This window comes from Mercenaria mercenaria, chromosome 11 (assembly GCF_021730395.1).
Source record: "Mercenaria mercenaria strain notata chromosome 11, MADL_Memer_1, whole genome shotgun sequence".
Lineage (NCBI taxonomy): Eukaryota > Metazoa > Mollusca > Bivalvia > Venerida > Veneridae > Mercenaria > Mercenaria mercenaria.
In genome coordinates, this window is record NC_069371.1 from 19,195,039 (window position 1) to 19,339,217 (window position 144,179).

A 144,179-nucleotide genomic window follows, 5' to 3' on the forward strand; every position below is an offset into this window, starting at 1 on the left:
TCATATATTACGATAGTACGATAATATACGTACATTAAGCGAGTGCTTTCCGGTCCATGAAAAAAAAATGAAATTAGCTGGGTTTTTTTGTTATAATTAATGTGTAATATTATCTTTTTACATGCTTTCAAGTGGTTAATTTATTTATTTAGTCCAAATGTTTGAGATATAGTTATATTTTAGTATAACGTGACTGTTTTTATTTGAATAGTGCTTTTCGGTCTCGCGTAATGTATATTATCATACTACCGTAATATATGAAACCTAATTAGCTTAAAAATTATCAAATTATTTGATTTTTTTTCAATAATTAATCGATTTAAAGCACTTAAAATCCCGATCAGAACATCCCTTTTATGTTTTGTATAAGAAATTCGAGCATTTCCGGTATTTCGGTGCACCTTGTTAATGAACAGGTCCGTCTCATAGCGATTTTTTTTTTTTTTTATTTCCTCCATTCTTGAAGTGCATAATCTATTTTACCGCAACCGAAACTTGTACGCTGGTCGTATAATAAGTTGCCGCGGTTAACGATTGCAGGCCGTGATTTACCATTCATAAGCTGAATGATATTGATTTCGTATCGCATGGCTGCTCGCGTACTATACTATCGACTCCATTTTGTATCCGCATAGTTGGCGAGCGGCCAAATGATTACAGTGAATTAATATATTGTGCAGACAGGAAAAAACTTACATTTTCGGTTTTAATCAGTGATTAAAAGCTACAAAATAGTGACAAAATGGCGGAGGATAAAGAGTGCAAGATATTTAAAGCAAAATTGTGTGAACAAGCCGAGAGGTACGATGAAATGGCGGAATGTATGAAAGATGTGGCTGAGGTGGATCACGAGTTGACATCAGAGGAAAGGAATTTACTCTCGGTGGCTTACAAGAATGTGGTTGGGGCACGTCGGTCTTCATGGCGCGTTTTGTCGAGTATCGAGCAGAAAGATTCAAATGAAAAGCAGGCGGGTGTTGCGAAAGAATACCGTGAAAAAGTGGAAAAGGAACTGACTGATATTTGCGATGAAGTCATTGCCCTTTTGGATAAAACTTTGATTAAGGAGAAGGGCCCTGCTGATAGTAAAGTGTTCTTTCTGAAAATGAAAGGGGACTATTACCGTTACCTGGCTGAGGTGAGCGACAAGAAAACGGAGGTTGTTGAAAAGTCTGAAGAAGCGTATAAAAAGGCCATGGAATGTGCAGAGGAACTGGCAGCCACCCACCCCATCCGGCTCGGACTCGCGCTGAACTTTTCTGTATTTCATTACGAGATAAAGAATAATCCTACAGAAGCTTGCACGAAGGCTAAACAAGCGTTTGATAAAGCGATAGCAGAGTTGGACACTTTAGAAGAAGATGCATACAAGGATAGCACCCTAATTATGCAATTGCTAAGGGACAATCTAACGCTGTGGACCTCTGAAAAAGAGGGGGAGCAAGAAGAGGATTAGTGATCAAAATATCTGATTTTACATTCATTAAGGATATTTATCGGACACTTAGTTACATTAATTCAATTTTCCAATTTGCTAAGTGAAAAAGAATAACCTGCAGTACCCTAGGTATCTGTATATATATTTATAATATACAAATATGTAATTATCAGATGTATGTGCATTGTATTTACACTTGTGCATGGTTAAACTTGTAGTCTTATTAATATACAATTTTTTATTAACATCTGAGAACCTGTACAATATTTATTATCATTTATAAAGGGGTCTGTGACATAGGCTGGTATTTTGTTCAGTGCAGGTGATCGATTCACATGCTTTAAAAGCTTCATAGAACAACATGAAAGTCGTGTACTCATTCTTTTTGCGTATGTTTTGATTTCTTTTCTACAAAAAACATCAGAGGTAAAGAAATGTCTTCAGTTAAAAGTAAAATTATAGAAAATGGACAGAACTTCTATTACATATAATTATGTCGTTATACGGTTTTGTACCCTTTTTATTTTGTTTTGTCCGACATTCTGTGAACTTGTTATTTTGATGTAATGTTTGAAAAACGTATCCATCCCTTTTATGTAATCTTATACAATATTGTTATCGGAACATTATATCTGCGGAGGTGCGCTCTTGAAAATCGTTAGGCAGAAATGTCAGTTGCAGGAAATATCGATCAGTTAGCTGTCTAAGCAAGGTATCTGTGCAGAATGTATCTCTGTCCATTCATATGTTATTTTCCAGATATTACAATTCCCAGAGTGCAACAGACAATTAGTATAAATAAATCCTGAACGTTTTGGCCTTTTGTTTTAGGTAACATTACAGTGTTGAAAACAAAACAAAAATGTATTTGCAGTAGCAGGATGTGTTCTGTTAACCTTTCATGACTTAATTATAATTTTGAAGGTCATATATGAATTGTTCTTTAAGAGGGAAGTCTGATAAAATTTCCTTATATGAGTGTTTTAAACTGTTGTTTCGTAATCGTGACTATATACTGATGCATGAAGACACAAGTCATGATCATATTAAATATTAAAGTGTTTTTAATTTTGTTTTTGATAACTACCCAGCTATTAATTTAAGTGATAAGGTAAATCCGTAATGCATTTGAAAAAAAAATCACGTTATGTTGGAAAGTACATGTACACAATTATTTTATATTTGGATATTACATGATAGTGTCCTGAAAAGTCTCGAGCTTCAGTGTTGGCATTAAATCTGCCGCATTAAGAGTACGCACGCATTGAATGTACACTATTAAACCTACGTTAAACCTAACCCTAACCTTTAGTCAGTATATAGTACACTCAATACGTGCGAATAATAGGGGAGATTTAATGTTGACGCGAGCTTCTGTCGCCCCCAGTCTTCCAAAGTTTTATTCCCTTCGAAACAATTCTCCCATTCGTAACTATGTAAATTTGTTACACTGTAGTTTATGATAAAACACTTAGCCCAGGTGACTCATGCGATGAATATGTTGATAATGTAGGAAGGGAAGGATACTGGTTTATTCCTCGTTTTCCAAGGTGCTAATTTCAAGACACTTTTAGTTTTATAAAAAAGTACGTTAGTGATTCCGTTGTAATTAGTTACGTCCGGTGTTTACGACTACATGTGCGATGAAGCACGCTGGTAAACTAAATATTCGTATCCAGTTACGACCAACAGCAGATAATAATGTCGCTATTTTGTCAATGGTAACAAAAAGCTAGTGCTAGTGATCTGAGGGGGGAAAAAAGAGTATTGACATTAACCAGTAGACAGCAGATTATATAACCTTGTGAAACAAAATGTCGATATCGCTGCTTAAAGCTACTGATTCATTGACTTTGACCAATAAACAGCAGATTATATTCTCATGGAACAAAATGTCGAACTAATTTTTCATTAAAAGGACATACCTACTAATTTTTGACTGCTGCCACCAGCGTCAGAAAATATTCTAACTTTGGGATAGCTACAAGTCCTTTACAACCCTGAAAATAGTTTTAGACTTTCTACCAAAAATATATATGAGCCGCGCCATGAGAAAAACAACATAATGCGTTTGCGACTAGCATAGATCCTGACCAGCCTGCGCATCCGCGCATTCAGATCAGGATTCATGCTGTTCGCTAATGGTTTCTCTAAATGCAATAGGCTTTAAAAGCGAACAGCATAGATCCTGACCAGACTTCGCGGATGCGCAGGCTGGTCTAGATCGATGCTAGCTGGTCGCAAACGCACTATGTTGGTTTTCTCGCGCCTCATATTTCCAAAGCGTGAATATATGCAGTTCTACCAGGTAGGCCTTAAAATTTGGCGACTTCAACGCTGTAGACTGGTCAACGTTTTGATTAAAATAACCAAATGTATGAATACAAATATGAAAATTTATAGTCATTTGTAAAACAAGAACACGCTACAACCTGAACTGGAGCGGTGGCTGTCCCTAATCTCCGCACCATACCATAGTTATGTTCACTTATGTTATAAAATATAATGTAGACAAGTTAAAATCCCAGCATGATATATATGAAAATGTTGCCGGTTCGATTTGACTAAACCAGCGGAAATGTATTCTACCGACTTAAATTTGAGGGTTCGTGGCGGTCATGACGGGAAATTGGCCATATAAGCAAAAATCTTCTAATCTTCCGATACTGTACAAAATCCCGCTGTACAAAAATAAGATGAACCTGCAGTGGTGATTTCTAAAACGACAATCTGTAGGACGTCATCAGAAAACAGATAGATTTAACTACATTTTAAACTTCTTGTGTCGTTGATAAACAAGTCAAATATTGTTGCTAAATAATTGATTTATGTTGTATCAATACCTGTAGCTATAAAACTGATGCGAAAACATTGTTGCTAGACGTGCAATAAACTCGTAATCTATTACTGCAGCATTTTCGATCAAAATTATTTAACATGAAATAATGCAGAAATTGCCGATTACATTTCGTACCAAATGAAAATGTCATACATATTTAAATTCTTGACAGTAGTATTAGATGTTGGATCTCTTTACATTTAAGTCTTTATGGTATCATTGAAGCGCGTTTTATTTTTAATAATTCTTGAACTACTTTGTAAAGATATGAAAATTTCAACTTCTTTCAGCCTGGCCCTGAAGACTTGAAATTTCTATCACCATTATCTTTTTATAGAGAAATATTTAAACAATCAAATTGTTTCTAAAAATGTTTCCTGCTCTTTCCCTTCAGCTTAATTCATATTTAGACATTAAAACGGTTACCCGTGACAAACTCGAAGCCTGTTTAAATATGGTGGATTTTAAGGTGTAACAGATATTAGGGTGAACATTTTTAAATCTTTACTTGTTTTATTGTATATCTTGTACTAAACTATACTGGCTGCAGGACTGACATTCCGAGTATGTTTGTGGTGTTTTCTTTCACAATAGTCTCATGAAAATTAAAGCTGTCTGGTAAGGACTAAATAAGTGCGCTTATAATCAACGACAGGCAATGTTCAAAAGCATGTAAAATAAATCTAAAAAGCAATATTATTTAGAAAAAAAGTATATTTTGTTGTTCTTATTTATAGTGAAAAAAACTACCGGGTGTAAGTTTAATTGCAGTTTTCATCACATGAAATAATCAAATAAAGACTACAAACCATTCATTTAAGACTTATTCATTTGGAAGGAAATTTCAAAAGCGTAAGAATTTGCAAAAAAAAAACATATTTTTTTATTTGTAAGAATTCCTCAAATGCCATTTTCTCTCCAGTGTTTTCAGAACTTGTAGCCACCATAAGTGCTTTGAGCGCGTTGATACGATATCTTTCATAACGGCCGAAGAATGTATAAACTTTTTTTAAATACGTCTTACCTATCAAACATACTCGACCAAGAGGATAAAAAATACCCACGAATTCAGCAACTCATCCATTATTTCGGACAATGAGACCCAGTATGTGTATATATAGGCGTCACCAGTTATTTAGATGTACGACTCCTCCAAATGGACTCTCCTTTAGAGGGACGATCGATAGTAATTTTAGTTGGAGGGAACACGTTCAAGTTAAGAAGCTTAATCTTGTTTTATACCACGCCAGTTATGAAGCGCCAATACAGAACTCATACATGTACACGAGAAAGTTAGTAATTTTAATTGTTGGATACTCGAACTCGTGACCAATGGTTTCGTAGTCCGGCGTGTTCCACTGGACTTGTGCGTCGCCTCTTAGGCAGAGTACTGCAGGTATACGCAATCTAAAGGTAGTCATGCATTGACGTCCAAATTATGGCTAAAATTATCTTTATTTAAAATTGAAGTTAAGTCATATTGTGAACATTAGAACATGAGTTTTTGTTTCTAATGTCAAAGCAATGAAAAAAATAGAGTAGGAATTAAGGGTGTAACGATATATCGCAATTCACTGTATCGCGATACCAATGTCTGGCGATACGCGTATCATATCCTCGTTCACGATACAGTGAAAAAAAAACATTGAATTCAAATCTTTCATAAAGTCAGTGTTAAAGATAGTAATTAATTAAACAAGTGTATCATTTATAACAGTTTCTTTAACTTTAATACAAAATATCAAGTACTTTACAAGTGTTGGAACTTTGTTCTTTATTTTTCATTTTGTCACATGAATGCTCAATGTGTATCGCGATACATACTGTATCGTTGCATCTGTATCACGATATGTACTGTATCGTGAGACTACCGTATCGTTACACCTCTAGTAGGAATCGAACCCGGCCAGCCCTGGCAATAAAACTTTTTTTCCGCGTTCTTTACCAATTCACCACGGAACTTAATGACCGTTTCATATAAAATTTCATAATTAAGGCAGTTTACTTATGTGTCAGGATACGAGTTATATGACCCAGGGAAGTGCCTACGCCTTTAGTATCTTGAACAATGAATTGGGTCCTATCCCTAAGGTGGCTATGTCTTAGACTAGCTGACAAACGAAATAGAATGTCCTTTCAATGTTAAAACGTATAGCTGGTGAGACCAACTATCTCATATATAGAATTTTCCTCTGGCTACTTTGCCTAATTGATTCGTGTACCAAGGATTCTTAAATGATTTAAATTGTGAGCTCGATAATTTCAGGGATCAGGCTAATCACTAAATGTTTCAAACTAACAATCTTCAATTAACAATAATTTGCTGAAAATCCTATAGGCTGGGGACTCTATACTTGACTGGTCTTTTTGTTGAAGTTCACGTCATACAATGTCTTTGAATCAACAACATACGAGTCCTGTTGCATAGATGCTCGGCCTCTGTCCTCTTAACTGAAGTTACAACTCATATGAATGCCCTGACTCCTGGATGCTCAGCGCCTATATGCTATCACATGTAGCATTCAACTACCATATAGGTATATCCCCAATGCCTTGGCTGTACTTCGCCAATGACGCTGAACCATCTATAAGCTGGAACTCTAGCTCCTACTATATCAGTAGATTACCAAACTCTGGGTCTCTGTCTCAGCTTCCCGATGTTCAGCCTATATATGCTATCGCCTATAGCATTCAACTACCCTTAAGGTAAAACTCCTATGCGCTGGCCCTATTGCTCGAAACCTAGTTGAAATTCTGCAACACTTCTTTAGTCTACGAACTTTAAGCTTTTTCTTTTTAATAATTTATCCGCCCTGACAGTGTAGTTTCAATAACTTCCTTATCAAGGTACTGGGATAAATTATTAGTTGTATCCTCGATGTGTTTTCTTCAATCGCCGGATACCGAATGCTCTCTCTGACTGACTGATTTAAGTTTAATTACGGTCCATCCGCCCTTTCAGACACAATGAAGCATATAAATGCCACGTAGAGTATAGACCGCGAACATGCCCCTTAGCATGTTCTTAAAGCATGTTTTGGTTCTAATGTAGGGGTATTGATAACCTCTCTGCAATTCCCAGAGAGTTTCGTCCAAAGAGCATGAATTTAGTAGCCAAATAGCGACTGTAAGTACAGCGGCCAATGAGACCTAAACGTACTCAAGTCCAGATGTAACAGTCTGTTTGGAAAGGCAAGCACTCGGACCGAACCGGACACGCGTTCCTAGCGTAGACAATATAGTAGGAGTAGGAGAAGGTGAGCCACTCTGGTGATCGGGCTACTGGAGTCTCCAGCAGAGCCATGCCAACCAGGAACCGGAAACGCACCGTCGAAGCCACACCTGTCGCGGTCGTTGATGGAGCCCCTTCGCCATTGTCTTCGGTCTGTTCTGTTTCAACCAGTTTTCACCCTTCCCTCAAAGAGAAGCACGTTGAGCGTATCTTCTCCTTTTAGGCTTGGGCCGCTTTGTCTGATAGGCTCTCTCTGTCATCTATCTACATATTTATACCCTAGCAGATGTGAGCTTTGATTGGTGCTATTTATAGAACGTTTTCTGATTGGTCCAAATTTATACATAGTTATTTACAACGAGTACTTGCTCTACCAAATATCTGATTCCCTTTAACTATTGTATATGACATAATGGGCGCGTTCGGCATACTTACTCGAGCTAACCCGAGTCACTCTGGGTATAACTCGAGTATAACTCGTGTAACCCGGGCGATAGTAGTTGTGTCACCCGAATTCTACCCACCTCCTGAAGCTGGGAAAGTCGGGTGATCGTATCCGAATGCATTAACACTTTAAACAAGGCGTCTTTGGTACACATGTAAAAGTTTGGATGCAGTTACTATCAAGGCTTTATCTCAATAACCACAGATGATATTGAATTGAAACTTCAAACAAATCTTTGCGCTCATCAGACCTACCAAAATAATCAAGTTAGATAACTCTTGATCGGATATTATGTAAATTATGGGTCTCATTTATAGACATATTGCTTTGAAACCTATTTTTACTTTTTAAGGTCATTACCTAACCGCAGATGATCAAGTCCCATTACTCTTATATGTATTTTGACAAAATATATCCCTTTTGGACTTAGAAAATGCAATTTAAAGTTTTACATGCAAGTTAGTATATCCAAACTAATGCAGATATTTGGTTAAAACTACACACATTTCTTCGGATCTGTAAAATAAGGTCATATCAACATAAAAAAAAATTATCACAAGCCTCATAACTCTTATTTGAGTCAGACCCCTCTTTAGAGTTAAATTTTTGCATGCAAGTTTTTTTTAAACAAATGCAGGTACTGGATTGAAACTTCACACATGTTTTCCATGTTGTAAAGGACATGTCATCAACTTCCATAACTCTTACTTGAACTTTGGACAGGTTATGCTCCACTGTTTAAACTTAGAAAAAGCTGGTTAAAGTTTTGCATGCAAGGTACTATCTCGGCAACTAGTGCAGATATTGGATTGAAACTTCCATACATGTCTCCAGTGATGTTAAGGAAGGTCAAAGCATCAATTCCCATAACCTTAATTTTGTTATGCCCTCTTTCTTGTGCATAGATATTGTTCTGTTTGCTTGCAAGTTGATATCTCCAAAACTAACAGGAGCATTGGGTTAACATTTCTTACATGTCTTCAGGGTTGTAAAGCCAGGTAAAAGCATCAAGTTTCATAACACTTACTTTAATTTTGGCAAAGTTATGTCCCTTTTTGTAGTAAGAAAATGACGGTTAAAATTTTACCATCAGGTTGCTCTTGTCTAAGGGCGGTACTAGGTTGTAAACTTCTTACATCTATTCAGGGGTTTAAAGCGAGATCATAGAATCAAGTCAAATAATCCTTGAATCATTATTTCAGTTCTAGAATCGAAAATCCTTCATACTAAGTATTGACAGTTGCCTTCGAATAGTGGAGCGAGCTGTCATTGTTCTTTTAAAACCTTTTACTTTCTTCTAAATGTAGAGTAACTTTGAAATGCTCGTTTTGGCATTCATGCCCCCATCTGTAAATACTGCTGAATAGGACAGTGGTTTAGAAATCTGCTTCTTACAGTAACAGCCTTGTCAAGCATATTTCGAGGGTTCTCGATCTGATTCTTAAAGCTTGTAAGTTTTCTTTCCAGGTTCACATGGGACAACTTTTAGAAAAAAAACATATAGTCTTTAGAACACAAAATGAGTGATAAGGACAAATAATCCACAAAAGAAGTCACACATTGATATTGAAGTTATAAGTAAAATATTCTACCTCCCTACTTGCCGACAAACCTTCTTTCAGTCAGAACAATAAAAAAAACGAAATAATTATACCAAACACCCTTTTAATTTGAAATGGTTCGGGGTAGTAGAATCATGTGTAGACATAAGAGGATTAATATAAGTTGTAGTTCTTGCTTCAGAAATAATTTAAAGTATAAATTAACATAAAATAGAAATTTCTAGTCTATTAAACAATATGGGCTGAACATTTTTTCCAAGTGTTACTTGATCCTAGAATCTGAAAAGTCGATTGATAATAATCCAGTCTGATTTTTCACTCTGACAGAGGTCGTACCAGTTCATCTCAGCACTATATCACATACATAAAACATAAAGTCCACTAATTCAACAAAATTTCTGATACGATCGAGGGATACTGTCTCGTCTGATCAGTAGTTTATTTTGGAAAATTAAGTTATTATGTGTCAAAAGTAGCAACCATTATTATTGTTACAGCTCAGAAGCTTTTGAACTGTTAGCATATAGGTAACGTTCTCCATCATTTTCAGTTACTCGATAAAGCGTTCGGACTACAATTGTTACTCGTGTCACTCGGGTGAACTCGGGTGATCTGGTCAGAGTTACACGGGCTTGTATGCCAAATGCGCCCAATGTGTGATGCTAGGATCCAGCTATCCACACAATGAACCCAAATCAGCCACAAATGACCCAAATTCTATTATTAACAGCAATTTAACAATAATTATAGCAATGATAGCATGGAAAGGGAGTCAAGCACTATCTGTGCTTAATGTGTTACGTTATCAATATATCAAACATACAAATTATTCTGACACTCTGTTACCCAGTTACAAACGCTTTTCAGTTTTGAATGGAAAAATATTAAAAAAAACAACTAGATCTAATTCCCATGTGTTTCCATAACATATAATCTGTCAGTAACTAAGCTTCAAATCCTTCTTTAGAAATATAGCAATGATATTCTGATATTTAATTTTTTTTATTTTCTTTTGTTGTTGGACGATCTGGAGGTCAGTGCCTTTAAAGATGAAAATGTATATGTATGCTCATCTTTTAATTCTTATACATGTGTGCATGTTTTCAACATTTTACTAAATGAGATATCTATTATCAAACGTAGTCATAAATATTCTTACATAGGCTTCTCTTATTTGTTCATAAGTTCTTCTTTACTGCATTTTAGAGCCGCCAGAATTAAAAGGAAAAAAAAACTCTAAACGATTCCGCACGTGTATACGATGCATCCTGGACAGTTCCGTGGCTCAGCGTTTTTCTGAAAGCAATTACTATCTGGAAAACTTGTTGAATGTCTCCACCAATAGAGCAGAGCTTAAAAGTAAGATATTTTTCACGACAGCTTGAGGCACTGTAGTGTTCCCCTACCAAGTAGTTTGTTCCAAGCCTTTACACCAAACCGGACAGCAAAAGGGGTAGTCAAGTACCATGAACTATATGTTGGGCCTGTTGTGTGCATATACTTTTACAGACTTTTATTGTTGCTAAATAAACATGGTCATGATCCTTAAATTCTCTCTAAACTTGTTCTGCTCGACAGCGCCTAATTATTACCAGTGCTTAAAATCTTTCAACGACCTGTCATGAATTTGGTCATGCTCGCCAAGCTCAAATCGGTCTGCTTGATTGCATTTAGGAGTCATAAAGGCAAAGATGGAAAGTAATATCGGCACATTAGGTTTTCTCAAAGAACTGTTCAATAGATTTCCGGCTATAGGTTTACATACACTAATTAGGTGAATGGTGCGAAAAAAGGGTAGTTGCATAATTGCAGATTCAACTGCTCTCAGATGTTTGCTCTGCGGAACATTTTCCCTTAAAGAGTTAAGTCAAGTTTGCTGAGATTACAACTCTAAGCTTTGCGTTTTGATAGTATTTTCATCATGAAATAATTACAATACAAAGTTATTGATAGAAACTTAGGTCGTACACCACCACTACAATTTAGGTCTCATTTCTGTGCTAATTTTGTGATGTTATTGTTTGACCGAAAATATTTGAACCCCGCTTTCAATTTCTTTTCAATACTGACAATCCTCTTCGAGAAAATATAAATATCAGGCATCTAAAACGGGTCCTGCTGTGTTTCTGCAGTTATTTGAAATGCGTCAATTTTATATAGAATAAAGAATATGTGTTATTCGCCGAACCTGGCCAAACATCTCTCAAGTTTCTTGACTGCTCTTATAAGACGAATGGTCTGACAGAAAACCTTTTAACGGCTTCAACTCACGGACCTCTCGACATAAATACATTTATCCATGACAACCTGTCATAGACAATTCAAGTTTAATACTTTAATAGATCCGGTGAGGGACTAAGGACCATCATAGACCTTTTGTTTAAGTTCATATTTGAAACACAGAGTATTAAGCATAAAAGCAAAAAAAATAAAATAACGCAAAACGACAGCTTCAAAAGGTTTTATGGTAAATAGTAATACTACATCACAAGAAATCATGTTTCACCTTAACAGTAGTCTGTAATATGTACATCTCAGATTTCCAACTGAATTTCTAACCATTTGTAGAACGTTTTCAATTTTCATCTTAAATATATATTATATTACAGAAATTCATTTACATTTTGAAAGACATTATTATCTTAAATTTAATTAAAACTAGATAAAAGCTTAATGAAAACACATTTCAAAATACTAGTATCTAAGACAATGAAAACATTATGAGTCCAGTTAATAATACGTAACTTTTTCACACATTTCAACCTGTATTTTCAAGTTTCAGTCTACAAGGCTATGAAGACCTTTTTACAATAAAGAACAAAAGCTAGTGTAAGATAGATAATTACATCCCAGACAGCTTTAATGAGCAATTTCCAGTGAACAGGGTCTATCTGCCAGTTGATTGGAAAGCAGCGGTAGAATATATCGTGACATAGGAACAGTACCAAGGGATTCATACCTGTAAAATACAACATACATAAACATTGAAAAAGTTAAAAAAAGTAAAGTCACACATACGGCGCGGATAGCTACGTCTAGCCACGGATAGAAACGTTGTAATCCGTATCAATCCGTACCTAAAAGTAGTAATCCGTATCAATCCGTACCAATCCGTACGGCTCAGGTACGGATCGATACGGATTACTACGTTTCTATCCGTGGCTAGACGTAGCTATCCGCGCCGTATGTGTGACTGGGGTATTACTTGGACCGTAAGTTTACAAAGTGTCAATTAGACTGCGAGTTTAGGTAGGTCAACGGGAACTAACTCAATTTCCATATGCCAACATTGTAATGTTTCCGGTCATGAGCCTTTCCTAACATTCAAACTTTTGATGCCACCTACACAGGATGAAAGAACTATCCAAAAGCTTTCGAAAAGCTGCAAGAAATACGTGTTGACCATCACTTTTATGCACATTTTTTTCTTTGAACTTGGTTACCTATAGCCCGGCAGTGATTTGTTGTGTGTGTGGGTTTTTTTTTAACTTTTCATGAAAATACTCTATTGATAAAACATGCATGTTTCTCACACAAAATGCATCTTTCCACATACTTTCAGCCAATAATCATGGATCAGAGTTTTAATTTATGAAATAAGATAGTTTCTAAACACATCCAACATAATTATATTACACCACTGGGAGATCACTTTGCATGGTAATTATACACTGCGGAACAACCTATACAATTAAAAGCTAGTATTTAGTGCCGCTCTGACCGTGAGTTTAACGTTGAAAGCAAGCTAGTAAAAAGTAGTTTTGACCGTGAGTTTACAAATGAAAACCAGTAAAGTATCATTTTAAACTGCAAGTTTAAATTGAAAGCCAGTAACTTGTGTCACTTTAACCCGGTGTTTACAATAAAAAAGCCGGTAAGATACAACCTACTGTATTGAACCGGCTATCCTGACGCCCGTCGGACAAAAAAAAAAAAAAACGTTGGAAAAATAATCCCGCTCTAAATGGGTAGGTACGTAGAGTTTTTTCATATATTTCTATTGGTACGAAGACAATCCTTGAAATTCAAATCGGCAGTTTTGTTAAAGGATAGACATAGCTTACATTTACAACGTCTGGTCTGAAAACGATCGTTATATTTTTAGAAATTCCACACACAAAAAAAAATCAGTCTGAAAATCTAACAAAGTTCCAAAGTTTTACGCAAATATAAATGAACAATCAGTGAAAACTTTAATCATTTGGTTTAACAGATGCATCTTTTCGGAGCTTCTGTTTGAAATTTCCGGGTTCTACGTTCTTTCTGAAAAGAAAATGTATTGATGAAAACATATGACTGTCGTATTTGCAATAGGCTGTCGTTGAACGCGGATGTTGTCTATCGAGAATACAGCTGTATGCAAGTTTTAAAAACTGACTTGTTGGCATTTTATGCTCTACTGTGTCCCTTCTCATGTATGTTTTGTATTTATTTAACCTACCTGTGTTTTTGCAGTTTATTTCGTCTTTTATTTGTGCATAGTTATATGTACACATGCATTCAGTATGCAAGTTTACAGATATTTATGCATGACCCCTTACTGCCATGTCGAGTAATTCTGGTTGGCTCCATTACCAGTCCTCTGCTGTTTCTTTTCGGGCTAAAAGTTTGCTTGGTTTTTGTCCGTCCGCAAATCCTTTTCTGGACTGTAACTTGTACATCCATGGGCCGATTTTCGGCTCAAAATCTCTTACATAAGGCTGTATGTTTGGATCCTGATTTGCAATTTCTACATGCACGGACCGATTATCAAATATCCTCACGTTATTCCATAGGTTGAAAAGACAATATTTTTTTGTAGCAGGACTTTGTTATTCATTGAGAGATTTTGAAATATGTTACACAAATGTTTACCACAGCATAATGATGTTACCCAGCACCCTTGCTTAAACGTAAAGGTCGCACTTTGGGGTCACTCCTCTTGGATTCAAATGTGTTTTTGCATTACATGACAATTTAACTTGTTTTAATGTGACCTTTCCTGTGGGAGTTTTGTATGTCTTTATAACAGAAAATATTAAAGATTAAGCAGCTGATTTATAATATTGTTTAAAAAAGGGTTACATTACTTGGTTCACGTAATAAACGAATTCTAATTTCAAATTCAGTTCAATGCTGTAACATTCATGACCCATCTCTAAATACTATTAATATAAGTTGCCAGTTGTTTTGGGATATTGTATACAGACAGTTTCCAATTGATTTCAAAGTGATGTACATTTGCTTCTATTGTTCAGCAGTGTTGGAAGGGTTCAAACAGCCTATACATCATATAACAAATGCCTCAGGTATATTGAGAAAGACAGGAATATTTGACTACAGAACTAAAATATTTTAGTGTTTTATTCCAGAAGAGAGTGATATTAAGTGTTACAAGTTTTCTATCCCTTTCAAACGTCGACATGTTACAATCAAATATCCACATACCGTATCTAATATGGGTGAACGAGGGTCGTTCTATAGTAACAGAACCACAAATAATTACTGCCAAAAAAAGGAAAAATATAAGGAACTGTACAAATGTTATTACTGCATATGTGGGTACAAGGAGATTAAACATCAATTGTTGCATGTTCATTCAAATTTAGGGAGAAAGTAAAGAAAACTTGAACTAGTGCAGGTGTAACATTAAATACTGACCCCGTTGAAAATAGACCCCATGGGTCCTTTTTCAACGTTGAGAATTGACACCGTCAATATTTCAACATTGAAATTTGATCAAAAGGTCCTTTTTCAACGTTGAAAATTGACACCGCCAACACTTCAACATTAAATTTTGATCAATGTGGTCAATTTTCAACGGGGTCAATATTTAATGTTACACCAGAAACAGATGCGCCAGAAGAAACATTAATATTAATGGTTGAATTACATTAAAAATGTGATCCTCTTATCTTAGCTTATTTATTGTAATATCAAATGTATCGCATTATTAATCAAATACTTGATTTATATAATGATATTCAATGGACTGACCAGAAGCAGTCATTAACACTAGCAAAAATAAAACACAGTAAAAGATCATTCTGTACTAGCCCGGAGGGGCACCTGGGGTCCTCCTCCACTGTCAAAGGCTGGAAAAGTCGCCATACGATCTCAGTTACGTCGTTTTGACTGTTAACCCAACAAAACTTTCTATAATATCATTCGCATGGTGAAGCACAACTCGAGTGCTTTGTAAAAATTCAGTCAGGCTGTGAAAGTATATAGTCATATTTGGCAAGCCGCTTAAAATGAAACAAGAGTCATTTCTATAATTGATTACGTTTTACATACAAAGGTGTGCATATAGCGGTCCGGATTAATGCATATTCCATTTATAAACGTCAGCACCCGAGTTCAGCGACAGTATTACTGACCGTTTTCGACAGTCATATTTTTTCACCCATAAATGTTTAACAGCAAATATTTCTTTTTGAGAAAGAACGTAGAACCCGGGAATTTCACACAGATGCTCTGAAAAGATACATCTGTTAAACCAAATGATTTAAGTTTTCATAGACTGATCATAAACAAAGATATTTGCGTAAAAGTTTGGAATTTTGTTACATTTTTCAGGCTGAAGAAATTGTTGGTTAAATAAAAATATAACGATCGTTTTCGATCAAAAGTTGTAGATATAAGCCATTTTCATTCCTTAACAAAAGTGCCAGGCTGAATTAAAAGGATTGGCTTCGTATCGATAGAAATAAATGAAAAATTCTACCTACCCATTTACAGCGGGTTTTTTTTCCAGCGGAGTTTTTTTGTCCATCGGGCGTCAGGATAGTGTCACAGTACCATATTGATTTAGAAGTCAGTATCACGTTGACCGTGAGTTTACAATAGAAAACAAGTAAGGTGCCGCTTTGACCGCAAGTTTTCAAGTGAAAACCAGAATTTAGTATTTAAACTTGACCACGAGTTTACAAATGAACGTCAGTAACGTGTCATTTTGGCCGTGGCTTTATCATAGAAAGCTAAAGCTTACCGAACACACTGACCGTGGTTTTACATAGGAAATGTAAAGGTTTTAAATAGAAAATTTAAAGCTTTAGACAGATTTAAACTGTTGTGACTATGCCCAAATTAAATTTTATTCACCTACCAGGGACAAAGTCTGACATGATAGTGTTACTTTTGAATCTCGCAACTAGCATTGCATCATGGAAAGAATAATATTCTTTTAAAAGGGCTTTAACTTGTTGTTTTTTTCAGTTGTTGCTATTTATTGACTGACCCTTACTTGGAACAGTTATTGACTAAAGTAAGCCTAAGCCTTATATTTCGTTGTCTTTTGAAGTAACTTGCATGACATTGTGAAGACAAAGACTTACCGGCAAATATGAAGGGTGCGCCGTTCCATACTTTTAGAACATCGACGAATACATATAAGAGACCGAGGAGAAAGAATCCAAAACAGGCTGTCACCATGATAAACGACACTGACCACAAGTTCTTGTTTAAGGGAATGATGCCATCGTTTTTAGAAAAGTTACACAGCGCTGCTCCAATGGCACCCTGTAAAAGATACGATATAAATCTCAATGAGACGACGTGTTGCGTACAAGACGACTGCATGACTTCACGCAGATAAGAAACGCAGTAGTTTGTTCTTTTTAAACCTATCCCAATCAAGGAACTGAAAATAATTTTGCTACCTGACAGCTGTTCTAAAGAAGAAAACGAGGTGGCGTGTCTGTAGCCTTAAAATCAAATCGCACCTGCTTAGAATGTCGTCTGTTATAATTTACTTACCAAATCATGAGCAAGTTATAATTTTACTGTATATACAATTGCACATGTAATAGCATGTAAAGAGATGTTAGTAAAAAGTACTAAACTAAACCTTACCGTAACTAGAGACCAGAAAAGTAGCCGGATTAAACGACCTGCATGTCCCTCATAACATACGAAGATACGGCCTGCCTGAAAATCATAAAATTACAGACGTTTCTCATATCGTCGTAACACAAGATGTATCTAGAATTGTTTTGTAACATTCCTCTTTTAGAAAAAAGCCTTCATACAACTGTTTAAAGTATGTTTAATAAAGAAATGAAACTGTTTAAGTATATATTAGAACTTACATTAAAGTAACATTTTTTTATCAACAAGGTTGGTAAAATGTTTACTTGCAGTCCCAGAAAGCAGAGAAATATTGACGTGAGAGTTCCAAGTATTCCCTCTGGATCATATGATACCTTTGTCTGATAGATCGCCTGCGAAGAGAGAGAAAAAACATCACCGTTGCTTAAAGCCATTGTTTTAAAATCTAGCATAAGTAACGTCTGTTTATTATGAATTCAACGTTATCATTTACACTATTATAACAAAACTACATTCAGCGGTGGTTTGAAGTCGTATGAAATATTATAGTAATTCCAAGTCGTTTACATAATGGAATCTTTTCACGTGTTGCGTTATTTTCGTGTACATCGAATTTATAATACAAACAGGGTGAGTGTACAGTATATCAAAATCCCCTTGATCAAAATCCCCTCCACTGAAAAATGACTGGGTGGTACAAAATCCCCTTTGCACATTTGTAGGGGGTATCATAATCCCCTCTGTGATTAACATTATAGATATAAAGATATCAGTGCTCCAAATTATATTATGTTTGCTAAATGCATTGTATTTACGTGCTTTATGCAACAGACTTTTAATTTGTATATAGTTGTATTTGAACTGGATGAAATAAGTAAAAATCACAGAGGGGATTATGATACCCCCTGCAAAAATATGAAGGGGATTTTGTAACACCCTGTCATTTTTCAGTGTAGGGGATTTTGATCAAGGGGATTTTGATTGTTTCCCAAACAGAGTGTTATATCATAATCAGACCTAGATAAATCAATTACTTTATCACAAGAAAACGAAATACATCGTGATATGTCTCTTGTAGTTCTATGTTAGAACGGCCATTTACATGTCTTGTTAGTCAATTTTATGTAATGTTTTATGTATTGTTTTATGTAATGTATGTAAATGGATGAGACAATAATAAACAAATATATATATACTGTATCTCGAATCTTTGTTGATTAGTTATTCAATGCATTCGAATGGTTTGTTCAGAGCTCAGACGAGCAGGAATTGAACCATGAGGGCGATAGCATTTGAACGATTAGACACTTATCTTGTAAACTTTTTATTCTATTGTTTGTAAAACAAATAGAGTCATTTTAGAGTTAAGATGTACAGGAAATGAATATGGCACGTTCTTACCTTTGGCGTAGGATTGCTATAGAGATGGTTTTCCCCTAAGACTAGCCTGTCTATATATCCGGCGGCACCCCCAGTACAGTACTCGTGAAGTTTTCCCTCATGCAAACCGCCTGGACCGATGTATCCGCTAAAAATAAAGATAATTAATGCAACAATGTTAGAACAAAACTGCAGCCGTGTTGCTTAAAAACGCGCTACAAAATAACTGTATTCTTTTGTATTTCCATGATGGTAATGATACATGCTTTGCAAGAATAAAATGAGAAATAACAAGGATCTAGTTACAAATTGACAGAGACATATTTCAGGCCAAGACAATGTGTTAAATGTCTAAATATATTGTTAAATTAATGTAGAAGTATGCACAGTACTTGATGTATATTAAGGTGAGTTTAGACCACTTTGTTTCTACAGTATAAGACAGTTATCATGGTATGTTTATAAAACTTTCCTGAAAGAGAATGACTTAAATAACTTTGCAGATGAAGTTGTGAAAACACATTTATTCAAGGAGGCCTAAATTGTTCGCCTGTCATCTTGCAGAATAGCTGTATTATATCAGTATTATCAGAATGATTTTCACGAAATTCATGTGGGGAAGGGGGAAGGGAAGGAGGTCACTAGGTTATGGTGGGTCTTTAAAGAGGAGACAATTTGGTATATTTCAAACGAGAGCTTTGCGGACTTTTCAGCTTTTTATTCCCCTACTTGTTGAAAACCAGTTTCGGGGACTATAGAAATGCGCTTTTCCGTCCGTCATTCCGTCATTCCATCCGTCCGTCCAATTTCCAATTTCGTGTCCGGTCCATAACTCTGACATCAATGAAGGGATTTTAATGTTACTAGACACAAATGTTCCCCATAATCACGTTATCGTTTGGGCATATAATATATTTTGCATCTATTTATAAATTATAGCCTCATTTCGGAGGATTCTTTCGAAAAGATCCGAAGATGCACGACGGGTTCGTAAACAGTCGGAAAACATACTTTCGGTTTGGAAATAGGATTTTTTTGTTTATTTGTTGGTTATTCTTGAACTTATTCAGTAGTGGACCTTTAATATTACCTGGCACAAATGTACCTCATAATAAGACGTTGTGTCATGCACAACTTTCAGACCCCTAGCTCAAAAATCAAGGTCACACTTGGCAGTCAAATGTTTACATAGCATGAACAGGTCTGTTTCGTGTACTGTCCATAACTCTGTCATTCATGAAGGGATTTTAATATCACTTGGCAAAAATTCCCCATGATAAGACGACGTGTCATGCGCAAATCTCGGACCCATGGCTCAAAGGTCAATGTCACAATTGGTAGTCAAAGGTCAACAGGGCTATTTTCCTGTCTGCTCAATAACTATGCCGTCTGTGAAGGGATTTTAAAATTACTTGGCATAAATGTTCCCCATGATGAGAAGACATGTCATGTGCAAAACCCGGACCCCTAGCTCAAAGGTCAAGGTCACAATTAGACTTCAAAGGTTAAAAGGGGTTTTTCCTGTCCGGTCCAGAACTCTGCCATCCATTTAGGGATTTTAATATTACTTGGCATAAATGTTCCCCATGATAAGACGACGTGTCCTGTGCAAAACCCGAAACCCTGGCTCAAAGGTCAAGGTCACAAATGGAGGTCAACGGTCAACAGGGCTATTTTCCTGTCCGGTCAATAACTATGCCATCTGTGAAGGGATTTTCATATTACTTGGCATAAATGTTCCCCATGATGAGACGACGTGTCATGCGCAACACCCAGAACCCTAGCTTAAAGGTCAAGGTCACACTTTGAGATTAAAGGTCAATGGGACTTTTTTTCCTGTCCGGTCAATATTTTTGTCATGCAAAACAGGAAATATCAGTTTGCACAAACATTTCCCTTGATGAGACAATGTGTTGTGCGCAACACCCTAGCCCTTAGCTGCAAGGTCAAGGTCACACTTGGAAGTCAAAGGCCAAAAGGGCTTGTTTCTTGTCCAGTCTGTAACTCAACAATCCTTAAAGGGATTTTAATATTACTTGGCACAAATGTTCATCACCATAAGACGGAGTGTCATGCACAAGAACCTGGTCCCTAGGTCAAAGGTCAAGGTCACACATAGAGGCCAAAGGTCAAATACAAGAATGACTTTGTTCGGAGCATTTCTTCTTCATGCATGGAGGGATTTTGATGTAACTTGGCACAAATGTTCACTACCGTGAGGCACCCTTGTTTTTAGAATTACGTCCCTTTGTTATTACTATAAATAAATTATATTGTAACTTATTTATTACTGTTCGTAGGGAAAAATCGAGACCAGTTTTCTGTGGTACAACATGCATGTTACATCCAATTTTTAGGAGCATTTTGACCTATCTCTACCTGGTAAAGAGTTTCTTGTGGACTTATATTTTTTCCCCTTTGTTGTTACTATAAATAACTTATGACACCTTTTTTGATAATCGGGCAAAAAAATGCCATATGAAAACAACTGTAGGGTTTTATATATAAAATTTTAAAAGTGTTTTGTTATAACATATTGTATATATAGTGCAATATTGTTTATACATCATTGACAGATATCAGTTCATTATATTATACTGCAGTAGAAAAAGATTGGTGCCTTCCAGTAGGGGACTTTGTATTGCATGGCAATACTTCATTCACCTGTTTATATGTAGGTTGAGCTGCAGTGAATGACCTAAGACGATATATGATTGGTGTGCATGCAGTCTACCGTGCAGGCGCGTAGCTAAAGAAATTTTTTTTTTTGGATACATGGGGATTCAGTTCAACACCATAACTCTTACACATACGTTATTTAAAATTTCAGCTTCATGGACAAGCCACAAATTAGATTTTAACTTTTGTGTTGAAAAAAAAAGGCTTCATAAAACTTACGTTGGACATCCAGGTACATGAAGTACAAAGGTCAAGGCCAAATGCGTTGCTAGGATACCAAGACTTATAATCCAGTCTGGCAGTATTACAACAACATCTCTGATCCAAAACCAGCTTTTGTTCTAAATAAAATGTTAAAAAACAAAAGAGTTATTTGTTTTACATTTTACATCAGCAGCCCCAGTAGTAAAGGGTGGTCACCACCCTTTACTACTAGCCCCTCATCACTTCACCCTTTCACGCAGTCTTCGAAATTAACGATTAAAAAGCCTAAAAATCGGACATGTTTTTCTAAAATAGAGAAAAAGACATTTTGTATGTTATGACAGAACGGGATAGTTGAATTAGAAACATACATAAAACGCCCAGAATTTTTTTTTAAAAAAGTATAATTTTGAGCAATGTCAAGGAAAAGTACAACGAATTTATTTGATATACATGGCAAGTCCAGCTTTTGATACCGATTTGTGGCGAAATATGGCCCAAACTGCCCACCTAGTGAGACTTGTTCCGAATCATTTACAAACGGCTGACGTTAAATTGACGTAAACGATGGTAGCGAAAAAAATGTCTCGTTTTTGCATGACACGTGACCGTCCGCCTAAGTCCTTTGGCTGATCTTTGACACCTAAAGATTAGGTTTTAGATCCAAGGAGCCAAACATTCATTTATTGTACATGTAACAATCAATTACTTGTGAGGATCCTTGTTTCTGTAATCTTCATATGTAACCAAGTATGTATGCTCGATATAAAAATACATTATACATAAAATACACAATCATTTTATTCAGACAACAGACTGCGATTATTGAATACGAAACTGCGCTAACAAGCACCTGACAGTTTTCGGTACATATGTTCGGAATTTGTTATGAGCAATTTTCTTGTACATGTACTATTGCCAACAACATTTTTGTTATCTTTGACAGAAAATACTTCATACAAGGAGACCAGGATATCTTACTGGACGAAAAAAATGACAATTCTGTCTAAAATATGGACCATCTTTATATCCTCAATAAGTCAAATAGACGCAATGCTGTTCTTCAAAGCCGTATTCATTTAGGATTGAAATATCCGTCATATGTTCAAAATTACATATGTAACTGACATTGTCCTTTATTGCTAGAAGTGACACGTGAATGATTCCAGTTAATAATAGACATATTTGTGAGATATCGACCAGTCATACGGGTTTATCATCTACATTGCCAACATCTAAAACTCAACTGCTTTTATTCAATTTGGTCGTCTGATTTGGCTATTTTAGTCACTTAAATGTTTGTGGAAGAAAATAGTATAATCATTGTCTATATTTCATTACAGCGAGACTTTATTCGCAACAATACCTTTCCAATGTCTTTGTGTTTGGCAAACAGCAGCCTTACAAAAGCCACGCCAAAATAACTCAAACTCAGACGTTGAAGGACCCCAGGTATACGCAGGTGGTTAAGATCAACCGCTGAAAATATATACAATAATCTTAATAAACCTGACAACTGTCCGCCATTGATCCTCAGAAGGTGATTGTACCGGTGTAAAGGTGTCCAACATTCTTTATCCTCTGATACAATTTAATACCAGAACTTTACTAAGGAAGTAACAATTTCTATCACATTTACAAAGACTGGCTGCGTTTATTCACAATTATTCACATATTCCTAATATTATTCAAATTTTTTGTCGTGTTTTCGTACCATCACGCAAAACCCAAACCCATTGTTACTTGAATGCCTTGACAGAGGATTTGTTTGACACAGTAACTGTTGGCAACTAAACTCTCCATTCAGTGTATTAAACACGTTATCAAAAAAGAAATATATGCAGTGTATCGTTAACAGGTTCAACATGTCTGCCGCTTGAACCGAATTGAAATGCCGTACGTATACCTAAAATACGATTGATTAACTATGAAGAAAATAAAAAGAAACAACAGAACTTACGTCCCCAGTTGGTGTTGAGGACAATACCGAAAGCGAAGAGTAGACAGGTCCGCTTGAGAACCTTCCAGAACATCATACCTCGAGATTTACCCCGCTTTAACATGCTTTTAAATGAATAGTTCATTGATGTACCCATAATAAACACAAACCTGAAACATGAAGACACGTTCCTGACATTGAAAAAAAATTAACATGGACGATACCGGTAATTTAACTAAAGATTGTCCGTAGCATGTTAGATGTCCTGACAGTATTTGTAATGGAAAATCCACAAAAAGAAACACCAGATCAGCAATGAGATGATTAAAGGAAACACCGGATCAGCAATGCGATGATTAAAGGAAACACCGGATCAGCAATACGATGATTAAAGGAAACACTAGATCAGCAATGAGATGATTAAAGGAAACACCGGATCAGCAATGAGATGATTAAAGGAAACACCGGATCAGCAATGAGATGATTAAAGGAAACACCAGATCAGCAATGAGATGATTAAAGGAAACACCAGATCAGCAATGAGTGATAAGAATGTAGCCCATTAATAAATTTGGTCATATACCAAAGAAAACACTAAATCATCAATAACTCAGTTAGATTGTGGTCTAAACAAACTCGGCTACTTACCGAAGAATCTCTGAATCAACAACTGAGGTGGACCGTAAACAAATTTCGGTCATTTTCCAATTAAACACTTGCAATATGGTGGTTAAATAAAGATCCGTTAGCAAACGTGATCGCATACCACGAAGCAATAAATCAGTAATTAGCTAATTAAAGATCATTATCAATAAACAAACTTTGTCACTTACCATAGAAAAAGCAAACTTGGTAGTTAGATAACTGGCAAAAAACAAACTTAGCCACTTACCAAGGAAATACTAGATCAGCAATAGTGAGACCGTTCCAAGGGGGGTGATCAAAAAACCAGTAACCCCCACCGCCGTAATTGACGAAAATCATTATCACTAAACTCAAGCTGCAAAAAAAAATATAACAGGGTTATTGTAACAGTATCTTGATCTAGGGTATTGCATTATTCTCGAATGGAGTTTGCAAGGTTGGATCCCACGATACGCATGCGCATGAGTGATCCAACCCAGCATTCATCGTTGCAGATCAATGTACTATTTAATCTTACCTCTATAAGACAGCAAACTTAACTTCATATTTGTCTTTTGAACTAAAACAAAATAGAGTTCCGTATCCAATGGGAATTGAATGCATTCATTAACGAAGTACTTTTAGCTGTATTTAAGACAAAGCAATCGTAGGTATATAATAAACACCTCTATATTGAGTATTTTAGAATTTTGCGATTCTAAAATGCTTATCCATCAACTATTATGCGTTTATTTGTTACTATAGTAAATGGTTTTTAATGTTCATGACTTTTTTTTTAATAAAACAAGTCGCACCAAAAGAAGAAATCGGCTTTGTCAGGTTGTCTGAATATGTTGTTACTGTTGACTTTGTACTTGGTTATTTAAAATATGGAAACACAACATTCAATAGAAGAAAAAAAAGCGATTATTCAAGCATTTGGTCGAAGAAAATATCTACGGAAAGAAGAGTTTTACTACCCTCTGAAGGTGTCGAGCGAATGCAGTCTCTGGCTCTTTTTGTGTGTGTTGATGGGCTCTTCTTTGGTAGATGATTCTGTGGTTACTGTCATTGCCTACAAAACGAAAGTGCAAGAATACTGGTAATGTGATGAGGTGCTCGGTCAAACAATACATGTATAAAAAACAAGTACTGATTAGGCAAATTACGCAAACGGTAATTATTGCAACACACTGAACACAACAATATTTGGATACGTTTACATTTAAAGCAATATTGGTAAGCCGTCAATATGTGCTTTAGCCTAAAAGCACATTCACATGTTTTAGAGTTTATGGATTAAAACTATTTCTTTCGGGCGCATTCATCAAACTGAAAAGGAAAGGAATTTTCCGAGTGATGTTAGACAAAAATTGCTTTCTTTTCTGCTATTTGATTTCTTTCCTGTCTTATGACACTTTTTTCTCGTTTATGTTTTTAAAGTTGATGCCATTATAATAGGCCAGACCAGGCATTCCGAAATTTTGCAAATCGAAAGGACAAAATCGTCATTTACGACATATATTGCACTGACAAAAAGTCATCACAAAAACTGTGGGCGCGGAGAATAAAGTGATGTAAAAATGGATGTCTCGCAATGTCTGCGAATGTCTCGCAATTGTTCAGTTCCAAAAACTGACCTCAGAATCAGCCAGTCAGATGTTTGTCTTGACTTGTGGTTTGCCTCAGATCCTCAATGCCTCCATACAGTTTCTGGTGAATTGAGGTATCTATCGGCCAAGTCGCAGCTCGCTCCTGTTCATGCCTTTTATATCTCTGATGTATGTGATCCGCAGTCTGATCTTCCTCACCACATGGACAAGTTGGCGATGATGCCAGTCTATATTTCTTGAACATGTGAGCATTGAGCTTGTTGTGCCCTGAGCGAAGCCTGACCAATATCACTTGTTCAGACCGATGAAGGAGATGAAAAACATCTTTCTCCATCCTTGGTCTCGTTTGTGCCTTGATGATGGTTACTTTCTCCTTGTAACTCACAGGTTTAGTTGGTTGTTCTGACTGCTCCTAGTTTAGCCAGTTTGTCTGTCTCTTCATTGCCTGCAAGTCCACAATGGGATGGAATCAACTGAAGTGCTACTTTGCAGGTTATACTCAGGTTCTGCATTCTCCTGGCTAGCTGCGGAGCTTTATTGTTGATCAGAGCTTCCATGGCAGACAGTGCATCTGTGAGAAAGACAACTGAGGAGCTTTCTTGATCCGTCTGTACAGACATGAGTCCATGATTCCGGGGGATAGTTTTCATTGATCATAGCAAGTGTGAGGCTCTTCCGAATACCTTAATCTTCTTGCTTCCCACGGCCAAGATGAGGAACAGCAAGTCTCACAGTCACTGAGGACAGATCATTCGCTAGTGGGTTTATTATGTCTTCACTACCTAGGGGAGTTGTTGGTATGTTCAGCTCAGTTTTGAACTCTTGGATGAGTTTCTATGCCTCATGAACGAAGCTGCTACGTTTGAGCCGATTTTTTGGTGTAGCCATTTAGCTTGGCTTTCATGGGATGGTCTTGAAAAGACCTGAACTTCTCTGCATGAAGCAAGAGCTTTACATGTCCCCTGTCTTGTAACGGCTGTGTGCTTGTTAGCTTCTCCACGAAGGAGATTGGTGTAGACTTTGTAGCACCCGTCATGATCCGCAGTGCTTTGTTCTGAAACTTGTCTAGAGGCTGTTGGTTAGTTTTGGCAGTAGTGGTCCAGGCAGTTGAGCTATACTCTAAGTGGGGTCTCACTGTTCCCTGATATACTGTCTTGAGTATTTGCTCATTTGCTCCCCACGTTGTTCCAGCAAGTTTGCGCATCATGACAAGCTTCCTACAAGCCTTCCCTTCTGCTTGACTAATGTGGGGTTTCCAGGTTAGTCATTTGTCAAAGGTCACTCCAAGGTATTTTGTCTCGTCTGCCTCAGTCAGCGAAGTATTTCCCATCTTGATTTTACCCGCCCTCTGCTTTGACGACAGGGAGAATTGTGTAGTGGACGATTTCTCTGTATTGATCGATACACACCAACCTTCAGCCTAAGCTGAAAGCTTGTTGATGGCTGCTTCATCCTGTACGTGGTTGTAGTGGCATGTTCTTCCTTACACCATAACACCAGGTCGTCAGTGTAGAGTGCAGCCTTAACTCCTTTCGGTAGTTCAGACACCAGATCATTGATGAAAAGCAGGAAGAGTGTAGGGGATAAGACTCCGTCTTGCCGGACACCATGATGCAACAGGAACTCCCTACTGCTGGCATGTTCTAAACTGACTCTTGCTCTCATGTAGTAGAGGTATGACTTAATCTACCTCAGCATGTGACCTCCTACTTTACTTCTCATCAGTTTGACGAGGAGTCCATCAGTCCGCACTTTGTCAAACACTCTCTGCAGATCAATCCATGCTGTAAGCATGACTTTCTCTTCTTGGAAGGCGTTCTCTATCTCTTGCGATAGATAAGTGGTCTGATCCTCAGTGGAGTGGAATTGTCTGAAGCCAGCTTGTTGCGTTGCAAATAGGTTGTTAGTCTCTATATACCACTTCAGGTGTGCATTCACACTCCTCTCCATGTTCTTTCCAACATGGTTAGGCTGATTGGGCGATAGCTTGCAGCCTTCTTTGGATCCTTCTCTTTCTTGTGGATGGGGATCATGACTGCCTCTTTCCATATCTGTGGAAGCAATCCTTGTGTCCAGCTGTAGTTGTAAATTTCCAGGAGTTTGCAAATTGCTGCAGTGCTTAGATGGGTCCGCATTTCATTTGTGACTCCATCTGGTCCAAGAGACTTCTTTTTCTTCAACTGTCTAAGAGCTGTCTGTAGCTCATACAGTTTAAGACTCTGTTTCATGCTTTCTGGTGTCACTTGGCTTGTCTGCCTTTCCCTTTTTTCTCTTCGGGTTTCCCTTTGCCGTTCCCTGTTCATGGGGATGTTGGAAACATCTTTGCAGTTAGAGGCAAAAGTGTTTGCCGCTTGTTTATCCGTCAACAGTTCACCATTCTCTTCCAAAGTTACTGAACCTAAAGTTACTGAACCTCTTCCTGTGTCTTCGTCATCAGATGTTTGTGTTATAAGACTAGTCTACAGAATTAGCTTTACAACCTCGGACTAGACAATCATGTGACCAGAGAGATTCTGACAAATACAGCAGGACCTGTACTAGACAACGTCGTCCGTCTGAAATTTTGTTTTAACCTTTAAAACCATAAATTATCTATTTGTTTTTATGCCACGTGTTGCATGAATAGGTGGTACTACGTCACTTATCGCGTGTATAAGAATCGATGGTTCTACGTCACTTATCGCTTGTTGCATGAATCGATGGTACTATCACATGCTGCATACGAAACAGAAAGGATCGCGTGTTGCATATATCGATGAAACGTCGTCACAGAACTGGCCACGTTTTGCATATATCGATGAAACTTCGTCACAGAACGGACCACGTGTTGCATATATCGATGAAACTTCGTCACAGAACGGACCACGTGTTGCAGAGCGGACCACGTGTTTCATATATCGATGAAACCTCGTCACAGAACGGACCACGTGTTTCATATATCGATGAAACTTCCTCACAGAAAGGACCACGTGTTGCATGTACTGATAGAACTACGTCACAGAACCGATGAAGGTAAGCCGATTGCCGTTTAGGATTCTGCTAATAACCATACACGAGGACCAAGTTGCTCAAACTTTTAAGCGTATGTTAATCGCGGGTTAATTTTGATTAAAGTATTGGTCTTGGTGGGAAATTCTAGTTTGACTTTACAGTACAACTTTTTTCAGTACTCATACGTCACGTTAATCGACCATTATATAAGTAGGTCATATACTACATACTGCTGTATACATACGATATCATTTGTAGCTGGTGGGTTCTTTCTATCACGCCTCTCGTCGTGGGTGTGGTCTAACTCGTATATTGATTCATCGCGTACCCTTATTCTGAAGGAAGAATAATTCTATAACTTGAACATAATTACCACACAGAACAACTGAATTTGTTTAAAATGAGTTTTTGCTTCAAATAATAGTTAAGAAAACAACACATAGAATCCACAGAAAAATCGGACCATGTTAATCTAAGAAATGAACGTTTAATAAATAATTCTAACATTTAAGAAAATGGTGGGAATTAAGAATGCATGGTATATTAATGTGCTGACAGTAGATACTAGAAGTTGAATGCTTGATTCGTACTTGTAGCAGTATGAAATGGCCTTGACAATGATCCAGAGAACGACCACGCCTATTCCAACATACAGGATTGCTACAAAATAAAAAAGGAGACACAAAATAAATCAATTTATGAAAGATTACAAAACATAATATGATACATGTTGAAAAGTATTTTTCTGTTGTTTTTATACATATATATTTTAAGCATTTTAGAGTTTAAAATTGTTGTCTAATGGTTGCGTATACAAGGCTTTCTGAGGAACTGGTGGGTGCTCCCCTACAGGGCGTTGTCGCTACTTTCAAAAATGTACCAAATGACAATTAAAACATGGGACTGCGGTTTAGGAGATGTAGTTTGAAGTTTTTTCTGCTGTTGTATCTGGCGGTCCCTATATGCAACCAAGCAGAAATGTTTGAACAATTTGGAAAAGGACCACCAAACGAACTTTCTGAGTCCAAGTTTTATCAACTTCCATCTAACGGTTTCAAAAGAAAGTCCGTCCGAAAAAAAATGTGGACGGCGGACGGACGACAACGGCATAAGACAGACGGTGAGTTATCAGCACGGTAGAGTTATGGTTCTTGTACATCCTCTCAATGTTTAACAAACTCTTTTGAATAGTGTCAGTGTTTTTACATAGGAAAGCGGACAGACATACACAAATACTACCAGACAGACGGACAAACGGGTGGACAGAGAGATAACTATATTGCATCTGCCTAAAAAGCCAGTACCATTGTTTGTAAAAGATGACTGTTTTCATAAATATATTTGCTATGCAGGTAGCTCTACTAAAGGAAGTCAAAATCTTCCTGGCCATATTATTTTGGCTGTTACACTACGCTTGTCATTTCTTCAAAAGAAACACATCAACAAACACATTTTTTAGAATGTAAAACAGTCTAACATTCTTAGATTAATCCTAAGTTCTCTCCTAAGGACGGACACATTCATTTCATAGGATATAACTTGTGTCTTTTTAAAAATGTGTCCTTAATTCAATTTTAGCACAAATCTAACTTATTCTTGTTTGTTTATATTCTAAGAATAGCCGAATAGTTTCAATGATTTACTCAAAACGATGTTCTTGACACACCTTACTCCCTTTGTCCCAAGTAAAGGCTTCGTGAAACGGACCCCTGACTTTAAAGTGAAGTTTTGCTGATATACGAAAATAAAAACGTTAATACATTTTTGACCGCTGGCGGTTTGTGGAAATCTTAGCAATAAGAAGAAAAAACCTTTAATAAATACTTACGCATTTCTGCGATCATGGGATCGTTGGCAAGGCTGAAGTCACATGATGCCGAGTCGTAATTTGATTGGTTGTAAAACAACCAATAGTCGCCATTCTCTCTGAACTTTTCAGTAAATCTGTAAAATAATTGGAACTCAGTGGACAGATAACACCTACTCAAGTGTTACATGTGAAGGAGTTCAAACTGTTGATGAAATCTGGTATAATGATATATATGAGGATGTGGCAGTTACACTTTTGCCTTAGATCTAGTCCTTTTTCATTGTGAATGTCCAGGTTTTAGTTTTATTCATTGTTACACGGCTATTTTCATGAGAACATTTTTAAAGGGTTATGGGTTTTTTTTTTTCAGAACAGATTATTTTTCTTACTTGTAAGTGTTAGAAATTTATTGTCAAGGTTAGATTTTATGAGGTGTGGTTAAACCAAGGAGTTGGGGACATTAATATATTCTTACAAACCTTGAAGGTACGTATTTATGATATATTTAAACAAAATTGGAACGGCAGCTTAGGGATCCTCTCGTGCCTTATTTTACAGAACAATAGCTACTTTTACTTTTCAGAAATATTTAAATGATGTCATTGTTGAAAAACATAGAATAAGTATGTCTCGACAGATGGAGAAAACCTGTAAGCGTCCTTTTGGATCAAAGAAAATGTTTATTTTTTAATGTACTGGAGGATGAATACCATTTTATTATTGAGTGCTCTCTATATACAGATTTAAGGCATCAGTACATTAAAAGATACTATTGGTTTCATCCTAACTATATCATATTTATGGAACTAATTAAAACTGAAAATGTTACTGATTTAAGAAAACTTTCAGCGTATGTTTACAAGGCGTTTGAAAAACGAAACTTGATTTTTAATTCAATGTAGCAGTCAGTAATATATGTTAAAGGTGGTCAATCACATTTAAAGAACATTTAATGACATTTTTTACTTTTTGTATATTCTGGTAGAGAATTATTTAAGGAACAAAAAGACCGATTACATAGAGTTTGATTCCTATTTGAAATGTATATTTTATTATTTTTATAAAATTTTGTAATTACTCCCCTTTAATATGAAAGTATATAAAAAGCTGGGTATTTCTTTTTATTTCGATACAATGTCTAGTTTTACATTTGCATTTGATAGACATATCAACTATTGAACAATCTGAACCAAAATGCAAGTTTAAAAGCTGTGTGTAGCTTCTGAATTAATTTATTTCCAATCTATCTTGGTTGCGCAACCAAGATAGGCAAAGGGAGGTAATAATAATTTTTCAAACTTGCGTTTCTAATGAATTCCATCTAAATACATAATTTTTGATGCAAATATTTTACAAATATATTACAATATGTCTAATATTTATACATTTCCTTAGGCAAAGTATGTTTATTAAATTTATACTTATGATAAAATAACTCTATCTTGGTTGGGCAACCAGGATAGGAAAATGAAATTTTAAAAATACCTCCAGTGAAAATCTAATTTGTATTAAGTGTTAAGTGAACATAACAGAGTGTAAATGATTAGATGCTAAAGTTTCGAACAAATCCGTTACATGGTCCAAATCTGATTATCCACCTTTAAAAAGTCTCTGTTATGATGTAACACTTGATATTTGTCATAATGTTAAATAATGCTCTCACAGTCTCTCCCTCTCTCAAAGATATAACATGCATTTGGTATGAAGTGTTCATCTTTTGATATATTTATTGTCATCTTGCTTACACATCTTGTAAAGTTGCATTGTTATTTCTTCTGTGATTATGTTATATTGATGCATGCACACGGGCCAGAATTGGCTTAATACATAATAAAGTTATATATATGTAACATAACATGTCAATATATATTTTTTTTATATGAAGACGTGTTATACTCAATAACCATATATGGCTTTTATATTATTGAAATACTCTAAATTACTGAAAATGAGGTCTCAAGATTTCATTGTTTATATGAAATAAAGAAGAAACTGAACTGGTATAGTGTAACCTAGACTCGGGACATTACAGCTTGATTTACGGTAAATATTTCATTTTTTTTTTTTTTGGCACGTTAGATTCTATTTCTTCTGACGAGAGTCAATTTAGAAGTGGTTAATGTTTAATCCATACTTTTTCTTCTATTGTACTTCAAAGTAAAGTCTTACCCGCATAATTTGGATTGAAGATTTTGACCGACTATGTCCCTGCGAAGTTCTATGTCGGTACCATATGTTGTGTTCAAAACAATTGTTTTTGTTGACGTTCCAGGAATGGTGTCCAGATATATAAGTTCACACTGAAAATGTGGCAAATACAGTTGTTTAGACGCATCAGACTATGCCGACTTTTTATACTGAGAGATGTAATACATTTTATCAGTGAACACTTCACCGGTTGTTAATGTTAAACAGTTCCAAAGGTATTTTACAGCAATGTTTTAGAACTGATGCAAGGTAGTACAGACGAAGTTGGGACATGGAAGATATATTTTCTTTCATTTGCGCACACAGTAGTCTTAAAAGCCCTCCTCTGCGGCTATTCAAATTCTATTGTGTGTATGCAACCCATGATTACAATAGGTAACAGTTAACGGCCACGAGCCACACTTTAGCTCGTAAAACCACAGGTATTTTATATAGAATTTTATATAAAATAGACTCTATTTTGACAGGCGTCACTGTCGATAGTCAGAATTTTCATGCTTTTTCAGTGACAATTTAAGGTTAAAAGGTAGGACTGGACGTGCGCAAGCGGTAGGCTATACGTCAGCAAGTAGTAGTCTATGCATGCGTTACATGCGCACGCAGTAGACTTTATGTGTGTAAACGGTAGAATATACGTGCATATGTGGTAGTATTTACGTACTCAGGCGTCGGATGGTATATTACGGCAGGCGATTTTACTGTCTACATGTGCAAACGCAATATAATATTATATCCTTTGTTTATTCAGTACCACAACACTTGTCAAAGAAACCATTTTTTATGTATATCAAGATCGCACTATCCACCGCATTAAAAACACGTTTCGCATCGTGTTACCGCGCCCTCGACCCTGCGACCTAAGATGTTATACTGAAGCACGATAATGTGATACTAATATAGTACAGTCATATCATGCTTCACGTTTTCGCATCGTGTTGTCGTAGCATCGTCCTCTCGACCTAAAGGCGTTTTTATGATAGTAGGCTTGTGATATATTTTTGAATCATAATACCACAAGTTCGCCTTTGTGACGATTGGGCGATATTGCGATAATATGATACAATAACACGATGCGAAAGTTTGATGTTGATATCGCGACTTCGCATTTTCACAACGCATCATTGTGTCATTGTGCATATATTCGTGTGTTATAATCATATTGAAACCAGTCTGTATAGGGTGAAGGAGCTAAACAACGATCTAGCCCTTACCGAGTACCGTAGTTGTGAGTATAATACTCTAACGTAAACGGTGCACATAACGAGTCAAGGTGTTAATGCCTATGTTTTCTTTAGATCTGGAATAAAATTATGACAATGCGTTTGTATAATTTACTATTTAGTCAATCAGAATGTCCTGGTCTATTAGAAAAACTTGAAACCTTAAAATATTAGTATGCACGGCAACATTCTTGTAGCAGGTTCTTTGGAAAATCTATTAAAATTTAATTAATATTCAGTTAATGTGTTGTTGATCATCATGCTTATGTCCCAGTGGCTGTCAATTTATTCATATCACGTAAACACCATTAATTATGTAGAATCAGATGAGTAAACATGTACAGTATAATATAAACCACAGTGACATATGCATGTTGTGACTGACAAAGCAATCAAACCCTACTATAAATGACGGGCGCAGACCTCTCCCGACCCGAACATACCTTCCAGCATTCATGATTATGGGTGTAGATGTGTATGTCAAAGGTCACGGACGAGTTGAAGGTCATCCATGCTTCGTCCTTACTGAGGTCTGGTTTGTTGTTGCCATGGTTATATTCTTCTATAAACTTTCTGTTACACGGGCATAGTTCCTTGGTAAAAGCTAGACGATTAAAAAGAGAAATGTCACATACTAATGATACTATTAAACGTTTTATGACATGACTCCAAGTATAAAATCGACGGTCAATGACGTCAGGTGAACTTGGCTAATTATGTCAAAAACTGGAAAATAAAACTGAAAATTAATGTCTGATGTCATGTAATAAAACACTTATTAAAACAGTAGGCCAATAGACAATATTACTGACCGACGTGTTTAATACTAAATATTTAATATGCATGAAAGACTCACAAGTTACGTATACATCAAAGTGGTACACTATAAATGTGGACAAATTAGTAAGATATTTCTTTCATAAAAGATATAATATTAAAATTATACTGTGCATATACGTACATGTTCAAATACATTATATCATATCCAGGGGATAGAAATGGTGTCTTTCGGTTGTTTTTACAAAAATCGTTGGAAAAGTGGGCTTGGGCAGAACTTGAACAATTCATCTCCGTATAAAGCGTTCAATAACTTTTTACGACGCAAGGTACATACACGGAAGAGATAAGAATGCACGCATAAAGTGTTTCTAAAGTAAAAGAAAAACTCACATACTTGGCAAAATATCCGCCCTAGAGTGATGATTTGTCAACAAAATCCGCCATATTTAGCCAATAGACACATTTTTCTCACTTAAACACCGAAAGACACCATGTACGTCCTACCCCCTGATATCTTAGAATAAAATCGGTCATTTTATAATCATTTAACCACATAATATTTATTTCTGTCTTCCACGAGTGATCATAACAGATTAGAACATACGTTTTGTTTTACTGACATAATATGATAAACATTTATTAGGTAAAACATAAATTGTTCGGCGACACTGCTTACCTGAATACTTGCAACAAATTAAGTATGTTAAAGTCCAGAAAAGTTTCATATCCATTTTTTTACAATGTTATGTCAAATCTTCCGTCAAAATTATTTACTATCTATACTGTATTTATCTAAAAGGCCATGAAGTGTATTTGACAACAGGCAACGAATGTAAAAACTTCATAAGTTATCTTGTTAAATAATTTATTATCAAACGCTACTTTAGTTGCAATGCAATTTTACGACTGCTCTCTTACGCGAAACCAACGATACGAACAGAAGAATAATTGATTACAAATATATGAATAACTTAATTGATACATTTGTACATAGCGTTTAAAAATTCTCCACTGATACTTGAAATACAGCGCCCTCAATAAGTCTGTCAGCAGATTAAATAAATAAAATATAATGTACAGTGTATGTTATTTCTAAAATGGTTTGAATTTATGATAAGGCGTAAAAAAATTGTTTGTTTCCGGTATCCCGACCTACCCTAAATTTTTGGCCCGACCCTAAATGTTTTTATGGCCTTGGAGAACATTTTTTTCAACTTTTTGACAAAAAGTTGCAAAACTGCACTTTTTATGCTTTAAACATGGCCAGTGATGTTATAAATCAAGTTACTGATGCTCTAGAGGCATAACCCCCCTATTTGTATTCATTTTTTGACACAAAAATAATTTCCGAAAAGTCTCCCTTAATAAAAAAAAAATCCAAAAAAAAAGTTTTTCCGATCTACCTACCCTAATTTTTTTGAGCATATTACCGGAAACAAAGAATTTTTTTTTAGGCCTAAATCATAAATGCTTTCATATGTTTTTTAGAGTTTCGAAGGGTACGTGGTGGATTATGTTTAGAGCTAAATTGTCGTCTGCGGCAGATGACGTCAATATGAAAGGTGACCGACAAGAAATATTAGTTATTGCAAAAAAGTAGGTTTGATATAGCGCTAGTTTGGGTATTGATGCACCCTGGTTATGAGAAAATCCTTGTATATCAAGTTTCATTGTTATCTAAATCGCAAGCGGAATATTCTGTTTCTACAAAAAACATGACACTATTTCCATTATCTTTATTATCTGTAGGTCTTTCCGACGTAATGTAATTTCTTTCTAAAAAGAAAATGCGAGATGGGACATTTGTATGTCCGCTTATGTCACCTAGATAAATGTAACAATTTATTAAAACGCCCATTACCTTAATTACCATGTAAATGAACATTTTCGTTTAATGTTTTGCCTCGAGCAATTTTATTTGCCTGATGACAAGTTGAAGTTGAATAATGATTGATTCAGTAAAAAACAGATTCAGAATATTTTACTTAATCAGCTCCCATAGTTGACGCATTTTTCGGGACGCTTTTCATATAGCATTTGGAGGTTTTCTTGAAGCTTGTATGAACTCAAATCCCTAACTGTTTATGACTACGCAGCAATCACGTAAGAGAAAGGGAAAAAAGTGGCCCTTAGAACAAATGGTCTTGTTTTTACACAACATAAAAAGAAAAACTTATACAAATAACGTGGCAACTTACTGCACGTGGTCTCTTTATAGACACCATTCAAGTTCTACTGTATTTCAATTCAACTCATTATTGGAGATCGGGGCTGGTTGGGCCACGTGTGGAATGATCACTGCCTTGAAACATGCTGAAATATGTGTTTTATCGGGTTATTAAAAGCTGATCAATCGATCCTTGGTAAAAGGTCCTTGAGCAAGACTGTGTAAAAGTTACATTTTCAAACTGTGCTATAAACAATAATAGCACAGTTTTCAGGTGATGAGTCAATATGCCGGACTTACTCACTTCAAGCTGATGTAAAATGAAGGTGCCACTGAAATGGGGCTAGCTGAATTTCACGTTTTTAGTGCTCTTTTTCAGGGGTGGGGGCGTATTTTGTGATTTGCTGTTTCTGAGCGAATGTTAGTTGCAGTTAAAATGGCGATATTTGTTTACATTTTGACATACCAGAGGAAATATTTTCAGTACAAGATACAAGAAACTTCATATAACATTAGCTTAATGACAAACAGTGGTTAAGTAATAACAAACAAAAAGAAGCTGTAAGGGGGGAAAAGCACACATTAAAAGCAAACATATGTTACAGTAGATATATATTACTGACATGGTTACTCCCCCGATTAGCAAATAAGAAGGGAATAAACATACATATGATACATGCACAAAAAGAGCTAGGAGTAAAAACAAATAAAATTAGCAGTCGGGTACTGTGACGAGTATATGACAAAACCTAGTTCCCTAAGTAAAAGTACGTGTGTCCCAAACTACCGAAAGAAAGGTGTAGAATGGGGAAAAAGGGGCATACACAGTATCACACCCGCATCTGCCATCTACCATATTATCACAAAATTAAGACCAATCGGTTCATTAAAAAAGATAATGAAACATAATAAATAACTGCTGTAAAATTTTAATAATTTAATTATCAATACTCGGTTAAAAATGCAGACATCTTGTAAATAATTCGGTTTAAATTTGACTTCGCCTGGTTCCGCCAGTGGAACGGCCAGTCCACTAGCTGAGACTCAACCAGGCGAGGGAAAAAGAGCAGAAAAAATCTATGAAATGAAAAAAAAGAACAAGATGAAATTAAACAATCGATCATAAAGAAAGTCGTCTAAGCACATATACAGGGTAAATCAAGATGCGCGGGGAAAATATACTGCTGAAAGCACACATAAAAATAGCTCACAAATAAATAGGGCAACATAAAAAAAGGCCAAGCAGTGAAGACAATAATAACAACAGCTATGTGTACATGGCGCATTTACATTTGAGACCTATCCAGGTGCGGATCAGCCTGACAAAATTCTTTGTATTCTTGTGCAGTCCTTATATCTTTTGGCCGGCTGTTCCACACCCGAACGGCCTCAAACCTAAAGGGGTTCTTGGCATCCTTGATTGTCTTTACTGTTGTTGGTATATCCAGTGTGTTTTCGCATCTGAAATTGTATGAAGATGATATTGACTAAGGATCTTACATATTCTAGTGAGATGTTGTTTATCATTTTGTAAGTTTCAATAGCGATTGTTCTTATTCTGCGTAGATGAAGAGTAGTTAGTTTTACTTTGGTAAATTAGGTTTCATAAGATGATTCAGTCATTATAAACAATTCTTAAACCACGATACTGTAATTTTTCAAGCTTTTCGGTATTTGAAATACTACAGAAGTGCCACACGAGCGGACAGTAGTTAAAGTTGGACCGGATGAAACATTCAAAAATGACCAGTCTTGAATTTATTATCTACGAATTCTCAAACGATAACCCGAGTTGGTGGCCATATAAGTGTTTTGTATGACATGTATATCTTTGTTTCTGAAAAAGATATTGAAGGTACTGTGTCAGTTAAAACTGACCGAACAAATTGTAACCGTAAATGAAAGTGCGATTTCTATACAAAACGAACACTTTACAGAATGTTTATAGTTTTGGACGAGTACATTATTGAAAGTATATATGTGCTTCTTCTAATCTCTGATAAACTAGGTTAAGTTTAACTTTGTTTTATGATTACAGACTAAAATTGTAGCTTTTGCAACATACAAACTTGTAACAAGCGCGGGATGTCAGTCCTGCGCTAATAGCAAATCCTGAAATGACGCCGATATTTCAAATATATTTCATTTCTAAAACATACCATCTATGTAACTTTAAAAAAATAGTTTTAAGAGTAGGAAATAAATTTTTAAAAAAATGATTTCCGTCATAACGAGAATGAAATATTACATTTGTTATCTGCACAAGATGCTTGTCTTGTGATAATACTTCGATCAAAGCAAAAAGGAAATGATAACATTGGATATTTCTCAGGCTGGTTTCTTTCTTGATTGAGTGATTAAATTAAATTGAGCCACGCCAAGAAAACTGACATAGCGCGTTTGCGACCAGCATGGATCTAGACCAGCCTGTGCATCCATGCAGTCTGGTCAGGATCTATGTTGTTTGTCGTACAGTTAAAGTTACTCGAAATTCTTTTTTTTTTTCATGTAGAGACCACTTAATAATTAGATATGTATTATTACACATACAGCCGCCCTTCACAGGCGTCAATGAGAAGCGATTTTAAACGATTTGAAGGTGCACTTATGGAGTGGAAATATTGGCCATCTATAAAAAATCTCAGTATTTCCTAGGCATGCTTGGATCACAGGTGACAGTAATGTACCTAGAATACAGTATGGGTCCATGAGCAATAGGCACTTAAATTTGTTACAATTATAATGTTTTCTTAGGGAAAAAATGACAAAAAGTCATTTCGAAAAATGTTTTGCTCCTGTGACAATGAGTCATGAGAAAGGTAGATATGAACAGTTTGACATGTGCATTGCTTCCAGGTCCGTATTTTTTTTTTCAAAACAGTATTTCCTTATCAATGATTGGCCGCCTTTTCGGCAAAAGATTAATCTTTCAGAAAAACCTTACATCAAAACCCAGTTCCAAACCGTTTACGCATCACGAGCGAGCAACGGCGTACGAAACGATAGTGATTTCTCCATCCGAAAAAATCCTACACATTTTTCGCACCGAAGTCTCTTCACCCCCCCCCCCCCCCCCCACCCAAAAAACAAAAAAAAAAAACAAAAAAAAACAAACAAATCAAGTACACCATGTCAGTTAAAAATAGCGCTACAAGCAGTCAGAATATGCTAAATGTAAACTAACAAGACTAAAAGTAAGGTTCAAATCTACTTAATTACTTACCAGTTGTTATTTATTTGAATTTGGTAAATAATCTTCGTGAGCCATCGCTTCTCGTTTATATTCGGGTACTCTTTGGATTTTATCGCTACGTTTGAAATATGTAAACTGTCTCCGCCAATGAAAACGTTCTTTACAACCACCGTCTTGTCAACGGTAATCAGGTAGCAGGGTACACTTAGATGCGAAAATTTTGGGCACGGACGGTCTTACATGTAGCGAGTCGCAATATTGCGCTTCCCCTATGATCAAAATTAGGGTGGCCATTTTATAAATTGCGTGCATAGTTTGTGCTTTTAATCAATGGCAAGATCAGGATTCTCATACAAGAATAAAGAAAGTTATCAAAACGAAAGGTTTACACCATCCATGAAAAATAGCATGCCAAAAGCATCAATTTTGCACATCTTGAACAGCCTACAATGATCCCGCTGCAAGAACAATGTCCAATTTTATTGCATTTTCTTAATTTAATAGTCCTTACTGAACGTCAGAACATAAACGGAATGGGGGCCTATCCAGCTCGTTTTTTCACAAAATAACGAAAATGTTCCAGAGTATCAATCAACAAGCACAGAACCCTGATTTGAAATTTTCCGCGAAAAGGTGTCTCATTGATCATACAAAGCTACCAGCAGTTAGTTTTCCAACTGACATCAGAATTTTACATGTATCGGCTGTATAAATTTTCTAAAGAATTAATAATCATTATCTCTCACCTTAATTTACAGGCATCCAAAATCACGAAGTTCTGTTTATTACAAATATTGACGGGGGCCAAAATTCGAAAGTGTACCCTGCTACCTCATGGCAGGCGAAAGTAATTTCCGAAAGCGAAAAAGTTAAATAGCGAATTTGTAAGTAACAAAGTAGGATTGAACTTGATTTTCGGTCTTGTTAGTTTGTGTTTAGTCTGTTATGAACGGTGTATAACGTTATTTTAAACTGGCACTGTGTGCTTGGTGTGTTTTAGGGGGGAGACTTCGGTGCGAAAAATGTGTGGGATTTATTCGGACAGAGAAAACACTACCGTTTCGTACGCCGTTGCCCGTTCATGATGCGTAAACGGTTTGGAACTTGCCTTTGAAGTAAGGTTTTTATGAAAGGTTAATTTTTTGCCCAAAAGACGGCCAATCGTTGATAAGGAAATACTGTTTTGAAAAAAAAAACGGACCTGGAAGCAATGCACATCTCAAACTGTTCATATCTACCTTTCTCATGGCTCATTGTCACAGAAGCAAATTTTTTTTCAAAATGGCTTTTTGTCGTTTTTTTCCTAAAACAAGAGCTGTCACTGATGGTGATAAATGCCCACCGCAGCACCTTGACCTTTGACCTGGTGACCCCAAAGTCAGTAGGGGTGGTGTACTCAATAAATACTATCAGCATGTGAAGTTTGAAGGTCCTGGGTGAAGTGGTTCGCACGTAAAGTGCCTTCATGCAGAAAGTTAACGTTGGCCCCTGTGACCTTGACCTTTGCCCTGGTGACCCCAAAGTCAGTAGGGTTGGTGAACTCATAAAATACTATCAGCAGGTGAAGTTTGAAGGTCCTGGGTGAAGTGGTTCGCGAGTAAAGTGCCTTCATGCAAAAAGTTAACGTTGGCCCCTGTGACTTTGACCTTTGACCTAGTGACCCCGAAGTCAGTAGGGGTGGTGTACTCAATAAGTACTATCATCATGTGAAGTTTGAAGGTCCTGGGTGCAGTGGTTCGCGAGTAAAGTGCCTTCATGCAAAAAGTTAACGTTGACCCCTGAGACCTTGACCTTTGACCTCATTACCCCAAAATCAGTAGGAGTGGTGTACTCAGTAAGTACTATCAGCACGTGAATTTGAAGGTCCTGGGTGCAGTGGTTCGCGAGTAAAGTGCCTTCATACAAAAAGTTAACGTTTGGCCCCTGTGACCTTGACCTTTGACCTGGTGACCCCAATGTCAGTAGGGATAGTGTACTCAATAAGTACTATCAGCATGTGAAGTTTGACGGTCCTGGGTGCAGTGGTTCGCAAGTAAAAGGCCTTCATGCAAAAGTTAACGTTGGCCCCTTTGACCTTGACCTTTGACCTGGTGACCCCAAAGTCAGTAGGGGTTGTATACTCAATAAGTACTATCAGCATGTGAAGTTTGAAGGTCCTGGGTACAGTGGTTCGCGAGTAAAGTGCCTTCATGCAAAAAGTTAACGTTGTGACGAACGAACTAACTTACTAACGAACGGACGGACAGTTGAAAACTAATATGCCTCCCTTCGGGGGCATAAAAACATTATAACTGTAATAAATTTAAGTGCATATGGCTCATGGACCCATACTGTATCCTAGGTACGTTACTGCTACCTGTTGCTAGGATCGCATCAATTTTGTTGGACTATCATAGTAAACACGGGCTACCGTACTGTTACGTCAACTAGCCCCCTGTTACGTCATTCAAAATTATGTCATTTATGATGTCACTTTCAAACCGGTTGCGATAGAAGAATAATCATGGCCAGTGTGTTTTCAAAGCAGATGCATGGTTGAATGGAAATTATTTTAGAAAAGGTTATAGAGTGTCAATCTTGGAAAAACATGCATGCAGTGGCCGGGGCGGTATGCAAAGAATGCTTGTTATTACTTGAAAAATAGTGTTAACAACGCATTGTTTCATATTTACAACTGGTAGATCTACCTTACTATCATCGTGAGTGATCAAGGTGGTTGTTCTGATCATTAAAGTAAGATCGACCGACGATTCGGGAATTAACGGGAAATTTCAGTTGATAGACTTTGCCATTTTCTCGCGTTTGAAGAAAATATTTTGAGAAAAAAAATGCGTTTTTCATTCCCTGTATATGTTGTGTATATGGCAACCCATACCTGCATTTGTGACGTCATAATGAAAAGTTTTAATGGCGGACAATTCTCGAAAGTGTATCTAGCCGGTATTTAATTAATCAAAAGTATGTGAGTTTAAATCTAAGGCAAATAATCGATTTCAATATATATTTGATCAATTTAGTTTGACATGATCATTCTCATTCTTAATACTACACTTTGACTAGCCTACAAACATCGTGTTGCAGGCAAGGTGGCCGAATATTCATTTCGAATAAAAAATTCCATTTTAAACAAAGAATTGCACAAAAGATGCACCAATATAACATAATATGTAGTATGATATCAACATATAATCGAATTGAAAGACATGTTTGGTCAAGGCCATGCGCAGCATTTTTTTTTTTTCAACTAAGAAACGTCGTTTCCGTCAAACTACAAATTAAAAACAATTAATTACTACTATCGGTTCTAACTGACGTTAGAGGACTTTTTTCATCGAACGTAATAATTAATTCTAATTCTTTGTTTATAGATATAATAAATCCTCAGAGCAGTTTGTAGAGAAAGAAAACAAGAAAAGAATGGCGAGTTTCAAATAATTAAAAAAATAACATAGGTAACTAGGTACTTTAATATTATTCATGATTGAAAATAAAAAATTTAACTGCTTAAAGTCAAAATGAAGTTTCTAATTTTGGTGACAGTTTCTGCTTTTGTTTTTGAAAGACAAATAATTCTTGTATGGATATTTTATAATACATTTTTCTGAACTGTTTCTTTTCAGAGCATTAGGTTGCCTTGGTCTTGATGGCAGTTTGAAAAGGGTTGCAAGATGATGGTGCTGTTCTAAATATAACAAAGTTTAATAGGCAGTAAGGTAAGCATCTTCATGTCAAAAATATCAAATGCCAGTGGTTTTTATTTGTCTTATTTTTATTGATTTTGGTTTTATATTATTTCCATATTTCTTCCTTTATTGTATGTAATATTATGATGTATTTCTTAAGATGATTTTCTCACATTTCATTAATCTGCAAGTGGTGGGTATATCATTCATGTAGTGATATTTATAGTTACGTGATTTGTTTCTTTTCAGAGATTTTATGTTGCTTTGGTCCTATGACTTGGTGGTGTTTGAAAAATTTAAAAAAAAATGCCGAGGATATCCAATATATATTTCATAAACTTAGGTAAACTCATAGGTAAGTCGGGTCAGATTCATTGTCATATTATTTATATAAAAACTTCTTGGATTTGAAGCAATATAATTTTTACATGCTAATGATTTCTCTCTTTATTTATTACCTTGATGCCATTTTCTAACATATATGAAGGGGTTCTGCTCATTAATTAGAAAAAAAAGAAAACAAATTATCATTCATCTTTTATAATTTTAATATTGAAATGTTTCTCTTCAGATACATATTGGTTTGGTACTTGTGGTGTTTGAAAGAGTTATATCATAAAATACTGATGCTGTTCAACATATATTCCCCAGAGCTATACCCTACTACAGTAAGTGAGTCTGTACACCTACTGTATAAAATATTTGTTTTAAGGGCGCTCGCTACAGTTTCGTAATTTTTTTCTCAGAAATAGATTTTGATGAAATAATATTATGTATTGAAAAATGAAATAAAAATACTAGGTCACCAGCTTTGTTTCAATTTAATTTGCCCCTAGATATGGTGCTATTTTAAACATTTTTCAAAATTTCTGTAATCCTAAAATATGTTTCAGTAAAGTAAAATAATCAGCATAAATTTGATTATCTAAGCATTTTTATAACGGAAAACAATATCTATTTGAAACATGCTCAGAGAAATCAAAAGAACATGATTTTGTAAAGAAAGGAATACTTGTTCAGCAGACCCAAAGGCTATTTTTGCATATTTTTGTCAGTTTTAAGTTGGTACTTATGCTATTTTATCGAGTTTCACATAATAGAATTTAATCAAACTTTGCATACACTTTTGGTTATGTCTACCTAATCTAAAACAAAAAGAAAATTGATAGGTCACCATATTAGATTTCGCTTAAATCAAATTACGACGAGGTATTTCTTAATAAGCGGATTTTAAGGTGTTTCTGAAGCATTTTGATGGCATAGAACGATGAAAGTTTCCGCCCATTTTTTTAACAAAACCTATAGTTTACGAATGTACGGTACGGGATTAGAAACAGCTGTGACTCAATGCAGAGTTTGAGCGCTGGTATAAATAACAGACTCCAGTATATGTTGGATTGAAGCAATTTGAACTAAAAGTACTTTAATTGTATATACTGTGTAACCATGGTGATACTTACCCTAACCTTTATCAGTATATTATATATTTTGTACATTAAATGCATATGAACATACAATAATTTGCGAATTTTTGCCGTACGCGACATTAGATAATCACTTCCGGGCATGCGCAGAAGACCGCACCAACTCTGCAGTGACACAACCAAATTGGCACGGTGTTGGGGTAAATACCGACCCGTCCGGAAAAACTGTAGCGAGTGCCTTTAAAGATCTCTGCTTTACTATTTTTATAGTTCTTGTTCTGATTTGAACACATTTGGTAGAGCAGTTTGTCTTTAAAGTTTGATTTTGCAAATTAAAATAAAAAGTAATCATATAAATACATATAAAGATTTAAGTAAAAGCTTACCATCAAATTACCAGTTTTCAAACCTCTAGGAACTTTGTGGAAGTTACTTTTAATTAATTAAATTTACAGGCTATGATGAAACTGTTACCAAGTCAAGTAATGTCTTGGACATTTAAAATTAATGAATTATTTAATAAAGCAATATATGGCGACAGATTCAATAACCTGTTTCCAAACCACTTGCAGAAATGCATGTAATAATTGTTGTTTTAACAATGTTAAAGCCTTTTAAGTGTCTGAACTTTTAAGTTAAGGCATATTTTGATATTTATCTCCTTTATACTTTGTCTTTTACTCAAATCTAGATGAAATAAGGAATGACAGAAAATTTAATAATAAAGTCTGAAAACTATTATCTTGAAGTGGTACTTTAATTAGGACATGTATCCAAACACTTCAGAAACATATTTTTGTGACCAGTTCTATACTTTAGATATATTTCTATTATGAAAATCATTAAAATAACATTAAGTCATTATTTCATCAGAGTACCCATACCTTTCTACAGTTTATTACTTAGCTAGAAATAATTATAGCTAAACATATGTGCATTTGATTTGGTCTACCACTTCAAAAGGTATTCCAGACAGAATTTGATATGGTAATAATTTAATTAGTAAGTGCTAATTTATATCAGAAAGTTATAAGCCACTGGAGTAGACAAGTACTGGTCAGGTTTTAATGTATGCATGTGTGATATGATTGGTTGAAATATGAGGTATGTTAGATGTGACTGGTTGAAGTATGAAGAGGGCATGATTGAATAGGTTACAGAGTTTGGAAAGAAAGTTGAAAGAAGTCAGTTTTGGAGTTTAAGTTAGAATTTGGGTTTCGTTTTAGGCACCACAGTCAAAATTGCTATTTTAATATTTTAGGCAAATAATACTTTGGAAACTTTAGAGAATGATATTATGTACTGAGAATTGATATGAATTGTATTATTGAAGAGATAAATTACATAAAATGGAATAAAAGAATATTAGAACTCTACCACTTGTTTAATAATAGCTAATTTCCCCAAGGAAAATGGAGCCCGGTTATATTTCATCAAACAAAACAAAATCAAAATAGCATTACTACTGGTATTTACAAATCTTGAAGATATTATTTGAATGGGGAACATTAGTCAGTTACTTCCCCTGATTATGTCCAAGAAGTAGATTGGTCCTTCCTCGGTTTTTATCGTTGACTTCTTTTTAATTTTCAAAAGCAATATCTATACTGAATTTCATTGGATTGGAAAATGATTAAAGACAGGTTTTCTTTTAGTGGCCCTTTGTTAAATTTAGGTTGGATTAATCATTTTATTTAGAAACCTACTCATAAAAAGCATATTTATTTTGACCAACCGCAACATCTTGGATAAAGGTTATAACGAAAAGTCAGAGGAATCCAACTGAAAGGGACCAATGTAATATTTGGTTATCCTTGCGCTTTATCATACAACTTTTCAAGGGAAGTAACAAGCTAATGTTCCTCATTGTTTAAGAATGATAAGAAACCACTAAACTGGAGTTGTAAAGCCTTTCTTTTCAGTCATATTGTTTGCGTTTTTGGTCATACATGTATTTACTTAAATGAAATTGACAAATACGTTTTTGATAATGTCAAATAACTTATGAATGACTTTGAAGAGGAGACTGTAAGTAATCTCCTCCAAGAAATATTTTGCTTTACATAAAATAGAAATTTTATGCTAAGGATACAAGATATTTGTGGAGCATATGAAATTTTTTTTTTGAGATCACCTTGAATTTATTTAAATATAATATATTTGTTTTTCATGCATTTTTGATTTTGAATGATGTAGCAGGTACCTTGTATATCAAGAACCTGCAAGTGTCAGTGATGATAGTGTATACGTTTAGGGTTTGAAAACAGGTGGGGTTTGAAAATGGGAACTTTAAAACAATAACCTTTAGATGGCTGGTGGCAAGGGACCAGTGCAGACCAAGGAAAAGAAATGCATAAAGGGGCCACACTTCCGGACAGTTAAACGCCCACCATTTTCAAAGAACTGATACATATGTTTGTTTTGTTGCATCGCAATAATGTACAAGTGTTGAAATTCAACATAACTAGGTGGAATTCAGTTTTCAGCAATTGTTATTATTTTTTAACAAATGGCATTCATTTTCAAAGGGGGTCAAATTTTTCAGAATATTTTAAATATACGTCGTTAAAATGGACAGTTAAAATGGTCAGGCAAAATATTGGTAAAGGATGGTCTCTAATCTTAAACAATTGGTGGTCTTTGACCTTAAACAATTGGTGGTGTGTTACCTTAAAATAGTGGTGGTGGTCTGTGAACTTAAAAAAAATTGGTGGTCTGTGACTTTAGAAATTTAGTCGTCTATGACCTTAAACAATTGGTGGTCTGTGACATAAAAATTTGGTTGTCTATGACCTTTGAAAATTGGTAGTCTGTGACTTTCGAAAATTGGTGGTCTGTGATCTTTGAAAATTGGTGGTCTATAACCTTAGAAAATTTGTGGTCTGTGACCTTAAAAAATTGGTGGTATATAACATTAGAAAATTGGTGGTCTATGACCTTAGAAAATTGGTGGTCTATGACCTTAGAAAATTGGTGGTCTATGGCCTTAAAAATTGGTGGTATGTGACCTTTGAAAATTGGTGGTCTGTGACCTTAAAAAATTATGGTCTGTGACCTTTAAATATTGGTGGTAGGTGACCTTTGAAAAATGTTGGTCTGTAACCTTAGAAAATGATGGTCTGTGACCTTTGAAAATTTGTGGTCTGTAACCTTAGAAGATTTGTGGTCTGTGACCGAAAATTGAAGGTCTGTGACCTTGGAAAATTGGTGGTCTGTGACCTTAAAAACATGGTGGTCTATAATCTACGAAAATTGGTGGACCTTAGATAATTATGGTCTGTAACCTTTGAAAATTGGTAGTCTTCGACCTTCGAAAATCGGTGGTCTGTAGTCTATAAAAATTGGTGGTCTCTGACCTTAGAAAATTGGTGGTTTATGACCTTAAAAAATTGGTGGTCTGTGACCTTACAGAATTGATGGTATGTGACCTTTGAAAATTGGTGGTCTGTCACCTTAGAAAATTATTGTCTGTGACCTTTGAAAGTTGGTAGTCTGTGACCTTCGAAACTTGATGGTCTGTAAACTACAAAAATTGGTGGTCTGTAACCTTAGACAACTATGGTCTGTAACCTTTGAAAATTGGTAGTCTGTGACCTTAGAAAATTGGTGGTCTCTGAACGTTAAAAAAATTGGGTGGTCTGTCACATTAGAAAATTTGTCGTCTGTGAACTTTGAAAATTGGTGGTCTGTAACCTTAGAAAATGATGGTCTGTGACCTTTGAAAAATTGTGGTCTGTAACCTTAGAAGATTGGTGGTCTGTGACCTTTGAATATTGGTGGACTATAACCTTAGAAAATTGGTGGTCTGTGACCTTTGAAAATTGGTGGTCTCTGACCTTAAAAAATTAGTGGTATGTAACATTAGAAAATTGGTGGTCTATGACCTAAGAAAATTGGTGGTCTATGACCTTAAAAAATGGTGGTCTGTTACCTTTGAAAATTGGTGGTCCATCACCTTATAAAATTGGTGGTCTGTGACCTTAGAAAATTGGTGTTCTGTCACCTTAGAAAATTGATGGTCTGTGACCTTTGAAAAATGGGGGTTCATCACCTTATAAAATTGGTGGTCTATCACCTTAGAAAATTGGTGGTCTGTAACCTTAGGAAATTGGTGGTCTGTGACCTTTGAAAATTGGTGGTCTGTGACCTTAAAAAATTAGTGGTATGTAACATTAGAAAATTGGTGGTCTATGACCTTAGAAAATTGGTGGTCTATGACCTTAAAAAATGGTGGTCTGTTACCTTTGAAAATTGGTGGTCCATCACCTTATAAAATTGGTGGTCTGTGACCTTAGAAAATTGGTGTTCTGTCACCTTAGAAAATTGATGGTCTGTGACCTTTGAAAAATGGGGGTTCATCACCTTATAAAATTGGTGGTCTATCACCTTAGAAAATTGGTGGTCTGTAACCTTAGAAAATTGGTAGTATATGGCCTTAGAAAATTGGTAGTCTATCACCTTAGAAAATTGGTGGTCTGTGACCTTAGAAAACTGATGGTCTGTGACCATAAAACAAGAGGGCCAAGATGGCCCTAGGTCGCTCACCTGAGAAACACACCATAATACACCATAACAGTGTAAACATAGACCTCGTGATTGCATGGAAAAAATATTCACCTTAGGAAATTTGTGGTCTGTAACCTTAGAAAATGGTGTGTCACCTTAGAAACTTGGTGGTCTGTGACTTTTTAAAATTGATGGTCTATGACCTTAAAAAATTGATGATCTGTCTTAGAAAATTGGTGGTCTGTGACCTGGTGGTCTGTCACCTTAGAAAATTGGTGGTCTATAAACTAAGAACATTGGTGGTCTGTGACGATTAAAAAATTGGGTGGTGTGTCACCTGAAAAAATTGGTGGTCTGGGACCTTTGAAAATTGGTGGTCTATCAGCTAAGAAAATTGGTGGTCTGTGACCTAAGCAAATTGGTGGACTATGACCTTGGAAAATTAGTGGCCTGTGACCTTTGAAAATTAGTGGTCTGTGACCTTAAAAAACAGTAGTCTATCACCTTAGAAAATTGGAGGTCTGTGACCTTAGAAAATTGGTGGTCTATCACCTTAGAAAATTGTTGGTCTCTGACCTTAAAAAATTGGTGGTATGTAACCTGAGAAAATTGGTGGTCTATGACTTTAGAAAATTGGTGGTCTGTGACCTTGAAAAAATGGTGGTCTATCACCTTAGAAAATTGGTAGTCTATCACCTTAAAAAATTGGGGGTCTGAGACCTTAGAAAATTGGTAGTCTGTGACCTTAAAAAAATTGGTGGTATGTAATCTTAGAAAATTGGTGGTCTACGACTTTAGAAAATTGGTTGTATGTGACCTTAAAAAGAATGGTGGTCTATCACCTTAGAAAATTGGTGGCCTGTGACCTTAAAAAATGGTAGTCTATCACCTTAGAAAATAGGGGGTCTGTGACCTTAGGAAATTGTTGGCCTGTGACCTTAAAAAATGGAAGTCTATCATCTTAGAAAATTGGGGGTTTGTGACCTTAGAAAATTGGTAGTCTGTGACCTTAAAAATTTGGTGGTATGAAACCTTAGAAAATTGGTGGTCTATGACTTTAGAAAATTGGTGGTCTGTGACCTTAAAAAGATTGGTGGTCTATCACCTTAGAAAATTGGTGGCCTGTGACCTTAAAAAAATTGGTAGTCTATCACCTTAGAAAATTGGGGGTCTGTGACCTTAGAAAATTGATAGTCTGTGACCTTAAAAAAACTGATGATATATAACCTTAGAATATTGGTGGTCTGTGACCTTAATAAAATGGGTGGTCTGTTACCTTAAAAAATTGGTGGTCTATCACCTTAGAAAATTGGTGGTCTGTGACCTTAAAATAATTGGTAGTCTATCACCTTAGAAAATTGGTGGTCTGTGACCTTAGAAAACTGATGGTCTGTGACCATAAAACAAGAGGGCCAAGATGGCCCTAGGTCGCTCACCTGAGAAACACACCATAATACACCATAACAGTGTAAACATAGACCTCGTGATTGCATGGAAAAAAATATTCTGACCAAGTATCATTAAAATTGGAGCAAACAAGTATTTCTTTTATTTGACTTAGTGACCTAGTTTTTGACCCCAGATGACCCATATTCAAACTTGACCTAGATTTCATCAAGGAAATCACTCTGACCAAATTTCATAAAGATCAATTGAAAAATACAGCCTCTATTGCATACACAAGGTTTTTCTTTGATTTGACCTAGTGAGCTAGTTTTTGGCCACAGATGACCAATAACCAAACTCTGCCTAGATTTTATCAAGGCAATAATTCTGACCAAATTTCATAAAGATCAATTGAAAAATACAGCCTCTATTGCATACACAACGTTTTTCTTTGATATGACCCAGTGACCTAGTTTTTAACCCCAGATGACCCATTTTCGAACTCGGCCTAGATTATCATTCTGACCAAAATTCATGAAGATTACTTGAAAAATACAGCATCTATCGCATACACAAAGTTTTTCTTTGATTTGACCTAGTGACCTAGTTTTTGACCCAAGATGACCCATTTTCGAACTCTGCCTAGATTTCACCAGGGTAATCATTCTGACCAAAATTCATGAAGATTAATTGAAAAATACAGCCTCTATTGCATACAGAAGGTTTTTCTTTGATTTGACCTAGTGACCTAATTTTGATCCAAGATGACCCATATTCAAACTTGACCAAGATTTTATCAAGGCAATCATTCTGACTGAATTTCATGAAGATCAACTGAAAAATATAGCCTCTATCGCAAACACAAGGCTTTCTTTGATTTGACCTAGTGACCTAGTTTTTGACCCCAGATGACCCATTTTCGAAGTTGGCCTAGACTTTATCAAGGCAATCATTCTGACTGAATTTCATGAAGATCAATTGAAAAATATAGCCTCTATAGCATACACAAGGCTTTCTTTGATTTGACTTAGTGACCTACTTTTTGACCCCAGATGACCCATATTCGAAGCTGACCTAGATTTTATCAAGGCAATAATTCTGACCAAATTTCATAAAGATCAATTGAAAAATACAGCCTATATTGCATACACAACGTTTTTCTTTAATTTGACCCAGTGACTTAGTTTTTGACCCCAGATGACCCATTTCTGAACTCGGCCTAGATTTGATCAAGGTTATCATTCTGACCAAAATTCATGAAGATTACTTGAAAAATACAGCATCTATCGCATACACAAAGTTTTTCTTTGATTTGACCTAGTGACCTAGTTTTTGACCCAAGATGACCCATTTTCGAACTCGGTCTAGATTTCATCAAGGTAATCATTCTGACCAAAATTCATGAAGATTAATTGAAAAATACAGCCTCTATCGCATACACAAGGTTTTTCTTTGATTTGACCTAGTGACCTAGTTTTTGACCCCAGATGACCCATTTTCGAAGTCCGCCTAGATTTCATCAAGGTGATCATTCTGACCAAACTTCATGAAGATCAGTTTAAAAATACAGCCTCTATCTCATACACAAGCGAAATGTTGACGGACAGACAGACAGTGTGTGAGCTTTGAAAATTGGTGATCTGTAACCTTAGAAAATTATGGTCTGTGACCTTTGAAAATTGGTAGTCTGTGACCTTCGAAAATTGGTAGTCTGTAACATATGAAAATTGGTGGTCTGTAAACTTAGAAAATTGGTGGTCTATGACCTGAAGAACTTGGTGGTTTGTGAGCTTTGAAAATTGGTGGTTTGTGGCCTCAGAAAATTGGTGGTCTGTGGCCTTAGAAAATTGGTGGTCTGTCACATTTGAAAATCGGTTGTATGTGACCTTAGAAAATTGGTGGTCTATCACATTTGTAAATTGGTGGTTTGTCTCCTTTGAAAAGTGGTGGTCTATCACCTTAGAAAATTGGTGAGCTGTGACTTTAGGAAATTGGTGGTCTATGACCTAAGAAAATTGGTGGTGTGTGACCTTAGAAAATTAGTGGTTTGTCTCCTTTGAAAAATGGTGATCAATCACCTTAGAAAATTGGTGAGCTGTGACCTTAGGAAATTGGTGGTCTATGACCTTAGAAAATTGGTGGTCTGTGACCTTAGAAAATTGGTGGTATGTGACCTTTGAAAATCGGTGGTCCATCACCATATAAAATTGCTGGTCTATCACCTTAGAAAATTGGTGGTCTGTGACCTTTGAAAATTGGTGGTCTATCACCTTAGAATATTGGTGGTCTGTATCCTTTGAAAACTGGTGGTCCATCACCATATAAAATTGGTGGTAGTCTATCACCTTAGAAAATTGGTTGTAGGTGACCTTAAAAAAATTGATAGTCTATCACCTTAGAAAATTGGGGGTCTGTGAACTTAGAAAACTGATGGTCTTTGACCATAAAAAAATTGGTGGTATGTAACCTTAGAAAATTGGTAGTCTATGACCTTTGAAAATTGGTGGTCTATCAACTTAAGAAATTGGTGGTCTATCACCTTTGTAAATTGGTGGTTTGTCTCCTTTGAAAATTGGTGGTCTGTGACCTTTGAAAATTTGTGGTCCATCACCATATAGAATTGGTGGTCTATCACCTTAGAAAAATGATGGTATGTGACCTTTGAAAATTGGTGGTCTGTGACCTTTGAAAATTGGTGGTCCATCATCATATAAAATTGGTGGTGGTCTATCACCTTAGAAAATTATGGTCTGTGACCTTTGAGAATTGGTAGTCTGTGACCTTAGAAAATTGGTGGTCTGTGAACGTCAAAAAAATTTGGTGGTCTGTCACCTTAGAAAATTTGTGGTCTGTGACCTTTGAAAATTGGTGGTCTGTAAACTATGAAAATTGGTGGTCTGTAACCTTAGAAAATGGTTGGTGTGTCACCTTAGAAAATTGGTGGTCTGAGAACGTTAAAAAAATTGGGTGGTCTGTCACCTTAGAAAAATTTGTGATCTGTGACCTTTGAAAATTGGTGGTTTATCAACTAGGAAAATTGGTGGTCTGTGACCTTAGGAAATTGGAGGACTATGACCTTACAAAATTGGTGGTATGTGACGTTAAAAAAATTGTGGTCTGTAACCTATGAAAATTGGTGGTCTGTAATCTTAGAAAATGTTTGGTGTGTCATCTTAGAAAATTGGTGGTCTGTGACCTTTGAAAATTGATGGTCTATGACCTTAAAAATTGATGATCTGCCACCTTAGAAAATTGGTGATCTGTCACCTTAGAAAATTGGTGGTCTATAAACTAAGAAAATCGGTGGTCTGAGACGTTAAAAAAATTGGGTGGTGTGTCACCTTAGAAAATTGGTGATCTATGACCTTAGGAAATTGGTGGTCTATGACCTTAGAAAACTGGTGCTCTGTGACCTTAGAAAATTTGTGGTCTGTGACCTTTGAAAATTGGTGGTCCATCACCTTATAAAATTGGTGGTCTATCACCTTAAAAAATTGGTGGTCTGTGACCTTAGAAAATTGGTGGTCTATTTAGTCTGTTTAAGTAATAAACTTTGCCTTATTCCATTTATTAAAGTGAAAGCCCCCCACCCCCCTTCCCAGAATTGCCCTTTTTATTGCCAGCACCCTGCCCTGTTTTAATCCTAGCTGGAACACTGTATCATATTTTAAACCAATAGTCTGTGAACATTTTGTGCGGTCCCAAAATAAACAAATTCATCAAATTCTAAGGCTTTCATATTTATGAGGACCTTATTAACACCAACATTTAACAGCTACATTTCATCACTTTTCTTCTTGTAGTTATATAACCTTAAATATAATTATCAAATGATTCATTTAGTGATCCGACAGGTTTTTGATCTTTTTACAGTACTGAGTAGAATATTTAGATACTTTATAAAAGAAAATCCGTCATAGCGATATAATGTATATCTGCCATTTTGGAGAAAGCTTGTATCAGCCGAACTGACAAACAATCTAGATATAATTTTCACGGTTTGTGGACTCACGATGATAAAACAGATTTTTAAACCATACATAGCTGTTCATAATAGATACAGTTACATTAACAGTTAAAAGTAACTTTTCTTTTAATCTGACTGAAATTCATTAAGAGACCATTACATTAAGAGACCACGTCTTAGCAGTCCCTTGGGTGGTCTCTTAATACAATGTCAACTTATTATTTTGATGATGATTAAGATACATTTAAGTTTCAAGTCATTATCATATATTGTACTAAAGATATATCCAGAAAGCAAAGATTGTCAAAAACATTAAGTATGAAAGGGACATAATATTGTCAAAATTACTATAAGGATTATGGTAATTGTAAAGATTTTTTTTTTATTTTCAAGTCGTTATCTTTTTAAGTACCAAAGATAATAATAATAATGATATGTCTGTAAACGAAGCTTTCGAGAAAAAAAAATGACATGAAAAACATTCAAGGTATAACAACTTTGTGACCTCGGCCTTGAGTATAATGGGCCCAGTCCCTTCACATGCTTTGTTTGTATGCTGGACAATGTTTATGTGAAGTTACAGTAAGATATTAGCAATAGTAACAAAGATATGACAACAAAACAAAGATTGCCGAAAAACTTACACCAAGAAAGGACACACCATTTGCAACCACCACCTTGCCGGGCGAATAGAATAGCAACCCTATTCTCCAAATAGTGGAGCTAAAAACCTTTAGTTTCATCATACCCTGCGGGGAGGCCTTCGAGCTCGGATAAAAAATCAATCATAATTTATCAACATTATTTAATGAGAATGTTAGAATGAATATTATAATCAATCTTCTGATTCGCTGTGGTTTAACTTTCTGAAGACTAGATGTTTAACCATTAAGGCTAATGTCCAATGTCTGCAGCTCTCAAATACGGAAATATCTTACACCCTAGCCTTATACCGACAACTTTAGACAGCATCAAGAAGAACCTTTTGAGCAATCTGACAAAGTTAACAAAATCTCTATGTACCCTTGCTCCGTTAGGGACCCCTGTGGGATTTCTGTTTATTCTAACTTCAAATAATCAGTTCATAGATGAAAAGCTGACATGTCATGCTAAAGCCCAGGTATTTTCAAATCATTAGCAAATGCAGAAAATTGACTCCCCAGTAGCAAAAAACAACTAACGATCTGGAAAACATAAAAAAACAGCACGCGATCTGAAAAACAACAGAAAACAACAGTATTAGTTTTAAAGATGATACTAACCAAATGAAAATATCTGAAAAAAAAAACAACAAGATAAAACTACACCATATGAGATTTAAAGATGATACAAATCTAATGAAAAATAGAAAACCGTGATCTGAAAAACAACAGAAAACAACATGTGATCTGAAAAACAACAGAAAACAACAGCATTAGTTTTAAAGATGATACTTACCTAATGAAAAATACAGAAAACCGTGATCTGAAAAACAACAGGAAACAAAACGCGATGTGAAAAACAACAGAAAACAACAGCATAAGTTTTGGAAGACAATACTTACCTAATGAAACTAGAACTGTCACAGGAGTGACTCATACCCCCACCATACGGTCTTGTCACAGAAGAATGGCAACCATAAGGAATCTTAAAAATACTTTGGAGTACTTCATCCTGGGCTTCCACATATAAGTAATACTAGTATAATACTAGTATAGTAATACAAGTAAATATATTAAATCTCTAATATTAGAGATACACTAAAAGTGAATACAAAAAAGGGTCTTACCGACCCATGTTACCACAGAAAAATGTTTTTACTTTCTACATAGGACTTATAATAAAAAAGACTTTAAAGTTAGAAAAATACCTAAAATACTGAAAATCTAAAAATTGGATTTCTAAAAATAGACTAATTCCTGGAATTTAAGGGGAAGAAACTCAGTACAAAAGTTAAAAAAAGGTTACTTCCCTTTGGCTCTAAGCCAATCAGAATGAGATATAGTGAAAATACATCAAAATTAACCTTAAATTCTAGGTAAAAGGAGAAACAATTCAAGAAAAATTAGTGTCAGAGTTATGCACCTTGTGTCACATGATGTGGGTGATGAGGTGGAACATCTATTTAAGTCTGGATCGAATCCATTCAGTAGTAACTGAGATATAGTGAAAATACATCAAAATTCTAAGTAAAAAGGGGCATAATTCATGAAAAATTGGTGTCAGAGTTATGCACCTTGTGTCACATGATGTGGGTGATGAGGTGGAACATCTATTTTAAGTTTGAATCAAATCCATTTTGTAATAATTGAGATATAGTGAAAATACATCAAAATCAACCTTAAATTCTAAGTAAAAGGGGACATAATTCATGAAAACTTGGTGTCAGAGTTATGCCCCTTGTGTCACATGATGTAGGCACATGATGTGGGTGATGAGGTGGAACATCTATTTTAAGTTTGAATCAAATCCATTTAGTAATAACTGAGATATAGTGAAAATACAACAAAATTAACCTTAAATTCTAAGTAAAAGGGGACATAATTCATGAAAACTTGGTGTCAAGAGTTATGCACCTTGTGTCACATGATGTGGGTGATAAGGTGGAACATGTATTTTTAGTTTGAATCAAATCCATTTGGTAATAACTGAGATAATAGATTTCGGGACGCGACAGGACGGGACGCGACGGGACGCGACAAAACTGCCTCCTATATACCCCCCTCAAACATGTTTGGTGGGGGTATAAATATCTAAAAAACAAAAAGATAAAACAACAGCATTAGTTTTAAAGATGATACTTATTTCAATAAAAATACAGAAATCCATGATCTGAAAAAGAACAGAAAACAACGTGATGTGAAAAACAACAGCATTAGTTTTGAAGATGATATTTACCAAAAGAAAATATCGGAAAAACAACAAGATAAAACAATAGCATTAGTTCTAAAGATGATACTTATCTAATGAAAAACACAGAAAACCACCATCTTAAAAACAACAGAAAGCACCACGCGATCTGAAAAACAACAGAAAACAACAGCATTAGTTTAAAGATGATACTTCCGGAATGAAAAAGATTGAAGACCGAGACCTAAAAAACAACAGAAAACAGCACTAGTTTTAAAGGTGATACATACATAATGAAATAACAAGATAAAACAACAAGATAAAACAACAGCATTAGTTTTAAAGATGATAGTTTTAATGAAAAATACAGAAATACGCAATCAAAAACAACAGAAAACAACACGCGATCCGACAAACAACAGAAAACTGCATTAGATTTAAAGTCGATACATACATAATGAAAATATTGGAAAAAACAACAAGATAAAACAACAGCATTAGTTTTAAATATGATAGTTACTTAATGAAAAATACAGAAATACGCAATCAAAAACAACAGAAAATAACACGCAATCTGAAAAACAACAGAAAACTGCATTAGTTTTAAAGATGATACATACATTATGAAATTTCGGAAAAAAACAACAAGATAAAACAACAGCATTAGTTTTAAAGATGATAGTTTCTTAATAAAAATACAGAAATACGCGAGCAAAAAAAACAACAGAAAACAACATGCAATCTTAAAAACAAGAGAAAACTGCACAAGTTGTAAAGATGATACATACTTAATAAAAGTATAGGAAAAACAACAAGATAAAACAACAGCATTAGTTTTAAACATCATAGTTACTAAATGAAAAATACAGAAATCTGCGGTCAAAAAAACAACAGAAAACAACACGCAATCTGAAAAACAACAGAAAACTGCATTAGTTTTAAAGATGATACATACATACATGAAAATATCGGAAAAACAACAAGATAAAACAACAGCATTAGTTTTAAATATGATAGTTTCTTGATAAAAAATACAGAAATACGTATGTGAACAAAAAAACAACAGAAAACAACATGCAATCTGAAAAACAACAGAAAACTGCATTAGTTTTAAACATGATACATACATAATGAAAGTATAGGAAAAACAACAAGATAAAACAACAGCATTAGTTTTAAATATCATAGTTACTAAATGAAAAATACAGAAATACGCGATCAAAAAAAACAACACAAAACAACACGCGATCTGAAAAAACAACAGAAAACTGCATTAGTTTTAAAGATGATAGATATGGAAAATATCGGAAAAACAACAAGATAAAACAACATTTGTTTTAAAGATGATACTTATCTAATTAAAAACAAAAGAAAACAACAGCACTGGTTTTAAAAATGAACAAGCTGAAAAAATTGTTTCTTGTCCAATAATGAAAAAAAAGCTCAAGAGGCAAGGTGTGCAAATCCCTTTCAGTTTCTTCTGGATATTTTTCTCTTTTTTTGAGAAATAAAATTTGCAATATAAAATGTTGATATATTAAGTACTTTGAAATTCAAACTCAACACAATCATTGTTTCACACTGCCAAATTTGAAGAAACTGCTTTAGACTTGGAAACAAGTCATAAGTACGATGAACATACGGATACATATGTATCAAATGAAAAATACTGAAAACGACAATCTAATAAAACAACAGAAAACAACACGCGATCTGGAAAACAACAGAAAACTGTACATTTTAAAGATGATACATACATAATGAAAATATTGGAAAAACAACAAGATAAAACCTGAGACCTGTCATTCCTTACCTGAGATTTAACGTTGTAGCATTCCTATTCAGGGTAGTTTCAAGAATATTCATAAAAGTTACAATACTTCCACACAGCAGATGTAGACTGTAACATCGGCTTCCAACTGAAAATAAAGGCATAAAGTTAAAAATACTTCCACAGAGCAGACATAGACTGTTACATCTCCTTCTGACTGAAAATTAAATCACAAAGTTAACAAGACTTCCACACAGCGGGTGTGAACAGTAACATCTGCTTCCAACTGGAAATAAAATCACAAAGTTACAAGACTTCCACACAGCGGATGTGAACAGTAACATCTGCTTCCGACTGGAAATAAAATCACAAAGTTAACAATGATGTAGGCTTAACATCTGCTTCTGACTGAAATAAATCATAAATTTAACAATACTTCCACACAGTAGATGTAGACTGTAATTTACTTCAACTGAAAATAAAATCACAAAGAAAACTATCTTTCATATAGCAAACATAGACAATCTACAGTGAGTTCAAATTTGTTGTGAGCTTCCATCTACAGACAGTTGCAATCTAAAGTGAGCTGCAATCTACAGTGAGCTATGATCTACAGGGAGCTACGAGCTACAATCTACAGTGAGTTAAATCTTAAATGAGATACACTCAATAGGGAGCTACAAATTACATCTACGAGCAACAGGAAGCTTACAGAGAGCTATGAGTTACATCTACAGTAAGCTATGAGTTACATCTACAGTGAGCTACCAGCTGCAATCTACAGACAGCTAAGAGTTACATCTACATTGAGCTATGAGTAACATCTACAGTGAGCTACGAGCTACAGGAGGCTACATTCTACAGTGAGCAACAATTACATCTACAGTAAGCTATGAGCTACAGGGAGCTTAAATTTACATAGTGCTACGAGTTACATCTACAGTGAGCTACGTGTTACATCTTGTGTAACAGTGAGTTACTAGCTACAACCTACAGAGAGCAACAATCTACAGTGAACTGCAGGGAGCTACAATGTACAGTGAGCTATGAGCTACATTTACAGAGCTACAATCTACAGGGAGCTACAATCTACAGTGAGTTCTTATTTGCTATGAGGTTCAATTTACAGTGTGCTTCAATTTACAATGAGTTACAATCTACTATGATTTACAATGTACAGTGAGTTACAATCTATAGTTAGCCACAATCCCCAGTGAGTCTCAATCTACACTAACCTGCATCAGCTTGATCTATTCTAGAGTAAGTCTGCATCAAATCTGTTTTCTCCTGTTCAAAGTATGATAACCCAGTGTTAGGTCTGAAACAAAGAGAAATGAAAACACTTCAAATTATCTTTACAGTTTTTAGTTATTTACAAGCTGCATCAAAATTAAGATTCCCTAAAATAACTCTGGAAAAATATCACTTCTGGTACCTGGGACAACTGTATCTTAGGGGCACTTCAGAGTGATAATGATGTACAGAAGACACACTGCCAAATAAACATTCAGTCATCACATGTGCAGTTAAACCTACAAATTATGACAATTTTGGGAGAGTCAAAAGGGAGATTTTATAATTTTTATACAGGTTAAAATACAATGCAATATTTAACCCAAAATGGTCTCTGTTAAAAATGGTATTCACCACAGACTTGGTAAGTATATCAAAGTCAGAATTCCTTTGAATTCCTACCGATTCATAAAACTAATTAACCCATAAGAGATTAAGAGATTCAAGTATGCAAAACAATAATTAAAAAATTTACATCTTGCCTAAAATCATGGTTGTTAATAAAACCCGGCCCAGCCCGGCCTGGCCCAAACCACGGAAATAGCCGATTCCGATTGTACGGAAACCACCGGAAACTTATGGACGTAAGGCTAATATAATTACGAATGGTGATAGCGTCATCTTAATCAAGGCAAATTTATGTATATTTTATTTCATTATTACAAAAGTAGAAGCAAAGTATTTAATATTGATGGTAAGTATTGCACTTGACACTCAATCAAAGAAGTAATACGTTCGGCAGTCGATGTGTCATTTTGTGTACCGGACAGACACGAGAAAGCAGTTTGCAGGATACTTTCAACAGAACTGGACAGGCTAGTTAATGGTACGTTGTTAATTCACACCTAACGATGTGACACTAGGTTGTGTAGTACGGCAAAGGGGTCTATACCGTGCACTGGAAGTATTTATAAAATTTGGTTGCCCGATAATAAGTACACATTTGCGAAAATTAACTAGAAATGTAAGTTTATGAATTTATTATTATACTCCTTTTGCCTATCTCGGTTGCGCAACCAAGATAGATCGAAAATAGATGAACTTCGAAGCTATGTGCTGTTTTCATACTTGCCATTTGTTTCAGGCCCCAGTTTCACGAAAAAACTTAATTACTTAATTAAGTCTGTTATTTTAAAATCATGTTATTTCTTAAGTACTTGTTATTTAAAGTTTATTTTTTCTATAACAATGGATTTACAGCTAAAATACACTATGGTAAGTAGTATTTGTCTTCAGAACTTATTTCTGTCACGCAAACATGACATTTCACTTTAAGTACGATATAACGAACTTAAGTATTTGCTTAAATATATTTCTTATTTCTATACTTTGTTTTCTGTAAAATTCAGAAGTATTGTGTTTTGATCTATGAAACAGACATATACGGTTCTGTTATGAAATGCAAGAAAACTGAAAAAAAAAAATCATAAAATGTTGCTCAAACAATAAATCATATGATTTAGCTTTAAACAAAACCGGGTGATATGTATGGAGATGATACCCGGAGTTACAGAAGTTGTAGAAATGAATGAACTGGAGTATAAAATATGAAAGATCGGTCGCAAAGTTTCGAACCCAGAACACCCACCCCCTCCCCCCGCCCCCCTCACCGAAACATGCCCGCTCAGTCTGTTTAAAACAAAACAATAAAACAACGGTAAATATTTAATATGGATAAATGGGAGGGTAGTAATAGCAATGAATTTTCGTGTTTTAACAATTTACTGCTAACGTTATATATTTGTTTTTAGATTATTTAATTTTTGATTTCTCTTTCTTTTATATTTGAAAAAATACTAGCATATCTTTTTAACACAGGATTAAAAAAACCCGGTCTGGCCGGACTACGAACTATTTCAGCCTATGCTTATACAACTATTCACACAATGTTAACTTTTTTGTTTTTAAAATGAACATTTTAAAACATGGATTACAAATGTGTGCAATTCAGAGGTTAAATTATTATACCCCACACAATGTCCAATGCAATTTTCCCATTAGTTTATTACTTGAATAACCCAAACAAAATTTGTTTCTAATAAACACTATAAAAACACCTTATAAACACTATCAAAACCGCTTTTTTGGTGTTTGTTAGTGCGTTCCATTAGTGATCCATTGAAACAATCAAGAAATGGTTGCAATGGATCGCTAACGGAACGTGTTCCATTAAATGGATCGCGATTTTGAAGCGAGTTATTAACTTTACAGAGCCATTCAGAAGGCTTTCTCCTCTTTTATCAGGAAACATATGGTTTTAATCCATCGAATGTACCGTAACCGCAGATCTTCTAGTTGCTATGGTTATGTTATGTAATTTCATCTAAGGTATAATATAAAGGGACAAAAATTAGTGCATTTTGTAGGTTGTAAGTGTAGGGGTTGGGCATATGGATTTACTGAAGAGAAAATGGAGGTCGTTATTTCATTTAATTTCTATGATTTGCAACTAAAAGTATTTTCTTAATACATGTACTTACAATTCAGTATAAATAAATGCATGTTAACATTGTGATTCTTTATAGATTTCATTGTATGTTAGAATTCAAAGATTTATCAAATGCATGACACAATAGTTTTTGAAATGCTGATTCAAATGACCTGTATATTACTTTCTTATATTGAAACTAGTTAATAAATATATTATGTTTCTCTTTGTCTATCTATATTTCACAAAATTTAAGCTGGAATTTCTGTTAGCTGCATGATTTATCAAATGATTTGTATAAAACTGCATCCAAATGATCATGAAAATGTTGAATGATTGCTATATACATTATTTAACAAATTAATATTTGAATAATTTTAACAGAAAAACCTTTTCAACAGTTACTGCATATCTCTGCAAATCCAGGCTATATATATATCCAGTCACATAAACGATTTGCCAAAACTGAATGCATCAGGTTTCAATTAAATACAGCCTGTAGTTAGGAATTTATCAGTTTGATGAAATGCATTCCATTGAGTGATCTATTAAGCGATCTATTATATATGCATTCCATTAAGCGATCCATTATATGATCCATTATACGATCTATTATGTGTTCCATTGAGCGATTCATTGTGCGCTCCATTAGCGTGTTGTTAAATGACACATTTATGTTAATTAGCGATCCATTAGCTCATTTGCATGTGAAATTGGAACATGGTTTTGATGGTGTTTATTGGATTAACAACTCGCTTGCGGATCATGGTTTTAGTGGTGTTTATTGACAGTGTTTATTGGGCCTTTTTTTTTGTTTGGGAATATATCATATTTACAAGCGTTTTTACATCTCGTGCGCAAAATCATTATTTTCAATTTCTGCGCATGTGATATTTTACAATAATTGCCTTTTGGTGAGGTTGCTATGAGCCGCGCCATGAGAAAACCAACATTCGCGCAGTCTGGTCAGGTTCCATGCTGTTTGCTAACGGTTTCGCTAATCGCAAAAGACAATGTTGGTTTTCTCATGGCCTGGCTCATATGTGGATTTATCGGCCTGATAAAAGCAATATCAACCTCGGGCGAATTTATCGACTTGATATCGCTTTAACAGGTCGATAAATCCACATATCGACCACACATAAAAGGCGACAATTGTTTTATTATTAAATCTAGCCTACTCATAAGTATAAACATTAGATACAAATGTCTGCAGCCTTAGGTCATCTTTCGTGGTTAATTGTATTGTTTTAACGTAATAACGTGTGGACGTCACAGCTGAGGTCAATATATGTATTTGGCTCCGCCTTCGAGAAAATACGACTTTTTATCGTTGAACATGTGACTACATCTAGAACAATGGAAAGGACTATAAATATAGATTTAATGATAAAAACAATAATTTCATATCACATGCGCAACAACGCTATTTTGTTTTTCTGCGCATGTGATATTACATTTTCATGTCTCCCTATAAGAGATTGATACTTTCGTACTGATTAAAAGACGATGCGCTTATTTATACATAGGATTAAATTACTTTATCTTGTGTTCATTATAACATGTGTGAACCCGGCCTATTTTTCTTTTCTGCTTTTGAATGATTTGTTCTACATGCAACATTTTGAAAATAATTTTTCATCAAATATTAAACTGAAACTATCACCATCAGATTGGAAATTAACTACAGCGATATGTAACCTCAAGAAAGTACTTTTATACAGCAAAGTCGTGACAATTTCTAAGTGCTTACTAGTAAAGCCTCCTTAATTCTGTCTTCATTATTTGGTAAGTAATAACTTTTTTAATGTTTTATATAAATCATTTCATTAATTTTTCGGTATAATAAAATAAATAATGTATTCCTGAGAGGGTGATCCCTCGAAATAACTCTATCCGTGACTAATATTTTTCAATGCGACAATTGTAAGTTATTGTTGAGAAAGAGTTTAGTATTTAAAATGTAAATGTACAATAAAATGTTGACGAAAATGGGCTTAAAATCCTAAAAGGCCACAACAGGAAATAATTCTTCCCGGCTAATTCTGACTTTTAAGTTGGTCGGGACTTTGATATGCACAGTAAAAAAATTCCTAGCACAGCAGCATGAAAATGAACCTGGTAGTCATTTTATAATTTTATTTCATTCAAAAACATTTCAGGAACATTTTCAGAAAATAAAAGATACATACTAAGTGTTTTTCATTACGCCGCTTTTGTGTGTAACATGTATTCAGGTACACATGCGTAACAATAAAGATCGGAAAGAAATTGAAAATGGCTAACAAAAGAATATAATTAAAATGAAATTTATGCTGTTGTAAACTTTTTTGGTGATAAACTTATTTTTAACTTAGATACAAGCATTTGTATGTAAAATTTGAGTGTGCAATAGATGCGCGTGAAAATAGGGTAGGAGAAAATTAAGACAATACCGCGAAAACGAAGAAGGAGACCCCTGTTTATTTTTCGCTCATATTACAATTCATTTTTTTTTATCATAATTGTATTTGTGAAAAAAAAGAACACACTACTTAGTTATTCCATTTGAAAACATATATGTTTCAATGGGCCTGTTATACCAAATGAAACATAATTACTTTTTGGATATAATGGACAACCCAAAAAATAAATTAATCTCCGTAAAAACAGAAACGTCACAACTATATATATATTTCGGGCTGAGCTAAAATGTGATTTCTCGACATGATTTGCGTAAGAAGTACGAATTTTACCTTTTCAATACAATGTAATACCGGGTGAAGATCAATTTTTACTATTATTTAAACAAGTTATGAAGGATGCAACTTGTTTTTTGAAAATCCCGTTCTTTACCGTAAAGTTGAAAAAATATTTAAGGTTTAAACTTTTCTGAGATGCTTTATAGATTTGGCCACACATGGGCAGTTTAACAAACCATTTTAGCTGGAGATTTACACTCAGATCCTTCGTAAAAAACTGCAAACTATGGTACAATTACTCTGTATATAAAAAAGAGCAACAGTTTAATTTGCATAATTACAATAGTTTTGGTTCTACCAATGAAAAACTCACAAAACGTAGGGTCTCAGAATGCGACAGCATTAAAGCTGCTCAATATAGATAGAAGTACAGTTCACTTCCGGTGTGGTCACGTGACCATAGTAAAGTAAGCAATGTTAGAGTAAATCGTCTGCAGTACACTGTGATATTGATAAATTTACAAAAAAATCTTAATGAAGAAATTTGTGAGATTTGAAGAAAGAACATCCATTCAAAGTTTTATTTTGCTTTTTCCAGACTTATTTGTAAATTATGATTAGCGGGCTCAAACGATTTTTCTGTTGTTATGTATCAAAAATGCCGAGCACTAGCAAACTGACTGAAAGGGCATTCTGTATACAATAATATATCAAATCAACCTAAATAAATTGCTAAGTTTTGCAAGATATGTCTAACCATTGAAGTTTAATCTTGAAGTATCTAAATGCATAATCTGAAAGTGTAGAGCATTGGTAAATATCCAAACGAACCTTAACAAGTTTTTTTCAGGAAACAGTGTGAATCGTTCTATATACTGAGTGCTGTTAAATGGTAATTTTGTTCCCATTTAAAAGATTTATTTTTCGCGTCGAGTTTTGGTTCACCAACTAATGTGAAATACGCTCGATGACTGCTTCCTGGAAACTAACCAGTACTCGCACCGAAAGAAGGGACTGTTGGAATCATGGTCAAAATCCGCTGACAGGAATCGGCCCCGTGACCTCCGGATTACGAGACATCTGTACAAAAATGAAAAAAAGATAAAATTTGTATCTCGATTCTACTCTATATAGTTTTGAACTAATTTGAATATAACTTAAGTAAGTCAGTTTATTCAGAGATTACTTGAAAACTTGAAAAAAAAATAAAAAGATGTTAAAACATCATAGCATCCTGCCGAATATGAAATCGATTATCGAAAGTGCAAAGACTATGCCACAAACTGCAATGTACCACAATATATTCAATTTGTGACTTTCATCGTATGTCAATTCAGTCGACTAAGTTCAAGAGATACTCAGAATACTGCGTGAACAAACCTATCTCAGTATTTGTTTCTATATATTTATACAGGAATATTTTAAAAATATGGGGTACCGTGTGTAAAACTTTTCAATATTCAACGCTGCATTCTTCGTGCGAAATCGGTATCCCGACCTATCCTAATTTTTTTACATGACCCTAAATGTTTTATGGTCTTTGAGATTTTTTTAAAAACTTTTAAATAAAAAGTTTCAAACAAGAGGACCATGATGATCCTGAATCGCACACTTTACCTAGATATCAACAAGATGAACATTCTCACTAATTTTCATGAAGATCTCATGAAAAATATGGCCTCTGGAGAGGTCAAAAGGTTTTTCTAATTTTATACCTACTGGCCTAGTTTTTGACCGCACGTGACCAAGTTTCGAAACTGACCTAGATATCATCAAGGTGAACATTCAGATCAATTTGCATGAAGATCCATTCAAAAATATGGCCTCTAGAGAGGTCAAAAGATTTTAATAATTTTAGACCTACTGGCTTAGATTTTGACCGCAGTTGACCCACTTCCAACTTGACCTAGATATCATCAAGATGAACATTCCGACCAACTTTCATGAAGATCTCATGAAATATATGGCCTCTAGAGAGGTCACAAGGTTTTTCTATTTTTAGATCTACTGACCTAGTTTTTGACCGCACGTGACCCAGTTTCGAACTTGACCTAGATATCATCAAGATGAACATTCAGACCAACTTTCATACAGATCCACTGAAAAATATGGCCTTTAGAGAGGTCACCATGTTTTTCTATTATTTGACCTACTGACCTAGTTTTATAAGGCACATAACCTAGTTTCGAACTTGGTCTAGATATCATCAAGATGAACATTCAGACCAACTTTCATACAGATCCCATGAAAAATATGGCCTCTAGAGAGGTCACAAGGTTTTTCTATTATTTGACCTACTGACCTAGTTTTTGATGGCACGTGACCCACTTTCGAACTTGACCTATATATCATCAAGCTGAACATTCTGACCAATTTTCATGAAGATGTTATGAAATATATGGCCTCTAGAGAGGTCACAAGGTTTTTCTATTTTTAGACCTACTGGCCTAGTTTTTGAGGCACGTGACCCAATTTCGAACTTGACCTAGATATCATCAAGCTGAACATTCTGACCAATTTTCATGAAGATCTTGTGAAATATATGGCCTCTAGAGAGGTCACAAGGTTTTTCTATTTTTAGACCTACTGACCTAGTTTTTGATGGCACGTGACCCAGTTTCGAACTTGACCTAGATATCATCAAGATGAACATTCTGACCAACTTTCATAAAGATCCCATGAAAAAAGTGACCTCTAGAGTGGTCACAAGCAAAAGTTTACGGACGGACGCACGCACGCACGGACGGACGGACGACGGACACCGCGCGATCACAAAAGCTCACCTTGTTACTTTGTGACAGGTGAGCTAAACACTGCTCATTCTATTCTTTAAAAATTGATAGTGATATTAGAAATTGTTCGTATTCATTTTTTTTTTTTACATAAAAATAATTTCCGTAGTCTCATTGAACAAACAAGAGGACCATGATGGTCCTGAATCGCTCACCTCTTCCCACATGACCCAGTTATTATTATTTGACATAGTGACCTGGTTTTTGAGCTCATGTGACCCAGTTTTGAACTTGACCTAGATATTATCAAGATAAAAATGCTGAGCAATTTTCATGAAGATCCATTGAAAAATATGGTCTCTAGAGAGGTCACAAGGTTTTTCTATTATTTGACCTATTGACCTAGTTTTCAAAGGTACGTGACCCTGTTTTGAACTTTACTTAGATATCATCAAGTGAACATTCTCACTAATTTTCATGAAGATCTCATGAAAAATATAGCCTCTAGAGAGGTCACAAGGTTTTTCTATTTTTATACCTACTGACCTAGTTTTTGACTGCACGTGACCCAGTTTCTAAACTGACCTAGATATCATCAAGGTGAACATTCAGATCAATTTTTATAAAGATCCATTGAAAAATATGGCCTCTAGACAGGTCAAAAGATTTTTCTAATTTTAGACCTACTGACCTAGTTTTTGATCGCAGTTGACCCAGTTCCAACTTGACCTAGATACCATCAAGATGAACATTCAGACCAACTTTCATACAGATACCATGAAAAGTATGGCCTCTAGAGAGGTCACAAGGTTTTTGTTATTATTTGACCTACTAACCTAGTTTTTAATGGCACGTGACCCATTTCAAACTTGACCTAGATATCATCAAGATGAACATTCTGACCAATTTTCATGAAGATCCATTCAAGGGTATGGCCTCTAGAGAGGTCACAAGGTTTTTCTATTTCAAGACCTACTGACCTAGTTTTTGATTGCAGTTGACCCAGTTTCAAACTTGACCTATATATCATAAAGATCAACATTCAGACCGACTTTCATACAGATCCCATGACAAATATGGCCTCTAGAGAGGTCACAACGTTTTTTCATTATTTGACCTACTGACCTACTTTTTGAAGGCACGTGACCCACTTTCATACCTGACCTAGATATCATCAAGATGAACATTCTGACCAATTTTTATGGAGATCCATTCACAAGTATGGCCTCTAGAGAGGTCACAAGGTTTTTCTATTTTAAGACCTACTGACCTAGTTTTTGACCGTACATGACCCTGTTTCGAACTTGACCTAGATATCATCAAGATGAACATTCAGACCAACTTTCATACAGATCCCATGAAAAATATGGCCTTTAGAGAGGTCATAAGGTTTTTCTATTATTTGACCTACTGACCTAGTTTTTGATGGCACGTGACCCACTTTCGAACCTGACCTAGATCTCATAATGATGAACATTCAGACTAACTTTCATACTGATCCCATGAAAAATATGGCCTCTAGAGAGGTCACAAGGTTTATCTATTATTTGACCTACTGACCTAGTTTTTGATGGCACGTGACCCTCTTTAGAATCTGAACTAGATATAATCAAGCTGAACATTCTGACCAATTTTCATGAAGATCTCGTGAAATATATGGCCTCTAGAGAGGTCACAATGTTTTTCTATTTTTAGACCTACTGACCTAGTTTTTGACCGCACCTGACCCAGTTTCGAATTTGACCTAGATATCATCAAGATGAACATTCAGACCAACTTTCAAACAGATCCCATGAAAAATATGGCCTCTAGAGAGGTCACAAGGTTTTTCTGTTATTTGACCTACTGACCTAGTTTTTGAAGGCACGTGACCCAGTTTCGAACTTGACCTAGATATCATCAAGGTGAACGTTCTGACCAATTTTCATGAAGATCTTTTGAAATATATGGCCTCTAGGGAGGTCACAAGGTTTTTCTATTTTTAGACCTACTGGTCAACCTAGTTTTTGACGGCACGTGACCCACTTTCGAACTTGACCTAGATATCATCAAGGTGAACGTTCTGACCAATTTTCATGATCTCTTGTGAAATATATGGCCTCTAGAGAGGTCACAATGTTTTTCTATTTTTAGACCTACTGACCTAGTTTTTGAGTGCACTTGACCAAGTTTCGAACTTGACCTAGATATCATCAAGATGAACATTCTGACCAACTTTCATAAAGATCCCACAAAAAATGTGACCTCTAGAGTGGTCACAAGCAAAAGTTTACGGACGCACGGACGGACGACGGACACCGCGCGATCACAAAAGCTCACCTTGTCACATGTGACAGGTGAGCTAAAAAAGTATAAAAAACCCTGCCTATTTATTACCTATTTTTAGGCATGTTACCGGACACAAAGAATTATTTAGGCTTTGGGAATGCACAGGTAGAATCAAAGGCCTGAAGGGCCTGAGTCGGCTAATGATTGATGTACTGGTAGTACAGTCTACCAGTTTCAGTTTGTTTTTAGTTTTTTTCCCCAACTAAAGAGACATTTTGTTACAATGAATGAAATGAACATTCGGTCGATGCCTTGTAAAACTTTGATTGACATTATACAAGTATTTAAACCAAATATATTTCTCTAAAATTGAAGAGTGGTTCGCAGAAATAATAATGTTGAAAGTACAAACTACAATTTACGCGCGGATTGCCACATACAATTTGTAATGGATGGACGAAAGAACTGATATTTTACAGATATTATAATGGGCCTGGCGATAGCCTTGTCATATGTTAGGTATTGTTCAATCATATTATAAGTGATGTCAATTTAAAGTATACTTACTTTTGCATTTAGAGATACATGTATGTAAATGTTGCTGAGTGTCAATATATAGTGTAACCGATATTAATAAATGACAAGAAAATACAATTTAATGTTTCGCCGATTTGTTTATTTCTCGAAAAATAAGAAATAAAATCATTTTTAATATCAGTAGTAATTAAACAAGCCAGTAAGAGCTTCTTCCGATAATTTATCCATTTACTGACTGCAAAATTCAACCCACGCAAAGTCGTAGAAGCGTTGTTATAAACAGGTCACGCGTGCTCGCCAACAAGTGTCCAGAATGTAGTTAGGATTCATCCGCGAAGTCTCGCGGAAGAATAAACGTACTGCACATATCTTATTCGGGTCATTTAACATAAAGCTGTCATAATTTAGTTTCATCAATGTGGTAAACTCTTTGATAAGATCTTGAGACATTCCAATGCTTTCAGAGGTACCCACTCAATAAAATACTAGCAGTATGTTCTGGAACTATATTTTGTCTTTCGCTGGATGTTACGCAAGCTTGGTAAACCTGCGCAAGTCATAATATACACAACGCAATAAATTTGTTATTTGCGCAATGATTTTAAAGATTATTTTTTGAAACGGACAGGGTAAGAAATGGATAATTTGGCTAATAAGTTAATATGCAGTTTTTATTTGAATTTGTGAACATCATATTTGCTATTTTGTGACAAAAGGGCATAAAATTCGTCACCATAATCATATGCGCAAATGTATTACCAAATCCCGCAGAATCGTTATGCGTGTTTATGCTTAATGAGTTACCGCGGAAGAAAATACGTGGCTTTATTCGAGTATTGCACAATTACAAGTCATAAATTTGACAGATTACATCGTATATTGGTCATAGCAAATAGGATTGACATAACTGAACTTCATTCGATCAATGAACTCTTTGAAATTAGAGACAATCTAATGGAACTACATCACTTCGCTGTGTTGTGAGGCCATTTAATAAGAATGAGAAATCGGGCGATAGCAAGGACTCATCAAACGCTTGAAAGCGTCTAGCCGACTCAACAAAAACTCTTTCAGGCCCGAGAGGAATTCCTTTCTTCGAAATATAACAACTTTTTGGACAAAACGTGATTATAAAATAGTATATAAGGCCAAGTGCAAATAAGGACTCATTTTCTTGTCTCCAAGAATAAAACATTAATATCTCCAAAAGAAATAAAAATACAGCATAAAAGTGTTTGTTTCCTGAAAGCTTTTACTGTAATGGTATTGTGGTGAAAATTTCAGCTTAATCGAAGGATTGGTTCAAAAGTTAAAGCAGATTGAAAATTGCAAAGAAGCCTAAAAATGCTGTTTTTTGTGTGACATACACTTTAATACCCTTTTTTTTTTTAAATAAACAAAAATAAATAGCTTTCTCAGTGGGTTTTAACATAGAAGTGTCATATGTATCCATATACTTAGTAGAATCACTAAATGATTTTAATCCAAAGTTGAAAAGTACTTTTACATGACATATTTTTATAAAATGTCGAAATGTCTCCAAAATCTGAAATTTGAGGCCAACCATATAGAGGCAAGTCAGCCACAAGCCACTAGTAGGTTAACTTACACAAAAAAGACTGGAAATGGTGTAGGTAAGATGTAGCTTCACATTGTGACCATTTTCTTTGGTTTGTTTGCATGTTGTGCTGCTTGCTTGTATCCTTTGCCATTAACAAAAATATGTCCCAACCATAACGGTTAACACCCTTCTTTTGTTTGTTGGTACCATATACCTTACACTAACACTTTGCTCATCTCACTAACCTTGCTTTATTTTCCTTAATGATCATCAGACCTCATGCATTTTAGGTATTCTTTCTGCAAACCTATGGGAAAGTCCTAGGTCTAGGAGGAAGAAAACTTAATGTCCCAACCATAACGGTTTTGTCCCAACCATAACGGCTATATTTTTCACCACTAACATTCATGCGTCATCTTTTACAATGAAATCAGTATTTTATTTAGTTATTTTATAGTTGTTTAAGTGACACAGGTCAGTAAGAATAATGGAAATGTTAAATAATTTTCACTTTTATTGTGATTGTTAAATGTTTATTCAAGAAGACAATGCGCAAGCTCAAAGCTACAAGCCACATGCTTGTTTAAAGCTTAGTTTATGTTACATTCAGCAATTCTGCATAAGAAATAGATATTTCATGTTACTGTCTATGTTAAAACCATGTTTTGGAAGGCTTATTCAATGCAGACAGCTACCGTTATGGCTGGGACAAAATTTTCAAGTTTTATATGCTAGTCAATATGTGGTGTTGGGTTGCTGTTTTAGACTTAGATGGAAAAATAAGTTGTAAAATTGAACTTTGGAAGGTGCTTAAGGTCCAATAACTCACAAAAAAATCCAAAAATGTAGATTCTAAAGTAAAAGAAAGCAAAGGATCCAACAGGAGCTAAGAAAAAAAAACATATCGTGACAAAAACAATGAGCTAATGAAACAAAATAAAAAATGAAACTTTCTAGTCCAGAACTGGTTCCTGGTCAGGGCCTGAGAATGCTTTTCAAACAAAGTGAAATTAACTTGTGCTTAAGTAGACTTAAAGAGTAGACTAAGTGTACATTTGCATGTTCTAAGAATCAGTCTATAGTATTCCACTGTGGAAGCAAATTTAATGCTCAGCAAATATTGGGTACTACATGTATAGAAGACCGCAACAGATTAAAATTAATATATGAAATAGACAAGCTAATTGCTTTCGTGTACAATACACAAGAAACATGCATTGCATTTGAAAATAGTCCATTTATAAATCAGTTGATTTTTTGTTTGTTCAGAGTAAGTTGTTAGTTATCAAAGTTTTATAAGATTGTGACTTTGATGGACAGAGTCTTCATTTTGCAAAGAGGTGCTTGTTTTTAGCTCGAGTATTTGTGCTATTCTACTCACCCTGTTGTCGGTGTCACAACTTGGTTAAAGTTTTGCATGCAAGTACATATGGCTGTCATTTAAAGGAATATAGCTAAGCTATATGCTTTGAAACTTATTTTTTCTTTTTATAGGTCAATTACCAACTGCACTTGGTCAAGTCACATAACTCGGACATAAATTATACCCAGTTTTGAACTTAGAAAATCCTAGTTGAAGTTTTATATGCAAGTTACTCCAAACCTAATGCAGATATTAAATTGAAACTTTACATGTGTCTTTAGGGTTGTAAAACTATATGATGGCATCAAGTCCCATAATTCTGACTTGCATTTTGGCCAAATTATGCCCCCTTTTGGACTTAAAAAATCCTGGTTTTAAATTTTTCATGCAAGTACATATAGCTGTTACTTTAAAGCACATAGCTTTGAAACTTATGTTTTCTTTTTCTAAGTCAATTTACACCCTCACTGGGTCAGTTTTCATAACTCTGACTTGAATTTAGGCCAAATTATGCCCTCTTTTGGTCTTAGAAAATCCTGGTTGACGTTTTGCATGCAAGTTACTGTCTCCAAATTAATGCAGATATTGAATTGAAACTTCTCATGTGTCTTCGGGGTGGTAAATCTAATTGATGGCATCAAATCTAATAACTCTGACAAGCATTTTGGCCAAATTATGCCCCCTTTTGGACTTGGAAAATCCTGGTTAAAGTTTTGTGTGCGAGTGCATATAGCTATTACTTAAAAGATACTGATTTGAGACTTATCTTTTCTTTTTTTAGGTTGATATTTACAACCTCACTGGGTGAAAGCCCCATAACTCTGACTTGCATTTTGGCCAAATTATGCCCCCTTTTGAACTTAGAAAATCCTGGTTAAAGTTTTGCAAGCAAGTTATTATCTCGATAACTAATGCAGATATTGAATTGAAACTTCACTTGTTTCTTTGGGGTTATAATACTAGGTGATACCATCACGTCCCATAACTCTGACATGCATTTTGGCCAAATTATGCCCCTTTTTTTGACTCTGAAAATCCTGGTCAAAGTTCTGCAAGAAAACTCTAAAACTAATGCAGATACTCAGGTTTGAAACTCTATAGATATTTTAACTTGTATGGTAATATTCCTACTTTTTGAACAACAATTCGAATAGTTGAGCATTGGCTGTCTTACAGACAGCTCTTGTTGAAAATAACACCTGTAAGGATCTTACTTGATCTGCAAAATAGTCCTTAAAGTCATTTAACACAGTTCATTTATGTAGCAGGTGTTGTCAAGCTTCCATAAGTTTTTTCTGGAAAACTTAAACATCATTCGACTTCTGTCCCAACCATAACGGTATATACTGTGCCTTAAAAGCATAACTGTGTTAATTTTTGTCCTATTTCAGAGCATTGTTTTGATCAAGAAATGATCTTGTTAAGTACTGTGGTGCACTAAGCTAGAATTATGATGTGTGAATCAGGCATTTAATGTTATTTTGAATGGTGTCTGACAGTTAACATTTATAAAAAGACTGGTGCCATAAATTACATTGTTGTTTAGTAACATTTTCAGTGCTCTTTGAAGAGTTTGAACATCTTTTGTTAGTTTAATGGTGAAATGAAGCACAAAGTGTTGCTTGTAAAGATCTATTTTTCAGTCTTTTTATCAAGTAGTGTAATATGTCCCAACCATAACGGTAGAATAGAAATTTTTGGTTTGGACGTTGCTCTGTAACGACTTTGAATATCAGAGCCAGATTGGTTTTATTTGAAAGGAGTTTGATATAGTTTTAATTTGAAATGGTTATTTTAACTAAATGTTCAATTACCATCTAAGAAAAAAAATAATTTAAGGTATGTTTCTTTATGTTGTTACTTTCCCTGGCATTAATTTGCCATATCTTTTCAAGAGCGCATTGAATATGACTGCAATATAGCTTGAAAGTTTGTCACATGCTCTTACCTAATGTATAAAGAACAAATGTTGGCAAACATAATGGTTTACATAATATTTTGCCAGGTTAACAATGCTTTATGAATTGAAAAAATATCATCTTAGTCCTATATAAAATTCATATACTTTTAAGAAAGCAGCATCCGTTTAGAAAAAAAGTATACTTTCTTCACTTTTCGATATATGTCCTTTAAAACAGAACTAGCTAAACATGTCTTAACAGCAGTTCATTTTCGGATCCCAATGTCACACTTTATTTGCACTTGGCCATAATGATAACGATACAAAATTTCGGGAATTTATTAGAAGGCTCGTCAAAACAACGCTATGTATAACGACTTCCTGTGTACAAGTTTACAAATTATATTAAGACGTTTTTGCAACTAGAAAGAACACGCAGTCTTAACCCATTCATCAAAGAAGTTCCTCGCGGGCATCATAAAGTTAAGTGTTTTTTACTAAATTCTAAATATGTAAGTTGATATCGACACGATATTATTCGTAGTTATATTAGCCTTCCGTCCGTAAGTTTCCGGTGGTTTCCGTACAATCGGAATCGGCTATTTCCGTGGTTTGGGCCGGGCCGGGTTTTATTAATAACCTAAAATCATCACTGTATGAACCAAACTGAAAACCTCTGACTGTTTCTGTCATCCAAGTCAGGTGGGAGTAAGTATAGTTACAGATTCAAGCAGAAAACTTACATTTGGCATTTAATTAGCTAGATGAGAAATAGATTTTAGTTTTGCGTGCTTTGTTGGCAAATAAAACATGGTTCTGACTTCAGATGCGTAGCAATCTAACACGAAGGCCGAAGTCATTAAGGGGACGCATATTGCTACATTCACAGTTCATACAGAAATGCGGAAGGGGTGCATATTCAAGAAATCAATGGTGGGAAAATAAAAAACATATTCCTAAACTGATATAATACTGATGGACACCTGTAATATTCAGTATTTTGTGGATAAGGATGTGGTACTATGAATGTAATAGGAAAACAGAGGTCTTTGTGAAAGTACATTCAACACAATATATTAAGCTTTTGTATAAGGAAAAAACAGGTTTTTTACAATAACAGTGTTCCAAATAATGTTGAAGGGATGAGATTTTCTTTCTAACATACCAGGTTTGCTTAAACATGTAAAAATTTAACGCCACGTCATTTCAGCTCGGGATGGACGCCATATTTCTCATTGATAAAAATGTAAACAAAAAATATCAGAGTGGGATTAGCATTGCAAGGGCATAACATGACATTCTACACAATGAATACCTTAGAACAGATATCTAAGATGCTACACAGGTCAGGCGGGTTAAATGCATAATGGCGATCACTTGAAATTCATCTTGAAAAGTTGGTTAATTTTAGTTTATTTACATGGTTTTTAATTTTCCCACGACTTCTCGGCGATTCACTGTAAATGTATTACTGCGCCGGACGAAAAGTAACTCTAATAAACAACGGGAGACAACTTAGGTGTCAGCACGTGTACGATTTCTAAAAAAAACATGTCGATGATTATAATTTCTTATCAAATAATGAATCCTATTCAGATATTCGTCTTTAATATTAGAAAATTATTAATTTCTGTGGACATTTGTCAAAAAATATTACTTACATTGGACTACTTTGCGCATCAAACTGGTTTCCGCTTCAGTTGTGAGGCACTTCCGTTATACTTTTTGACAACAATAACAAAACACAAAATGAATCAATAAAGTCACTTATAAACCGACTGCTACTTAAATCAGTGTAAGTAAAGTTGTTGTTACAACATTATACATGTTCGTTACGTTATGAGATAAAGTTTATCTTGAACTGCATAATCCATTACTTACGTTTAGATGATATTGCATTTACAACTTATTTGACCCCATTTTTTACGTGAATGACAGCATTCTCGTGCAACTCGTGCAAACAGAGTTATGAAAAGTATGGTGGAGAATTCAAGGACAAATTATAAATGACATTAAAGTGAGGATAACTGTATATTCGTCCAGTTTTTATCATTGACATGCCTGCTGTGTATTAGTAACTTTTGTGAACAAGATTAGAATGTTACTTTTGCACATATACACATTGATTGGACCTCTCAACCAAATTTCATACCTTATTTTAGGGATTTTTAAGACAATACATTTTCAAAAGTTTGTTGAATGTGTTTTGATATTTAAGTGCATTGTAGTTCATGAATACCAAGTTAAAAATTAATAATGGCAACATTTCTAGGCCCTTATTATAAGCTAGACTTCTGTAAGGATAAATGTTTAATGTATTAAGGGGAATATACTCTTTTAGTTTTGGAATGTGGCATTCCTTGACCACCGTATCTTTTCTTATGCACTACTTTGTAAACAAACTAAATAATGTGTTTTAGCTTACATATGCAAAATGAAAAGCAAGACAGTGACCATATTTCACATTCTTTCTTTAAATTAGAATCTGTAGGACATTGATAAATGTTTGGACACGGTGAAGCACTATTATTTTCGCACCAAAAAGTCTTAATTGTTGACTTTGAATGTACACAAGAAGTCTTATGTAATTCAACAATAACTTTCTTGTTTCAGTTTTCTCATTTTTATTTTAGTGAGCAATCCTTTATGTACTTATAACAGTTGAAACAGTATCCATTTCATGTACCAAAACCTTGTACTTTTTTGCATGTAAATTTTATCATACCCCACCCACTTTTTTCTAATTTCAAAGTATGCGTCCCCTTAACTACGACGCATCCGAACGAAAAAACGTGTTTTATTTTCCAACAAAACTCGCAAAACAAAAATATATTTACATCCTAACACATTCGAATTACACCAAGAATGGATACTAATCTTGGATAAAATGCGGTTTTAAATACAAGGGAGTAAACCGTAGTAACCAAAAGTATGTCATTTTGCGAAACATGTTCTAATCGACAAGACAATACATTGTAAAATCCTTCTTTGTTTATATAAAAGAAAATACTAGAAATGTTAGAATAATACACATTAAAATCTGAACATTACCTAGCAATTCTGAAGAGGTGAGATGAATTCTCCTTCTGTGTTGCTAGAATGAATAGTTTCTTTCCCCATACATCTCTCTTTGAGATATAAAACCCATCTTGCTTCTGGCTGTGGATGTCTGCCCTTGCTACAGCTTGGTCCCAGCTCATACCTCTGTCAATGTTTAACTCTACAAGTCTGAAATACCACATAAGAAGATATACTAGACATTTCACATTTAGATGGTGCACTGCTTCATGCTAGGTTTTGATTATGTCATTTCCACAACCAATCCCATTACTCTGTGGCTAAACTACTAAATTCTTACGAAGTTTTATGCTTAGAGCTTTTGAGATGATTTTAATCCAACTGCACAGCGCACATCAAGCCACAGTTTAATTAAAATGAATAAAAGTTTCTGCCCCAGATAGCTGTGTTAATCTTCCATTCAGATGTCTCTACTGTAGTAAGGTGTATCAAACATTGTCTCAAACGTAACTGTATAAATACTGCAGTATGACTTACAAAACATCTTTTATTTGTAGGTTTTACAACCCATGATACTGTGAAATCATTTTTATTCGCGTAGGACTAATTTCCGCGTATTTCGCGCTAGGACTGGTGCGCGAATTTAAGACCGCGCCATTATTCTTTTTTACTTTTATTTTTTCATTTATAAATTGAAAATGCGCGAATTAAAGCCCAGTCCTTTTTCACGTTTGCGCGAAATTTCATGCCAGCGAATTTAAATGATTTCACAGTATATCTTAACAAGAAGATCACTGACCCTTAAGAGCTCAACTGTGTACAAGGCTTCAAGTCTGTTTGTATAATAATACTTCAACAATAATACTTTTATTTCCACCAATAATGATGAGCATAACATATATACAGACATCAGTATGATATACATTATAAGAAAATAACTATATATAGATGACATATGAAAATTAACATTTGAATATATTCAAAATGTGCGTTTCATAATCTTGCATGCAGATTATTTTATATTAAGAATCTATTACATGATTTTTCCTTATATTCTTTACACCTAGTGCAATTTACAGAGCAAGTTACATTTTAACAAGAGCTGTCCGTAAGACAGCCAAGCTCGACTATTAGAAATATTGTCCCAGAAGCAGGAAAATATTACCCAAAATGTTAAATATCAAAAGAGTTTGAAGTTCAAAAGGGGACATAATTTGACCAAAATGCATATCAGAGTTATGAGACTTGCTGCTATCAACTAGTTTTATAACCCTGAAGACACAATGTGGAGTTTTAATTCAATATCTGCATTAGTTTTGGAGATAGTAACTTGCATGTAAAACTTTAACCAGACTTTTCTAAGTTTGCTTTATCTATATTAATATCTTTTTTTTAACAAAATGAAGTAGAACTGTCTTACTTATGTTAAAAATCTATAGTTGGTTGCTTTTAAAACAGTATAATGCTATTTTTCAACAGTATCTAAATAATGAAATGGCAGGAGAAATCAAACCAATTCTTCAACACTTGAGAAAATTATGTCCAAATTTTCAAATTGTTGAATTTACAACCACACAAAATAGCTATTCTGGCCAAAACCACAAAATTTTATCCTAACAAAACTAAATTATTTCCAAGCATATTTTTGCAAAGAGTCACTGCAAGGTACAATTAATAATGTCTTAGGAGTAAATCGTTATAAGACTCTTTTGGACTGATGAACAAAATCAACAGAGTCAATATTAAGTGTTCCTTGATTCACTAACAATATTGACTTGTTTTCCACAAGTAACTGGCAACTTCCAAAACATGAATCAGAGATAGAAAGGAACAACTTCACATATATCTGCTGAATCATCATGAGGAACATTAAGGCATGGGAACACATTCCCCACCTCTCAATGTACTGCCCTATCCTGTACTTGACCTACTGAGTAAAAAAAAAGCACAACCTGCGTTTTTATCTTTAACATATCAAAAAGACATTCACACAGCCAGTTAAATTCAAAATTTCCTTTCATCATGTAATTAATCTATGTATCTAGGAATCACTTATAAAAGTTTCAACAGATTTCCATAAATAAGGGGAGGGAACTTTGATAAACAAGATGCAGTGACTATATTGTTGATTGGGCCAGCAGACACGCAGGAGAATATAAAATCTATGTCTCCTCTCTTGTTATGCAGCCATAACAGTGACTTTAAAAAGACATCTTTTTGACTAAACCCTGAGTTTCTCTCACCTTCTAGTATCAACAATAAGGTCAGCTGATATTGTGAACCAAATACTCTTTGTTCTTCCTCGAGCGAAGTTATCAAGAATTACGCCGGCAATCTGAAATATTAATAAACCATTAACTTGTAGAAAGTGAAACTGCATAATGTACCTTTATCAATAAAATACTATAAAACTTTTCATTCTCGTAAGGTAGTGGGGGAGGGGGGGTCTAAATCCTAAATCTGATAGATCTAATAGATTTTTTGTGTTTTTTCCAAGACATTACAGGAGCATAGAGCTGTTAGATCACAAGATCACTTTTCAGCTAGCTTTTGGAACAAAATGAGCCAAGATTTCAACCTTCATTATAGTCAGTTATATTTATCTCATCTTATAAACCATCAGTATATCACTTAAAGTCAAAACAATGTTTTATTCCAATTATTGGGCCCTCAATCTAATATATATTGAATCAGACTATCATTTACTCAATTACCTAACTCAGTGGTAATATATGAAGTGTGGCAGCCACCTTTTCCTAGATAATTCTTTAAATATAAGACAATAACATTCATACTCTACATCATTCTTAAGAACTGTAAGGGAAGTATTAAGACCTTATTAAATTTTCAAGTATCTTGTGAGATATGATTAGAATTTTTATAGAGTATTTTGCAGCATACATTTCACCTATTTTGGACATCAAAAATATTTAAAAGTTTAGGTTTGTGGCTTTGTTAGTCATTATTTAAACTTTCAGGATGTCTCATCAAGCTTTTAATTAGCTTAAAAGCAGCATTAATTTTATCAGAAAAAAAGTAGCTGAAAGTTTTTTTTCATGCATGAAGAATTTTGAAAAAAACAGTTTTTGTTATAATATTGACTTTATTAAGGATGAGAATTGGACCTTGAGAAACAAAACTCAAACAGCACCAAATCATAGAAAGAAAGAGTTGTTTGACATGAAAATTGAACAGCATGTAAAAGATGTATATTAAATTACGAAACTAGTGTCAGTATACTGATAAAAAACATTGAATTCCGGAAAAGGACTGCCTAAAGGGGCTCCACTTCCGGACAGTTAAACGCCTTTAAAAACACACCATTTTTAAAGAAGGCAGTGGCTAGAGAACCGGAATCGATTCCCTAGACTGCGAACTTATCCGTCCGGAACCGGTTCTCTAAGCAAAATACCGTACATAGGCTAGCGAACCGGAATTTTATTTCTATGCATAATACTGCCGAAACCCACTTTGTTTCTTTTGGTAAGTATCATGTGCATGTTCTTATTTTAATTAGTTAATTAATTTTACCATTTCAGCAAGCTATGCCCTATTATTTATTTGTGTTTACTGTGTCTCCAGAAGTGTACTCGCCGCATACTGTCCGCCATATTGGAATGATATAATAAACTAGTACGAATGGATGCGAAATCGTCCACACTGGAGCCGAAATAAACTTGAAATTTAAACTTAAAAGGTATAAGACAATAAAAGAAACGATTAAAACAAAATAAGTAATTTCAGTATTGATTACATATCTTTGAACGTGAAATGCCGAGGTGTTACAAACCAGTATTGAAAGTGATCAAAGAATATGTATGAAGTTTTAAGGGCAATTAAATTAGTTTATTCATCTATAAACATGTAATGACACAAAAACAAACCAATATTATTTTATATTTAAATAATAAAAACATAATATAAGTTTAAAGCAAATAACATTTATAAACTGCAAAGTAGTTTTCACGCATTCATTCGTACTAGTTTATATCATTTGAATACGGCAGACACGGTATATATGCGGCGAGTACACTGGGAGAGAGTAAACGCAGATAAATGCAAGGGCATGGTAAAATTAATTAGGATAATAATATGCATGACATTTACCAAGAAACAAAGTGGATTTCGGCAGTATTATGCATAGAAATAAAATTCCGGTCCCCTAGCTTATACACGGTATTTTGCTTAGAGAACCGGTTCAAGTTCGCAGTCTAGGGAACCGATTCCGGTTCTCTAGCCACTGCCTTTAAAGAATAGTCACACATGTTCCTTTTGATGCATTTGCAATAGCGTGCGAGTGGTGAAATTTCGCATAAAGTGGAACACGGTTTTCAGCAATTGTTTATCTTTATTTCTTTACAAATGATATTCATTTTCAAAGGGAGACAACTTTTTCGGAATACTTTAAGTACAAATGGCATTCATTTTCAAAGGGAGACAACTTTTTCCGATTATTTTAAGTAATCGTCGAAAAAAAGTTGTTTCCCTTTGAACATGAATGCCATTTGTAAAGAAATAAAGATAAACAATTGCTGAAAACTGTGTTCCACCTTGTTATGTGAAACTTCACCACTCGCACGATATTGCAAATGCATCAAAACGAACATGTGTAACAGCCCTTCGAAAATGGTGAGTTTTTAAAGGCGTTTGACTGTCCGGAAGTGGGGCCCCTATAGGCAGTCATTTTCTGGAATTCAATGTTTATATCAGTATACTGACACTTGTTTCTTAAAGTAATATACATCTTTTACATGCTGTTCCATTTTCATGTCAAACAAATCTTTCTTTCTATGATTTTGAGTTGTTTGATTTTTGTTTCTCAAGGCCTACTTCGTAACCTTAAAGCTATTTTTTAAATTAAAAGAAGGTTTTAGTACCACCTCTACTGATCTTAGAATGAAGTAGAAATAATTTATTTTATAGAGTTTGCAAAGTAAAACCAAAATTCAGGAAAAATAATCTTGTAAGATATCCAGTAAATAGAACGGTAAAATGGACAAATCTGCCATAATATACATCTTTGAGAAATGTTTAACCATACAAATACTTGTAAATATTTTGTCAGATCTATTTTTTTTCTAAGCTTTTTATTCATCTTTATGCAAGAAAATCTCTGACAACTTATATGACTGTAATTGTCCAACAAGAGGGTCATGATGACCCTGGATCGCTCACCAGAGTATTTTGAGCTACATGAACCAGTGTAAGAGATCAGGTAAGAAAAGTCAAATATAAGTTAGCATTGAAATCCCAGTGTGTGAACATGTTTCAAATGTCAAACAGATGCTAAAATATTAGGACGGTAGGCTAGTAGGTCATATTCATGGTCAATGAAAGTCAGTTTCAAGATAGGTGTGTAAAATTGTGTACGTCATCCAAATTTCAACTACATGCGGAAGACATAATAAAGTATGTTGTATTACGAAATACCTGGAAATATCTATCACAGGTCTGCCTTTATGGACAAAATACTTGTTGCTAAAAGTTCGGTTTTAATTCCGAATGATTTTTTTAAATCAAATTTAACTAGAACCACAACATAACACAGAAACGTTCATTTACATTTTAACTTATGTGTATAATGGTTATGATCTAATAAAACTTAGGGTAAAAACTTAATCGGGCTTGATGAAAAATATTACCTGTCTGCCTTTGCCTACACCAGCAGCATCCCCAATGAAAAATCCAGCTCTCTGACCATTAGGCAGTATCATTTGATGCCTCTGACACTGAAATATTATATAACTTACTAAACACCAATACTAGGTCTGACCACTGAAATATTATATAACTTATAAAACACCAATACTGGGTCTGACCACTGAAATATTATATAACTTACTAAACACCAATACTGGGTCTGACCACTGAAATATTATATAACTTACTAAACACCAATACTGGGTCTGACCACTGAAATATTATATAACTTACTAAACACCAATACTGGGTCTGACCACTGAAATATTATATAACTTACTAAACACCAATACTGGGTCTGACCACTGAAATATTATATAACTTACTAAACACCAATACTGGGTCTGACCACTGAAATATTATATAACTTACTAAACACAAATACTGGGTCTGACCACTGAAATATTATATAACTCATAAAACAAAAATACTGGGTCTGACCACTAAAATATTATGAAATATTATATAACTTATAAAACACCAATACTGGGTCTGACCACTGAAATATTATATAACTTACTAAACAACAATACTGGGTCTGACCACTGAAATATTATATAACATATAAAACAACAATACTGGGTCTGACCACTGAAATATTATATAACTTATAAAACACCAATACTGGGTCTGACCACTGAAATATTATATAACTTATAAAACAACAATACTGGGTCTGACCACTGAAATATTATATAACTTATAAAACACCAATACTGGGTCTGACCACTGAAATATTATATAACTTACTAAACAACAATACTGGGTCTGACCACTGAAATATTATATAACATATAAAACAACAATACTGGGTCTGACCACTGAAATATTATATAACTTACTAAACAACAATACTGGGTCTGACCACTGAAATATTATATAACTTACTAAACAACAATACTGGGTCTGACCACTGAAATATTATATAACTTACTAAACAACAATACTGGGTCTGACCACTGAAATATTATATAACATATAAAACAACAATACTGGGTCTGACCACTAAAATATTATGAAATATTATATAACTTATAAAACACCAATACTGGGTCTGACCACTGAAATATTATATAACATATAAAACAACAATACTGGGTCTGACCACTGAAATATTATATAACTTATAAAACACCAATACTGGGTCTGACCACTGAAATATTATATAACTTACTAAACACCAATACTGGGTCTGACCACTGAAATATTATATAACTTACTAAACACCAATACTGGGTCTGACCACTGAAATATTATATAACTTATAAAACAACAATACTGGGTCTGACCACTGAAATATTATATAACTTACTAAACAACAATACTGGGTCTGACCACTGAAATATTATATAACTTACAAAACACCAATACTGGGTCTGACCACTGAAATATTATATAACTTATAAAACACCAATACTAAGTCTGACCACTGAAATATTATATAACTTACTAAACACCAATACTGGGTCTGACCAATGAAATATTATATAACTTACTAAACAACAATACTGGGTCTGACCACTGAAATATTATATAAAACACCAATACTGGGTCTGACCACTGAAATATTATGTAACTTATCAAACACCAATACTGGGTCTGACCACTGAAATATTATATAACTTATAAAACAACAATACTGGGTCTGACCACTGAAATATTATATAACATACAAAACAACAATACTGGGTTTGACCACTAAAATATTATGAAATATTATATAACTTATAAAACACCAATACTGGGCCTGACCACTGAAATATTATATAACTTACTAAACAACAATACTGGGTCTGACCACTGAAATATTATATAACATATAAAACAAAAATACTGGGTCTGACCACTGAAATATTATATAACTTATAAAACACCAATACTGGGTCTGACCACTAAAATATTATATAACTTACTAAACACCAATACTGGGTCTGACCACTGAAATATTATATAACTTATAAAACAACAATACTGGGTCTGACCACTGAAATATTATATAACTTATAAAACACCAATACTGGGTCTGACCACTGAAATATTATATAACTTACTAAACAACAATACTGGGTCTGACCACTGAAATATTATATAACTTATAAAACAACAATACTGGGTCTGACCACTGAAATATTATATAACTTACTAAACACCAATACTGGGTCTGACCATGGAAATGATATATAACTTACTAAACACAAATACTGGGTCTGACCACTGAAATATTATATAACTCATAAAACGACAATACTGGGTCTGACCACTAAAATATTATGAAATATTATATAACTTATAAAACACCAATACTGGGTCTGACCACTGAAATATTATATAACTTACTAAACAACAATACTGGGTCTGACCACTGAAATATTATATAACTTATAAAACAACAATACTGGGTCTGACCACTAAAATATTATGAAATATTATATAACTTATAAAACACCAATACTGGGTCTGACCACTGAAATATTATATAACTTACTAAACAACAATACTGGGTCTGACCACTGAAATATTATATAACATATAAAACAACAATACTGGGTCTGACCACTGAAATATTATATAACTTATAAAACACAATACTGGGTCTGACCACTGAAATATTATATAACTTACTAAACAACAATACTGGGTCTGACCACTGAAATATTATATAACTTATAAAACAACAATACTGGGTCTGACCACTGAAATATTATATAACTTATAAAACACCAATACTGGGTCTGACCACTGAAATATTATATAACTTACTAAACACCAATACTGGGTCTGACCACTGAAATATTATATAACATATAAAACAACAATACTTGGTTTGACCACTAAAATATTGTAGTGCCCCCACCCTGGTCACTGTACTTTACTTGGGTTAGGGTAAAAAATAATGTTAAATGTAAACAGACCAAGGGCAAGGGGACTACAGTCAGGGGACTGAGTCCACCAATTACAATAAGTGAAGTTATTCATTTTGGGGATAAACAATATGTTGACTAAACTAGGGTCTGGTTGCGACCCTATAGGCTGGTAGCGCCTAAAGCAAGGCTGGTAGCGCCCAAGAATAAAGGCTGGTAGCGCCCGAGTTCGAATTTATTTCAAAGTCTGAAATAAACTACTGACAACGTTCCTTTCGGCTTCAAACAACTTTTATTTATGTGAAGCCTTAACAATAACTATTAATTATAACTGAATGAAATAATAAGTCATGAAAATATCAGGCAAAAGACGTGTAGCAGGCAGGCCGAGAACCAACTCTAAAATTACAGAGTTTTCTAAGAGAAAAACAGCCAAATACTGCTAATAAATATAACTGTATAATTTAATGATAATAAGTACCGTGCAGTTTCAAAGTTTGAATAATTCGTATAGGTTTTAGAAGCGTAAATAAAAAAAATGTCTAAGAACAAACTGACAAACAGCCTTTCTATACGAGAGACGGAGGCAAAGTGATGATTCTAGCGTTCTAATAATTAACCTTTGTGGTATGCATGGTATGCAAATGAGGATGAATACCAGAATCTAAATTAGTCTGAATAAGGTCAAAGTCGGAAAGACCCGGACAGGTCCGTAACCGAGTTGATGCTACGAACTTACTTCGGCCGACCATGACGTCATTCGGGATACGAACGTTTCCTTATATGCAAATACTTTACCATGCAAATAAGGCGGAGCTTAACCTCTAAACTAGTGTAAACAAACAAAGTCGGACAGAAATAAATAATAAAACAATATAGAACGCTACGAATCAACACTACATGCCAAGTATTAAATATCAAATACTTGACAATAAAAGTTAACTATTTCTGCAGAATATGAAGCGATTTCAGTCCGCTTGTACGAGATTTTAGTCACCCGGTGCATACGTACAAAAATCCAAGATGGTTGACAACTGTCAAAATTTCAACTGACATCAACTTTTATGAAGTTTTACAAAGTCAACAATGGACATTACATGAAAACCTCGATTTAATTTAATACAGCAGGTGATTGTTGATTGAACTGTTGAATAACACAGGCTGACATTGCGTACTTTTATAGAAAATCCCTGTGAAAGCTAGAATTACAGTTTCACTAACTGACACAAGCATGACATAAGTAGAGTTCTAACATTTTGAAATGTAATTTAGTAAACAACAATTTAACAATGCGACTGGTTATCAGTCAATGTCTGGAAATGTTACAGAACAATGAACTGTGAAAAAGTAGCTGACAGATAGCCTGACAATTTGAACATCAAAAATGAAAACTACTGATAGGCCGTAAAACAATGCTAAACAATTGCACAAAAACAAGGTCGTGAGGCATTCTGCCTCACAATATTATGAAATATTATATAACTTATAAAACACCAATACTGGGTCTGACCACTGAAATATAATATAACTTACTAAACACCAATACTGGGTCTGACCACTGAAATATTTATAACTTACAAAACACCAATACTGGTCTGACACTGAATATTATATAACATAGAAAACAACAAGTAGGAAATAAATAAAAAAAAAAAATGATGTCCGTCATCACGAGAACGAAATATTACATTTGTTATCTGCACAAGATGCTTGTCTTGCGCTAATACTTCGATCAAAGCAAAAAGGAAATGATAACATTGGATATTTCTCAGGCTGGTTTCTTTCTTGATTGAGTGATTAAATTAAATTGAGCCACGCCAAGAAAACTGACATAGCGCGTTTGTTTATTTACAAATAAGCATGAGTCCCACTTTATGTGGGCAGCATCAGCATATACATTTCTATAATACATACATTCAGTAATATATCACATGACAAAAAGGAAAACGGCTACAAATTGTTCATATATAGGGCTATATACAATGATTGATTTCTTATATATAAACACAATAATATACTTTACAGTAAAATATCTTCTTTGCTCTATGAAAAATAATTGTTTCTCTAAGAAAGAATCCGTATGTGTTTCTTCTTATTATTATTGTTGTTGTGCGTATCATTATTATAATTATTTAAATGTTTACTGTATTATAAATATGTTTTATTACAAATATGTATTGAACTCCTAGCTGCCTAAAAATGAAGAGACGAAAGCTTTAGACGAGCAAGAAAGTTAAATACAAGAGAATAGTCTGAAATAACTTGACCAACTGTGAAAGCAGTCTAACTGTACAATCGAAAGTCAGGCTAGACTGCTGATGTAGTCAGTTATTTTCTACATGTATATTTTTAAAAAGCGCTAAGTAATATATACTTAACTGGTGAGATATATATATATGTGTGATGTCAATTGGTCACAGGTATGTTTGAAAATTAATTAGATATTTCATTATCTTGTCACACATTATACTAAGTTTTTTCAGTTTGATATGGTTATCTGTCGTAAACAAGTCAATAAACTTTATCATATTAGGTCTTGTTCTTATATGTCTATCAATATATTTATCTCGATCAATATTAAACAATGGACAAATTAAAAGATAATGGTACTCATCTCCTATTTCGTGACAATTTCTACATTTTCTTTCGTTTTGTGGTATATTTCTCCACCGACCAGTTTCTATTGGTAAACGATGATTTCTAGTTATAAATCTGACCAAAGTTTTACTGAAATAAGGTGATAGTTTACTAATATATGGGCTACGAGAGAAACTTATTTTATAATACTTGTAAATGTTGGTTGCTGAAGTATTATTTATTTGTGAAAACCAGTTTTGAATAAACGTATCTTTCAGTTTTTGAAAAATCGCCCTAATAAGCCATTTACTATTGATAAAGCTCTGACTGTACCATATTCCCGGAAACCCAAGACTACATAAGTTGTGTTTAACATTGTCTAGCCATTTGCGACCAGCATGGATCTAGACCAGCCTGTGCATCCATGCAGTCTGGTCAGGATCTATGTTGTTTATCGTACATCAAGAACGTCTGTGGTGCATTTAGAATACAGAAAGAACTAATGTTGCTGTGCATAACAAACTTTCAGAAGCTGAAAATATAGTTAAAGTTACTCGAAATTCTTTTTTTTTCATGTAGAGATCACTTAATAATTAGATATATATTATTACACATACAGCCGCCCTTCACAGGCGTCAATGAGAAGCGATTTTAAACGATTTGAAGGTGCACTTATGGAGTGGAAATATTGGCCATCTATAAAAATCTCAGTATTTCCTAGGCATGCTAGGATCACATGTGACAGTAACGTACCTAGGATACAGTATGGGTCCATGAGCCATAGGCACTTTAATTTATTACAATTATAATATTTTCTTAGGGGAAAAATGACAAAAAGTCATTTTGAAAAATGTTTTGCTCCTGTGACAATGAGCCATGAGAAAGGTAGATATGAACAGTTTGACATGTGCATTGCTTCCAGGTCCGTATTTTTTTTCAAAACAGTATTTCCTTATCAATGACTGGCCGCCTTTTCGGCAAAAGATTAATCTTTCAGAAAAACCTTACATCAAAACCCAGTTCCAAACCGTTTACGCATCACGAGCGAGCAACGGCGTACGAAACAAATAGTGATTTCTCCATCCGAATAAATCCTACACATTTTTCGCAGCGAAGTCTCTTCCCCGCACCCCCCCCCCCCCCCCCCCCCCGCCCCCATCGTCTTGTCAACGGTAATCAGGTAGCAGGGAAAAATTTTGGGCACGGACGGTCTTACATGTAGCGAGTCGCAATATTGCGCTTCCCCTGAGCAAAATTAAGGTGGCCATTTTATAAATTGCGTGCATATTTTGTGCTTTTAATCAATGGCAAGATCAGGATTCTCATACAAGAATAAAGAAAGTTATCAAAACGAAAGGTTTACACCATCCATGAAAAATAGCATGCCAAAATCATAAATTTTGCACATCTTGAACAGCCTACAATGATCCCGCTGCAAGAACAATGTCCAATTTTATTGCATTTCTCAATTTAATAGTCCTTACTGAACGTCAGGACATAAACGGAATGGGGGCCTATCCAGCTCGTTTTTTCACAAAATAACGAAAATGTTCCAGAGTATCAATCAACAAGCACAGAACCCTTCCGTGATTTGAATTTTTCCGCGAAAAGGTGTCTCATTGATCATACAAAGCTACCAGCAGTTAGTTTTCCAACTGACATCAGAATTTTACATGTATCGGCTGTATAAATTTTCTAAAGAATTAATAATCATAATCTCTCACCTTAATTTGCAGGCATCCAAAATCACGAAGTTCTGTTTATAACAAATATTGACGGGGGCCAAAATTCGAAAGTGTACCCTGCTACCTCATGGCAGGCGAAGGTAATTTCCGAAAGCGAAAAAGTTAAATAGCGAATTTGTAAGTAACAAAGTAGGATTGAACTTGATTTTCGGTCTTGTTAGTTTGTGTTTAGTCTGTTATGAACGGTTATAACGTTATTTTAAACTGGCACTGTGTGCTTGGTGTGTTTTAGGGGGGAGACTTCGGTGCGAAAAATGTGTGACAAGGTCACGTGATCATGGCGGATAGTGTTTCTGTTTTGTGCTCTGTTGAAAAAAGTAAAGTAATGTAGTTTTTTTTTGACTTTTGGAGGATAGTTTTGTGCTGGAATACTTCATATGGAACTTCTGAATATGCTGATAAGTATAGATGAACTTTTTTTTGACAATAATGAAAGGAATTTGATCTTGATTGATTTTTAAAAAAGCCGCCCGATCAGTTTACACACCAGTGACCACTACTGACCATCGTCAAGTTACCAAATAGCGTATTTACTACAGTTATAAATAGTGAATTCGTTACATATGACATCTTCTGATTCTACGCCAAACACGGCCAGGCGAAGAAACGATATTATCTTCAACCATTTGAACATAGCGATAATAAACGTTTGTTCGCTGAAACAATGGACTCCGAAACCGTAGTATCAAAGCCCGGAGTAACAAATGTCTACTTCGGGTCAAGATGATTGGAGAAAATAGCGGATGTGCTTAAATCCTCTTTCAAAGATGAAATTATCGATATGGTCAAACAAGCTGTAAGTTCTTCAGTTTCAGCGATTGTAGATGGTGTTTTGACTGGACTTGAGAACAAAATCAAATCCCTTGAGTCTGAGAACATTCGTCTTAAATCAAGAGAATGAGTCCCTTAAAAACTCAGTCAGTCAGCTTATAGCCACTGCAGAATCAGCGGAACAGTATAGCAGACGAAATAATGTTCGCCTTTCTGGGTGTCCAGAATCTCCAGGTGAAAATACCGACCAAATAGTTCTTGACATGTGCAAAACACTTGATGTTGACATTAACATCAATGAAATTGATAGGTCCCACCGGGCAGGGAAATGTAGTGACACCGGAACCCCAAGACCCATCATAGTAAAATTTGTGTCGTACAGATCTCGCCAGCGTCTTCTTAAGGCTCGTACAGGATTGAAATCACACGGGCTAAATGGCATATACATCAATGAAGATCTCACTAAGCAACGTAACTTTGCTTTCTATACTGCCCGACTTCTAGTAAGAAATAACAAAATCGATAGATGCTGGACTTTCGACGGTATGATATTTGTAAAGGACAAGCACCAAAACGTACATCGTGTCACATGTAGTGAGGATCTGGTCAGATTCGAACATTGACTTTTTGTTAGTGTACAAGAGTGTCCTAATTATAAGTGTAAACTGTACTGATAAGTTTTGTCACAGTCACTGAGATCACGTTATATAACAATAGTATAGTTATCCTACTATTTATAGTTATGGTCATTATTATATTGTGTTTCACATGCATTGTATTGTGACCAAAATCTCATCAATTTTCGTGCAAGGCGAAATATGCTATATCGTAGTTTTTGGGGGGTTTTTTGGTTGTTGTTTTTTTATTAATACCGATAGTTTTTTGGGTTTTTTTCTGTGAACTATTAACATACAATACCGTAAAATATGCATTATCGTCTGTAAGTTTGTGTTTTTGTATATATTTTTCCTGTATTCCTGTTCTCTATGTGAACATTTGAGGATCAAATGATAAAAAAATTGACTACTTCTAATTCACAATTACCAGAACTTAACGTGTAATGTATAAATTTCATTTACATTATCCAGTTTGGTAAAAAATTCCATACATTCGCTGTAACGATTACTTGATCACAAACCTTATTTGTAAGCGTTGTTAAATGCCACTTAATATCTATACAACTCACTTTTGTCACTTATGTTTTTTGTTGTTGTTTTTTTTCGTTACAAAATTAAGACTGTGTCACAAGTTTCAAGCAGTTTACAGTACCTCCAAGTAATCTCGACACTTTGTCAAGTATTTTTCGTTCGCAATAGTTATATTTCACTACAAAATTAAGGTTCTAATAATCTCTAGGTTACAAAGTTACATTCTTACAAAGTAACATTCTTTGTAACTTTGAAACAATAGTAGCGTTATCCTGCTATTTGTAGATATGGTCATCATCATATTGTGTTCCGCATGGATTGTATTGTGATTAAAACCTTTCAATTTTCGTGTAAGGCGAAATATGCTATTGTAGTTTTGTTTTTATTAAAACCGATAGTTTTTCGTGAACTATTAACATACACATACTGTAAAATATGCATTATCGTCTGTATGTTTATTTATGTTTTTTTTTTCTCTAGTATTCCTGTTCTTTAAGAGAACATTTAAGGATCTGGACTACTTTTATTCATAAATATCAGAACTTAACGTGTTATGTATAAATTTCATTTATATTATCCATCTGCCAAATATATTTTGTTCGCAAAGTATATATCATTACACAATTAAGACTTGGTCACAAGTTTCAAGCAGACTTCAGTACTTTCTATTTTTTTTTTTGTTCGCAATTAGGTTTTTAATAATATCTAGGTTACAAAAAGTTACATTCTTTGTAACTTGGAAAAACAGTACATTTATCCTGCTTATTTATAGGTCGCATGCATTGTACTCTGACGATTGTCTCATTAATTTTCGTGTAAGGCGAAACATGCTATATCGTAGTTATTTTTCCGTTGTTTTTTATTATTAATACCGATAGTTTTTCGTGAACTGTTAACATTTACATACTGTAAAATATGCATTATCGTCTGCAAGTTTGTTTGTGTTTTAGTATATTCTTTTTTCTCCAGTATTCCTGTTCTTTATGTGAACAATTAAGGATCTAGTGGTCATAAATTGGATTACTTTTGTCAAAGTATTTTTGTTTCGCAACAGTTATATTTCATTATAAAATTAATATTTCAATCTCTAGGTTAAAAAAAGTTACATTTTCTGTAACTTAGAAAACTATATTGGTACCTTAAAATTGTGATCTTATAGCTAACCCCGCGAGTCAATGTATGTTGTGTTATGTGGTTTAGTCCGTTTTTTTCAAAAAAAGTTTTAATTCTCTTTTTACCAAATGTTTATCGTACTCTCTTTTCTGTACTTGACTTTTGTAAAAAAAAAAAAATGTTCTTGCTTGCAAAAATTTTATATTCACTACAAAATCATGGTTTTCAGCAATTGCTGCACTACAATAGGTTAATATTTTTTGAAACTCGGGGAAAAACAGTAAAAATGTTGTTTTACAGCATTTCCCAAGAGGCCAGGTCTACTGTGTTTCTCTCATGGCTAAGTCTGTATCAATGTTTTTCTTCTTTTTCCTTTTATCATCAGATGCTAATTGTATGTAACTGTACTTCTTAGTAATCTCCTCACTTGCGTCAAAATAAATTTTGTCTCGCTTAAAATTATATTTCTCTACAAAACAAGGTTTATATAAATACTAGATTACAAAATTAATATCCATTGTTATTCTAAAAACTACTTTTACCCCATATTGTTGACTACCGGCACATTTCACAAGACCATATGTTGTGTATGTTTCTGTTATGGCACATCTTGTTTCAAGATGTTTTCTTTTTATCTTTAATTGTTACTTATTATAGAACACTATATAAGCTTTACTTCCTATTTAGAATTTCACTTTTGTCATTTTATTTTAGTATTGTTCACAAAAAGTATACTTCATCAGAAGTCAAAACATCAATAATTACTAGATTACATAAAGTAATATTCTTTGTAACTCAAAAAAATGGCGTAAGGCTTAAACTACGAGGTCATGTATGGTATGTCTTCCTTTATTTTTTTGTGGCTAATTCTGCAGTTTCAAGCCAATTTCTTTTTTATTATCAACGTTCATCATATGATCTAACAGAACAGGAGCAATACTTTCTATTCACTACTTTTACTTCATAACTAAAACTTAAACATCATAAAACACCATACATTATAGACCTGGAGCGGCTGAATTTCACACCATATCCTTAATTTATACAAAAATAATCCTATTCCTTAAAATATCAGTCAACTGCATTGATTCCAGTATAATCTATCTTCATTCTCTAAAATATGATTTTACTTTTCTCTTGCTTTTCGTTTTGGTTTCTTTTCTCCTTTGTTTTGATAACAACTTAGTAGTGTTTGTATTGTACTACCTGTTGATATGTTATCCTAAAGTTTTTACCAGGACTTTCTCTTTCATGGTGGCTTTCCTATTGTTTCTTCTGCTGTGTTCTGCAGTAACGTAATTATGAAACGTAAGTCATCTACCACCATGAGAGGAATTTATCTGCCTGTTAAATTCAGATTTCTTTTTCTGATATGGTAATTGCTTTATTCTTGCTGTGATAGTTATCTGCCATTTGCTATAATTTCGGATCTTTTCTTCTCCTATACAATATTACACAACCTTAAGGTTCAGTTGAACAGTCGCAGATACCCAGTCAGCCAAAAGCAGATTAAAAACATATATTTCTCATCCTTGCTTTTTGGGTCTATTTTCTATACTGTTTATTTTCCGTCCAAATTTGGAATATTTATTCACTTATACTTTTATCAGGTGATGTTCATCTAACCAGGACCTGGATCGAATGATTCCATAAACGTCATCATCCTCACTATCGACCTTTACGGAGCATATTGATCTCTCCAAACACATCTCCTTTATCCACTACAATGTTCAAAGTATAGCTTTAAAGTTAGATTCCCTTTATGCAGAGCTAAAGGACTTCGATATCTTAGCTTTTTCAGAAACATGGTTACATAGAGATTTTCCTAACGACGAATTAATTTTTGGGGTCTTTTTCACTTCCTGAGAGAAAGGACCGGGCAGACGGATATGGAGGCGTTATTCTTTATGTAAAACAGTATCTATACTATAGAAGAAGGCGTGATCTTGAAATCAACGGTGTAGAATGTCTTGGATTGAAATAGTAGTTTCTAACAACATATTCTTTTCGGTACATTTTATAGGCCACCAAATACTGATGCCTTTCAACACTCTTTGATATTAGACTCTATTCATCTTGCTTTTTGATACAGGTATTGAAAACATCATTATTGCCGGTGACTTTAATCTTAACATAGCCAACCAGGTTTCTAACAAAAAAGTCAGTAGTATATGTGACCAGTTCTCCTTGACGCAGTTAATTGATACACCTACACATTTCACTGAGACATCATCCTCAATCATTGATCTAATTTTTACCTCAAATAAAAACTTAATACACATAAGAGGCGTTGGTGACCCTTTTCTTCCTCAAAACGTTAGATACCACTGCCCAGTTTTATGGACTTTTAAACCTTAAAAGGCAAAATTACCACCATTTTACCGCCACGTTTGGATATTCGGTAAGGGGAACTACGACAGACTTAGGCAAATAACATCAACATTTGACTGGGACTCTCTCAAACATGAGGAAATTGGTAAGTACACGGAAAACATTGCAAATAAAATTATTGAGAATGCCAAAATATGTATCCCGAACAGAAAAGTACTGATCAGAGAGGGTGAACCGTCTTGGTTCACGAATGAAATCAGATTACTAATTAGGAAACGTAAACGTTACTATAGAAAGGCAAGGCAAAGGAACACTCCGTATCACTGGGAAAAATTTCGAAACCTCCGCAATTTATAGTTAACAAAATCCGTGTTGCAAAGAGTCAACAGTTGGATCTTCTTTCTAAAAAGTTAAAATCAGAATCTCAAACCAACAAAACTTGGTGGTCTTGTTTGAAATCTTTCATAAAACCATATTCATCCTCCTCTATTCCTCCCTTGTCATACGATGATTAAATTATTGAAGATATGCCTGGTAAAGCCAACTTGTTCAATGACTTTTTTGTTGGTCAAACACGTATAGATGAGAACTCAGCACCTCCGCTGCCACACCACAAGCTGTTGATCACGACCTCCTTGTTAGTATTACTATTTCCCCAGATGAAGTAATATCTGTTTTACATCTCTTCAACTAGGTAAAGCTGCAGGCCCTGATATATAAATATCGTATCCTTCGTGAGCTTTCTCTAGAACTATCCGGCCCCTTGTGTGACCTCTTTAATTACTCATTGCGTATTTCTACAGTTTCCAAACAGTTGGAAAAACGCTATGTTACACCTATTTTTAAGTCTGGAGACCCTCTCTTGTAAATAACTACCGTCCTATTTCTCTCATAAGTACTGTCAATAAAGTGTTTGAAAAAATTGTGTTCAAACATACTTTCAATTTTCTTCATGAACATAACATCCTCTCTCCCCTGCAGTCTGGTTTTGTTCCGGGTGACTGTACAGTAAACCCAAATACATAAAATCCACAATTTATTTTCACAAGCTATTGATTCTGGTAAAGAATAAAGGCTATATTTTGTGACACAAGTAAGGCAATTCGACCGTGTTTGGCACAAGGGTCTTTTAAACTTAAGTCTATTGGAATCTCTGGGTCCTTATTATCCTGGTATTCCTCAAATCTGCATAATAGGAAACAAAGTGTTATACTTCCTGGCTGTAAATCATCTCAAAAGTAATCACTGCAGGGCTTCCCCAAGGATCAATCCTTGGTCCCCTTTTATTTTTAATCTACATCAATGACATAGTCCTAGATATTCAAGCTCATATAAGGTTATTTGCAGATGATACGAGCCTTTCAATTGTAGTTGAAAATCCAAATACTGCTTCTGCTATCTTAAATTCAGATCTTAATAAAATCTCAAACTGGGCATCAAGGTGGCTAGTGAACTTTAACCCTTCTAAAACTGAGTCGTTATTGATATCACGCAAACAAAATAGAGTCTATCATCCTCCATTATCAATGCAGGGTCAGCAAATAAACGAAGTCCATAATCATAAACATTTAGGTATTTTTCTATCAAATGATCTTCTAGGTGGACTACACAAATTGAGTACATAACAAAGAAAGCTTGGCTGCGAATAAATGTCATGAAAAAGTTAAAATTTCAGTTAGACAGAAATTCTCTTGATGTAATCTACAAATCATTCATTAGACCTATTCTTGAATATGGTGACGTACTTTTTGACAATTGCACTGAAAATGAAAAACAGGAACTTGAAAAAATTCAGCATGAAGCAGCAAGAATAGTAACTGGAACAACGAAATTGGTTTCTATTGACAAACTTTTATCTGAAGTTGGCTGGGAAACCCTTGCTAACAGAAGGAAAAAACATAAGTTAGTACTGTTTTATAAAATGAAAAATAACCTCACACCGTCCTGTCTTTCAGACCTTGTTCCATCTAATGTAGGAAGAGACCACAGATACCCTCTTAGAAATGCTGAAAATATTCAGACTATATTCACACATACTGCATTTTATTACAATTCCTTCCTTCCATCAGTCATACGGGACTTCAACGCTCTTCCAGACGAAATACGTAATGCTTGTTCTCTAGCGACCTTTAAGCGTATGTTAAATAATGACATTCCTACTGTTCCAAAGTACTTTCTGACAGGAGTAAGAGAATCTCAAATACTTCATACAAGGCTACGTACGCAATGCAGCTCTCTATCTTCTGAGCTCTATGCTAAAAACATTATTGAGTCTCCAAACTGTGACTGCGGGGATGTAGAAACGCCTTATCACTATTTTTTCATATGCCCGAGGTATTCTCACTTAAGGTACATTCTATAGCCAAAATATCGACATTTTAGTGCTTGTCTTTACAACCATTTTGCGATTTTTTACTGAAGAATTACATAATTTGATGAATGAAATGCCTATTGAAAATGATTTAGCTCTCCTTCAGTGTATATATCTTGAAAAACAAATGCCAACTTGTACCCGAAAATCCGGACAGAAGACAGAAAAAAATATTTTTAGGTGGTCATATTTTTTCAAAATCGACAGCCGCTACATTCAAGCATTATTCTGCCTAAAATAGTGACCAAAACGTACCTAGATAATATATCTACTTCCTGCGAGCAATCAATTTTTAAATAAATTTGATGAAAGTGCCTTTTACAGTCGATAATTTCAGATAATTTTTATTTTCTCTTTTTTTCATGCAGACATCATCATTTTACAACTAATTTGAGATAAACATGCGTATCTATGACAAAAATCCATAATATCATTACAAGGGCAATACACATAAAAGTCAGATGTGTCAATTTTATTTTTAGAAACGGTTGCAGTCACAAAGTAATTGACAGAATAAAATGTAAATTTCAGCATATTTTTTCACACAAAAATGTGTTAGTGCGTAGAAATGTCATCAGGCTGAGCACATGGCCTTATGGATTTCATGATTTTCGGCGTTTAACGTGAAAACAGTTAAAGCATAGGATTCACAAACATTAAATTTATGCTTAAATCTATATGCGATACATTATGCATATAATTATAATTCACGATATATAGTACCGCATATGGAAGTAACTGGAATAAATTTGGACTATTTCCTTCGGAAGTTTACATGACTGTCCTGTCAAAAGGCCTCCCACGTGTTTACATATTTTGACAGGTCGAGTTGTTCTGGGACTAGGAACAATGGTAAGTGCAAAGTTATATAGATTTATATAAATTAATTATTTTTGCAACGAGTTCAAAGTAAGGTTGATTATCAGTCGACTCTATTTCAAGATCTGAGAATGATTTGCCTATTTTTGGGCGGAGAACATAGCATATGCATGCTTGTATCACTGCCACCATAGATTATCATAATTAGATCCTCTGGTAGATTTACAACAAATCATTCTCAGATATTGAAATAGTCGATGCAGAATTAACGCATTGTTTCGTAGATAGTGAATCGATCAGAATAGACAGAATAGATCATTGTCATAGAAAAAAAACGTTGATGTACTTTTTGCATTCGAATTGACATAATTTGAACATAGACTCTGCATTTATGCCATAAAATATGTCTGATCGGACGTGCTGAATCATCCGGCAAAAGCCATCAATATTTTTAAAGTAACATTAATTAGAATCAAAGGTTTACTGTGCATTTAATCCGTCATGTGTTTGTTTCAGATGAATGAATACCTGCACCATGGAAACAGTGTCATTTGCAAACTTTTTGAACCTGTGCTGGACGTTCACATTGACATTTCTTGTTCAACAGGAATACATGATGTCGACCAACAGTACAGCTAGGTAAATGTCAATGTTCTATATATATTCTACAATAATTTTGTAAAAAAAGAACAATGTCTATAAGTAAGCCAAAGAAAGGACACCTCTGCATAGCTGACAAGGTCAAGGGTCTGAATGAAGCATGATCATGCACCAAAATATCAACAAATTTATACATTTTTACAATGGAATGAAATAACATACAGTAGGCCTATAATACAGCAAGATGAGATTAATAAATAGTATCATAATTATTTATTTTACATGGCATGCATGAATTGTTCAACTTCACAAATCAACTGTGCTGTAGACCTACAGAATCAACATAAAGAAATGAAGCTACATGAGTAGTTTTAAGATACATTAATCCACACTTGTCAAGATTCCATATATAATGCTGATTTCCTTATATGGGTGGTTTTCAAAATAATGAAGCTTTTTCTTCTTTTTCACCTTATTTTAATTCAGTTCAGTTTTAGAATGTGTTTTGGGGCAAATCATATCCAAATCAATGTATTCAAGAAATGTGTGCAATTTCAGATGAATGGCTCAAGCATTTTTAAAGTTATGTTAAATTATATAGCTAATTTTGTCCCCTCTGCACCAAAAGTGTGACATTTTGCATGAAGGATAGTTTTCAACTGTGTTTTACTTTTTCAAACCAGACTTAGTTGTTACAGCTTTGTCTTTTCTTATGAAACCTAAACTCTGCACATTTAAAACAAAATACTTCTTTTCATTAACTACATTTTATTCTTACCAATAGTTCATGTCTTGTGATGGAAGCCCCTTCTTTAAAAAATAGTGATACATTTAAAAGTTGAACACTACAATTTCATAACCCCATTACTTTTCTTAAGTCATAATGTTTTTCTAAGATCTTTATCCTTACAGCTTTAAAGACACCTTATGATTTTATTGTTTTATAAATCAACTTTCTCAGAATCTTCATATTATGTATATACACCCAAAAATGTCCCTTGTAAGTATTCTTTAAATAAAATGGGTTTTTACTTTATTTCCCTCTAAATGGAAGTAACAATGGTTACAAAAGCAGCTTTCAGCTTCACATATTAAGCCAAAGTGATGTCCCCTGTGCACCTTTTTTCGGCGACGCCGTCTAAATTCGTTTTCGTTACCTATGCCACCTGACTTCTGTTTGCGAATCAAACTACTTGATAACGCATTATAGATAATTTATCAAAGTGGAAGATTTATGTAACACTCTGCCTGATTGGACGAGAGTGTCAATTTCTTTCACTCTCTTGAATGTGCTACGCTAAGTAAAATGTAGACAAAGCGTTTATCCTAAACGACGCTGTTCACAGTTTTAAAGCTAACTTTGGCTCAGTATATTTAGCAAGAATATTGATATATCTCAAAATGATAAGTAAGTTTAATAAATATGATAAAAACCTGTTCAAATACCAACATATATCAAATTAAAGAAAGAGCTGAATACGGTCTGCGTATCACATGAATAAGGGTGTGATAAGAGTCTTTTATGTAGAGAAGTGCACATTAAAAGAGTTTCCTTGTTACAATTATCGTCTGTATATGAAAATGTTTCTTGCTTTTGTGACTTATTCAGATTGCATATTAAAATGAGTACTTGTTTGCTTTGATATATTTTTTATATATTATTCAACTGATTTATTATACATGAATATTTTTCTTTAGTATGGTATGCAAATATTGAACTCAGTTGAAATTGTTTTATTTTATATATGCTATTAAAATGATGAATCTCATCACACTGATATGAAGGTACGCTGCATACAGTTTATCTATGTGATATGACTACGGTCAAATTTGCTTGTATGTTTTGCTTGACCTTCACTTTTTTATAGGTGTGACGTCATTGTCCAGAGATTCATGAATAGCAAATATGCTATTTGTTAAAGCGGGATCAGTTGGCCTATTTTAGAAATAAAAAAAATAATAAATAAAAAAATCCTTGAATTGATTTTTTCTATGTATTCTAATAAAACTTGATTTTTTAGCATCTTTATTAGGCCCGCAGCCAACTTGTTCAGCTGGGACATTGGACCCCTTTTAGGGGCTGCTAGAGCTAAAACTAGAAATGCCTTTTATACAGGGGTCTCATAAACAGCTTGGTGGATCTTTGTCATACTTGGTCTGGAGATCATTATAAGGTCCTTTTCCAAAATTTTTATTTATATAGGAACTTGGGCCCTACTAGGGACCACCATAGCTAAAAGTAGATATGCCTTTCTTCGCATTAACCACTAAAAGTAAGGGATTTTTATCAAACTCGATGTGTAACAATATTGTAAGGTCTCCTGCTATTTTGTTACAAATGGGGATAGGGACCAATTTAGCTAAAAATATAATACGTTTAATGACCTCTTCTCATGAACCGCTTCATGAATCTTCATCAAACTACTGTTGTAATTATTCGTCTAAGGATAAACGAAACAAAATTGCAACCCTACGAAACCTTTGCGAAAAAATTAAAAGAGAACCATTTAAATTGTTAAAGTGCGGTGTTTAGTTTTGCAATTTGAAAAATGTTAGATGAAAGATGAATGTTAGATGAAAAATTCATAAACTTCTTTCCTTATTACAATTCGCCGACTATCATTTTTAAAGATATTTCTTGTTTGATATTCATCAGTTATCATAGCATTTATACTGTAATATGTTGTGGCAGTTCTTAGCAGTGTGTAAGTTAAATGCAGGCATTACTTGATAATTAAGCATTATATAAGAATCCCAGGACAATTTAAATTTTATTTTTTGCATTTTACTCAAGTTTTCAGATTTAAAAGGGGAACATCAATTTTAATTAAAGTTTACCTACATATGTAAATATTTCATTTAGTAGTATTGTGTGTTGAAAGAATTTTACTTACTATGAACATATTCCATGAATTTTATACTTTGCTGCCATTTGTCCCTGTGCATCTTCTTAAAATTAGTAGCATTATAAAGATGTATGAATTTTACATTCCATTTTACCATGCATGCATTTTGTCACTTTTCTACTCTGAATAAGCAGTGCATGTAAACTAAATTTTCACTACAAAACTGAAAATTTTCACAACACAAACATGAAAATTCAGCAACATGTAAAAATAAGTGACTTTAAACACAATTAACACATTGAAATCATATTGTTTATAAACCACATTCCAAATTTCAAAACTAATACTTAATGAATATTACACTGATTTTTAGTAAGTGTCCCCTGTGCATCTCTTAAAAATCACCAGACATTTTTGAAATTTGGAATGTGGTTTATAAACCTGCAAAATGTGAGGAAAAGATAAGTTTTAAATTATATGTTAATTATTTTCATTCAGCAACAACTTTTCTAGGTAAAATTTTATTTTTATGTCAGATTTGTGCAGAAAGGGTGATTATAAAACCAAAAGTTCACAAACATTTATTAAAAAAGGTTCAACTGTACACAAACACCTATCATATATGTTGAAAAATTTACTGTTATCATTTTTTCCTTGTCATAAACACTCCCAATATTTATCACCCATCTTACGGGGAAATTCTCTGAACTTATGAACTGAAGGCTGTTCAAAATATTATCCGATTGGTATTTTCTCAACACTTTCCCAAAGTTGTATATTTCCCTTGAAATTTGAATTATTTGCATATAAAAATAGGTGACCCCCAAAAAAAATAGGTTTGAATTCCAACCCCTATGTCACACTTTTGCTTCTTTATTTTCAAAAACCCAGTATGTTTCCTCATAGCTTTTTTTTTATATACTTTTACTATACTTATTTCAGATGAAGATATAATTTATTAAAAAAAAATAATGGGACAATGAATGCTAAAACTGCCAAGAAGAAGACTCCCAATTTACACACCATTTTTTACAGGTAGGTGTTTAAAAGGTTTTGAAAATAGATATGGCATTCAGCACTTATTTTAAAAACTATAATAACTGATTTAGAATTATTTTACATTGTACTTTTAAATGGTTTTAATGTGAAGTGTCAGCAATGGAAATTTATAGAGAAATCACATTTAAATTTGTGAAAGAAAAACTTATGTATATTTAATGTACATGTTGTGCTTTTTTAGTTACAGTATGATATGGTGAAAAAAAAGCTCTCAATGCAGCCAGTTTCTGGAGTTTTGGTTAGACAAATGAACAGAAAGACATCAAAAGGTACAGGATAATTTAGAGCTGAAATTTATTAATTTTTTATGTAATTACTATTATCGGGTTCAAATGAAACTTGGTACATCAGCATGAAGTGGACAGGCAAATATTGTCAGGACTACAAATTTGATTATTTTTTTCTTCAGTTATTATGTCATTTTCTTTTTCAAATTGTCATACCATAGCTTCCTTCAAACCTTTTTGCATTAAAACTCTCTTTTTTCAGATTCCTTTCATATTCAATGGACCATGGTATACTTCTTGGCCAAGCAGCAGAATTATACACATACTATAGTGGATTTACATCTGAGGACAGGTTTTCAAAAAGTTATGGTCCTTTTTAGAATCTTGAATTAAATGAAACAGTTACAGTTTCTTTTCTTTGTTCCTTTATGTACTCAGCTCCTCCCCACTTTCATCCATTGCCCTTAAAAACTTGTATTACACTTTTACCTTAAATGTAAAGGCCTTTATCTATTTAGCCTAAAATCTAAATTTTGAGTGTTATCCCCCTTTTTATATTATAAGAATTTAATTTTCATCTCCTCCTACAGTTCTCATACTGTGTCACAGTGCAAAGGAAGTTGTATGAAATTATCAACATGAAGTAGGCTGCACATATTGCAAGACTTCATTTCAGGTTACTTTTTATTGACTGAGGTCCTTTAAAATATCCAAATACACTTGTACATTGTGTTATGCCTACTCACAGTTTCAAACAATTCATAAGAAATTTAGTATACATTATGGACATGAAGTGATCATGTGCCTATATATAGTGTTAGTTGAAAATGGAATTCATGAAGACATACAGACAAATATATATCATCTGTTTGAATTAAAAAGCTGTTTTCTTAGTCTTTATTACTTGTGAGGTACTTTTTTTTCCATTCTTAATGACATTTTTTGATAATGCCGTCGACTGAAAATTTATAATTGAAAGATTTACATTCTAAAATTTTGTGTTTATATGAACATATAAAACATGTAAATTTTACACTAGTTTTAAAATAGCTAAATTTTTCCATTTAAAGATGATCATCTGAAGGGCCACAATTGTTTAAAAAGCCTGGTCAACAAAAACTGAACAAATTTGAGGGTCATACATGTGCAGAATGTACTACCATATTTCCAGAATAAAGAGAAATAGAAATATAAAGTATTAGAAGAGAAAGAAAAGTATGCTTTCATATATGAAGAACTCCCTTTAAGAATAATTTGCAAAATTACATTGAAATCTAACAATTGCTAACTGCAAATGCATAGGGAAAGTTAAGAAAGGTGTACTCTTCTGGAAAATTTTATATGTGTCCAGTGCAACATTTCTTTTTCAATTTTGTGAGCATAATTCTACATAAAAATGTAACCATGGCTACGGGGATAATACAAAGGTTTAATCAAATTCCAAAACCATTGGGGGAATCAGAGAAGAAATATCAAGAATTAGGGAAAAAGAAATAATTGGGCATGAAAGAAGAACTTGCTTTTTATTAATTTACAAAGTACTTTTTGCCTCACACTGTTAATGATATTATGAATATGGAAGTTAAAAGTGTGGACTTTAATCTCAACTTCTCTGAGCATAGTTCTACATAAAAATTGTGACTTAAAATAGTCTTGTAGAAAAAGTGTAAGACTTTTCATACTTGTTTATAGAAAAAAGTTTCTGGATGTTTCAATGTAAGTTTGCTAGACCCAGACCACTAGCTCCCAAGTCAAGGTTACACTTAGATGTCAAAGGTTTAAAAGGGTCTGTTTCTGTCTGGTCAATAACTGCCATACATAAAAGGGATTTTGGAATTACTCGGCATAAATGTTCACCATAGAGACAACGTGTTATGCGCAAGACCCAAACCCTTGCTCCAAGGTCAAGGGCACACGTAGAGGTCAAAGGTTAATAGAGTCTTTTTGGGGTCTTGGTCAATAACTCTGCGATCCAATGAAGGGACTTTTAGATAACTTGGCATAAATGTTCACCATAATAAACAAGGTTTTCATGCCCAAGACCAAGACCCCTAGCTCGAAGGTTACACTTAGAGGCCAAGGTCAGATACAAAAATGACTTTGTCCCGAGCATTTCTTGTTCATGCATGGAGGGATTTGTGTACAATGGCCAAAATGTTCATCATCATGAGATGGTGTGTCATGGTAGATCCAGGCCCCCAATCCTTTGCTGTTACTATAAAAAGCTATTACTGTAAAGTTCTTTCTATTAATATTAGCCCTATGGAGAAAATTGGGATACTTTTCTGTAGTACAACACGCATGTTAATCCAATTTTTGGGTTTTATTTTTACCTAAGGCTACCTGATAAGTTTATTTTGTGTGGACTTAGATTTTTTTAAGTTAACTTCTCTTTGTTGTCACTATAACAAACGATTATTCTTGAAACTTTTATCCTGGTGTTTGAATTGGGTATGTCATTGGTTTGGCTTTCTGTCATCAAACTTTTTAGTTTTGTACAGAAAATGTTTTATTATATTTATCTACCCGATGGTATTTGTTAACATCCTGGCACTTTGTTTATTTTGTTCATGCCAAGATGCTGTATTGGCATACAGTATGTATTTATGAAAATGTCCTTAGGCAGGGGACGTTGCTAACTCTGTAACAATTCTTGTTGTTGTTTTTTCTGGAGTTGTTGCCCTATTTGATCTTGAACTAATTCATCCATCGTGAATCGTGAACTTAAGTCGAACAGATCCATCCAACTGAATTGAAACTAGGTATACATCAGAAGCATGAAAAGAATATGACATGTTGCCCCGACTTTTATGATCGATTATTTTGTCTGAAGTTGTGGCCCTTCTTTAACGAGAATGACAACTACATTGTAGCTTCCTTCTCTTCATTTCAAATAAAAACTTGTTTAGCATCATAAACATTATGTAGACATGCGCATTTGTTTCTTGTTCAGTTGTTTAACTTCTATATATTTTTCCTTTAAAAACATTATTGACCCGGGCGTTATTATAAATTATTGGAATAAAACTTTTTTGTCGACATCATTCTAGTTCGCTTTGCAACCTCCGTGAAGGGATATTGTCAAACTATACCGATAAGGGGAAGAGTTTACTTCCTTTTGTAGCACAACTGTCTATGCATCTTGCTCATGTGATGTGTCTTGCTCATATACATAACACTTTTTTTTTGTGTGAAAAATGCATGAATTCGTTTATACTGCAAATTAAAACAGTCCTCATTGATTACTTTACTTGTCGTCACTTTCCTCCTTTTTATCGTTTAAAAAGCACAGTCATACACAGAAGATGCTGTATACTAAACATATTTTCACAAAATTCCCGACCAAAAAAATCTATCAGATGCCACCATTACAAAACATATTTCAAACTTTTGCCCGGGGGGAACACCCTGACTCCTACTCATGCTGGGAGCTATGTCTCTCGCTGGTGGGCACATTCTTTCTAAACTGTTGCCTCGCTGCATCAAAAAAAAGGTATTTCTGGATCCGGACTAGCCTGGGAAGCCGTTGACAATAACTGTCAGAAGAAATCTTACCTACATTAAAGATCCAACTTAAATTGTGCTAATTTATTGTTAATTGGCATTCATCCGAGTTTTGATATTGTCAATTTGCAGGTTTGAAAAATGGTTAGAAAATTGTCAGACTGGATTCCCAGGCTAGATCCGAAACCCGCCCTTAAGTAGATAAAGGCTTTAAGTCGATGCGGAAGAGGGGATCTAGCAAAGTTTTACAACGTTTAAGCTTATCAACGACGTCGGCAGGATTATGAAGTTGTTCTGTTGTCAGGCTTAAGATGCAGGCATACTTAAACTCCAAAACGACGGGTTTTTTTGTAAATAAAACTCCATCAAGTTTTTTAAAAAATAGTTCAAATGAATATGAATTTTGTACAGTAATCATTTTTACGCACAGACTGAAGTATTACCATTAGTTGATTCATAGCGGAGGTCGGAGTGGGGGAGTGTGTGTGTGGGGGGGGGGGGGGGGGTCACCGGGACGCTCCCGCCTCTAAAATCGCCGGAGCATACTAGGTAATTTGTCTTATGTTCTGGGTAAAATAATTGCAAAATATACATTTTTCTCGCTCGCTACGCTTGGGTACATAATTTGTCTTTTATTCTGACTGAAGAATATGAAATATGCATTTTTTCTCGCTCGCTACGCTCGCACCAATAATTAATCTTTTGTCCAGCTGAAATAAATTTTGCATATTTTTTCTCGCTTTGCTACGCTCGGAAAATTAATTTGTCTTCTGTTCTGGGTTTAAACATAAAAATGCCCTTTTTATCTTATCTCCAGGTAATTTGTCTTTACTTTGTTTTTTTGTTATTTTTTTGTTTTGTTTTTTTTTATTGATGGAAAAATGCATTTTTTTCTCGCTCGCTATGCTGGCACATTTAAAATCTGACAGTTGGCATGAGCTCCAAAAAAAAAACTTTTTATTTTAGTCCTAGGTAAACCCTCCCCATGAAAATCCTCAAAAAACAAACGGCTAAGAAATTGCGAGATACTCGCGCAATAATAAGTCTGACAATCCATAAGACGTGACTATAATTAGCATGTTATTTGTGTTGATTTTGTCACAAAACCTGTCCTTTGTCAATAACAAATGAAGAACGCCTAAAATGCATCAAATGGATCCATTATTTTCATAGTTTTCCGAGGAATCATGCCCCCGGACCCTCCTGTTTGCTCTAGTCTTCAAATATTTTACGCCCCCTCTTACAACAAATACTGTATCCGCCCCTGAGGTAGTCAATTTTTTTTAAAAAACGTAATGGATGTAAGAATTTTTTTTTACAAAGTTTGGAACGATAACGCTTTTTCATATTAAGTAGACCGTTTTAAAAAATGTTGATAGTTCAATGAATCAGATATTTTAGATTTCATTTCAGGTTGTAGAATATTTTGAAAAAAAAAAAAATATTGATTATTCTTCGAATACTTTTGACTGTACTATTAGAATAGGTGTTATTGGATCTATAAAATCTGCGAGAATGATAAACGGGATAAAGAACTCTCCCCTTTAGGGTAAACGGCGGGGAAGAACATCCTTTATTTATTTGGCGGGAATCGAGCACGTTTTCACCGTGCAATATTAGTATTTATAGTAACAAAAAAGTAGTCCGTCATGTCAACAAAACACGATGAAAACACTCGTCTGAAGCATTTTTAAAGTATATTTTCAATCGTAAATTGTCAGCCTTTTAGAAAAAGTTTGGGTAATTTAAAGGGTGGCAGGAACTAGATACATGTCTTGTCTGTCTATTAATACATTTTAAAAGGACTCCGTGTGTATTTTGAAGCAACCCTTGATTTTGAAAAAAACATGACCAATTTTGTTATCGAATTCGTCGTCGTACGACTTATGAAAGAGTCGTAGTCGTAGTTTGATTATCTAGTCGTATACTTCGGTCCAAGACGAATCTATTGGTGTATACTTTTTATGACTTTTGTCCAGTAACAAACCCGCCAATCTAAATTATTTAGACCCACTATTTTTCCGATAGAATGAACCTTAAGAATACAATTGTTCAATATCATATCCCAGTTTTGTACCCCAACATTAAATGCTATCTTACAAGGTAATCCTGCCCTATCAGATGATTCAAACGTAGAAATATTTACTGCTGTTCAGTGTTACATTGTTAAATCCAAACGATTTTGATCTACAAGAAGGAAACATATCAGAAATAGCTTACATGAAAAATAGCATATCAAACCCTTTTAACTGTGTTAAGTGTAACTCCATCATGTAATTGCCTCTAGTTTTGTTGTCAATTTCTTACTATTTCTGTTCCTTTTTCTTTCTTTTTTTTTATACCAGTATCTCCTACTAAGGATAACTTTATAAATAGTTACTTTACACCTGTGTAATATTCTTTAGTAAACGTTTGTAACTTTTTTCCATGCATTTGAAGGTTTCTATTGCCATGAACTATATATGCACATTGTTGTAAAAGGGAGATGACAATCTTAAGCTGATAAAGCTTCCTGTCCAATCCTTTATTGTATATTTGTAATCATGTTGTAAAAATATTGCAAAATAAAATATGTTTGGTTGAAATATGAGGTATGTTAGATGTGATTGGTTGAAGTATGAAGAGGGCATGATTGAATAGGTTACAGAGTTTGGAAAGAAAGTTCAAAGAAGTCAGTTTTGGAGTTTAAGTTAGAATTTGGGTTTCGTTTTAGGCACCACAGTCAAAATTGCTATTTTAATATTTTAGGCAAATAATACTTTGGAAACTTTAGAGAATGATATTATGTACTGAGAATTGATATGAATTGTATTATTGAAGAGATAAATTACATAAAATGGAATAAAAGAATATTAGAACTCTACCACTTGTTTAATAATAGCTAATTTCCCCGAGGAAAATGGAGCCCGGTTATATTTCATCAAACAAAACAAAATCAAAATGGCATTACTACTGGTATTTACAAATCATGAAGATGAAGATATTATTTGAATTGTTTAAGAATGATAAGAAACCACTAAACTGGAGTTGTAAAGCCTTTTCAGTCATATTGTTTGCGTTTTTTGGTCATACATGTATTTACTTAAATGAAATTGACAAATACATTTTTGATAATGTCAAATAACTTATAAATGACTTTGAAGAGGAGACTGTAAGTAATCTCCTCCAAGAAATATTTTGCTTTACATAAAATAGAAATTTTATGCTAAGGATATAAGATATTTGTGGAGCATATGAAATTTTTTTTTTTTGAGATCACCTTGAATTTATTTAAATAAGATATATTTGTTTTTCATGCATTTTTGATTTTGAATGATGTAGCAGGTACCTTGTATATCAAGAACCTGCAAGTGTCAGTGATGATAGTGTATACGTTTAGGGTTTGAAAACAGGTGGGGTTTGAAAATGGGAACTTTAAATAAATAACCTTTAGATGGCTGGTGGCAAGGGACCAGTGCAGACCAAGGAAAAGAAATGCATAAAGGGGCCACACTTCCGGACAGTTAAACGCCCACCATTTTCAAAGAACTGATACATATGTTTGTTTTGTTGCATCGCAATAATGTACAAGTGTTGAAATTTAACATAACTAGGTGGAATTCAGTTTCAGCAATTGTTATTATTTTTTAACAAATGGCATTCATTTTCAAAGGGGGACAAATTTTTCAGAATATTTTAAATATACGTCGTTAAAATGGACAGTTAAAATGGTCAGGTAAAATATTGGTAAAGGGTGGTCTCTAACCTTAAACAATTGATGGTCTCTAACTTTAAACAATTGGTGGTCTGTGACCTTAAACAATTGGTGGTGTCTTACCTTAAAATATTGGTGGTGGTCTGTGAACTTAAAAAAAAAATGGTGGTCTGTGACTTTAGAAATTTAGTCGTCTATGACCTTAAACAATTGGTGGTCTGTGACATAAAAATTTGGTTGTCTATGACCTTTGAAAATTGGTAGTCTGTGACTTTCGAAAATTGGTGGTCTGTGACCTTTGAAAATTGGTGGTGTGTAACCTTAGAAAATTTGTGGTCTGTGACCTTAAAAAATTGGTGGCATGTAACATTAGAAAATTGTTGGTCTATGACCTTAGAAAATTGGTGGTCTATGGCCTTAAACAATGGTGGTCTGTGACCTTAAAAATTGGTGGTATGTGACCTTTGAAAATTGATGGTCTGTAACCTTAGAAAATTATGGTCTGTAACCTTAGAAAATTATGGTCTGTGACCTTAAAAAATTATGATCTGTGACCTTTAAATATTGGTAGTCTGTGACCTTTGAAAAATGTTGGTCTGTACCCTTAGAAAATGATGGTCTGTGACCTTAAAAACATGGTGGTCTGTAATCTACGAAAATTGGTGGTCTGTAACCTTAGAAAATTATGGTCTGTAACATTTGAAAATTGGTAGTCTTCGACCTTCGAAAATCGGTGGTCTATAGTCTATGAAAATTGGTGGTCTATCACCTTAGAAAATTGGTGGTCTATGACCTTAAAAAATTGGTGGTCTGTGACCTTAGAGAATTGATGGAATGTGACCTTTGAAAATTGGTGGTCTGTCACCTTAGAAAGTTATGGTCTGTGACCTTTGAAAGTTGGTAGTCTGTGACCTTCGAAACTTGATGGTCTGTAATCTACGAAAATTGGTGGTCTGTAACCTTACACAACTATGGTCTGTGACCTTAGAAAATTGGTGGTCTGTGAACGTTAAAAAAATTGGGTGGTCTATCACCTTAGAAAATTTGTGGTCTGTGACCTTTGAAAATTGGTGGTCTGTAACCTTAGAAACTGATTGTCTGTGACCTTTGAAAATTTGTGGTCTGTAACCTTAGAAGATTGGTGGTCTGTGACCTTTGAATATTGGTGGTCTATAACCTTAGAAAATTGGTGGTCTGTGACCTTTGAAAATTGGTGGTCTGTGATCTTAAAAAATTGGTGGTATGTAACATTAGAAAATTGGTTGTCTATGACCTTATAAAATTGGTGGTCTATGACCTTAAAAAAAGGTGTTCTGTCACCTTAGAAAATGGATGGTCTGTGACCTTAGAAAATTGGTGTTCTGTCACCTTAGAAAATTGATGATCTGTGACCTTTGAAAATTGGTGGTCTATCATTCAGAAAATTGGTGGTCTGTAACCTTAGAAAATTGGTGGTATATGGCCTTAGAAAATTGGTAGTCTGTGACTTTCGAAACATGGTGGTCTGTAATCTACGAAAATTGGTGGACTGTAGAAAATTACGGTCTGTGACCTTTGAAAGTTGGTAGTCTGTGACCTTCGAAACTTGATGGTCTGTAATCTACGAAAATTGGTGGTCTGTAACCCTAGAAAACTATGGTCTGTAACCTTTGAAAATTGGTAGTCTGTGACCTTAGAAAATTTCTGGTCTGTGACCTTTGAAAATTGGTGGTCTATCAGCTTAGAAAATTGGTGGTCTGTGACCTTAGGAAATTGGAGGCCTATGCCCTTAGAAAATTGGTGGTCTGTGACGTTAAAAAAATTGTGGTATGTAACCTATGAAAAATGGTGGTCTGTAACCTTAGAAAATGGTTGGTGTGTCACCTTAGAAAATTGGTGGTCTGTGACTTTTTAAAATTGATGGTGTATGACCTTAAAAAAAATTGATGATCTGTCTTAGAAAATTGGTAGTCTGTGACCTGGTGGTCTGTCACCTTAGAAAATTGGTGGTCTATAAACTAAGAAGATTGGTGGTCTGTGACGTTAAAAAAATTGGGTGGTGTGTCACCTTAGAAAATTGGTGGTCTGGGACCTTTGAAAATTGGTGGTCTATCAGCTAAGAAAATTGTTGGTCTGTGACCTAAGCAAATTGGTGGACTATGACCTTAGAAAATTGGTGGTGTGTCACCTTGGAAAATTAGTGGTCTGTGAACTTTGAAAATTGGTGGTCTGTGACCTTAAAAAAATTAGTAGTCTATCACCTTAGAAAATTGGTGGTCTATGGCCTTAAACAATGGTGGTCTGTGACCTTAAAAATTGGTGGTATGTGACCTTTGAAAATTGATGGTCTGTAACCTTAGAAAATTATGGTCTGTAACCTTAGAAAATTATGGTCTGTGACCTTAAAAAATTATGATCTGTGACCTTTAAATATTGGTAGTCTGTGACCTTTGAAAAATGTTGGTCTGTACCCTAAGAAAATGATGGTCTGTGACCTTAAAAACATGGTGGTATGTAATCTATGAAATTGGTGGTCTGTAACCTTAGAAAATTATGGTCTGTAACATTTGAAATTGGTAGTCTTCGACCTTCGAAAATCGGTGGTCTATAGTCTATGACAATTGGTGGTCTATCACCTTAGAAAATTGGTGGTCTATGACCTTAAAAAATTGGTGGTCTGTGACCTTAGAGAATTGATGGAATGTGACCTTTGAAAAATTGGTGGTCTGTCACCTTAGAAGTTATGGTCTGTGACCTTTGAAAGTTGGTAGTCTGTGACCTTCGAAACTTGATGGTCTGTAATCTACGAAAATTGGTGGTCTGTAACCTTACACAACTATGGTCTGTGACCTTAGAAAATTGGTGGTCTGTGAACGTTAAAAACATTGGGTGGTCTGTCACCTTAGAAAATTTGTGGTCTGTGACCTTTGAAAATTGGTGGTCTGTAACCTTAGAAACTGATTGTCTGTGACCTTTGAAAATTTGTGGTCTGTAACCTTAGAAGATTGGTGGTCTGTGACCTTTGAATATTGGTGGTCTATAACCTTAGAAAATTGGTGGTATGTGACCTTTGAAAATTGGTGGTCTGTGACCTTAAAAAATTGGTGGTATGTAACATTAGAAAATTGGTTGTCTATGACCTTATAAAATTGGTGGTCTTATGACCTTAAAAAATGGTGTTCTGTCACCTTAGAAAATGGATGGTCTGTGACCTTAGAAAATTGGTGTTCTGTCACCTTAGAAAATTGATGATCTGTGACCTTTGAAAATTGGTGGTCTATCATTCAGAAAATTGGTGGTCTGTAACCTTAGAAAATTGGTGCTATATGGCCTTAGAAAATTGGTAGTCTGTGACTTTCGAAACATGGTGGTCTGTAATCTACGAAAATTGGTGGACTGTAGAAAATTACGGTCTGTGACCTTTGAAAGTTGGTAGTCTGTGACCTTCGAAACTTGATGGTCTGTAATCTACGAAAATTGGTGGTCTGTAACCCTAGAAAACTATGGTCTGTAACCTTTGAAAATTGGTAGTCTGTGACCTTAGAAAATTTCTGGTCTGTGACCTTTGAAAATTGGTGGTCTATCAGCTTAGAAAATTGTTGGTCTGTGACCTAAGCAGATTGGTGGACTATGACCTTAGAAAATTGGTGGTGTGTCACCTTGGAAAATTAGTGGTCTGTGAACTTTGAAAATTGGTGGTCTGTGACCTTAAAAAAATTAGTAGTCTATCACCTTAGAAAATGGTTGGTGTGTCACCTTAGAAAATTGGTGGTCTGGGACTTTTTAAAATTGATGGTGTATGACCTTAAAAAAAATTGATGATCTGTCTTAGAAAATTGGTAGTCTGTGACCTGGTGGTCTGTCACATTAGAAAATTGGTGGTGTGTCACCTTGGAAAATTGGTGGTCTGTGACCTTAAAAAAATTAGTAGTCTATCACCTTAGAAAATTGGAGGTCTGTGACCTTAGAAAATTGGTGGTCTGGGACCTTTGAAAATTGGTGGTCTATCAGCTAAGAAAATTGTTGGTCTGTGACCTAAGCAAATTGGTGGACTATGACCTTAGAAAATTGGTGGTGTGTCACCTTGGAAAATTAGTGGTCTGTGAACTTTGAAAATTGGTGGTCTGTGACCTTAAAAAAATTAGTAGTCTATCACCTTAGAAAATTGGAGGTCTGTGACCTTAGAAAATTGGTGGTCTGTGACCTTAGAAAATTGGTGATCTATCAACTTAGAAAATTGTTGGGCTCTGACCTTAGAAAATTGGTAGTCTGTGAGCTTAAAAAAATGGTGGTATGTAACCTGAGAAAATTGGTGGTCTATGACCTTAAAAAAATGGTGGTCTATCACCTTCGAAAATTGGTAGTCTATCACCTTAGAAAATTGGGGGTCTTTGACCTTAGAAAATTGGTAGTCTGTGACCTTAAAAAAATTGGTGGTATGTAATCTTAGAAAATTGGTGGTCTACGACTTTAGAATATTGGTGGTCTATGACCTTAAAGAGAATGGTGGTCTATCACCTTAGAAAATTGGTGGCCTGTGACCTTAAAAAAAATGGTAGTCTATCACCTTAGAAAATTAGGGGTCTGTGACCTTAGAAAATTGGTGGTCTACGACTTTAGAATATTGGTGGTCTGTGACCTTAAAAAGAATGGTACCGTGGTCTATCACCTTAGAAAATTGGTGGCCTGTGACCTTAAAAAAAATGGTAGTCTATCACCTTAGAAAATTGGGGGTCTGTGACCTTAGAAAATTAGTGGCATGTGACCTTAAAAATATGGTAGTCTATCACCATTGTGTACACTACGGTAGCGCTTTCATACTGTCGCACTGACCTGTGTACTTTCGCTCGGGGCATTATGGGTAAGAACTATTTTCAACATGGAGTCGTAAACAAGGAAGTGAAAGTGTGCTTTGCATTTTTAGTTGAATATTCACCATTGTTGTTTCCAGAGTATGATTAATTCTAGTGTATCCATTTTAGTATCATTTGAAATGAATTTAAGTTATCTGCAGTTGTGCAAATCAATTCATACATGAAAACGGCATCGTTTAGCTTGTTTACCTGCAAAATTGTACATGTATATAATTTTCTGTACAGCTTTTTGATTGTTTGTTTTGGGTTTAAAGCCGTTTTTCAACAGTATTTCAGTCATGTTAGGTCGGGGAGTTAACCTAACCAGTGTTCCTGATTTCTGTACCAGTACAAACCTGTTCTCTACAAGTAACTGCAAACTTCTCCACATGAATCGGAGGTGGAGGACAAATTTTTTCAAACACAAATATTGTTTATCAAATAGCCGCAAAGAACATTAGCCCCGCCCGAGGATCGAACTCACGATCCGTAGATCTACGCGCTACCTACTGAGCTGTACATGTACATGTACATCATTCATTGTACGAATGTACAAAAGTATTGAACGTACCATTTTCGAATTGAGTATAGCTATAAATTGAAATAATGTCAATCATACATTTTTTTTATTTTTTGCAGGACTAATTTCCAAAGTATCGGTTCGATGTAGTCCAGTAAGGCTAAATGTACAGTCTAGTCAGAAATGGTCCAGACTTAAAAGGCTAATTACCAGATGCACACTTTGTTTTCTTGTATTGTATTCTTGTTTTGTTAATTGATATTTTTTCTATACAAATTTGAATAAACAGTTGATAATTAGTACGAGTTTATATGATATCGGAATAGTAACAAGAGGGCCATGATGGCCCTATATCGCTCACCTGTTATCATTGCACTTAAGGACAAGTCTTCAAGGTCAAAAGATCATAATAGAAATCAATCAAAAGAATTATGAGAAAATATAGTTGAAATTTTCTTTAAGTAACTTTAAAAACAAGATTTGAAAACTTTTTGTAGAGGTCCACTAGGCAATGCTACATGTCAAATATCTAAGCTCTTCTGGTTTATTTTTAGAAAATTTTGAAGATTTTTCTATGTACAATCAAGTAACCCATGGGGCAGGGTCAATTTGACCCCAGGGGTCATGATTTGAATAAACTTTGTAAAAGTCTAATAGGCAATGCTACATGTCAAATATCTAAGATCTAGGCCTTCTGGTTTATTTTTAGAATTTTTTTTTAAGATTTTCCTATGTAAATCAAGTGACCCCTAGGGCGGAGTCAATTTTGACCCCGGGGGACAAGGTTTGAACAAATTTTGTAGAGGTCCTCTAGGCAATGCTACATGTCAAATATCTAGTCTCTACGCCTTCTAGTTTATTTTTAGAAAATTTTTGAAGATTTTCCTATGTAAAATCAAGTGACCTCTGGGGCGGGGTCAATTTTGACCCAGGGGGTCATGATATGAACAAATTTGTAGAGGTCCACTAGGTAATGCTACATGTGAAATATCTAAGCTCTAGGCCTTCTGGTTTGTTTTTAGAAAACTTTTGAAGATTTTCCGTTGTAAGTCAAGTGACCCCTAGGGCGGGGTCAATTTTGACCCCCGGGTCATAATTTGAACAACTTTAGTAGAGGTCAACTAGGCATGCTACATGTCAAATATCTAAGCTCTAGGGCTTCTGGTTTTTGAGAAGAAGATTTTTTAAATATTTTCTTATGTAAAATCAAGTGACCCCTGGGCGGGGTCAATTTTGACCCCGGGGGCCATGATTTGAACAAATTTTGTAGAGGTCCACTAGGCAATGCTACATGTGAAATATCTAAGCTTTAGGCCTTCTGGTTTATTTTTAGAAATTTTTTGAAGATTTTCCTATGTAAAATCAAGTGCCCCTGGGGCAGAGTCAATTTTGACCCCGGGGTCATGATTTGAACAATTTTAGTAGAGGTCCACTAGGCAATGCTACATGTCAAATATCTAAGCTCTAAGGCTTCTGTGTTTTTGAGAAGAAGATTTTTTAAGATTTTCTTATGTAAAATCAAGTGACCCCTGGGGCGGGGTCAATTTTGACCCCGGGGTAATGATTTGAACAAACTTGGTAGAGGTCCACTAGGCAATGCTTCACACCAAATATCTAAGCTCTAGGTCTTCTGGTTTTTGAGAAGAAGATTTTTAAAGTTTTTCCTTTCGGTTGCCATGGCAACCAGTGTTCTGCATAGAATTCAATTCTTTGAACAATTTTGAAAGGGGCATCCAAGGAACATCCCTGTGAAGTTTCATCAAAATTGGCCTGTTGGTTTAGGAGGAGATGTTGTTTAAAGGAAAGTGTGGACGGACGACGGACGGACGGACAGACGGACGGACGGACGGACGGACGGACGGACGCCGGACGGTGAGCGATCACAATACCTCACCCTGAGCACTTTGTGCTCAGGTGAGCTAAAAATCTTTTTCAATAAAGATTTCTCAGCTTGCTTCAAAATTGTAAAAATCTCAGAATTTATTTCCCGGTGAGGACAGTCAGTGACAGGTAGCTCAGTTGGTTAGAGCACCCCAGACATAGAAGTACAATGTCATGGGGAGGTCTCAGGTTCGAATCCTGACCTGGCACTTGTCCACCTTATTACCTCCAATTATGTCAATTTACACTTCCAAATTTTAACACATAAATCTTCAATTCTTCATGTATGTACATTTGATCTTATGATATTTTTCATAACACAGCACATTTAGAAAGTGTTTCAAGCATTTTGCCATGGAAAACTTATGAGACTGATGCTTTAATTTATTGTTGTAAATTTTGTTGTTGAATACAATATCCTATTAACTTTGATATAATGTTACAGTTTAGATACATGAAATGGTAGGTATATACTAATGTAACATTTACATTTTTTCAACTGAGAAACAGGCATGTCCCATGTTTTATAACTGCAGGGTCAATAGGTAATACAAACTAGGACATTTTTGTTTTATTTAGTAAAAATTGACTAGATGAATACTGACCAAGATACTAGTAACAGTATATTACATTACATTTTTGTAAAGGTCACTATAAAAAATCCTTGCATATTTCTTAATCTGCTGCATGAACTGTCAGAAAAGGTGTAGTGATAGAAATGATGGAATCTTTTGAAACTAAGTGACATTCTTATTTTTGTATCTGAATAAATTATGAATAAAATCCATTTCAGAAGAAAGGGACTTGATTTAAACATATTGCTTTGTGTTTTAAATGGTATGGTTGACATAATATTTACTAAAAGTTTTGGTTGGAAGATGTAAAAAGATGGAGAGAATCTTTGGTCAAATATTGGAAATTAAACCTACTTTCTGAGAGAAGAATGAACCAAATATTTTACAACTAGCCTGGGAAATAGAATTTTTGTGTGAAATACTATCAAATTAAAACATTGAACAGAATCTAGAAACATTTTAAACATCTTTTATTGACTGTATATATATACACATTGTTAACATTTTAGTTAATATTTTCATTTAAGTTATGAGTGTATTACCCTTTTACCTCTTACTGATTTGATAAAATGTTTTAATGTGTGTACCAGTAATAATATTAATAATCATTAGTAATATTGCATGACTTCTTACATAAATATCTGGTCCATAGTTTGTGTTTTATGACATGTCTAATATTTGAGAATAATAGTTAATATTAATGTCTAAAGTCATGTTATATCCCACTTATTGAATGGCTTGCCAGTCAGTATTCATGACTTAGCCCTTTTTTACTATTGATCAGCAAATACTTCCATTAATAATTATATTGTACTGAAGTTGTCTGTGCTTAGGATTTTATATGTTTACCTTAAGTGTATTTGTTTGATATGTTCCCCATGTTTAAAAGGCCTGTTAATTAATAATAAAAAAATAGACTGCAAAATAATGTGTATGAACTTTAATATATGTACAAATAAAACTGGAATTTACAAAGGTGGTTGTTTTTCACTCATGATAGTGATGTTGAAAACTGAAATTCTGTCAGTATTACATTGTCCATGATTCATACGTTAACAACAAGTACTTTTTAGCATTTCCAGTTAGTAATAGCAGAGAAATTATTCTCTCTTTTGTCTGTCAGTGGTGCACCAAGAGAAGGACTAGACTATCAGAATTGCAGTATGTAAACTTTGAGTAAGTGTTTGGTTATTAACACTTTGAACAGAATATGAATTATGATATACATGTACATTGACATGGGGTGCCAGCTGGTATATCAGGCCACACAGTATTCCTTCTTGATGACATGACTTAAGCACTCTATTTGTGCATCATTTAGACGTTTAGGACATTGATCTTACGGTATCTAAGTCTCCAGATCAAAATTGAATATACCATAATTGCGTTGCAATACTATAGTTATATAGTATATGAAAGTGAAAGTAGATTTTCCTTTTTGTCAAAAAATAATTCTATGACACGAGTCAGAGAACGATAACGGTTTAAAAAGTTTAAGTAATCACAATTACGCATATTTCTTGTAATAACATGCAAAAAATAAGTAGATTCTGAACATTTACCGTCCTCCGCGGGACTATGTTTTAGTGTATGTACAATTATCCAAAATCGGCTAGTTATCAGTTCCTAGTATAGAGGTTAGACGGAATGTGTGACGTCACGCTCTATGTATAGAATGAGTCTATCACATTAAAACATTCGGGGTTTGTGACCTTTGAAAACTGGTAGCCTGTGACCTTAAAAAAATTGGTGGTATGAAACCTTAGAAAATTGGTGGTCTATGACTTTAGAAAATTGGTGGCTGTGACCTTAAAAAATTGGTAGTCTATCACCTTAGAAAATTGGGGGTCTGTGACCTTAGAAAATTGGTAGTCTGTGACCTTAAAAAAACTGGTGATATGTAACCTTAGAAAATCGGTGGTCTATGACCTTAGAAAATTGGTCGTCTGTGACCTTAATAAAATTGGTGGTCTGTTACCTTAAAAAATTGGTGGTCTATCACCTTAGAAAATTGGTGGTCTGTGACCTTAAGAAAATTGGTAGTCTATCACCTTAGAAAATTGGGGGTCTGTGACCTTAGAAAACAGATGATCTGTGACCATAAAACAAGAGGGCCAAGATGGCCCTAGGTCGTTTTTCTTTGATTTGACCTAGTGACCTAGTTTTTGACCCAAGATGACCCATTTTCGAACTCTGCCTAGATTTAATCAGGGTAATCATTCTGACCAAAATTCATGAAGATTAATTGAAAAATACAGCCTCTATTGCATACACAAGATTTTTCTTTGATATGACCTAGTGACCTAATTCTGATCCTAGATGACCCATATTCAAACTTGACAAAGATTTTATCAAGGCAATCATTCTGACTGAATTTCATGAAGATCAATTGAATAATATAGCCTCTATCGCATACACAAGGTTTTTCTTTGATTTGACCTAATGACCTACTTTTTGACCCCAGATGACCCATATTCGAAGTTGACCTAGATTTTATCAAGGCAATAATTCTGACCAAATTTCATAAAGATCAATTGAAAAATACAGCCTCTATTGCATACACAAGGTTTTTCTTTAATTTGACCTAGTGACCTAGTTTTTGACCCCAGATGACCCATTTTCGAACTCGGCCTAGATTTGATCAAGGTTATCATTCTGACCAAAATTCATGAAGATTACTTGAAAAATACAGCATCTATCGCATACAAAAAGTTCTTCTTTGATTTGACCTAGTGACCTAGTTTTTGACCCAAGATGACCCATTTTCGAACTCTGCCTAGATTTCATCAGGGTAATCATTCTGACCAAAATTCATGAAGATTAATTGAAAAATACAGCCTCTATCGCAAACACAAGGTTTTTCTTTGATTTGACCTAGTGACCTAGTTTTTGACCCCAGATGACCCATTTTCGAACTCGGCCTAGATTTCATCAAGGTAATCATTCTGACCAAACTTCATGAAGATCAATTGAAAAATACAGCCTCTATCGCATACACAAGCGAAATGTTGACGGACAGACAGACAAACGACAGACAGACGCCGGACATCGAGTGATCAGAAAAAACTCACCTGAGCATTGCTCAGGTGAGCTAAAAATTGGTGGTATGTAACCATAGAAAACTGGTAGTCTATGACCTTTGGAAATTGGTGGTCTATCACCTTAAGAAATTGGTGGTCTGTGACTTTAGAAAATTGGTGGTCTATGACCTTAGAGTATTGGTGGTATGTGACCTTTGAAAATTGGTGATCTGTAACCTTAGAAAATTATGGTCTGTGACCTTTGAAAATTGGTAGTCTGTGACCTTCGAAAATTGGTAGTCTGTAACATATGAAAATTGGTGGTCTGTTACCTTAGAAAATTGGTGATCTATGACCTTTGAATATTGGTGGTATGTGACCTTTGAAAATTGGTGATCTGTAACCTTAGAAAATTATGGTCTGTGACCTTTGAAAATTGGTAGTCTGTGACCTTCGAAAATTGGTAGTCTGTAACATATGAAAATTGGTGGTCTGTAACTTTAGAAAATTGGTGGTCTATGACCTGAAGAACTTGGTGGTTTGTGACCTTTGAAAATTGGTGGTATGTGACCTCAGAAAATTGGTGGTTTGTGGCCTTAGAAAATTGGAGGTCTGTCACATTTGAAAATCGGTTGTATGTGACCTTAGAAAATTGGTGGTCTATCACATTTGTAAATTGGTGGTTTGTCTCCTTTGAAAAGAGGTGGTCTATCACCTTAGAATATTGGTGAGCTGTGACCTTAGGAAATTGGTGGCCTATGACCTTATGAAATTGGTGGTGTGTGACCTTAGAAAATTAGTGGTTTGTCTCCTTTGAAAAATGGTGATCAATCACCTTAGAAAATTGGTGAGCTGTGACCTTAGGAAATTGGTGGTCTATGACCTTAGAAAATTGGTGGTGTGTGACCTTAGAAAATTAGAGGTTTGTCTCCTTTGAAAAATGGTGATCAATCAAATTAGAAAATTGTTGAGCTGTGACCTTTGGAAATTGGTGGCCTATGACCTTAGAAAATTGGTGGTCTGTGACATTAGAAAATTGGTGGTCTGTGACCTTAGAAAATTCGTGGTATGTGACCTTTGAAAATCGGTGGTCCATCACCATATAAAATTGGTGGTCTATCACCTTAGAAAATTGGTGGTCTGTGACCTTTGAAAATTGGTGGTCTACCACCATAGAATATTGGTTGAAAATTGGTAGTCCATCATCATATAAAATTGGTGGTTGTCATCACCTTAGAAAATTGGTTGTCTGTGACCTTAAAAAAATTGGTAGTCTATCACCTTAGAAAATTGGGGGTCTGTGACCTTAGAAAACTGATGGTCTGTGACCATAAAAAAATTGATGGTATGTAACCTTAGAAAATTGGTAGTCTATGACCTTTGAAAATTGGTGGTCTATCAACATAAAAAATTGGTCGTCTATCACCTTTGTAAATTGGTGGTTTGTCTCCTTTGAAAATTGGTGGTCTGTGACCTTTGAAAATTGGTTGTCCATCACCATATAAAATTGGTGGTCTATCACCTTAGAAAATTGGTGGTCTGTGACCTTCGAAAATTGGTGGTCCATCATCATATAAAATTGGTGGTGGACTATCACCTTAGAAAATTATGGTCTGTGACCTTTGAGAATTGGTAGTCTGTGACCTTAGAAAATTGGTGGTCTGTGAACGTTAAAAAAATTGGGTGGTCTGTCACTTAGAAAATTTGTGGTCTGCGACTGTCTGTAAACTATGAAAATTGGTGGTCTGTAACCTTAGAAAATGGTTGGTGTGTCACCTTAGAAAATTGGTGGTCTGTGAACGTTAAAAAAATTGGGTGGTCTCTCAACTAAGAAAATTTGTGGTTTGTGACCTTTGAAAATTGGTGGTCTATCAGCTAAGAAAATTGGTGGTCTGTGACCTTAGGAAATTGGAGGACTATGACCTTAGAAAATTGGTGGTCTGTGACGTTAAAAAAATTGTGGTCTGTAACCTATGAAAATTGGTGGTCTGTAACCTTAGAAAATGGTTGGTGTGTCACCTTAGAAAATTGGTGGTCTGTGACCTTTGAAAATCGATGGTCTATGACCTTAAAAAATTGATGATCTGTCACCTTAGAAAATTGGTGGTCTGTCACCTTAGAAATATTATATAACTTACTAAACAACAATACTGGGTCTGATCACTGAAATATTATATAACTTATAAAACACCAATACTGGGTCTGACCACTGAAATATTATATAACTTACTAAACACCAATACTGGGTCTGACCACTGAAATATTATATAACTTATAAAACACCAATACTGGGTCTGACCACTGAAATATTATATAACTTATAAAACACCAATACTTACTAAACAACAATACTGGGTCTGACCACTGAAATATTATATAACTTACTAAACAACAATACTGGGTCTGACCACTGAAATATTATATAACTTATAAAACACCAATACTGGGTCTGACCACTGAAATATTATATAACTTATAAAACACCAATACTGGGTCTGACCACTGAAATATTATATAACTTACTAAACACCAATACTGGGTCTGACCACTGAAATATTATATAACTTATAAAACACCAATACTGGGTCTGACCACTAAAATGTTATGAAATATTATATCACTTATAAAACACCAATACTTGGTCTGACCACTGAAATATTATATAACTTATAAACACCAATACTGGGTCTGACCACTGAAATATTATTTAACATATAAAACAATACTGGGTCTGACCACTGAAATATTATATAACTTATAAAACACCAATACTGGGTCTGACCACTGAAATATTATATAACTTACTAAACAACAATACTGGGTCTGACCACTGAAATATTATATAACTTATAAAACACCAATACTGGGTCTGACCACTGAAATATTATATAACTTATAAAACACCAATACTGGGTCTGACCACTGAAATATTATATAACTTACTAAACACCAATACTGGGTCTGACCACTGAATTACTAAACACCAATACTGGGTCTGACCACTCAAATATTATATAACTTATAAAACAACAATGCTGGGTCTGACCACTGAAATATTATATAACATATACAAGAGGGCCATGATGGCCCTATATCGCTCACCTGTTATCATTGCACTTAAGGACAAGTCTTCAAGGTCAAAAGATCATAATAGAAATCAATCAAAAGAATTATGAGAAAATATAGTTGAAATTTTCTTTAAGTAACTTTAAAAACAAGATTTGAAAACTTGTTGTAGAGGTCCACTAGGCAATGCTACATGTCAAATATCTAAGCTCTTCTGGTTTATTTTTAGAAAATTTTGAAGATTTTTCTATGTACAATCAAGTGACCCCATGGGGCAGGGTCAATTTGACCCCGGGGGTCATGATTTGAATAAACTTTGTAAAAGTCTAATAGGCAATGCTACATGTCAAATATCTAAGATCTAGGCCTTCTGGTTTATTTTTTTGAATTTTTTAAAAAGATTTTCCTATGTAAAATCAAGTGACCCCTGGGGCGGAGTCAATTTTGACCCCGGGGGACCAGGTTTGAACAAATTTTGTAGAGGTCCACTAGGCAATGCCACATGTCAAATATCTAGTCTCTAGGCCTTCTAGTTTATTTTTAGAAAATTTTTGAAGATTTTCCTATGTAAAACCAAGTGACCCCTGGGGCGGGGTCAATTTTGACCCAGGGGGTCATGATATGAACAAATTTTGTAGAGGTCCACTAGGTAATGCTACATGTGAAATATCTAAGCTCTAGGCCTTCTGGTTTATTTTTAGAAAACTTTTGAAGATTTTCCTATGTAAAGTCAAGTGACCCCTAGGGCGGGGTCAATTTTGACCCCCGGGTCATAATTTGAACAACTTTACTAAAGGTCCACTAGGCAATGCTACATGTCAAATATCTAAGCTCTAGGACTTCTGGTTTTTGAGAAGAAGATTTTTTAAATATTTTCCTATGTAAAATCAAGTGACCCCTGGGGTGGGGTCAATTTTGACCCCGGGGGCCATGATTTGAACAAATTTTGTAAAGGTCCACTAGGCAATGCTACATGTGAAATATCTAAGCTCTAGGCCTTCTGGTTTATTTTTAGAAATTTTTTGAAGATTTTCCTATGTAAAATCAAGTGACCCCTGGGGCGGGGTCAATTTAGACCCCGGGGTCATGATTTGAACAATTTTAGTAGAGGTCCACTAGGCAATGCTACATGTCAAATATCTAAGCTCTAAGGCTTCTGGTTTTTGAGAAGAAGATTTTTTAAGATTTTCTTATGTAAAATCAAGTGACCCCTGGGGCCGGGTCAATTTTGACCCCAGGGTCATGATTTGAACAAATTTGGTAGAGGTCCACTAGGCAATGCTTCACACCAAATATCTAAGCTCTAGGGCTTAGGTTTTTGAGAAGAAGATTTTTAAAGTTTTTCCTTTCGGTTGCCATGGCAACCAGTGTTCTGCATGGAATTCAATTCTTTGAACAATTTTGAAAGGGGCCATCCAAGGAACATCCCTATGAAGTTTCATCAAAATTGGCCTGTTGGTTTAGGAGGAGATGTTGTTTAAAGGAAAGTGTGGACGGACGGACGGACGGACGGACGGACGGACGGACGGACAGACGGACGGACGGACGGACGGACGGACGGACGCCGGACGGTGAGCGATCACAATACCTCACCCTGAGCACTTTGTGCTCAGGTGAGCTAAAAACAACAATACTGGGTCTGACCACTGAATTACTAAATACCAATACTGGGTCTGACCACTCAATATTATATAACTTACTTAACACCAATACTGGGTCTGAGCACTGAATTACTAAACACCAATACTGGGTCTGACCACTGAAATATTATATAACTTATAAAACACCAATACTGGGTCTGACCACTGAAATATTATATAACTTATAAAACAACAATACTGGGTCTGACCACTGAAATATTATATAACATATAAAACAACAATACTGGGTCTGACCACTGAATTACTAAATACCAATACTGGGTCTGACCACTCAATATTATATAACTTACTTAACACCAATACTGGGTCTGACCACTGAATTACTAAACACCAATACTGGGTCTGACCACTAAAATATTATATAACTTATAAAACACCAATACTGGGTCTGACCAATGAAATATTATATAACTTACTAAACACCAAACTGGGTCTGACCACTGACTTACTAAACACCAATACTGGGTCTGACCACTGAAATATTATATAACTTATAAAACACCATTACTGGGTCTGACCACTGAAATATTATATAACTTATAAAACAACAATACTGGGTCTGACCACTGAAATATTATATAACATATAAAACAACAATACTGGGTCTGACCACTGAATTACTAAATACCAATACTGGGTCTGACCACTCAATATTATATAACTTACTTAACACCAATACTGGGTCTGACCACTGAATTACTAAACACCAATACTGGGTCTGACACTAAAATATTATATAACTTATAAAACACCAATACTGGGTCTGACCAATGAAATATTATACGTACCAAACAACAATACTGGTCTGACCACGAATGGTCTGACCACTAAAATATTATATAACTACAAACAAAAAAGGGGTCAAAACTAAAATTTATATAACTTATAAACAACAATAGGGGTCGCCACTGAAAATTAAATGATAAAACAACAATCGGGGTCTGACCACTAAAATATTATGAAATATTATATAACTTACAAAACACCAATACTGGGTCTGACTACTGAAATATTATATAACTTACTAAACAACAATACTGGGTCTGACCACTGAAATATTATAAAACTTGTAAAACACCTATACTGGGTCTGACCACTGAAATATCATATAACATATAAAACAACAATACTGGGTCTGACCACTGAAATATTATATAACTTATAAAACAACAATACTGGGTCTGACTATATAACTTATAAAACACCAATAGTGGGTCTGACCTCTGAAATATTATATAACATATAAAACACCAATACTGGGTCTGACCACTGAAATATTATATAACTTATAAAACAACAATACTGGGTCTGACCACTGAAATATTATATAACATATAAAACAACAATACTGGGTCTGAGCACTGAAATATTATATAACTTATAAAACATCAATACTTACTAAACAACAATACTAGGTCTGACCACTGAAATAGTATATAACTTATAAAACACCAATACTTACAAAACAACAATACTGGGTCTGATCACTGAAATATTATATAACTTATAAAACACCAATACTTACTAAACACTAATACTGGGTCTGATCCCTGAAATATTATATAAGGCCTCACCAAATTAAAAAGTTGTTCATCGGATTTGCCGCTCGTATATTTTCAGAAACACAAAAAAATATTTTTTTTTGTTTTTGGCTTGCGCTCGCCCCATTGAAAAAAATCAATCCAAAATTTTTTGGTGCGCTACTTTTTACGGACGTAAAAGTGTATAAATGCTTATACTTCCAGTCCCAGATTGTTCTCAAATGGATTTTAATCAAAATAAATAAATACATACTCGCACACATCGTCCATAATAAATCCTATACTTATATTTAGTTGCATTAAAGTTATTTCCCCTTTATGCAGTTACGCCATTTTCTTCAAATGTTTAACCAAATTACATACTACAAAAAATCGATTTATTTTATTGAAACTGGATGAAGAAAAACGTACTAATTTGTTTGATAACATCAATCTGCATTATTTTAGTAAGGGTAAATACTTATTGATGCATGTCACTTATCTGTTTTCTGTTTTTTTCCTGTCCAAATGATCAGCATTTGCATACGAAAGTTGGTGGGGTAAGGCATTACATTACGAGTTGTTTTCAGGACAGTTTTTGATTTCAAATTTTCCAATCATTTAGTAGACTAATGTTAATGCACGTTAATCTCCATTTCAGACTTTAATTGAGACTTTGTTTCAACAAATTTAATATGTTATGAAAGTTTGAAGTTTGAAAAAAAGAGCTGTACATAAGACATCATGCTCGACTTTTCTAAATCAGAGTTTTGCCAGTAAAAGGGGCATAATAGTCAGAAGCTATTAAAGTACAGAGCTATTGGTCATTATATAAAACTTAATTAAAAATATTCTATGTTAAAAAGGGGCGTAACTCTGTCTAGATTCAGACTTAAGAGTATTGTTTCTCCTGGTGTAGACTTTTTATGTAGTAAATAACTGTTCTAAGTTTCAAATCAGAAGCTTTAATAAATCTAGCAACACTCACATAGATATTTGATGTATCAAAAACTTTGTAAAGTCAGCTAAGAATGCTACATTTTCATAGCTCAGTAAATATTCGATTCAATATTTGATTACAGTGTACTGTATGACAATGTTATTACCTTTTTTCACGAGTTCGCGTTGTTGTTAGATTTTCTCAGTCCCTGGGGACTTACTTTTTAATTTAAAAGGGCTATACATTCTATTTTAAGGTTTTTATTAGTCAGTCGAGAGCCAAATGAAGACAAATATATTTCTTCGCTCTTCGCTCGCTCCTGATTTTCTCAAAAACCAAAAAAAATATTTAAATTATTTTTTCGCTCGCCGCCTCAAATTTTTCAGAAAAAAATCCGATGAACAACTTATCAATTTGGTGTGGCCTAACTTATAAAACACCAATACTTACTAAACAACAATACTGGGTCTGATCACTGAAATATTATATAACTTACTAAACAACAATACTGGGTCTGACCACTGAAATATTATATAACATATAAAACAACAATACTGGGTCTGACCACTGAAATATTATATAACTTACTAAACACTAACACTGGGTCTGACCACTGAAATATTACATAACTTATAAGCAACAATACTGGGTCTGACCACTGAAATATTATGACATATTATATAACTTATAAAACACCAATACTGGGTCTGACCACTGAAATATTATATAACATATAAAACACCAATACTGGGTCTGACCACTGAAATATTATATAACTTATAAAACACCAATACTGGGTCTGACCACTGAAATATTATATAACTTATAAAACACCAATACTGGGTCTGACCACTGAAATATTATATAATTTATTAAACACCAATACTGGGTCTGACATTTACTAAACACCAATACTGGGTCTGACCACTGAAATATTATATAACTTACTAAACACCAATACTGGGTCTGACCACTGAAATATTACATAACTTATAAACAACAATACTGGGTCTGACCACTGAAATATTATGAAATATTATATAACTTACTAAACACCATTACTGGGTCTGACCACTGAAATATTATAAAACATATAAAACAACAATACTGGGTCTGACCACTGAAATATTATATAACTTACTAAACACCAATACTTGGTCTGACCACTGAAATATTATATAACATATAAAACAACAATACTGGGTCTGACCACTGAAATATTATATAACTTATAAAACACCAATACTTACTAAACAACAATACTGGGTCTGACCACTGAAATATTATATAACTTATAAAACACCAATACTTACTAAACAACAATACTGGGTCTGATCACTGAAATATTATATAACTTATAAAACACCAATACTTACTAAACAACAATACTGGGTCTGATCACTGAAATATTATATAACTTACTAAACAACAATACTGGGTCTGACCACGGCAATATTATATAACTTATAAAAAACAAAATATGCGGTCGAACATGAAAGATTATATAATTACTAAACACTTTAACACTGGAGTCTGACCACTGAAATATTACATAACTTAAAAAACAATATGGGGTCTGACCACTGAAATTTACTATTATAAACCCTAATATGGGTCTGAAGCCACTGAAATATTATATAACCATAGAAAAACCCAATTGGGGCTGACCACTGAAATATTATATAACTTTAAAAAAAACCAATACTCGGTTGACCACTGAAATATTCTATAATTATTAAAAACACCAAATATGGGCTGACCATGAAATATATATATAATGTACTAAACACCAATACTGCGGATGACATTTACTAAACACCAAATACGAGGTCTGACCACTGAAATATTATATAACGTACTAAACACCAATTACTGGGTCTGCCACTGAAATCATTATATAATGAATAAAAACAACAATACTGGGGTGACCAATGAATATTATGAAATTATTATATAACTTACAAAAACCATTACTGGGTCTGACCACTGAAATATTTATTAAACATAAAAACAACAATAGGGTCTGACCACCTGAAAGATTATATAACTTACTAAACACCACTACTTGGTCGACCACTGAAATATTAATAACTTATAAACACCAATAAGGGTCTGAACCATGAAATTTATATAACATATAAAAAAAATTACTGCGTATGACCACTGTGAAATATTATATAACTTATAAAAATCAAATTACTTACTAACTAACACTACTGGGTCTGACACTGAAATGTATATAACTATAAAACACAAGATTTAACAAACAATAATGGGTCTGATCACTGAAATATTATATAACTTATAAAACACCAATACTTATTAAACAACAATACCGGGTCTGATCCCTGAAATATTATATAACTTATAAAGCACCAATACTTACTAAACAACAATACTGGGTCTGATCACTGAAATATTATATAACATTATAAAAAACCAATACTGGGTCTGCTACTGAAATATTACATAACTTATTAAAACACCCCCAATACTGGTTTCCCCCCCAAATATTATATAACTTATAAAACACCATTACTGGGTCTGACATATAACAATTTCAAACACCAATACTGCGGTAGACCACTGAAATATGATATAAACTTAGAAACAACACTATGGGTCTGACCAATGAAATATTAACAACTGATAAAACACAAGACGGGTCTGACCACTAAAATATTATGAAGTATATTATAAACTTATTAAAACACCAATACTGCAATCTGACAACTGAAATATTATATTAACTTACTAAACAACAATACTGGGTATGACCACTGAAATATTATATAAACTGATTAAAACAACACCTAATACCTGGGTCGAACCACTGAAAATATATAATTATATAAAACACCATAATAGGTCGACCAGTGAAATATTATGTTAAGTTATAAAACACCAATACTTACTAAACAACAATACTGGGTCTGACCACTGAAATATATATAACTTAACTAAACAAACAATTACTGGGTCGGACTACTGAACTATATTATACAATTACTAAACCCAATACTGGGTCTGACCACTGAAATATTATATAACGTACTAAAACAACAATATTGGGTATGACCACGGAAAATTATATAAAATATAAAACAAACATTCTGGGTCTGACCAATGAAATATATGTAACTTATAAGAACACATTACTGAGGTTGACCACTGAAATATAATATAACTTATAAAACAAACAATACTGGGTTCTGACTATATAACTATAAAAACACCAAAGTGGGTCTGACCAATGAAAACATTATATAACATATAAAACACAATACTGGGGTCTGACCACTGAAATAATATAACTTATAAAACAACAATACTGGGTCTGAACCACTGAAATATATATACTTAAAACACCAATACTGGGTTGACACTGGAAAATATCTACACTATAAAACAAACCAATACGCGTCTGCCACTGAAATATTATATAAACTATAAAAACATCAATACTTACTAAATAACAATTACTGGGTTATGACCACTGGAAATTAGTATATAACTTAAAACACCAATACATTATTTAACAACAATATGGGTTGATCACTTGAAATTTATATAACTTATAAAACACCAATAAAATTATTAAAACAACAATCGGCAGTCTGATCCCTGAAAAATATTATATAACTTATTAAAGCACCAATACTTATAAAAAACAATAATGGGTTCGCTGATCACTGAAATATATAACTTATAAAACACCAATTACTGGGCTGACTACTGAAATAGTACATAACTTATAAAAACACAACAATACGGGTCTCGACCACCCAAAATATTATATAAACTTATAAAAACACCATGACTGGGTATGACTTATAAAACATTCAAACCCCAATATGGGGTCTGACCACCTGAAATATATATAACTTAAAACAACATACTGGGTCGACCACTGATGAAGAATTATACAACTCGATAAAACAACAATACTGGGTCGGACCACTAAAATACAGATGAAGTATTATATAACTTTAAAAACCCATACGCATCGACCACTGAAATATTATATAACTTACAAACACAATACTGGGTCTGACAACTGAAATATTAATAACTGTGAAACACCATAATGGGTCTAGCCACTGAAATATTATATAATATATAAAACACCAATACTAGGTCTGACCAGTGAAATATTATATAAGTTATAAAACACCAATACTTACTAAACAACAATACTGGGTCTGACCACTGAAATATTATATAACTTACTAAACAACAATACTGGGTCTGACTACTGAAATATTAGATAGCATATAAAACACCAATACTGGGTCTGACCACTGAAATATTATATAACTTACTAAACAGCAATACTGGGTCTGACCACTGAAATATTATATTACATATAAAACAACAATACTGGGTCTGACCACCTGAAATATTATGTAACTTATAAAACACATATGGGTCGACCACGAAATATTATTAAAACTTATTAAAAACAACAATACTGGTATGACTATATAACTTATAAAACACCAAATAGTGGTCTGACACACTGAAATATTATATACATATAAAAACACCAATACGGTCTGAAAACCACTGAAATAATTAACTTATAAACCAACAATATGGGTCTGACCACTGAAATCTATATAAACTTATAAACACAATACTGGGGACCAATGAAATATTATATAACTTTATAAACACACTACTGGTCTGACCATAATATATATACCTATAAAACACCAATCTGTATGACCACTGAAATAGTATAGAAACATATAAACAAAAATAATGGGTCTGACCACTTGAAATATTCTATAACTATAAACATCAATTACTTACGAAATCAAACAAAGACTGGGTCTGACCACTTTTGAAATAGAATATAACTTATAAAACACCATACTTACTAAACAACAATACTGGTTTCTGATCACTGAAAAATTATTAAACTTATAAAACACCAATACTACTAAACACCCATACCGGGTATGATCCCTGAAATATTAATAACTTATAAAGCACCAATACTACTAAACAACAATACGGGGTCTGATCACTGAACTATGATATACTATAAAACACAATACTGTCTGACTACTGAAATATTACATAACTTATTAAAACACCAATACTGGGTAGACCACTAAAATATATATAACTTATAAAACACAATATGGGTCTGATCACTGAAATATTACATAAATTAGTAAAACACAAAATACGGGGTCTGACCACTAAAATATTATATAACTTATAAAACACTTACTGGGTCTGACCACTGAAATATTATATAAATTATAAACACAATAGCGTCGGACCACTGAAATATTATAATAACTTAAAACAACAATACGGGTCTGACCATGAAATATATATAAATGATAAAACCGATACTGGGTCTGACCACGCTCAAAATTTATAAACATATAAAACAAACAATACGGGTCTGACCACTGAAATATTATTATAACTTATAAAAACACCAATACTTACTAAGCAACAATACTGGGTCGACCACTGGAAATATAAATAACTTAAAAAACACCAACTTACTAAACAAACAATACTGGGTCTGATCCTGAAATATTATATAACGACTAAACACAATACTGGGTCTGACACTGAAAATATTTGATATAACTTAAACAAGAGCACCGCCCTTGCGGGTGCTGACGCTATCTGATTTTGTTTGTATAATAGAAATATGGTCACATACCCATTGAGTTTTCTAAGTCTAAAAGGGCCATCATTCTTGACAAAAGCAGGATAGAGTTATGTTTCTTGATGTACAGTGTCATATGATTGTGAAAAACTGTTGCAAGTTTTAAAGCAATAGCTTTGAATATGTTTGATGAGAAAAGTTGCCTTAAAACATAATATCAACCAAGAAAATGATTATAAGGCCAAAAGGGGCAATAATTATTGCAAAAAGCAGGATGGAGAGTATGTTGCTTGCTGTACAGGGTCAGCCTTATGATGGTGAACAAGTGTTGCAAGTTTCCAAGCAATAGCTTTGATAGTTAAGAGAAAAAGTTGACCTAAACAAAAAAACTTAACCAAGAAATCTGATATTTTCTAAGTCCAAAGGGGCAATAATCTGCAAAACGCAGGATGGAGTTTTATGTTTCTTGCTGTACGGGTCGCTTATGGTGGTGAACAAGTGTTGCCAAGTTTTAAAGCTAATCAATTAAGGAGTGGATAGTTTAGGATTAATAAAAAGCTGACCGTAACATAAAAAACTAAACCAAGAAAACTGATTTTCTAGTCCAAAAGGGCACTAATTCTTGAAAAAAAAAAGCAAGATGGAGTTATGTTTCTGATGTACAGGGTCTGATTAGATGGTGAACAAGTATTCCAAGTTTCAAAGCAATAGCTTTGATAGTTAGGAGAAAAGTTGACCGCTAAACATAAAACTTCTTAACCAGAAATCTGCATATTTCTAAGTAACAAAGGGGCCATAAATCTTGCAAAAAGCAAGATGGAGGTTATTTGTTTCTTGCATACAGGGTCAGCTTATGATGGTGATTATTGATTGTTAAAGGGTCTGCTTATGATGGTGAAACAAGTTATTCCAAGTTTAAAGCAATAGCGGTGATAGTTTAGGAGAAAAGTTGAACTAAACATAAAACTTAAACAAGAAATCTGATATTTCTAAGTACCAAAAGGGCCATAATAAATATGCAAAAAGCAAGATGGAGTTGGATGGAGGTTAGTTTCTTTGATGACAGGGTCAGCCTTTGATGGCCTGAACAAGTATTCCAAGCTTTCAAAGCAATAGCTTGATAGTGTGGAGAAAAGCTGACCTAAAACATAAAACTTAACCAGGCAACGCCGAGACGCAACGCCGGACGCCACGACGACGGCCGACGACGACAACAGCTCAAGTGCTGACAATAACTCATCATTTGTTTTCAAAAAATCAGATGAGCTAAAAACACCAATACTTACTAAACAATGATACTGGGTCTGATCACTGCAAAATATTAATTATAAACTTTACTAAACAAAAATATGTGGGTCTGACTACTGAAATATTATATTAACTTATAAACAACAATAGGGTCTGACCATTGAAATAGTATATAACTTACTAAACAAACAATACTGGGTCTGACCACTGAAATATTATATAACATATAAAACACACACATTATGGGTCTATGCCACTGAAATAGTATTGTAACTTTAAAACACCAATACTGGGTCTTCTGACCACTGCAATATTACATAACGTAAAAACACCAATACTGGGTCTGACCACTTAAAAAATTATAAATTATAAAACATCATTTACTGGGGTCTGACCAATGCAATATATGATAACTTATAAAAACAACAATACGGGGTCTCTGACTATATAACTTAATAAACACAATAGAGGGTCTGACCTCTGAAATATTATATAACATATAAAACCCACCAAAACTGGGTTCTGACCACTGAAATATTATATAATTATAAAACAAACATACTGGGTTGACCACTGAAATATTATATAACTTACGAAACACCAATACTGGGTCGACCACTGAAATATGATATAACTTATTAAAACAACAATCTGGGTTTTGACACTAAAATTTTATGAAATATTACTTAACTTTTAAAACACCAATACTGGATCTGACCAGCCTGAAATATATATAACTTACAAACACAATACTGGGTCTGGACACTGAAAATTATACATAACTTGATTAAACAAAAACAAACTGGGTCTGACCACTGAAATATTTTATAACTTATAAAACAACAATCAGGGTTGCCAGCACTCTGGGTGAATAAAATTCCCTGACTTTCCCTGACCAATTCATGTTTTCATATGACTAAAACCAGACAAACATGTTAAAACGCTCCTAGCCGTCCAATCCTCCCATTATTTTTTTCCAAAGTTTTGCTATTTTTTTTTCCAATATATTACAAATAAACACAAACACAATGATAATAAACATGAGTGGTTTTTTCTTGTATGACTGTTTGGTGGTCAAGTCAATGAAACATAATTTGACTATTGGTCAATGAAACCTAATTATAAGAGATACATATCAAAAGCATCGCAAGCCATGTAACTATCAAAAATCTAACATCATTTAAGGTACACTTTCCTCATGGTAAAAACAATAAAGTCTTAGTGAATAACAGACCATGTTGGAACCTGCTAGTATTAGCCACAAATTATCTTTTTAAATCCAAGATGGTTATTATACAGTTTCTAGAGGCAAAAACAATAAAAACCATGACTAATGCAAACCATCGGAATCAGATGACAAACATCACTCTCAAATCCAGATATCTTAATAACAGTGTCAGAAAAAACACCTGGAGTTACTACAACACAAAAAAGTGTATTAGAATAATGTAGTTGGTAGGATCCTTCATGTGTCAACTTCCACAACATAACAAAAACATTTTAGTTAGCTCTGGGGCAAGGGGCAAAGCCTTTAGTCTCAAGCAAAAATCGGTTGTTTTGTTTAAGAAAAATGGGGGATTTAAAACAAAATAAATGCATGGTACAGTTTACCTCATTAAACTTGTTTTTAATTACTTACAATTTAATGCTTTGAGACTGCCACAGCCACCCAACAAGTTTTCAAATGAGTAATTCTTTGAGCGTTGGAAAACCACAATATGGGTCGACCACTGACATATTATATAACTTATAAAACAACAATACGGGTCTGACCACTGAAAACCTTATCGAACTTATAAAACACCAATACTTACTAAAGACAACAATACTGGGGGGACCACTGAAATATTATATAACTTACTAAACAACAAACTGGGTCTACCCCTGAAATATTATAAAAAATAAAACTCCAATAATGGGTTGACCACGAAAAATTTTATAAATTATAAAACACCAAAACTGGGTCTGACCCCTGAAAAATTATATAAAAATAAAACAAAAATCTGGGGCACCACTGAAATATTATATAACTTATAAAAAACCCAAAATGGGTCTGACAAAATGAAATATTAATAACTTATAAAAAAACAAAACGGGGCTGACCCCCGAAAAAATAAAAACTTGAAAAATCAATACTTGGCTGACCACTGAAAAATTTAAAAAAACTTACTAAACACCATATGGGTCGACCACGAAAAATTTTTAAAAACTTACTAAAAAAACCAATACGGGGGCGACCAAAGAAATTATATAACTTATAAAAACACCAAATTACTAAAAAACAATACTGGATTGACCACTGAAATATTATATACTTCTAAAAAAAAAATATTGGGGCGACCACTGAAAGATTAAATAACTTTTAAACCAATACGGTCTGACCACGAAATTTATATAAATTACTAAACAACAATACAGGGTCTGACCACTGAAATTTATATAACTGATAAAAAAACTAATACTTTGGGGCTGACCCCAAAAAAATTAAAAAAAAAACAAAAAAACACCAAAAACTGGGGGACCACGAAATATTACATACATAAAAACAAAACGGGTCGACCCCACTTTAAAATTATAAAACATATAACCAATCTTTTCGCCACTGAAATATTATTAACTTCTAAAAACCCCAAAACTGGTTACCACGAAAATTTTAAAACTTTAAACACCAATACGGGTGCCACGAAAAATTATATAAAATATAAACAACAATTGGGGCTGACCCCTAAAAAAATTTTTATAACTTATAAAACCTATACTGTGTCTGACCACTGAAATTTATAAAAGTTCTTAACAACAAAACCCGCGAGACCACTGAAATATTAATAAAAATAAAAAAACAAAAGGGTCTGACCCCCTGAAAATTATATAACTTAAAAAAACATCAATACTTACAAAAACCAAACTGGGTCGACCACTGAAATATTATATAACTTATAAAACAAAACCAAAACAAGTCGACCACTGAAATATTATATAAATTATAAAACAACAATATGGGGCGATCACTGAAATATTTATAACTTACTAAACAACAATATGGGTCTGACCACGAAATATTATAAATATAAAACAACAATATTGGGTCTGACCACTAAAATGTTTGAAATATTCTTAACTAAAAAAACACCCAATACGGGTCTGACCACTGAAAAATTTTATAACTTATAAAACACCTACTTTCTAAAAACAAAACTGGTCGACCACTGAAAAATTATATAATTACAAACCCAATACGGGTCTGACCCAAGAAAAATTATATAATACTAAAAACCAATACTGATCGCCATGAAATATTTATGTTTTTAAAACACCAATCTGGGTCTGACCACTAAAATGTTAGAAATATTATAAACTTTAAAAAACCAAAAACTGGGTCTGACCCCTGAAATTTATTAAAAATTATAAACCCAATACTGGGTCTGACCCTGAAATATTTATAACTTGTAAACAACAATACTGGGGCTGACCCCTGATATATTATTAATTATAAAAAAACAATACTGGTCTGAACACTGAAATATTATAAACTTTAAAAAACCCCAATATTTCTAAAAAAAAACTGGTCTGATCATGAAATATTATTAAATTTCTAAACACCAAAACTGGGTTTACCACTGAAATATTATATAAAAAAAAAACTGGGGGCTGACCCCCTGAAATATTTAAAAACTATAAAACACAATACCGGGTCGGCTACTGAAAAATTCATAACTTAAAAACAACCCAAAACGGTTGACCACTAAAATATTTTAAACTTAAAAAAAACCCTTACTGGTCTGACCCCTAAACTATTATATAAAATTTAAAACATCAATACTTACAAACAAAAATACGGGTCTACCCCTGAAATAGTATATAAATTATAAAAAAACCAAAACTTTCTAAAAAACAAAACTGGGTTGACCCCGAAAAAATTAAAACTTATAAAACACCAAAATTTTACTAAAAACAATACGGTTGATCACTGAAATATTTTTTAACTTTCTAACACCAATATGGTTTTTGACCACTGAAAATTATATAACATATAAAACAAAAAATATGGGTCTGACCACTCAAAAAATTTTATAATTATAAAAAAACCAATACGGGGGGTGACCATTTAAATATTTTAACTTATAAATCACCAATACTGGGTTTTGACCACTGAAATATTATATAATTTACCCAAAAACCAAAACTGGTCTGAACCACTGAAATTTATATAAATTTAAAAAAAAAAACTGGTCTGACCACTAAAAGTTATGAAATATTACTTAATAAAAACACCAATACGGGTCTGACCACTGAAATATTTAATATAACATAAAAAACACCAAACTGGGTCTGACCACTGAAATATTCATAATGATAAAAAAACAATATGGGGGACCATGAAATATTATGAAATATTTTAAATTTTAAAAAAACCAATACGAGTCCCGACCACGATATTATAACTTTAAAAAAAACAATACTGGTCGACACTAAAAATTTTATAAATTACTAAACAACAAAACGGGTCTGACCAGAAATATATATAACATAAAAACAACAATATTTGGGTCGACCATAAATGTTTGAAAATTACTTACTTTAAAAAAAACCAATACTTGGTTGACCCCTGAAATATTTATAAATTTAAAAAACCAAAACTTACAAACAACAATAGGGTTCTGACCACTGAAATTTTTTAATTCTAAAACACCAAATGGGCTGACCATGAAAAATTAAAATTAAATTATAAAACCCCCCAAAACTGGGTCTGACCATTGGGAAAATTTTAACTTACTAAACACCAACTGGGTCTGACCCAAGAAATATTAAATAACTTACTAACCCAAATGAGTCTGACCACTGAAAATTATATGTTTCTAAAAAAACCCAAAACTGGGTCTGACCCCTAAAATTTATAAAAATTATATAACTTTAAAAAACCATACTGGGTCGACCCCTGAAATATTATATAACTTTAAAAGCCAACTGGGTCTGACCATGAAATTATTAAATTAGTAAACAACAATACTGGGTCTGACCACTGTAATTAATAACTTAAAAAAACAAATACTGGGTTTGACACTGAAATATTAATAAATTTTAAAAACCAATACTTACTAAAAACATACTGGGTCTATACTGAAAAATTATATAACTTACTAAACAAAAATCTGGGTCTGACCACTGAAAATTATATAACATATAAAACCCACAATACTGGGCTGACCCCCAAATATTATATAAATTATAAAACACCAAACTGGGCGCCATTGAAATATTATAAAATTATAAATCACCATACTGGTCTGACCACTGAAATATTAATAACTACTAAACACCAATACTGAGTCTGACCCCCTGAAAAATTTAAAAAATAAAAACAAAAAATACGGGGCTGACCCCCAAAAAAAAAGTTATAAATATTACTTTAAAGATAAAACACCCCAAAACTGGGGCGACCCCTGAAATATTATATAACATATAAAACAAAAATACTGGGTCTGACCATCAAATTTTATATAACTTAAAAAACACCCCAAAATGGGGTTTTGACCTTGAAATTTATAACTTTTAAATCACCAATACTGGGGCTGACCACTGAAATATTATTAAATTACTAAACCCAATACTGATCCCGACCACTGAAAATTTATAAAATATAAAACAACAATACGGGTTTGACCCTAAAATGTTATGAAAAATACTTAACTGAAAAAACACCAATACTGGATCGACCACTGAAATATTATATAACATATAAAAAAACAAACTGGGTTGACCATGAAATATTTTATAACTTACTAAAAACAATCGGGGGCTGACTACTAAAATATTACAACTGATAAAAAAACAAAACGGGCTACCACAAAATATTATGAAATATTATATAAATTATAAAACCCAATACTCTGACCACTGAAATATTATATAACTTTAAAAAACCAACTGGGTCTGACCCCTGAAAATTAAAACATATAAAACAAAAAATCGGGGCTGCCACTGAAATTTAATAACTTATAAAACACCCCTACTTAAAAACAACAATACGGGTCTGACAACGAAATTTATATAACTATAAAAAACCATATTACTAAACAACAATACTGGGTCTGATCAGAAATATTATTAACTTACTAAACAACAAAACTGGGGCTGACCATGAAATTTATAAAAAAAACAACAATTTGGGGCTGCCACTAAAATGTTATGAAAAAATTTCTTAACTTATAAAACCAATACTGGGGCTGACCATGAAATAATTAAAAACTTATAAAACACCCAAAACTACTAAACAACAAAACTGGGCTGACCACTGAAATATTATATAACTTCTAAAAAACCCCCAAACTGGGTCTGACCACTTAAAATTATATAATTTTCAAACCCAATATGGGTTGAACCCAAAGAAAAAATTTTTATAAATTACTAAACACCCTACTGAGCGACCACTGA

General features: G+C 34.3%; 2 protein-coding genes across 6 annotated transcripts; one reads left to right on the forward strand and one right to left on the reverse strand.

The window, feature by feature from the left end:
• Positions 1-619: 619 nt before the first annotated feature.
• On the forward strand, positions 620-2,501 carry LOC123531436 (14-3-3 protein zeta-like). Its single transcript, XM_045312394.2, has one exon. The coding sequence runs from the start codon at positions 743-745 to the stop codon at positions 1,454-1,456; it is 714 nt and encodes a 237-aa protein (XP_045168329.1). The 5' UTR covers positions 620-742; the 3' UTR covers positions 1,457-2,501.
• A 9,461-nt stretch (positions 2,502-11,962) lies between these two features.
• On the reverse strand, positions 11,963-59,836 carry LOC123531661 (heparan-alpha-glucosaminide N-acetyltransferase-like). Of its 5 annotated transcripts, none has more exons than XM_053518689.1 (16): positions 59,742-59,836; positions 34,437-34,597; positions 32,735-32,865; positions 30,584-30,699; positions 29,346-29,415; positions 29,000-29,090; positions 25,132-25,226; positions 24,420-24,527; positions 23,549-23,697; positions 22,955-23,067; positions 21,604-21,725; positions 18,727-18,853; positions 17,631-17,717; positions 17,350-17,424; positions 16,833-17,016; positions 11,963-12,475 (listed from the first exon to the last, which is right to left on the reverse strand). In XM_053518689.1, exons 2-16 carry the CDS (start codon positions 34,500-34,502, stop codon positions 12,300-12,302), a joined length of 1,710 nt encoding a protein of 569 aa, XP_053374664.1. In that variant the 5' UTR covers positions 34,503-34,597; positions 59,742-59,836; the 3' UTR covers positions 11,963-12,299. The 5 variants fall into 5 exon arrangements, with proteins under 5 accessions (XP_053374664.1, XP_045168760.2, XP_045168757.2 ...); XM_045312825.2 differs by lacking the exon at positions 59,742-59,836 and adding an exon at positions 38,231-38,359; XM_045312822.2 differs by lacking the exon at positions 59,742-59,836 and adding an exon at positions 36,972-37,086.
• Between the last annotated feature and the right edge of the window lie 84,343 nt (positions 59,837-144,179).

Bases quoted from the DNA above. Each gene is read 5' to 3' on its own strand.
- LOC123531436 (XM_045312394.2), top strand. From the start codon at position 743: ATGGCGGAGGATAAAGAGTGCAAGATATTTAAAGCAAAATTGTGTGAA.
- LOC123531661 (XM_045312820.2), bottom strand. From the start codon at position 35,504: ATGGATATGAAACTTTTCTGGACTTTAACATACTTAATTTGTTGCAAG. The intron at 30,700-32,734 runs GTAAGACTTTAC...ATTATTTTACAG, and splicing joins CTTCAATCCAAATTATGCGG to ATTTACTGAAAAGTTCAGAG. The intron at 21,726-22,954 runs GTATTGTTGCGA...CATTTTATTTAG, and splicing joins AACACAAAGACATTGGAAAG to AACAAAAGCTGGTTTTGGAT.